The 124,886-nt window shown below is 41.2% G+C and overlaps 3 protein-coding genes across 23 annotated transcripts in view; 1 reads left to right on the top strand and 2 right to left on the bottom strand.

Annotated features, from left to right (window-relative positions):
* The first annotated feature begins 6,120 nt into the window (after nt 1–6,120).
* LCT (lactase) lies at nt 6,121–56,633 on the top strand. Its single transcript, XM_042994365.1, has 17 exons — nt 6,121–6,760; nt 14,253–14,332; nt 17,584–17,667; nt 22,142–22,244; nt 23,519–23,594; nt 27,660–28,389; nt 32,023–32,668; nt 36,597–38,147; nt 38,821–39,089; nt 43,271–43,561; nt 46,179–46,377; nt 47,677–47,879; nt 49,974–50,083; nt 52,694–52,828; nt 54,428–54,651; nt 55,445–55,675; nt 56,290–56,633. The coding sequence occupies exons 1-17, from the start codon at nt 6,121–6,123 to the stop codon at nt 56,508–56,510; spliced, it is 5,793 nt and encodes a 1,930-aa protein (XP_042850299.1). The 3' UTR covers nt 56,511–56,633.
* A 4,914-nt stretch (nt 56,634–61,547) lies between these two features.
* UBXN4 (UBX domain protein 4) lies at nt 61,548–106,346 on the bottom strand. The gene is made up of 13 exons (XM_042994364.1): nt 106,097–106,346; nt 96,677–96,779; nt 93,392–93,420; nt 92,772–92,890; nt 91,750–91,924; nt 83,431–83,524; nt 76,867–76,921; nt 75,938–76,102; nt 73,727–73,854; nt 68,969–69,071; nt 65,925–66,056; nt 64,377–64,576; nt 61,548–62,202 (listed from the first exon to the last, which is right to left on the bottom strand). Exons 1-13 carry the CDS (start codon nt 106,176–106,178, stop codon nt 62,064–62,066), a joined length of 1,524 nt encoding a protein of 507 aa, XP_042850298.1. The 5' UTR covers nt 106,179–106,346; the 3' UTR covers nt 61,548–62,063.
* An 18,157-nt stretch (nt 106,347–124,503) lies between these two features.
* R3HDM1 (R3H domain containing 1) overlaps nt 124,504–124,886 on the bottom strand; it is a 203,492-nt gene continuing 203,109 nt past the window's right edge. For all 21 annotated transcript variants that reach the window (XM_042994336.1, XM_042994342.1, XM_042994338.1 and 18 more), the window contains one exon: nt 124,504–124,886. This exon is cut by the window's right edge and continues 962 nt beyond it. The gene's annotated coding sequence lies outside the window, so the exon portion shown is untranslated.

Here is a 124,886-nt window from a genome sequence, read left to right as displayed (position 1 = left end):
ATTGTATTCTTAATACCTTTTTCTTAATTTTTTCAGTATTTCTAGACTACAAGATTTGTCTACAAGTTTTTTGAAATTTCTTGCAGATGTCTGGAAATTTTTCCAATATATTTATTGGAAAAATCCATGTATAAATGTACCCACACAGTTCAAACTTGATTTATGGGGGCGCAGCTATGCTTAACATGAGTCTTGTTCCCAGTTTGCTTACTGTGGGGCAGGTGGGTGGAAGTGTGTGGCATTATAAGCCTCTAGGACTAGGTTCCTATGAGGAGTCCTTATTAGAATTCATATAAAGGCTAAGGGGCTTTGGAAATTACCTTCCAAGATTAATTCCAATTCTGTTTTGTTTTTTAAGATAGTACAATAAACTTTATAAACGTCTTCATCATCAGTATGTTCATGATGTAGCAGTTTCTGCTGTACCTTTTAACAACAGCTGGGCATTTGGGGGCCTTTAGGGTCAGGGAATGTTTGTATTTTGTATGCGAGTTCATTAATAATAACTTCACTGTCCAATGGCTTGAAAACAACAGGGTGAAGAGGACTGGAAATGAATAAAGAAGTGCACAGTTATCACTTCTCGGCCTTTTGGCTAAGATCAAGTGAAGAAGTTGCATAATTAGCAGATGCAGACTGTAAATTCCTCTGTCAAAAGTATGTTTCTAATTAATGAGGGTAGGTGAAGCTATTGGGAAGAGGAAACCTCAGGGTACAGGATCTCAAACTCCCTGTTGAGGCAGTTAGGAGATGCTAGTGTAAGGCACAAATAGGACATTCAGTAATAGGTGAAAGGAAGAATATTCTAGTGAAAACCCAGGAGACAGCAAGCCCCTCTGCACTGACTCCCAACATGATAAAATGGGATGGAGAGGACCTGAAAGAAATAGCCTGACAGGAATTTGAACTTTAATTTTATCAATATTTACCCAAAGGGAAATTCGAAGCCTAGGAAAGAGGAGTTCTTTTTTGGTTAATCTCTCCTCTTCCCAATTTTGCCATTTGAGTAGGGGCTCCAGAGCAAGGTGAGGGAGGGCCTTACTGCAAATGAAGTCCTAAGTTTTTGCATATCTGAATAAGTGTGTTTATATTTCCACACATTCCACATGCCCTTTTCTTCAACATGTTACTTGTCAGGGAGGTGATGAAGTGGCTAATGGATGATGGAGCATGTATAAGATCCTTACGAAGAAAATTAGACAAGTGTTTAGTAAGTGGATGCAACATGTTTCTGAATGGGAAGACTTGAATGTTGTCATTTGTTAGCTTATCTATAAACTTAATGTGTTTTCCACAAAATTCCAACAGATGTCCATCAATAAGGAAATGACTACATAAGTTGTGGTACAACTATATTGTAGGATATACAAACAAAACTAAACCTGTATGTTTGAAATGGAAATATCTATATGACACATGGAGAAGAAAATGTGCAAATACAGCTATAGGAATACCTAAATATATAAAGACAGTATTAACATCCCTACAGGGAGAAATAGAAGTACAATAATAGTAGGAGACTTCAGTACCTATTGTGATCAATGAATAGATAATCCAGACAAAATATCAATAAGGAAACAATGACTTGACGATATTTTTAAGTATATTTATTTTGAGAGAGAGGATATGAGCAGGGGAGGGGCAGAGAGAATCCCAAGCAGGTCTCTGCGCTATCAACATAGAGCCCAATGCAGGGCTCAATCTCACAAATTGTGAGATCATGTCCTGAGCCAAAATTAAGAGTCTGATGCTTTGCAAACTGAGCCACCCAGGCACCCCAGGAAGCATTGACTATAACATTAGACCAAGTGGAGTTACCAAGCATATACAGGACAGGACATTCTAAAAGTAACAACACATTTTTTTTTTTAATTTTTTTTTTAAGTTTATTTATTTTTGAGACAGAGAGAGACAGAGCATGAACGGGGCAGGGTCAGAGAGAGAGGGAGACACAGAATCGGAAGCAGGCTCCAGGCTCTGAGCCATCAGCCCAGAGCCCGACGCGGGGCTCGAACTCACGGACCGCGAGATCGTGACCTGAGACAAAGTCGGACGCTTAACCGACTGAGCCACCCAGGCGCCCCAACAGAACACATTCTTAAGCACACAGGGAACATTCTCCAGGGTAGATCATATGTTACACCACAGAATAAGTCTTAATAAATTTGAGATTGAAATAAGTATCTTTTCCGACCATAATATGGTGTGAAACTAGAAATCAGTTACAAAAGAGAACTGGGAAATCAACAAGTATATGGAGATTGCTACCAAACAACTAGTTTCAAAGAAAAAATAAATTCTAAAGTATCTTGAGACAAATGAAAACGGGAATACAACATACAAAAATTTATGGGATGCAGGAAAGCAGGGTTTTTTTTTTTAATGTTTATTTTTGAACAAGAGCGTGAGCAGGAGAGGGGCAGAGAGAGGGAGACAGAGATCCTAAGCAGGCTCCACACTGTCAGTTCAGACCCCTACGTGGAACTTGAACTCATGAACTGTGAGATCATGACCTGAGCCAAAAACAGGGGTCCAGTGCTTAACCAACTGAGCCACCCAAGCACCCCAGCAAAAGCAGTTCTTGGAGGGAACTTTTTAAGTTTTATTTATATAAGTAATCTCTACACCCAATGTGGGGCTGGAACTCATGACCCCGAAATCAAAAGTGGCCCGTACTTCCAGTTGAGCCAGCCAGGTGCTCCCTAAGAGGGAACTTCAAAGGGATAAATAGCTACATTAAGAAACAAACATCTCAGGAAAAACAAGCTAACTTTAGGGGCGCCTGGGTGGTTCAATAGTTTAAGTGTCTGACTCTTGATTTGGGCCCAAGTCGTGATCTCACGGTTAGTGAGTTTGAGCTTCACATAGGGCTCCACACTGACAGTGTGGAACCTGCTTGGGATTCTTTCCCCCTCGCTGCTCACACGTGCTCTCTCAAAAAACAAAAAAAGGAAAACCTAACTTTACATCTCAAAGAACTAGAAAACAACAAATGTTAGTAGAAGGAAGAAAATAACAGAGGATATAAAATAAAGACTAAAATGACAATAGAAGAAAAGCTCAAAGAAACAGAGCTGGTTTTTTGAAAAGAGAAAAAAATGACAAACCTTTAACTGGACTCACCAAGAAAAAAAGAGGACTTCAAATCCAAAGGAAAGAGGTGACGTTACCACAGATACCACAGAAATACAAAGCATCATAAGAGACTACTATGAGCAATTGTACACAAGTAGAACAACCTAGAAGAAATAAATTCCTAGAAATATACAACTTACCAAGACTGAGTCATAAAGAAAAAGTCTGAACAGACCAATTACTAGTAAGGGATCTGAATCAATAATCAAAAACCTCCCAAAAAACAAAAGTCCAGGATTAAATGGCTTCAATGATGAATTCTACCAACCATTTAAAGAAGATTAATACCAACCCTCCAATTCTTCCAAAAAATGGAAGAGGAGGGAACACTTATAAACTTGTTTTATAAGGCCAGCATTAACCTAATACCAATATCAGACAAAGTCACTAAAAGAAAAAATTATAGGCCAATGTCTCTTATGAACATTGATATGAAAATCCTTAATATTAGTATACCAAATTCAACAATACATTAAAAGGATCATACACCATGATCAACTGGGATTTGTTCCAGGGATGCAAGGATAGTTCAACATCTACAAATCAATGTGATATACCACATTAACAAAATGAAGGACAAAAATCATATGATCACCTCAGTAGATGTAGAAAAAAAAAATTGACAAAATTCAACATCCATTTATGACTAAACCCCAACAAAAGTGGGTACAAAGGGAACATACCTCAACAAATAGAGACCATATACAACAAGCCCACAGATAACATCATACTCAAATGGTGAGAAGCTGGAAGCTTTTCCTCTAATGTCAGCAACAAGACAAGAATGTAAACTTTCACCACTTTTATTCAATAACAGTATTAGAAGCTTTGGCCAGAGCAATTAGTCAAGAAAAAGAAACAAAAGGCATCCAAATCAGAAAGAAAAGTATAAAACTGTCACTATTCGCAGATGATATATCATATATAGAAAACTCTAAAGACTCCACCAAAAAACTGTTGGAAGGAATCCACAAATTCAGCAAACTTGCAGCATACAAAATCAATAATAAAAATGTGTTGCATTTCTATACACTAATAATGAGCTATCAGAAAGAGAAATTAAGAAAACAATCTACTTACAATTGTATCAAATGCAATACCTAGATTAAAATACCTAGGGAATAAATATAATCAGGGATGTGTACACTGACAACCATAAGACACTGATGAAGTAAATTGAAGAAGATACAAATAAATGGGAAGATATTCCACACTCATGAATTGGAAGAATTGACATTGTTAAAATGTCCATACTACCCAAAGCAATCTATGGATTTAATGTAATCCCTATCAAAATTCCAATGGCATTTTCCATAGAAATAGAACGAACAATTCTAAAATGTGTATGCAACCACAAAAGGCCCTGAATAGCTAAAGCAATCTTGAGGGAAAAACAAAGCCCAAGGTATCACACTCCCTGATTTTAGACTATATTATGAAGCTGTAGCAAGCAAAATAGTATGGCATTGGCATAAAAACAGACACATAGATCAATGGAACAAAACAGCCCAGAAATAAACCACACATATATGATATAACATGCATAGCTAACTATCCCTTTTAAACAGAAAAATGAAAAATTGACAAGGAGATAATATTTTCATTTTTCAAAGTGTCAAAAATGTGAAGTTTTATGACAGGTATTAGCAAAACACAGATTTAGGCACACCTCTAAACTTTAGGTAGGATTTAAATTTGATGAAGCCTATTTTGGATAACTATTTGGGTTTCAATCAAAATTTTAAATAGTAGTATAACACTGAGTCAGGAACTTAATTTCCAAGACTCTGTCTTAAAGAAATGGTCATACGTGTAGACAAAGATTCATTTACAACACATTACAATTAAGAATCAACCAGTACTCGATATATGAGAGGTTCAATTAGGGTACATCCTTATGGGGCATACTATCCATCTGTTAAAAAGAAGCAGGTCTAGGGGCGCCTGGGTGGCTCAGTCGGTTGAGTGGCCGACTTTGGCTCAGGTCATGATCTCGCAGTCCGTGGGTTCGAGCCCCGCGTCGGGCTCTGTGCTGACAGCTCAGAGCCTGGAGCCCGTTTCAGATTCTGTGTCTCCCTCTCTCTGACCCTCCCCCATTCATGCTCTGTCTCTCTCTGTCTCAAAAATAAATAAAAACATTAAAAAATTAAAAAAAAAAAAAAAGAAGAAGCAGGTCTATATTTTCTGATATAGACAGAACTCTGAGAACTGTTAAGTGGAAAAAAGAAATCTGAGGAACAATACATAAAGTATAATCCCATATATGTTAAATTATATGTTTAAAATGTTATACACTTATGTATGTTGGCATTTGTGTATATGTAGCGTTCGTTGAGTTGCACTGTTTCAAACACATTGAAGAATGATCTCTTTTAATTCTCACAATTTATCTACTCATCATTGTTACCAATGAGGAAACAGAGGCACAGAGAAATTAAGTAACTTTCACAAGATTTAAACCTGCATAACCATTCAGCTACATAAAAAAAGAAAACTGGAAGGAAACACAGTGTTTAGAGTGCTTACCCAAGGAAGGTGAGGGGAGTTGGGGAAGAGGAATTTGCAGGTTTGTCTTTTACGCTTTTACATTTGAATCTTTTACACAATGTGTTCATCATTTACTTATATATTTTTAAGGGGGAAAAAGGTTTGGCAAGGGATGCAGTCTTTGTTCTGTTATGTAAATGAGTTTTTTGTGTATAAACAAATTTTAAAATAATTTGAAATTAATAAAAAAAACACGGAGAACTTTTTCCTTCAGACACTTTCCAGGTTCATCTGCTTAAATTGTGCGAAATGTTTGAGGTCTTTGTGTTATCTCTTATGGTCTTTAAATTTTTGATATTACACTGGTAAGCCATGTACTGATTTCATTATCACAGATAACGCAGTTAAATATTAACTGTTAATAATCACTTAGCATTTTACAACCTGGCTGTTGTTATAAAGTAACGATTCCATGTACTTCCTAACAGGTCCTTGAAAATGGAGCTGGCCTGGAATTCAGTCTTTATTGTCCTCCTGAGCTTTTCGTGCTGGGGGTTAGATTGGGAATCTGATAGAAAATTCATTTCAGCTGCTGGTCCTCTCACCAATGACTTGCTATACAACTTGAGTGATCCACTGGGAAACCAGCGTTCTAATTTTGCAGCAGAGGACAGAAGCATTTATGTTTGTCGCCAACCACTGCCCGCTTTCCTGCCGAAGTTCTTTAATAGTGTTCGTGCCAGTAAGATCACCCATTACAAAGTATTTCTTCCATGGGCACAACTTCTCCCAACGGGAAGCTCCAAGAACCCAGACAGCAAAACAGTGCAGTGCTACCGGCAACTCCTTGAGACTCTCAAGACCGCACAGCTTCAGCCCCTGGTCGTTCTGCATCACCAGACCCTTCCTGCCAGCACGGTCCAGAGAAGAGAAGTCTTTGCTGATCTCTTTGCGGACTATGCCACATTCGCCTTCAACTCCTTTGGGGACCTGGTTAAGATCTGGTTCACGTTTAGTGACTTGGAGGAGGTGATAAAAGAGTTTCCACACCAGGAATCAAGACCTTCACATCTCCAGACCCTCACTGATGCCCACAGAAAAGCCTATGAGATTTACCATGAAAAATATGCTTCTCAAGGTAAGTACACACAACCCTGATAGCTGACCCACCTTCTCCCTTCCTCCTTAAAGCAGGACTTGGCATTTCTTCCTCTTCAGTAGTCTTGTCTTTTGTATTCATTGGTGAGAAATTAATACTGTATTGAAGATACTCCCGTGGAGAGAAGCAGGGGTGGTTTATATTGCATAGTTCCAGCATTTCCTTTGAAAAATGTCTTTTAAGCACCCCTTCTCCAGTCTCGAGTCTGTGAGAGTATCTTTCTGTCCTTCCTACTCCATTCCTGCCTCCCTGCCTCTCCAAGGCTTCAGGATTGCCAGTCTTCCCTCAGTCTCCCCCTTTTCTCATGCAAAGCAAGTTATGCATTCTAGCTGAAGTTTACATTCCAGCAGAGAAGACAACTACAAAGATAAAATAACGATACACTGATTGGTAGTGAGGAGAGAGTAATTGCAATTGTCCATATTCCTGCTTTATAAGTAATTGAGGTTCTGATTCAGTAGGTTTAGGCAGGATGAGTACATTTGTGATTTTAATAAATTCCTAGGCGAATCTGAGGTATACCAATTTTAAGAACCAGTTTTGGATTATATATGCTTTCTGTTTTTTATTATATACTCTATGTATATTTGTATACATAGTATATAACATAATGCATACTTGTATATTCTACTTTTTAAACTTTAGATATTTTATGAGTACATTCTCATTTTATTAAAAATAAATATAAAATCCACCTATGAACGGATCATAGAGTTTTAAATATTTCTCTCACTTATATATGTCATATATATGTAAGTTTAATTTTCACATTACAAAATACATTGCAATGAACATTCCTATATATAAATCTTTGTCTACCTTCCATTCAATAAATTCTTTCTGATTCTTAGAATTGAAATCACTTGTTCAAAAAATGTGCATTCTTTAAGACTTTAAAGCATGTTGCTAAATTATTTTCCAGAAACACTGTAATAGTGTATACCAACAGTTATAAAATTTTTCTGACCCTACTCAGCCTGTCTTCAATGATATAATCATTTTGTTATTGGTAATTTGACAGCTGAAAACTATTATCTCCTTATATGCCTCACTGGCACGTATTTGATTATAGAGAGATTAAACATTTTTCTATGTTAAAAATGAAAGCAGGGTAAGGGAAGAAAGAGTATGAGTGTGGAGGGAGCTGGTTCAGATAGGGGTGTCAGGAAGACTGTCCTCAGGAAAGCCAAGGGAGGGAGCAAGCAAATGGATTAGAAAAGAGGATTCCAGGAAGAGGTTAAAGCCCCTGCATGGAGACAGTGAGAAGCCACAGTCAGTTTAGTGAGCTCTCGGTAGAGGGTAGGAGATGAGGAGAGGCTGAATTTGAAACTGCATTCTTTGGAAAGCCCGTCTTGGGGGCAAGTGAGCACGTAAATATTTGTTGGCTGTAATTCTACTGAAGAAGTGCTGGGTAAATGAACTTTGAAAGAAGGCAAGATTGAACTTGGTCCATCTCAAACAAAGGAAAATCTATCTTGTTTTGAGGACAGACTCTCTAGAATTATTTTGATTATAAAGTAGATATACATGTTTATTAAAATGTCTGTAGATTCCATTCTTAAGTTTCATCAGGTTACTAAACACTTCCTTTTTTGAGCTCATATTTTCCTTTTCTGCTCATTCCTCTCATCCTTCATTTTGTGTTTCATCAATATCACTAGATTATCTACCCCAATATAATGCAGGACACAAAGTAAATTATTTTTTCAGTCTCCTTCTTATTCCAACAGGTGGTTTTCCTTCTTTCTCTCTTTCTCTTATTTTCCACTCCTTTTTTAGTCCAATCCCATAGCCTTATTGTTCTTTTTCAAATATATCACCTAATATACACAAAACAGTTGTATAACATGAGTTGGTTAAAAGCAAAATACTATAAAAAATTACTGAACTGCTTTTTTTTTTTTAAAAAAAAGCACAAAATTCTATAAAAATGCCCATGGAGTGACCTCTGAATCCAACAATTAAAACAGAATACCACCTCACGTCAACCAGGATGTCTGTAATAAAAACAAAACAAACAATAACAATTGTTGGCAATGATGTAGAGAAACTGGGACCCATACCACTGGTGAAGCCAGTGGTATGGTGAAGCCATTTTGGGAAACACTCCAGTAGTTTCTCAAACAGATAAACTTTATTTTTTGATTTATTTTTTTAAGATTTTATTTTTAAGTAATCTCTATACTCAGCATGGGGCTTGAACTCACTTTGTGAGTTCACAAAGTGAACTCCCCAGATCAAGAGTTGCATGCTCTACCAACTGAGCTAGTCAGGAACCCCTTGAAACAGATAAACTTTAGAGTTACCTATGATTCAACAATTTCTCTTCTAGGAGTATGTCTGAGAGAAATGAAAACAAATGTCTGGAAGAAAGCTTATCACAAACATTCATAGCAACATTTTTTATAATAACCCAAAGTGGAAACAACCCTAATGTCCCTCAGTTGATGGATAAACAACATGTGGCATATACATACAATGGAATATTATTTACCCAAAAAGAAATGATATGTGCCACAACATGAATGTACCTTGAAGACATTAAACTAAGTGAAAGCAGCCAATCAGAAAAGACCACATATTATATGATTTCATTTATATTAAATCTCCAGAAGAGGCATAGAGACACTACAGTAGATAGGCTTTATCTAGGGCTAGAAAAGAGAACAGGAAGTGACAGCTAATGGATAATGAATTTATTTTAAACATTTTTTTAATGTTTATTTATTTTTGAGAGAGAGAGACGGAGTGTGAGTGGTAGAGGGGCAGAGAGAGGGAGACACAGAATCCAAAGCAAGCTCCAGGCTCTGAGCTGTCAGCACAGAGCCCGATGAGGGGCTTGAACCCATGAACCATGAGATCGTGACCTGAGCTGAAGTCTGGCGCTCAACCAACTGAGCCACCCAGGCACCCCAAGGAATTTCTTTTTTGGTGATGAAAATGTTTTGGAATTAGATATGGTCATACAGCTTTGTGAATATGTATAAAGATTTTATTTTTAAGTAGTCTCTATACCCAGCATGGGGCTGGAACTATCATCTTACTATCTCCATTCTCCTCTCCCATCTCAGTCCTAAGCATCTGCTAATTAACTTCCTATATCTCTAGATTTCCCTGTTCTGAACATTTCATATGAATGGAATAATTTTATATGTCATCTTTTGTGACTGCAAATTCTATTGGGGTTTGTCTGATGTTTCTCTCATGAATAGGTTGAGATTATGGGTTTTAGGGAGGAAGATTACAGAATAAAGTGTTATTTTCATCATATATCAAGGATACAGACTATCACTGTGATTTATACTGTTAATATTGACCTTGATCACCTGGTTGAGGTTGTGTTTTTCAGGTATCTCCACTGTAAAGTTATTATTTTTTCCTCCTTTCCATACTGCACTCTTTGGAAAGAAGTCACCATACACGGCTCACACTTAACGACTGGGAGTTCTGCTCACTCTAATAAGTAGTTTTTAAAAGTTCTTTTCTGAACTTAACCAAGGACACAAAAGACTTGTGCACTGAAAACTTTAGAACATTGCTGAAAGAAGGTAAAGGAAACAAAAATAACTGGAAAGTTATCCTTTGTTCATGGATCGGAAAACTTAATATTGTTGAAATTCCAGTACTACCCAAAGCAGTCTACAGATTCATTGAAATCCCTATCAAAATCCTAGTGACAGTTTTTGCAAAAATAGAAAAATCCATCCTTAAATACATATGGAATCTCAAGGGACCCCAAATAACCAAAACATTCTTGAAAAAGAACAAAGTTGGCAGACTCACACTTCCTGATTTCAAAACTTACTACAAAGCTCTAATAATCAAAATAGTGTGGTACTAGCTTAAGGATGGACATATACACCAATGGAATAAAATAGAAAGCCCACAAATAAACCCTTACCAAATGGTCAAATAATTTTCTACAAGAGTGTGAAGACCTTTCAGTGGGGAAAAGAGTCTTTTCAACAAGTGTTCCTGGGAGAAGTGAATATCTGCATGCAAAGGAAGAAAGTTAGACTCTTACCTTGTACCATATACAAAGATTAACTCAATTATTAAGGATGCTCAATCATTGTGTAGAGCAAATGAAAACCACAACAAGATAGCACTTCACACCCATAAGAATAGTTATTATTTTAAAAAGCAGAAAATCACAGGTGTTGGTAGAGATATAGAGAAATTGTAATCTTTATGCATTGCAGGCAGGACTGTGAAATGGTGTAGCCCTTATGGAAAAGAGTGTGGCAGTTCCTCAAGAAATTAAACATAAAATTACTCTATCATCTAGCGCTTGGGTGTACCTACATAAAAGAATTGAAAGCAGGGACTTGAACAGGTATCTATACTATACCTATGTTCATAGCAGTGTTATTTACATAGCTGAAAGGTGGAAATAACCCAAATGTCCATGGATGGGTGAATGGATAAACAAAATGTGCTATTTATACAACGGAATATTATTCAGCCTTAAAAAGAAATGAAATTCTGACACCTGCTATAACATAGATGAACCCTGAAGACATTATGCGAAGTGAAATAAGCCAGTCACAAAAGGACACACATTGTATGATTCCACCTACATGAAGGACCTACAATAATGAAATTCACAGAGACAGGAAGTAGAATAGTAGTTACTAGGGGTTAGGAGGTCTGGGGAATGGGGAATTCCTGCCCAGTGAATATAGAGTTTCAGTTTAGGATGTTGAAAAAGTTCTGAAGATGGATGGTGGTGACAGCTGCACAACAATGTGAATGTACTTAATGCCACTAAACTGTACACTTATAATTTTTAAGGGTAAATTTTGATATATATATATATATATATATATATATATATATATATTTACCACAATTTTTGAAAAATTCTTTTCTTCTTTTCTAATCTTTCTATATCTGTTATTATAAACCTCCTGTTTATGTGTTCAATGTGCTGCCAGTGGGGAGGATTCAGTAGAAGAGAGGATTCGGGCAGAGAGTTGGAGGCTGGGAGAGCGGGAACATTTCTCTTGTGGGAAGAGTAGAATTGCACACAACATCCCCCACTTGCACAACACTGAGACACAACCCAGGGTAACACCAGTATTACCTGCCTGCCCAAGCAGTAGTAGTAGCTTGAAGCATTGATATTGGCAGTTCAATATTGGCCAGATTACTTTTATTGGAGTATTTGAGGCAAAAAGGGAAGGAGCAAGAGGAAAGGGGGCTATTTTTTTTTTTTTTTTTTTTTTTATAAACAGCCGCAACGGTTTTTAGTGGAACAACTTCCCTTTATGGTGGAAACAGGTGAGCTTATCCTTTAGTGAGGTCCAACAATGCATAGGAGGGACAGGAATTTACACAATGCTGTGCAGTGGTTTTCTACACAGGCTTACAACAGTTCATTCTCAACCCACAGCAAATACCAGTTTTGAGCTAGACACATGAACACCTGTTCATGTCTTTGAGTTCATAGACATATGAACACCTGTTTAATTATGTCCAACAAAATGCAAGATAAATTTTTCTAAAGCAGAGCAATTATCCCCCTTTCAGTTCCATAGAAAACATGAACTGCAAGCTTCACGTGAGAATCTGGTTTTGAGTAATCTGCATTTGACAGTATGTTAAAAAGTATAGTTTATGCTTGCACTGGCAATAGGTTGGGAACCATGAGAATTTCTAGAACTTCAAGTACATTTGTTCACTCTAATTCTAAAAGCAGCTTGCAGAGTCAATTAGAAATTATCTATGGGGTGCCTGGCTTGTTCAGTTGGTTGGGCATCTAACTTTGGCTCAGGTCATGATCTCACGGTTTGTGAGTTTGAGCCCCACATCGGGCTCTGTGCTGACAGCGCAGAACCTGGAGCCTGCTTTGGATTCTGTGTCTCCTTCTCAATCTTCCTCTCTCCCACTCATGCTCACACACTTTCTCTCTCTTTCTCTCTCTCTCAAAATGAATAAACATTAAAAAATTAAAAAAAAAATCTGTGAGTTCATCTATTTAGGGATTAACTGTACTCTTATTTCATTTCTTTGGCCTACAGATGATTGTACATTTTAAGATGTTAAGCACAAGCTGGGAACTTATGTTCCATGTGTGCTGATGTGACGATAGAATGAAGAATAGAAATCGGTGAAAGGTGAAATGGATCCATCAGGGACAATCATTTGAGTAACTAGAAAATAGCGTTATCTTATCAGAATGAGGACTAAATGTCTGTAAGTGAAATTCCCTGCTTAGGAGATTTCAAAGTTCTACCACGTTTATCAAAATAAGCCCCTTTTGGGGCACCTGTTTCTGGCTTAGTTGGAAGAGCTTGCGACTCTTGATATCTGGGTCATGAGTTCAAGCCCCATGTTGGGTATAAAGATAACTACAAAAAAAAAAAGCACTTTTGTAGTTGTTAGTGGTGGTTTCATTGTCAGCACACAGCCTTACAGTTTAACTCTCAAACTCTGATTTTATTTGATTTTCATTTAGCGTTTCCAAACCACAGGTCTGCTATGCACCCAGTGCTGAAGTTGCTATCTGGAGTGATTGTTTTAAATTTTGCTCCTCAGCGAGCACACAATCCAGGGGGAGATAAAGACTCAGGCACATGAAAGAGTCAGTTGGCAATACAAACGGCTGAGGAACCCCTCCTCCGCAGCCGTGTCTCTCAAGTGGTGGTCTGAGGACGAGGGTCAGGAGCACCTGGGAAGCTTGTTAAAATGCACTGTTGCAGAGCCCGCCCCAGTCTGCTGACAAGCACACAGGGGATTTGGACGCACACAACTGCTGAGCACCACTGCAGGTAATCAAGTATCAAATCAAGTGGGTACACGCTACAGGTGTTTATAGTTCCTTCGTTTTCCCCTCCGTGCACAGGAGGGGCTGAACTGATGTTCAGGACAATGAATAAGGACCGGGTAACAGCAGAAAGTGTTAAACAGACAAAGTGAGGAAGCAGTTCTCACCTCACCACCTTCTACACTGGAGGGGCAGGGCAGGGTAATTGCTTTTATTCTTTGTGTGTGTGTGTGTGTGTGTGTTTGTTATTTTGTTTTATTTTAAGAGAGAAGAGAAAGAGTGAGGGAGAGGGGCAGAAGGAGAGAGAAAGAGAATCCCAAGCAGGCTCCATGCTCAGTGTGGAGCCCAACACAGGGCTGGATCCCGCCACCCCAGGATCATGACCTGAGACGAAATCAAGAGACTCTTAATTTCAGGAAGAGCCACCCAGTCTGCCCTGCTTTTATTCTTGTAAAAGACAAGTGTCCTGCATTTCTGAGTCCTGATTTAGATGAAACATTCTCTAAAGGGACTTTGTTTTGTTTTTAAAGGCACCTTGTTATCTAAAATCTTTCAGCTAGGGTAAAGTCATGTTAAGTGATTTCTTCAGAAATCATTTTTAAAGTCAGTGAACATGGAACAGGAAATGAGTCCCCACGCTGCTTCTGCAGCCCCAGCATCCTGCCTCACTCACCTGCAGCTGGTTTCTCTGGTTGGTTTTAGGCGGAAAACTCTCTGTGGTCCTGCGAGCTGAAGCAGTCTCGGAGCTCCTGCTGGAACCGTCCACGTGTGCTCTTGCCAAGGTGATGACAGCACCCCAAAATAGCAGTTGCAACATCTGAGGAAAGTTGTGATTTTCATTTTAGAACACTAGAGAAGTTTTCATCTGTTAGCCTGGCATTTTTATTAACTGCCTCTTCTGAATGCTGTCCATTCTCTAGATTCATGTTTACCTTACAAACAAAATCTCATTTATTGCGTCCCAGCTCTTGCTTGATCTAGTGTCAGCTTTTGCCTATGTAAATAAGTCAAATGCTTCTGTTTGCTCTGATTTTTTTTTTTAACTAAAAGAGTCCAAAATAGCTTATTAGAGGAGAGGTGTGTTAATAGCAAAAGAGATATAAGGACAGGTAAAGGTTGTTTGTTTCTTTAAGTTTATCTATTTTGAGAGAGAGAGAGAGAAGAAAGAGAATCCCAAGAAGGCTCCATGCTGTCAGCCCAGAACTCATTGTGGGGCTTGGCCCAAAAACCATGAGACCATAACCTGAGCCACTATCAAGAGTCAGACGCTTAACCAACTGAGCCACCCAGGTGCCCCTTATTTTGTTTTTTTTAAATAACAAAACTCCCTAGAGTATCATCTTGTTTTCTGCCTCCTCTGAACATAACTTTTTAACTATAATTTTATTAACTATAATTTTAATAAGAAAAGTTAAAACATCTGAGAATTAAACAGCTTTGGCCTGTGTAAGCTTGGCTGCTGGGCAGTGTGGAAAATCACCTGGAAAAATAGCTGATTTCTGTAGTTTTGCAGATTTCTGTAGGGTGCTGTATAGATATCACAGTGCCATGTGACAAACACTGTCTGTCTATGTGGTGCCTGTGCTACGATGGGGGCCCCATAGGTCAGGGTCCGGTCCTCAGATTTACCATCTCAGGAACTTAAAATCCAGTTTTGATAAGATTCTGAAAAAAATAGTTTCAAGGCTGACCATATGGCCAGAATGCCATCTAAATTAATTTACAAGGGGTGATAACTGCTATCGGTTATGAACTCAGGAGACCAAAGTGCTGATCAGAAAAGTGCTTGTCAAGCAATAGCCTTTGGACTGGTCTCTTTGCCCCAGTCCATGCCATGCAGTGCTTCTGGAGTTTCCATGAGCCCAGTTTTTATTAATTCCCTACTGGGAATCTACACTCAGTGCTCACTCTGAGATTCAAAGATGCATTGCATGGACATGCCTGGGTGGCTCAGGCACCCAGTCAAATGCCAGTTAAGGCATTTGACTCCGGTCATGATCTTGTGGTCCGTGAGTCTGAGACCTGCATCAGGCTCTCTGCTGTCAGCACAAAGCCTACTTCAGATCCTCTGTCTTCCTCCTTCTCCCCGCACCCTCAAAAATATTTAAACATTAAAAAAAAAAAAAGATGTGTTGCATGGATTATGGTGATGGTTGCACAACAATGTGAATGCACCTAATGCCAGTGAACTTGGTAAATTTTATGTTATGTGTTGCCACAGATGGGAGAAATTGGTGCAAATCCCTCAGGGCCTTCCAGGTGTGGCTCACTCAAGCTGTCTTGGGGTCTCCCCTCCTATTTTTCCCAGTGTATATGCTATGCTTTCTTCCCCGTCTTGCATGCACCATTCAGTGTGCTTCTTATCCTAGATTTGCCCAAATCTCTTCCAACAAAATTCTACCCATTTATGACATACACGTGCATACACTTTCCATCGGGAGGCCTCATTTAACAATACTCCCTTGCTCAACTTGATTTGCTTTCTCTCTCCACTTGGAACACATGGCCCTTTGTTTAGACCAGCACTTTCCAAGTCTTGTTGTGTACCAGAATCACCTGGAGAGCTAGTAAAGCGCATAAGCCAAGGCTTAATGTGGAGGGACTGTCCTGGGTCTTCATAGTTTCCAGGTGAGCCCCAGGTAAGTTTGAAGACCACTGATGTAGACTTCCTTATAGCACTTCTAACTTTCTGCAATTTTTCATGTAATTGGTGCATTTACTAACACTCTGTGTTAAGTTGTACACTTCAGTGGTTCTACTCTTTAAATCTTCCTCCACTGCAATGACTTTCAAGGGTGGGAACTAAGCGACTATGTGTTGTACAGAAATGACAAACAAAAGTAAGAGCTGAGAGGGTGGGGAAGGGGTTTGGTGGTACTCACCAAAGTGGAGCAAGCATGTAGGCTATTGGGTAAACACGGATGAGACTTGATCTGGAAAGCCATAGGGAGCTAGTGATGAGTCAATTATCAAAGGTCCATGGTGCACTTGGTTGTCATCGGATGCCATTATCAAGGGTCTGTGTCCCGAGGGAACAGATGATCTATGAAGGAGAGATAACAGGCTCTGATCTAGTCATGACGAGGATACAATGACTTCTGAGAAAGGCAGGGATGGAATCACAGTGGTATCTTTATGTGTTTAGACTGTGAATCTGAAGTTCTTAGAACATATGCAGGCCAGAGACTGTGCAGAGGGATAGATATGTCCAGGACCATAACAGCTGTGCTCTCGGATAATACAATGGGTCAAGCTAGGGTCAACTAGGGTGGACTTGAAAACTGTGGCCTGACAGTAGGCCAGTGACGATAGCCTACAATTAAAACAAAGCCCCAAACCCCTGTAGGTCTGCAGAGATCACTGCAGATCCTGTGGGTGTCTGAGTGCTCCGCTATCTCTGTCCCAGCAAAGTGGGACGGCTGTGAGGAGGGGGCTGACCAGGGCAGCTCTGGCCTCTGACTCCATTAGTGCTCACTTCTTTGGTGGAAACCCACCATTTCTGGCATCCAGTACTTCATTCCCTCATTTAAATCTTTTTTTAAAAATTTTCTTTGAATGTTTATTTATTTTTGAGAGAGAGAGAGACAGAGCATGAGCAGGGGAGGGGCAGAGAGAGAGGAAGACACAGAATCCGAAGCAGGCTCCAGGCTCTGAGCTGTCAGCACAGAGCCCAACGCAGGGCTTGAACCCACAGACCGTGAGATTATGACCTGAGCCGAAGTTGGATGCTCAACCGACTGAGCCACCCAGGCTCCCCGTCATTCCCTCATTTAATCATATACATTTATTGAGCACTTATTGTGTGCCGAGCACTTTGCTGAGTATGTGGTGATACATTCCCAGCAACATGCAGGCACAAGGCCTCCATACATTCTCACTCTGTCCCAGCTTCTCCTCTACCTGCTTTTTCCTGGAAAATCTCACTTTGGAGTATCCATTTAGTAGGAGGAGGAGAAACAAAAAAGGATACTTCTGAACAGTACTTTATCTTGAAATTGCTTATGTTCTAACGATCCTATTTACTTATTTCTAGGGCACCGTCGATTTCCTCTCTCTTGATTTGTTTTATGAATGCCAAAGTGAGGCAAGTTTGCCACAGAAGTTGAGTAAATTGCAGGTAATTTGAGCCATTTCCCATATTGATGAATGGTGAAGCTTCCTGACAGCATATTAGACATTTTTTTAAATGTTTATTTTGTTTAGAAACAGTGTGTGTGAGCTGGGGAGGGGCAGAGAGAGAGGGAGAGAGAGAATCCCAAGCAGACTCTGGGCTGTTAGCACAGAGCTAGATGGGGGCTTGATCCTATAAACCATAAGATCATGATCTGAGCTGATACCAAGACTGGGACGTTTAACTGATTGAGTGCCCCAGCATATTAGACATTTAATGCTCTGGCTGATGTGTAAACTGAGCTATTCCATGCAGAGCCAGCAGACCTGCAGAGCTGCATCTGGGCAGATCTCCAGTGAATGCATTGCTGGAGAACTTTGCAGGGTCAGGCAGTCTTCCCTGGAAGAGGTAATGAGGGTTGTCTTATTAAGGTAAATATCTCACATGGATCTCTTGTGTAGATATCTGAGAATTGAAATTCCAGTCAGTGTTCATCCTAAGATTTAAAAGGGCTTTTCATGGATGGTGGTTGTGGTTGCACAACAATGTGAAAGTACTTAATGCCACTGAACTGTAAAAATGGTTATGATGGCAATTTTTTATTTTTTTATTTTTTATTTTATTTATTTATTTTTGATATTTATTTATTTATTTTTTTATTTTAATATGAAATTTATTGTCAAATTGGTTTCCATACAACACCCAGTGCTCATCCCAACAGGTGCCCTCCTCAATGCCCGTCACCCACTTTCCCCTCCCTCCCACCCCCCACCAACCCTCAGTTTGTTCTCAGTTTTTAAGAGTCTCTTTTTTTCTCTAAAATCAAATACTAATTTTTTTTTTACATTTATTTATTTTTGAGAGATAGAGACAGAGTGTGAGTGGGAGAGGAGCAGAGAGAGAGGGAGACAAAGAATCCGGAGCAGGCTCCAGGTTCTGAGCCGTCAGCACAGAGCCCGACGTGGGGCTTGAACTCACCAACTGTGAGATCATGACCTGAGCCGAAGTTGGGCACTCAACCGACTGAGACACCCAGGCGCCCCGATACTAAATCTTTTTTTTTTTAACTATACATTACTCTATTTAAAGGCTTCCATATATTATATAGTTCATATAACTTGAATTAATGGTTCTGCAGGTGAAATGCACACACCAGCAGCATCACCTTGGAAATGCAAATTCTTTTTTTTATTTTTATTTTTATTTTATTTTCTAATTTTTTAATGTTTATTTATTTATTTATTTTTTAATATATGAAATTTATTGTCAAATTGGTTTCCATACAACACCCAGTGCTCATCCCAAAAGATGCCCTCTTCAATACCCATCACCTACCCTTCCCTCCCTCCCACCCATCAACCCTCAGTTTGTTCTCAGTTTTTAAGAGTCTCTTATGCTTTGGCTCTCTCCCTCTCTAACGATGGCAAATTTTATGTATGTCTCACCACAACTGAAAAAAAAAAAAGACATTTCACACCCAGGTCTGCTGAATCAGATGCCAGCTATGGGGATCTTCCTGTAAACTTAGACCCTTCCTTCCCGTTCCCAGGATTGTTTTCCTCAAGTCTAATGATTGTGACTATTTAGAGAAAGTATGTTGGATGCCACCTACCTACCTACCTATTAGCTTTCTGTCCTATGCTTGGTCACTGCTGAGCACCTTCCTCATGGAAGACAAATCCCCAATTCCCTGGAGTCCTGACTGTTAGCCCATCTCCGAACAGGTTAGAACAGATTGCACACCCAGTGGCTTCTCTCTGGCCTTCCTGGGTCCTAGCAGTATTTCCATACTTACCCCTGAAGAGCTGCCCTCTCACAGGCCTCTCCAGGGACACCTGGCCACCAGCATTCACCCGTGTCTTCCTCTTGCCTCTGCAGGTGTGGGTTATAAAGCCACTCCCCTCTGCTTTCAGCCCTGGGCCTCCTGGCTTTGAATCCCAGCACCCCCACCACCAGGCAGGGTGGATTGTTAGAGGAATTACCTGTTTAAAGGCCAAGCTCATCAGTGTCAAACCCTCAGTGCTGCAGCTAGGTGGGAACTCCATTTGACCCGAGGCTGGAAGCTTGAAATGGACTAATTAGCATCAGTCCCATCCCTGTGTCTATGGGTTTCCTGCTGACCTTGTAGGCACTGCCGCTTTTATTGTTTACAAATACTATGATCTAATAATCAAAGACAGCAGATGCATTCACAAGGTATTTGAGTAATAGCTGCTATGACTTTAGTGCCTGCTCTGTGCCCCGCACTGCGTGGGGCACTTTATCCTCATGTTATCCCTTACAGCAGACCCCAACACTTAAGAAACTTAACCAAGGTCAGACATGAGGTAGTGAGCAGAGCTGGAATTGGAACCAGGGCTTTCTCATGACAGCACACTCCCTCTGCAAGACAAAAATAATTCCAAGGTGTTGGGGACATTATAATGAGGGTGGCATTTTTGAAAATCATGTATAATTTTAGTTGTTTTTGCAAATATCTTCTTACCTGAACCCAAACTGGCTTGACCCAGAGACTGCACTGGTGGGCTTGGTGGGCCAGATTTCTGGGCCGTAAGCAGCGCTGAAGTAGTGTCTTCAAGGCCTGCTGATGCCTATCACACCTAAACCTGTCTTTTGTCTTCTTTAAGGACTTCAACCAGGGCTTGTTCCTCAGCTAATGGGTTCATTGTCTGACATTTTAAAACTGTCTGGGTTAGGCAGATGGAGCATGCCTCAGAGAGGCCATCAACAGAGGACTGGCTTAATTTCTGCTTGAGGATGTGGTTTACAGTGTTTCTCTTTTGACATCAAAACGTTTTCAAGAAGGCCTGTTCCCCCCAGTGTCTGGATAAAGCTGTGAACTCTCAGTTGAGAGCTGGCCAGCCAAATAGTAAAACCCTCCTGGACAAACTTGGCAGGCTTTTATTAGGAGTTCTTTATTCCTATTATTTCCTTAGGTAGGGATTAGGTTCCAGATGCTGTATTTGACACTTCAGATGTAGCTCTAAAGATTCAGGATGACCACTTTCATCACCAGCTATGAGGAGAGAACTGAGCTGGAGAGGAGACTGTCCCTCTCTGGGCTCGTTGGTTTACAGGCGTGTACCATTTCCCACACAGCACGCCCAGGACAGGAAGAACAGCTTTCTCCCCAGGCAAGGGGCTGACTTGTGTCCCCAAGAACCCAGATCATTCTGCCCACTGCTTCCTTCAGAGTGTACCCTTCCTCCTCATCTGGGGTCCTCTCACCCTGCTCCTGGAGGCTTGAAGGCCTGGAGGAGCAGGTCCCACGCTGTCCCATTCCCGTTTCCTTCCACTCTCCCCAGAGCACCCGCACATCCTTCTCCGAGCCTCAGGGACCCTGAGCTGCTGCTCTTCTCACCAGCACACAGGTGTTTTAGGGCTAGAAGACATCCTCATGCCTGGCACATCTAAATTCTGCAGGAGGTGCATGAGCAGTGCCCCTGTCCTCTGAGCAGGTAAAGGCTCTGCTCACCCAGGAAATTCCCCACTCAGCTGAAGGCTCCTTCAGCCCTCCTGGCCCCCATTGTGTGTTGATCTTTCAGGAGAGAGAAAATCCTCGGTCCCCTTAGCTGTTGGGTTCCCCTGCATCCACCCAGCAAGGGAAAGAATGAGGACTGTGTGAGCTGCACCTCCTTTAACTGTGGTCTTGGGCAACTTAGCTTCTCAAAGCTGAAGGCACTTTATCTGTAAAGAAGGGGCATTGTTGCAGGTGACTCTGAGAAAATAAAGAATGAGCCTGCCTTCTTTGGAAGTAGTTGCTATCGGTATCTCTCAGTGGCTTTTAACTCCTCCGAAGAGGAAAAACTTGATGTGGGGAAAATGACCAAACCCAACCTCCCCCCCAGAAAAGGTAATTTAAAGTGAAGTCAAACAACATGTTTCCTTTGACAGTGAAATGGCTTAGAAATGGGAGAAAAGTCACACCTGTTCCATTTGAATGAGGGCCGCTTTATCATCATTATTATTATGGAAAATGTGAAATATGTCTACAAGAAAAGTATAATGAAGCCATCCCCAACTTCAAAAGCTATCGACTCATGGCTGATCTTGTTTCATCTATGCCCCATCTTCCCCTTCTCAAGTCAGGTTGTTTTGAAGCAAACCCCAGACATCCATAAATACTGTGATGGTGGCACCTGATTAAGCCTCTTATAGTAAGAAAGGCCCCTAACATGAGTGGATGGCCTTGTCCCTGGTCCCAACACAGTGCCTGGTTGGGCACTGTAAGCCTTGTAAGCATGCTAAGCCTATCTCTTTGGTGTGGGTTGATGGGGAGGGTGTGGCCACTGTTACTGAAAAGTGTAGCTCATTCTCCCTCAGAGTCTAGAGTCTGCTTCCTTTCCTAATTGAGATGTCTGGAGGTCATTTCCCAAACCGGAGTGAGGTTCGTAACTTCTCATCTTGAAAATCTATCCTTGTTATCAAAAGACTTATACTAGGCAACTTCAATTCACTTGTTGGCCTTTATCTTTTTCAGACTGTTGAGCCAAAAGTAAAAATTTTCATCTTCAATCTAAGATTCCAGGACTGCCCCTCCACCAGGAAGAAGTCAGCCAGACTGCTCTTCAGCCTTCTCGAGGGTGAGTGGACCATTGCTGGCGAGGTTTTGAGTCACATTTGGTGTACTGGCTTGGCAGTAGCAGTCCTGAAAGTCTGGGGTTCCAATAAGAAGAAGGACCAGAGGAGGGCTGGTCTGAGAGCCCACCCCAGATGCCTTTGTACCCTCTGTCCCTTAGCTCCCACTGACCCAAGAAAGACGAGGGGTTCTGTATAAAGATGGCAAGGATGCCTCGGTCTTGTGTAAATAAAGGCCATCAGGCCTCAGGTATCAGGTGTAAGCAGGGGAACTGCTCTGTGCTTGCGTGTCCCCTTCCATTACCCATCCCTCTGATATCTCACCTTTGCCTCACTCTGCTTCTTCTTATTCACGTCCGCATTTCACTTCAGCTTGCACATGGCCCTAGTGGGCACCTCACCAAAACCTTCATGTCTAAGACCCACAGCTCATGGACCATCTTCTCTGTGCCTCTTAGTTCAAGTTCAAATTCTTGAGAGTGAATCTGACTGGGGGCCCCTGGATCAGGAGATCACTCTTGGTCCAGTCGGGTCAAGGGTAAGGTGGATTCTGTTAAGGCATCAGGGGCTGAGGATCTACTAGAGACTCTGCAGGAGGGTCTGAGGGCCACATTCCTGGGTGTCCTGACATCCATCCCAGTCACCCTATAAGGCAGAGTATGGTATAAGTCAGTAGTGCCCTTTTTACTACCTGTAACCAGTACTGAGCTGACTTCACAGACCTCCTGACACTCATCCATAGATACCACTTAATAACCCTCACCCTAACTCATTTTTTGATGGCATACCTATCTCTATTCTTAAGTTCCATCCCTTTCTAAATGGCTAAAATGGTCAATTTTATGTTGATGCATAGTTTACTACAATTTAAAAAATTCCATCCTTTTCTGATGTCTGAGTTCTTCTAAATCAATTGTTCTCCATGTGTGGTCTCCAGAACAACAGCATCAGCCTCACCTGGGACCTTGTTAGACATTCAAATCCTTGAGCCCTATGTCAGATGCACTGGATCAGAAACTGTGAGGTGGGCCCAGCAATTTGTGCTTTACAAGCTCTGCAGGTGATTCTGATGCACACGGAAGTTTGAGAACCACTGTTCTAAGTAGGTGGAAATCACTTCTGACCTCCTTAGTGCTTTAGTCCATGGCATTTTCCAGGAAGCTTAGAACAATTGCTTGGAGTTTGGGTGTGTTGTATATATAAGGAAAACGATTGATGGCAATCATGCATATTGTTGGTTGGACTTCAGGGAGAATTAATTAAACTTCTTCTTTTACAGCCATAAATAAAAGCCAAGTGATCACCATTGGGTTTGATCTCAATACTTTCCTGAGCTGTTCAAGTTCCAAGAAAAGGTAATGTTAGATTTCCTGCTGAAGTATCAATAGCTGATGTTTGCAGAATATTCTTTCATACGTGTGATCTCATGGGACTGTTGCCATCTGCCTCTCGCCAGTGATTTTATCATGGCTGTTCTGTAGGCGAGAGATAAAGGCTCAGAGGGGATGGCAGAGAGAGCCTGTCTCCCATTGCATCTTACCCAGGGCCCACATGGTCCTGCACCCTCTCTTGTCATTCTGCACTGGTGACCTTTGCAGTTTGTCCAAGTGTACACAATGAGTAGAGCTGGTATCTGAACCCCTGTCTTCTAATTTAAGATCTTGTTGGAGACAACCTGAGTTTGTGGAACAGCAGCCTGGGTTAAAGATATATCTGACCACCCCACTGAAGTTACGAGTTCTGAGTAAGTGAGGTTAGTTCTGTATACCTGTTTCCTCATGTGATATGTAAAACATCTTCCCCTTGAGGAGATAGCATAGGTAGGAGATTGAACTGTTGCAGTGGGGCAGAAACCTAACTCAGTGGTGTTCTAAGAAGAGGTTGTTTTTGACTTTCGTGGGTTTTTTTTTTTACTTTGTTTTTTATTTCCTTAAGTAATCTCTATACCCAATGTGGGGCTTGAATTCATGACCCTAAAGATAAACAGTCACAGGCTCTACCAACTGAGACAGCCAGGCATACCCTAAGAAGAGAGGTTTTAATTTATGTGGGGTTGCAAATAATTTCTTACCAAAATTATGGCTAAAATACCAAAATTTGTAAATGGCATACTTTAAAAAAAAATTAGAGCAGGTTTTAGGTTACCCCCATAATGACCCTCTCACAACACTCAAAATCCGATGTGCTTCCCAAGTGAGCATGAAAAGGATGGTGTGGACTCCTGAAATCATTGTTGCACTGTATGCTAACTAATTTGGATGTAAATTTAAAAAAAATTAAAAATAAAATTTAAAAAATAAAATAAAATAAAAACCTAAAAGACAAAAAAGACATGGGCCAACCACGTACAAATGACATCCTCTCTCCACATGACAAACCTAAAAGACAAAAACCTAAAAGGATGGTGTGGAAACCAGGAGATGGTTGTTCCCCAGAAATGTCAGCCTTCCATGGGTATGTTACACATGTGAGCTTCATGCACCATGCATTGACGAAAGACAAAGACTGGAAAGAATCATTTGGCTTCCCAGACTTTGAGCTAGAGCTCTCCTTACCCTACCTCAGACTGCTAGAAAAGCTCTGTCCAGGGTCACTCACTCAGTTGCTACCATCTTCTTGTGCTTTTCCTCTCCTAGCACTTGTGTATCTCAATCTGTTGTTCAGTCCTCTCAACTCACTTCAAGCTCTGCCGGTTAAACCAACAGACCCCGAGTGGCTGCTACTGTCAGGCTTTGTGCTGGGAGTATGAATGGTAGAAAGAGCAGATAGGTCAAAAGTGCTCCCTGACCACACTCGGAGTCAGCTGAGGATTACTGGGCTATGTCTTTTCAGAAAACAGAACTCAAGAGGCCATAATGAAAGGGTTACCCAGAAAGCTCAGTAATTATAAAACCACAAGATGCCATATGATATCAGCTCCAAGGTTCTCCCTCTAAACTTGGCCTGAGGCAAAGGTCCAACACTGGCTGACATTAAACTAACAGCCGGCGATCCTCATTCAGGGGGATGTTGGTGGAGAGTCTGCTGGGGGCCAGGGCAGACTGAGGGGGGTTCCAACAGGAGTAACATCCTTTTCTCTTTGAGAATCTTAGACCTTGGAAGGGAAGCAGAGTGGCCCACAAATGACTCTAATACCAGATTGTGGCAGAAGACAAAGCATTGCTCCACAGAAGGGGGAGAAAGAGCATTATCTGGGATGCTCTGAGGTGGCTGGGGGCAGGGGAGGGATAGCTGAAGGAGGGCTACCTGCAAGGCCTGGGCATAGAAACTGAGGCTATGCTAAATCTCTTGAGAGATACTCAGTATACTCATACTGAGTATGTTAAATCTCCTCCCAAGTTAGGTAAACCTGAACTTCCAGCATTAAAGCTTTAAGAGCAAATTGAGGGGTGGTTGGCTGGCTCAGTCAGAAGAACATGTAACTCTTGATCTCAAGGTTGTGAGTTCTAGATCCATGCTGGGTGAAGAGATTATACATACATACATAAGCAAATAAAAAAGCAAATGAATAATTAAGCAGTCCTTTAGAGCAAATTGTATTTTATCCAGGGACTGTTTGTTTCTTTCCTCAAGACTTCATTTCTTCCAAGCCAGGAGGACAATCAGGATCAGGAGTTTTAGGTCAGAGTAGCTGAGTCTGTTCATTGAGTGGGTGTCACCTGTGTCCCTGGTTGTGCTCCAGAGACCTGTATATATTATGGATAATCCATAACTATAGATTACCCCCCACCCCCACTGCTGTTTTAGCAAATGTGAGTTCGTTGACGCTTCATAAAATAGGAGGTACTTAAGTTTGGAAGACCCAGATTTCTCTCCATTGGACAGAGGTCCCTCTGCAATGTCCCTGTCACTTCTACCAATTTTGTGCTCTGGGCTAACCACGCACAAATGACATCCTCCCTCCACATGATGGCCATTGGACAGGAGATGCCCTTGTACTGCACCCCCTTCCGCCATCCCCCTGCGATTCCCCCTCCAGACCAAACACATCCACCTACACCAACCCTTCCTCAACATTGCCCTCTGCTGGTGTAACTGCCACATGCTCTCTTACAGTGCCTTCCAGCCTGTAGGCCAGGACTTGGAGATTGGTAAACCAATTTAGGGTTTGTTTTGAAACATGAGAAGAAAATGTTTTATTAAAAAAAGAAAGGAAGAGGGGCGCCTGGGTGGCTCAGTCAGTTAAGCGTCCGACTTCAGCTCAGGTCATGAACTTGCAGTTTGTGAGTTCAAGACCCGCATCAAGCTCTGTGCTGCCAGCTTGGAGCCTGCTTCTGATTCTGTGTCTCCCTCTCTCTCTGCCCCTCCCCTGCTTATGCTCTGTCTCTCTCTGCCTCTCAAAAATAAATAAATGTTAAAAGAAAATTAAAAACAAAAAAGGAAGGAAGGAAAGACAGAAGGAGAGAAATGGACTAGAATAAAAAAGAAACTAGAGTGCATTCATGTAAGGATAGCATTTTTACAGTATGTTTTATTTCAAATATATATATTTATCTGAATTTATATATATGAAATATTTAAAAATATATGAATGTCTACACATCTACAAATACAGTGATATGTGGTTAAAAGCACAGACTGTATTCTACAGTTTGTAAACTATGTGATTAAGGAGAAGTTCTCATTAAAAAAAACAAGATGTGGGTTCATTTACATTACAAAGGCTGGAGATGGATGATCTTCAGTAGGTACAATCATCAGGAATCCAGGCTTCTGCCTTAATTTTTGTCATCCTTAACAAGGCTTCCACCTTATTGTCCATCATGACTGCATGAGCTCCTGCCATTGTGTCCATAATCCAGGCAGCATAAAGGAGAAAGGAGGTTGTAGCTGGTGTTAATATTTAGCTGATGCACATCAGTAGAGCTACACCAGTAATTCAGTTATTGAAATACTTTCTTCCATACCAGCTGACAAACAGGTGCTGGTCCCCTGATGCCCAGAATATACTCATTTCTTTGACTCTCAATCTCCTTCTCTATAGGATACGGTTAAATAACTGTAGTCCTTATCTAATAAATTCGTGAAAATTAATGGAGAGACCTACATTCATATCACAGTGGCCAGCACAGAATCAAGGCATAATGAGTTAAAGCCATCATTATGATTAGCTATGTTTTATAAACAGTAAGAAGAAAAAGCATGGCATCAGAACTAAAGACAGTATTTGAGGACAAGCTAATACACAGAACGGTAGGCTTGGCACAGTGTTTGGAGTCCTGCAGAAGCAATAATAACTCACCTAAGAAGAGGCAATAATAGTAATTTTCCCATCTACCAGGCACTTGTGTGGCTTTTGACTCAGTGTTTCTCGAACCTTTACTAATTACACACATTGCCGCCATCCATCAGTCTGGGGGCGCAGGTAGCCCGCAGGGTCATTACTCAACCGTGTCCTTTCCATCTTTCGGATCCCGCAGCGGGCCCTGCTCTCGGACAGACAGCGCGCCCCTCCAGACCGCCGCGCAGCCTGCCCTAGGGACGGCAGTAGGTTCCTCCTCGCCGCGGGGCTCCGCCTACCGGAGAGTCTGGGGAACATTTGCCAACCAATCCACGGCCGAAAGGGACGCTTTCCTGCGGGAGGATTTCCCCGAAGGCTTCCTCTGGGGCGTCTCCACGGGAGCCTTTAACGTGGAAGGAGGCTGGGCCGAGGGCGGAAGAGGGCCGAGCGTCTGGGACCACCTGGGTCGCCGGCACGCCTCCAAGGGCGCAGCAACACCGGAGGTGGCCAGTGACAGCTACCACAAGGTGGACAACGATGTGGCCCTGCTTCGCGGCCTCCAAGCTCACGTCTACAAGTTCTCCATCTCCTGGTCCCGCATCTTCCCCACGGGGCTCGGGCCCGGACCCAGCCGCCAGGGCGTCGCCTACTACAGCAGGCTCATCGACAGCCTGCTGGACGCGCGCATCCAGCCCATGGCCACGCTCTTCCACTGGGACCTGCCCCAGGCCCTGCAGGAGCGCGGCGGGTGGCAGGACGACAGTGTGGTGGACGCCTTCCTGGACTACGCGGCTTTTTGCTTCGCCACCTTCGGGGACCGCGTGAAGCTGTGGGTGACCTTCCATGAGCCGTGGGTGATGAGCTACGCGGGCTACGGCACTGGCCGACACGCACCGGGCATCTCCGACCCGGGCGTGGCTTCTTTCAAGGTACTTCTCGTCCTTGCAGTGCTGCCTCACTGGAGGAGAATTTGGCTGGGAGAAAGTCATTGTCTCTTCCAGTCAGAATGCGTTTACTTTTTGTGCTTTAAAGGAAGCCAGAGGGAGGGAAGGCACCATAAATCGTTAATCACCTTATTTTGTCCAAATACTGCTGGCACTTTGATAAGTTATTACATCCTTGGAACAGCGCTGGTGGATGAGGGAACTGGGGCTCAGAGAGGAGAAACTGTTTCCTGATGGCAGCGCTACAGGGTCAGCAGTTTGAAGCCAGAATCTGAGCCCGAGTCTGCTTGAGTCTACAGCAGATTTTCCTTGTCATCCAGGACTCTTAGTTGCATGGGACAGAAAAACCAACCCAGACAGACTTAAGCCAAGTGGGAGTCCATCAGCTCGGGAAACTGAAAAGTCTGGGCTTTAATATGATTTTTTTTAATGTTTATTTATTTTGAGAGAGTGAGAGAGAGCATGAGTTGGGGAGGGGCAGAGAGAGAGAAAATCCCAAGCAGGCCCCAAGCTGTCAGCACAGAGCTGGAGGGGGGGCTCGATCCAACTAACAGTGACATAATGACCTGAGCTGAAATCAAGAGTCGGAGGCTCAACCAACTGAGCCACCCAGGCATCCCTGAAAAGTCTGGGTTTTAGCTGGTCAGAGTGGAGCTTGATTACATCCCAAACAATGCCACTAGTACTCAATTTCTCTTCTTGCCCCTCCTTGTTGGTTTTCTACTTGGGCTGCTTGGTAACCAGATGGTAGCAGCCACGCTCTCCTATTTCAAGACCAGCAGGAAAGAAAGCTTACCTCTCTTCTGGCATTCCCAGCAAACGTGTCCCTGTGCCTTATGCTTGCTGCATGGGTTGCATGCCCATCCCTGAACCAATCACTAAGTTTAGGCTGGGAAAATGTTGTGCAGTGACTGGTCTGGGTCTGGGTCTGGGTCTCAGCTCTGCCCTTCCACACACTGGCTGAGAGGTGGGGAGGTGGAAAAGGAAAAAGGGTTTGGCTTTCCAGAGGGTAGGCAGGGTATCATTTCCATAAGAAGGGGATGTATATACTGGACACAAAATTTTAAGTAGCTTAATATGGGCCCTTTCCATCATTTCTTTTTTTGCTCAAATCTCCCAGAAAACTCACCAGCTTTCCCTGACATCCATATTCAGGATGCACATGTTAGCCTGGCTTTCCCCTGCCACATCTTGGGTTCTGTTCTGAAATAGGAGTCTTTGCCTTGCCCTATGCTAGGTGTTAAGGAGGATGCATGACCCATATCCTCAAGATTTAATACTTTTTGGAGATGATACAAATAAATACACATAAGAAAATTAGAGAACAATCCAAAATGTCCACACTCAGAATGAGCTAAAATCAATGACTTGATGAAATGCCAAAAATTAGAGTGAAGTCAAAGCTTCCACTCTGCTCTTGTTCAACAAGAGCATACACACCAAGAGAGAACACTTCTCAAAATGGAAGGTTTGAACCTTTCTGTTTGTCTCCTTGTTGTAAAACTCATCCCAACCTCTTCTCCTGGCTTCTTATCCCTACAACTGTGGCTCCTGGAAAGTCCACACCACCTTTCTCCTTCAATTCTTGCTTTGATTTATTAGTTAAAACAGTATAATACCATTAAGGGAAGATTGCAAAGAAAACGGTTCACTCATAATTTTGCCCATATGTCCTTCCAGTCCTTGCATTCACAGTGTACTTACAGAGTGCACTAAATTCAGTGCCTTTTTAAAATTTTTTTTAATATTTATTTATTTTTGAGACAGAGACAGAGCATGAACAGGGGAGTGTCAGAGAGAGAGGGAGACACAGAATCTGAAACAGGCTCCAGGCTCTGAGCTGTCAGCACAGAGCCCGACGCGGGGCTTGAACTCACAAACCGTGAGATCATGACCTGAGCCGAAGTCGGACGTTTAACCGACTGAGCCACCCAAGCACCCCTTAGTACATTTTTTCAAGTAGACTTTATTTTTTTAATGTTTATTTATTTTGAGAGAGAGAGAGATGGGGGAGGGGCAGAGAGAGAGAATCCCAAGCAGACTCCATGCTGACAGTGCTAATGCAGGGCTCAAACCCACAAACCATAAGATCATGACCTGAGCCAAAATCAAGAATCAGATGTTTAACTGATAGAGCCACCCAGGTGCCCCAAGTAGACTTTATTTTTTACAGTGGTTTTAAGTCCACAGCAAAATTGAACAGAAGTTAACGTAGATTTTCCATATACCCTCTGCTCCCACACGTGCACAGCTCCCCCCGTTATTGACATCCCCCATGAGCATGGTACATTTGTTATGATGATTGAACCCACACTGGCTGTCATAATCACCCTAGTGCCCATTTCTTATCTGACATGTCATTAACACCTTTCCATGTTCTTACATGGCCACAATGACTGGTTTTGCTAGTTGTTTCATATTCCGCTGAGCCCCCTGCCTGATGCTGACTCAGTTAGAAGGCACACATTCCTGCCTTTTGGAAAAAAGCACAGTTTACCATTGGAGTTTAGGACCCTGTTAAGGATTAACATTTGCAACATGAGAAGCAGTGAGGAGTTTGACTTCCTAAGGCATATTTTGATCTGAAAGTCTTCAAGAGTAAGTGTCATTATCTTCAGATGATAAAAATGAAAAAGGAAAGGATGATAAGCAATAGCAATCTCCCTCTTACACCCCAAGTGTCTGCTTGGTGCTCTGTATACATGATCTTATTTAGTCCTCCTAAATGAATGCATAATTACCACTTCTTGCATACAAGGAAACTGAATGAGAAGCAAGTTAGTGACAAAGTCAAGATTTAAGTCTAGGTTTGTTACACTCCAGACACCCTGCTTTTGCCCGTTTTCCCATGGCACTCTGCCAAGGAAAGCTGTTAACTTTTGTAAGACCTTGAGTTAAGTCTACAAAGAGATTCCTGGTCATGGGTTTTCTTCCTAGATTTCATTAAGTGGAAAGAGCAGGTAGGTTAGAAAGAATTGTCCCATCCCTTCTGTGTCAAATAAAATGATCGTCCCAAATTCATTGTTGATGAATTATTCAATAAGCACTTACTAAGAACAAAGTCAGAATAGCATCATGGGGGACAATACAGGCAGAGTCAGGCTTCTTACATTCTACACCTCTCTAGATCTTGTTCCCCTCATCTGTATAGTGGTAATAATAATTATACTGTCACACAAGACTGTTGGGAGGAGCTTATGAGAGAATTCATTAACAATTTTTTACTGCGAAATATGGTTCTATTGACCTGTTGATGGTGATGTTGACTTGTTGATGTTATTGGCTGTTGATATTGCTGGCATTGGTGTTGATGATGTTGATGTCAACATTGTCCATGTTGTTGATTTACTGACATTGTTAGCACCAATCTTAACTACTTTTTGATATTGTTGACTTGTTGATATTGGCATTGACTTGCTGATGACTTCCTGATGTTGTTGACATTGGTGCTGTTATTGATGTGGACATTTTCATTGTGGCTATTTTATTAACATTGGTAACATTATTGACATTCGTATTAACTTGTTGTTGTAGACTTGTTATTGGCTTGTGGTTGTTGTTGGCTTTGCTATTAGCTGTTATTAAGCACTGTATTTCTTTCTTTTTTTTCCTCACAAGGTGGCTCACTTGGTCCTCAAGGCTCATGCCAGAGTTTGGCACCACTATAATAGCTACTATCGTCCACAGCAGCAGGGACGTGTGGGCATTGTATTGAACTCAGACTGGGCAGAACCTCTGTCCCCAAAGAGGCCTGAGGACCTGAGTGCCTCTGAACGCTTCTTGCACTTCATGCTGGGCTGGTTTGCACACCCCATCTTTGTGGATGGAGACTACCCTGCTGCCCTGAAGGCCCAAATCCAACAGATGAACCAACAGTGCCCCAGTCTTGTGGTCCAGCTCCCTGAGTTCACCAAGGCAGAGAAGCAACTCCTGAAAGGCTCTGCTGATTTTCTGGGTCTGTCTCATTACACTTCTCGCCTTATCAGCACGGCCCAACAAGATTCCTGCATCCCTAGCTATGACACCATTGGAGGCTTTTCCCAGCATGTGGACCCTGCATGGCCCCAGACCTCATCCCCTTGGATTTATGTGGTGCCCTGGGGTATAAGGAGGCTATTGCAGTTTGTATCTTTGGAATACACAAGAGGAAAAGTTCCGATCTACCTGGCTGGGAATGGCATGCCCATAGGGGAGACTGAAGATCTCCTTGAGGATTCCTTGAGAGTAGACTACTTCAATAAATATATCAATGAGGTGCTCAAAGGTAAGAATGGTGGATACGCTGGTGATTGGAAGGTGGGTGGTACTTCTCCAAGTCTTCAGATTTCTGTTTAATGAGACAAAGACAGTCTCCTAAGAAAATGAAGCCAAAAAGTAGTGTTAGTAGTAATAGCATGAGTCCTTCATATCAGCCTCCTAGCTGTTTCCCCCAGAAGCCTCAAGTGTTTGTTCCTATGTTCTTATTCCCTATAATGCCGCCTCCTACACTCTGCCCATTTGAGTCCTATCCATTGATCAAAAACTCATCATCTTTTAACACATTCATTTAACAAATATTTATTCAGTGCCTGTTATGTACCGCACATTGCACAAGACAGTAAGGGTAAAATATTGAGCAAATATCATCTTTTCCCATAGGACTCTCAGAGTTTACAGAGGGTCACAGACAGAAAATTGTAATAAAGGATGCCAATGGCATTATAGGAGGGGACTCCAACCCATTAAATCTTCCCTCGTTGTTCTGGCCACATTCATCTCCATCTCCGTAAGTCAGCTATAAAATCTACATTCCACATCATTCACTTTGATCCCATTAATTCATATCTACTGCACCAGTCTTACCTAACATAGTTTCATACGTCTTTTTAAATTTTTTAAAAGATTTTTTTAATATTTATTTATTTTTGAGAGAGAAAGAGAGTTTAATATTTTTTAATGTTTATTTTTGAGAGAGAGAGAGACAGAGCACGAGCAGGGGAGAGGCAGAGAGAGAGGGAGACACAGAATCCGAAGCAGGCTTTAGGCTCTGAGCTGTCAGCACAGAGCCCGATGTGGGGCTCGAACTCATGAATCATGAGATCATGACGTGACACAAAGCTGTGAGATCATAACCAACTGAGCCACCCAAGCACACCTAAATTTTTTTTATTTTAATTCTAGTAAACACACAGTGTTATATTGGTTTCAGGTGTACAATATAGTGATCTCACAATTCTATACATTGCTTAGTGCTCATTATGATAAGTGTACTCATAATTTCCTTCAGCTATTTAACACCCCCATCCACCCCTCCTCTCTGGTAACCATCAGTTTGTTGTCTATGGTTAAGAGTCGGCTTCTTGGTTTATCTCTTTTATTCTTTGTTCATTTGTTTTGTTTGTTCCACACATGAATGAAATCATATGGTATTTGTCTTTCTCTGACTTCACTTAGCATTTTATCATCTAGATGCATCCATATTGTTGCAAATGACAAGATTTCATTCTTTTTTATGGCTGAGTAATGTTCTATTATATATAAATACCACATCTTCTTTATCCATTCATCTATTGATGGACACTTGTGCTGCTTCCATAATTTGGCTATTGTAATTAATGCTGCAGTAAACAGAGTGCCTATATCTTTTCAAATTAGTATTTTTGTATTCTTTGTAAATACCCAGTAGTGGAATTACTGGATCACATCATAATTCTATTTTTAATTTTTTTTGAGGAACCTCCATACTGTTTTCCACAGTGACTGCACTAAGTTGCATTCCTACCAATGGTGCATGAGGGCTCCTTTTTCCCCACATCCTCACCAGCACTTATTATTTCTTATGGTTTTGATTTTAGCTATTCTGACAAGCATGAGGTGATATTTCATTGTAGTTTTGATTTGCATTTCCCTGATGATTAGTGATGTTGAACATCTTTTCATGTGTCCTTTGGCCATCTGGATGTCATCTTTGGAGAAATGTCTGCTTGTGTCTTTGGCCCATTTTTTACTTGGTTTATTTTTTTTTTTAGGTGTTGAGTTGTATCAGTTCTTTATATGTTTTGGATATTAATCCTTTATTGGATATGTTATTTTCAAATATCTTCTCCCATTCCAGAGGTTGTCTTTTAGTTTTGTTGATTGTTTCCTTCATTGTGAAAAAGCTTTTTATTTTTATGTAGTCCCAATAGTTTATTTTCGCTTTTGTTTCCCTTGCCCCAGGACACATATCTAGAAAGATGTTGATATGGCTGATGTCAGAGAAGTTACTGCCCGTGCTCTCTTGTAGGATTTTTACGGTTTCAGATCTCACGTTTAGGTCTTGAATCCATTTTGAGTTTATTTTTGTGTATGGTGTAGAAAATTGGTCCACTTTCATTCTTTTGCATGTAGCTGTTCAATTTTCCCAACACCATTTGTTGAAGACTATCTTTTCCCCATATGTCTTTTTATTCCAAGTAAAAAGGAATGGCAAATAATTTTCATCTCCTATATCAGCACTAATCAAGTGATATATGGCTAGTCACCTGCCTAGAGGGCTATTCTGAGAAGATTTCAAGGCCTTGTGTAGATTCAGAGAGAAAGAGTTGACTAGCAATACCTACCCTGGGCACTGCAGTTAGGAATGGAGACACCTTAGCGAGTGGAGGCCTCAGTGTTCATGAGGCCAGACACCCTCTCTTTTACTTTGCTTGTGTTCTCAGCATCAAGGGTACAATTATGTAATCTTCACAATCTTGGAATCCCTCTAGGACATTATCTCAAGAGATCTTTGAAACAGCCTTGTGCAGAAAATAGGAGCAGAGATCATCCTCATGAGACCATTGTGAAAACTGATGCTCTGAGAGATTACATGGTGTGCCCAAACAGCCAGTGAGTGAAACTACAGGCCTTTCTATCACTGGCTCATCAATACCCACTAACCTATGAAGCTTCTATTCATTTTTGTTTCTAGAGCCTTTTACAGCCTGGGACAAAGGTGTTTACTAAATTATTCATTGAATGAATAAATGAATTATATAAAATAAATGAATTGCCAGCCTCTTATATAGTCAATGTTTGTTGAGAGGCTGTCTAATCTGATAAAAATAGGGCTTAATACTTTGCTGGTTCCCAGTTTGAGCCCAAAGCCATTGCTTTACTTTGACACTGGCTTTTGGTTGACTCACTAGATGCCTTTTTTTATTCTCTCACAGTTCTGCAGGCCAGAAGTCCACAATGGAGATGCTGGTAGGGCCACTCTCCCTCCGAAGTCTCCAGAGGAGACTCTTTCCTTGCCTTTTTCAGCATCTGGTGGCTCCAGGCATTTCTTGGCTGTTGAATGCATTGCCCCAATCTCTGCCTCCATCTTCGTGGAGACCTTCTATCTTTCTCTTTTAAGGATGCTTGTCATTGGATTTTGGACTCACCCAGTTAATGCAGGATGATCTCATCTTAAGATCCTTAACTTAATTACATCTACAAAGACTTCTTTTCCAAATAAGATTACATTAACTGGTACCAAGTTAAGATTTGGTCATATCTTTTTGGGGACCACCATTCAGCTCACTGTACCAGGAAATACCTTACTGTAGGCGTTATTTCTCTTTTTTAAGAGGGGATGTGTGATCATTTTATGTCAGTATTGCTAGACATAAGGAAAAACAAAAGTATATTTTAAATATTAAATGATTTATGCATTCTATAAAAAAACAAGGAATCCTGATAGTAGCAGATGGGACACATGCTTGTATTCATTTTGAGGCAGGGATGGCCTTCTGGATTGAGGTTTATGACCATAGATGTGGCCTGATGATTCGTGGGCATCTTGTGGATTCTCTTTTATTCATTCTGAGGAAAAAGGGTTAACATTTTTGGGGTAACCTAAATCCCCTCCAAAACGTGCATATGAAAAGGAAAACCTTTAAATAGCAACATCAGTAACAGAGACTATTTTTTTTAATTTTATTTATTTTTATTTTTTATTTTTTGAGAGAGGGAGAGAAAGCATGAGTGCAAGCAGGGGAGGGGCAGAGAGAGAGGGAGAGAGGGAAAGAAGCCAGAGCAGGCTCCATCGTCAGCACAGAGCCCAAGGGTGGGGTGCAGGAGGCTCTCTCCTGACTGACTGTGAGATTGTGACCTGAGCCAAAATCAGGAGTCAGACACTTAACCAACTGAGTCACCCAGGTGCCCCATAGAGACTTGAAAATAATCCAAAGTTTTGTTTTTCTCCATAGCTATCAAGGAGGACTTAGTGGATGTTCGATCTTACATCGCTCGTGCCCTCATGGATGGCTTTGAAGGCCCCTTTGGTTACAGCCAGAGGTTTGGACTGTATCATGTCAACTTCAATGACAGCAGCAAGCCAAGGACTCCCAGGAAATCTGCCTACTTTTTCACCAGCATCATTGAAAAGAACGGTTTCCTCCCCAAGGCAGTAAAGAGACTGCCACCACCCAGTTTAGCAAACTTCCCACGTAAAATCAGAGCCTTCACTTTTCCATCTGATGTGCCCTCCAAAGCTAAAGTAGTTTGGGAAAAGTTCTCCAACCAACCCAAGTTTGAAAGAGATTTGTTCTACCATGGTACTTTCAGAGAGGACTTTCTCTGGGGCGTGTCCTCATCAGCCTATCAGATTGAAGGAGCTTGGAATGCTGATGGCAAAGGCCCCAGCATCTGGGATAACTTCACCCACACACCAGGGAGCAATGTGAAAGGCAATGCCACTGGAGACATCGCCTGTGACAGCTATAACCAACTGGATGCCGATCTGAATATGCTTCGAGCTTTGAAGGTGAAGGCCTATCGCTTCTCTATCTCCTGGTCTCGGATTTTCCCAACAGGGAGAAACAGTTCTATCAACAGACACGGTGTTGATTATTACAACAGGCTGATCAATGGCTTGGTGGCAAGCAACATCTCTCCCATGGTGACACTGTTCCACTGGGACCTGCCCCAGGCCCTCCAGGATATTGGAGGCTGGGAAAATCCTTCCTTGATTGAGTTGTTTAACAGCTATGCAGACTTTTGTTTCCAGACCTTTGGGGACAGAGTCAAGTTCTGGATGACCTTTAATGAGCCCACATACCAGGCATGGTTGGGTTACGGCTCAGGGGATTTTCCTCCAAAGGTGAAAGACCCAGGCTGGGGACCTTACAGAATTGGCCATGCAATCATCAAAGCTCATGCCAGAGTATATCACACTTACGATGAGAAATACAGGCAGGAACAGAAGGGGGTCATCTCTTTGAGCCTCAGTGCACACTGGGCAGAGCCCAAGTCCCCTGAGATCCCGAGGGATGTGGAGGCAGCTGACCGAGTGCTGCAGTTCTCACTGGGCTGGTTTGCCCACCCCATTTTCCGAAACGGAGACTATCCCGATGCCATGAAGTGGAAAGTGGGGAACAGGAGTGAGCTTCAACACTTAGCCACCTCCCGCCTGCCAAGCTTCACTGAGGAAGAGAAGAGGTACATCAGGGCCACAGCTGACGTGTTCTGCCTCAACACCTACTCCTCCAGAATTGTGCAGCACAAAACACCCAGGTTAAACCCACCCTCCTATGAAGATGACCAGGAGGCAACCAAGGAGGAGGACCCTTCATGGCCTTCCACAGCAATAAACAGAGCTGCACCCTGGGGGACACGAAGACTGCTCAACTGGATCAAGGAAGAGTATGGTGACATACCCATTTACATCACTGAAAATGGAGTGGGGCTGACAAATCCAAAAGTGGAAGATACTGATAGGATATTTTACCACAAAACCTACATCAATGAAGCTTTGAAAGGTATGTGAGAATTCATGTCCCCCTTACAGAATCTTCCAGCATCCATATCTCATGTGCCTGACATGGTTTGGCAAAGTGGATTACAAACCATAAACAAGTCTCTCTTAGGCTCTAACTCCATAATTCTTTTCCTGTCGGGGGTTACATATCCCTTTGGAAATCTGAAAAAAAGCCATGGTCATCTACCCAGATGTACACATACAGAGTCCCCATACAAGTATTTTCATGGGTCCATCCATTCATTATTGAGCAACTACTATGTGGCAAGTTCTATTTTAAATGCAGTGAACAAAAAGATAACTTTCTGTTAACATGGTGCATATGTTATATTCTGGTGAGTTTCATGCACCCCAGAGCAAGAAACTCTTCTCTAAAACACATTTCTATGTGTAACTTCTACAGTGGGCTGAGACTCTTGATTTCAAGCCTGTCCCTTTACCCCAACAAAAGAATTTGGTTTTGCAAAGATTGGTCATTAATACTTGCTATGAGGGCATCAGTGCTGGCAAAAAAAAGAAGGTGCTCTGTCCATCTGGGCATACATTAATCGTGGGTACGAGTTAATGGTTTAGGACTACTGTCTTAAGTGATGTGCCAGTACTTGTCTAGGGTTCTTGAGAACCTCACCCTCCAGGTGTAAAGCTCTTCTCTGCTCACTTTGGAATGTTCCTAGCCTACCGACTTGATGGTGTAGACCTTCGAGGGTATTCTGCATGGTCTCTGATGGACAACTTTGAGTGGCTGAATGGCTACACAGTTAAGTTTGGACTGTACCATGTTGATTTCAATAACATGAACAGGCCTCGCACAGCAAGAGCCTCTGCCAGGTACTACACAGAGGTCATCACCAACAACGGCATGCCCCTGTCCAGGGAAGACGAGTTTGTCTATGGACAGTTTCCCGAGGGCTTCATCTGGAGTGCAGCTTCCGCCGCATATCAGGTGAGAAGTTCAGGGCAGTTCAACGACAGCTATTGCAGACCTACTGTGTGCCAGGCTGTGGGCTTGGTGCTAGGAGGGCAGGCAAGAACAGGGGATTGTCACAGACCTGCAGCAGGAAAGTACGGGTGCCGTATACGGAATCTGGGAGGTCCTCTCCATGGACAGACCAGCTTCCTCACATCCCCCAATTCAGGCAGACTCGTGGCTGCTTGGGCTATGCTGAGAGGGACGTAGGCAGGCAAAATGGAGCAGGTGGACCTGGGCACAAACACTTAGGCAGAGACCCGCAAACCAGAAGATTGTCTGCTGGAATATGTTCGTTTCTCACCTAGTCTCTTCCGAGCAGGCAGTTTGCTCAGAATGGCTGTCACGTGGGCCTGGGCTTGTTTTGATGTCCTGGCAGCATTATACTGTAACCTTATTCATGCCAAAATAAGCTCAATAATACAGAAAATACGAGGGTTTTCCTTTTTTCACAGAAAAAGATAAAAAGCAAAGAGTCACTTGCCCAGGCAGCTAGTGGAGGTCCCTGCTTTACATCTTCTGCCTCCATTCATTTTCTTTGAAGAAGGAGTGGAGGCTCTGTGTTCCCTGCAGACCCTGGGCAGAGTCAGTGCTGTGAGCTGACCTGACTCTGGGTGTGCTTGTCCCTTGGGTTTCCTTCTACTCAGCCACAGCTGCTGAAGATGTTTTTGAGGGGGGTGAGGGTGAGCTCCTCCCAGATGGCTGCACTACCAGGTCACAATGAAGTCTCAGACTAAATTCTGCTATGTCCAGACATTTATTAACTACATGTACAAACACAAAACCTGTTCGTGTATCCTATTCTGTGGACTGGAGGAAACCCCAATTCTTGGTCCTCTTCGGTGCTCTGGCCAACACTTTAAATGAAAGAAACACTTGAGGACATGCCAGGGTTTCAGAGACAGTGTTCTGTTACTGTTACTGTGGGCAAACAGAGTCCTCTGTAGCAAGGTTCCCCCAATTTGGCCTGATTGACATTTGCATGGTTAATTCTTTGTTGTGGGGCTTTCCTGTGCACTGTAGGATGTTAAGCAGCATCCCTGACCTCTACCCACTAGAGGTCAGCAGATTCCTCCCCAAGTTGTAACAACTAAAAATGCCTGTAGACATTTGCTAAATGTCTCTTCGGGGACAAAATATTCCCTGGGTGAGAACCACTATCCACAGGTTTACAGCTGGACACAGGAAGGGTTAGGAATTCATTCTAGGGCACAGGTGGCAGACCTTGTAGGATTCTTAAACACTGTCCATGCAAGGGAAAAGGAGTGTCCTTGAAAAGCTTTTAGCCAACCCACATCTTGAATGATTAAACTGGCATTAGCAAGCACCCATTTCTATTCATTAGACAGCAGGCACAATTGTCACCATTTGAAACATTATGTGGTCTAATTAGCAAAGAGTTAAGTGTGAATCAAGAATTGATTAGAAGGGCTTATACTGTGGCCTTCCTGATTAGATACTACCTGATTGTGCATTCTTTTTTTTTTTTTTAATTTTTTTTAATGTTTATTTAGACAGAGCATGAACAGGGGAGGGGCAGAGAGAGAGGGAGACACAGAATCTGAAACAGGCTCCAGGCTCTGAGCTGTCAGTACAGAGCCCATCGCAGGGCTCGAACTCACGGACCGTGAGATCATGACCTGAGCCGAAGTCAGATGCTTAACTGACTGAGCCACCCAGGCACCCCTATTGTGCATTCTTTTTAAAAAAAATTTTTTTTTTAACATTTATTTATTTTTGAGACAGAGAGAGACAGAGCATGAACGGGGGAGGGTCAGAGAGAGGGAGACACAGAATCCGAAACAGGCTCCAGGCTCTGAGCTGTCAGCACAGAGCCCGACGCGGAGCTCGAACTCACGGACCGCGAGATCATGACCTGAGCCGAAGTCGGCCGCCCAACCGACCAAGCCACCCAGGTGCCCCTGTGCATTCTTTTCAAAACCTTTTATTTGGAAATCCTTTTGAACACAGAGAAAAGTTGAAGAAATAGTAGAGGACTCCTGTATATCCTTTCCCCATATTTCTCAACTGTTAAAATTTTACCATTTGCCATATTTTCTGTGTGTGTGTATGTGCACACACATATATATAGTATATATATGAAACTGATTTTATCACTTGAATAAGAAAGTGTTTACCCAGTTTCTCTACCATAAAATTAAGTATTTTTTAGTTATAAATAATAATTATTTTGTGGGGATCTACTTGGAGACTATATAAATAGCCTTTTCCTCATCAAATTTCACCCACTAGTTTTAGCAGCTGTTGACAATTTGTGCCTGAATCAGTTATTACTGTGATAGGTGACAAATGGTGATTTTCTAATTTCATGATTCCTCTTATATTTATCAGGGGGCATTCAACAGAAAGGTCAAACTTTGACTTTTCTCATATTTATTCATACTATATAAATATGCATCAGCAGTATGGCCTGATGCAGTCCTATTTTATTCAGTGAGTTATCATATTATTATGTATTTAGATGTTCACATTTTCCACATTTTGCTATAGGGAGTGCCTTTTAGCCAGATCCTGTGTCCTTTTCACATGGCCCATCATTATTTGAGCACTTGCTTAGTTCTTTCTTGTACAAGATGTTCCAGACTCAGCTTATACCTTTTCTGTCCCAGCCCTGTAATCATCCCTTTGTCTAATGAACCCTTTCTCTTACTGGATAGGGGCGTTTAGAAACCAAGATCTAGGTGCTGGATATGCTCACTGCTACTGGGGTGTCGTCATTCTAGAATTCCTCTAGCTAGGAAATTCACATATATACGCACAAAAACACGTGCACTTGTATGTTATTTCTATATCTACCCCATCTCTATGTGGATTACCAACATTTTTTTAATGTTTATTTATTTTTGAGAGAGAGACAGAGCGTGAGTGGGGAAGGGGCAGAGACAGAGAGAGAGAGACAGAATCCAAAGCAGGCTCTAGGCTCTGAGCTGTTAGCACAGAGCCCAATGCAGGGCTTGAACTCATGAACCATAAGATCATGACCTGAGTCGAAGTTGGACACTTAACCATCTGAACCACCCAGGCACCCCCTATCTCTATGTAGATTTTAAAACCATGAGTTCATACTGATACCTCCAAATCCAATCCACAGGCTCGATGCTAGCTTTCCCATTGCCCATATTTTATATCTCTTTTCTCCAGTGGTGAAAAATCTAGCTCCTAATAGCCTCAACATGGTTACTTATTTCCTTGATCCCCCTGCATTAACTGATCTCTTGCACTGGTACCTTCCTGCTGGCCCTGAGCCCACTTGCATGGGGCTGTGCAGGCCACGCTGGGGTGCGTGTTCTTGGTCAGGATGCCAGCAATACCTTAGCTCCATCCAGTCACATAACATCATGGTGTATGTGCTATATTGCTTTAAAGTAAATTACAGGGGCACCTGGGTGGCTCAGTATGTTAAGCGTCCGACTTTGGCTCAGGTCACGATCTCACAATTCATGAGTTCAAGCCCTGCGTCGGGCTCTGTGCTAACAGCTCAGAGCCTGGAGCCTGTTTCAGATTCTGTGTCTCCCTCTTTCTCTCTGCTCCTCCCCTTGTGCTCTCTCTCTCATAAATAAATAAACACTAAAAAGAAGTAAATTACAGAACTTGTACCTATCATACTACCTAAGCCTGTAAGTAGGCATTTGCTTAGTGGCTTATGGTCACTTTCCCTATAAGGTGGGGGGCGGGGGGAGGGCAGGGGGAGAAGAAGGAGGCACAGAAACTGTGACCCAGGTCCTGATTTGAAATTCTGCCTCCGCAGCTGGCACCAGTGGTATTTGTTTGACTGTGATTGGGGCTGGAGGCATGTGATTGTTCATTCAGACTTTTAGTGCACAGCTGCCATATACCAGACACTGCTACATTAAGTGCTGGGACACCAAGATGAAAGTCACGATGCCTGGGCCTCAGAGTCTTATGGGAAGTCAGTCAGCAATCCCGTAACTGTGAGATGCAGCGTGACGCTGCCAGGATGGACACAAAGTGTGTACAGAAAGCTTAGGAGTCCAAAAATCAGAGGGTGGCCAGAGAAGGTTCCCAGAGGAAGTGACACTGACATGGGTCCTGACTTGCAGCTCCCCCACTGACAGAAAGGAACTTGTGAAGGCTAGACTGCATGACTTAATTTGACCATGTCTTGTCATCTTGAGATCGAAGGTGCATGGAGAGCAGATGGCAAAGGACTCAGTATTTGGGACACATTTTCTCACACACCGCTGAAGGTTGGAAATGATGACACCGGAGATGTGGCCTGTGACAGTTATCACAAGATTGCTGAGGACGTGGTTGCCCTGCAGAACTTGGCTGTCTCCCACTATCGCTTCTCCATCTCCTGGTCTCGTATCCTCCCGGATGGAACCACAAAATATATCAATGAAGCAGGCCTCAACTACTACGTGCGGCTCATTGACGCGCTGCTGGCTGCCAACATCAAGCCCCAGGTGAGGTTGGGCCCCAGCCAGGGCATTGGTCAAGTCCACATGGGGGAGCCAGCTGGGCCAGGGAGCTCTTTACTGTGTAAACAAAATGCTGTTTTTTAGATTCAGTTTTTGAACTATCAATAAATTCACATGATGCAGAATTTAAAAAGCATTAAGAGTCCACAGTGAAGATTTACCTTCAGTCTCTGACCCCAAGCCATCCAGTTCCCCTCCTTACAGGCAGTCAAGTTTGCTAGGTTCTCATGTCTGCCTTTTGCAGAGGCCAGTCAGGAGACCTATACATGTGTGCGTGTTTGATCCTTTCCCCTCTTTTTTCCTAACGGTCACGTACATGCAGTTTGGTGCTTGCTTTTAATTAATTGTATTTATTTCTTTTTAAAAAATGTTTATTTATTTTGAGAGAGAGAGAGAGAGATGAGGGGAGGGACAGAGAGAGGGAGAGAGAAAATCCCAAGCAGGCTCCCCACTGTCAGTGTAGAGCCCAATACAGGGCTCAATCCCACGAACCGTGAGATCATGACCTGAACTGAAATCAAGAGTCAGACGCTCAATTGACTTAGCCACCCAGGTACCCCCCTTTTTTTTAAATAGGCTTCATGCCCACTGTGGACCCCAACATCAGGGTTGAGCTCATGACCCTGAGATCAAGACCTGAGCTAAGATCAAGAGTGGAATGCTTAACCAACTGAGCCCTTCACAGTATTTTTTTTTTAACATTTATTTATTTTTGAGACAGAGACAGAGCATGAACAGGGGAGGGTCAGAGAAAGAGGGAGACACAGAATCTGAAACAGGCTCCAGGCTCTGAGCTGTCAGCACAGAGCCTGACGCGGGGCTCGAACCCACGGACCATGAGAACATGACCTGAGCCGAAGTCGGACGCTTAACTGACTGAGCCACCCAGGCGCCCCCCTTCACAGTATTTTTTACACATATTTCCTCAACCATATGTAGCTTCCCTATTTATTCTTTTTTAAAAAAAAGTTATGTGGAATTGTTTATATCTTACTTCTTGAATTACTTTTCTGTTAATTAACACTCTTCCCTGTGATGTTTCCAATATTTGCCATCTTAACCAATGGTGCAATGAGTAACCATAGGCATACATAATTTTGGGTGGGTGTAAGTTTATCTGTAGGCTGTGGTCCTAGGAGCAGAATTGCTGGGGCAAAAGTGCATGTGTTTTGCAGCCAGGAGTTACTTTTTTTAATGTTCTCACTTATTATTTTTGAGAGAGAGAGTGCATGAGCAGGGGAGGGGCAGAGAGAAAGGGGGACAGAGGATCTGAAGTAGGTTCTGCACTGACAGAAGAGCCTGATGTAGGGCTCGGACTCACAAACCATGAGATCATGACCTGAGCTAAGTCAGACACACAACCGACTGAGCCACCCAGGCCCCCCAGCAGGAGTTATTATGAGTAATAATACAGAAGCTCACTTGAGAGCTGACTTTGCTGTCACCAAAATTTTTAAATTTTACTTGGGAGCCTAAGAACGTGTCTCCTCTTCACCTGGGCCCTATGTGATAAAGCGCTGGAGGGCGCTCTTCTATGAAGCTGTGTGTTTCCTCTGCTGTACTGGCTGGGATTACATACTGCAGCCAGAACATGATCTCCACATTACCACTTTTTTTTCCCCTCCAAATAAAGTACTATCTGGACTTTTTCCCTCATACTGCTAACATTGTTGGAGCTAACCAGCCACCTAACACTTACTACCATGAATGCTGAGAGAGAAAATGGCCAGGTGGCTGCCCTGAAAGGACAATGAACTTCACTACACACGATTCAGAACTACATCAGAGAGCATGTAACTCAAGTTCAAACAATCATATAGCCCTTGCAGGCATGGAGACACTGAAGAAAGGAAAAGCGCTGGGCATGGAAAGCTTCAGGGAGGTGTGGATCCTGAATAGAGAGGAGAATGTGGATGGATGGGTGGGCAGGGGAAGGGCATGCCAAAGGGAGAGACTGGGTCTGGGCTAAAGATGGTTAGTGGCCCAGCGCAGACTGAAGACAGTGGACATCTGGCTTAGCCAAGATGGGGTGTGTGAGGGCATCAAGGGGAAGGCCAGGGAACAACAAAGGCCACAAGGACATGGCCCGGAGGCCCATCTCCAGCAAAGTGTTCCCAGCTCCACAGGAAGAACTTCCAGATACACCGGATGAAGTTCATGGGGGGTATCCCATTATAAGTGAAATGCTTTCATCCTCCTCCTGGAGCCTCAGAGCCTCGCTTAGTACAGTCTATTCAGGCTGATTCTGAAGCAGCAGCGTTTCTGATTCCTGACTGCAACCAGAGCAACACTGAAGAGTGGCCAGGGCAGTGGCCACATGACATAGGCCTCACAGTGATTCCATGACATGCAGGTCTTATTGCCTGAGCCCAAGGTCACAGAGCTGGTAGGTGGCAGAGCCAGGACTCACACCCAGGCTTCTCTGATCCAGATGGGAGTCTCATACTTCAACACAGCTGCCCCCCCACCCCCAAAGAACCTGTGAGCTATTTCATGTTTTCATTCATTCTCCACTTTATTGGCATTTGTGCTGGTGCACAACAGCACCAGTGATTTCCCATGAAAGTAGGTTGATGGAACTGCCAGTCTTGCTTTTGCACAGGTGACCATTTACCACTGGGACCTGCCCCAGGCACTCCAGGACGTTGGAGGCTGGGAGAATGACACCATCGTGCAGCGGTTTAAAGAGTATGCAGACGTGCTCTTCCAGAGGCTGGGAGACAAGGTGAAGTTTTGGATCACTCTGAATGAGCCCTTTGTCATCGCTAACCAGGGCTATGGCTACGGGACATCAGCTCCAGGTAAAGGTTCTAGGCTCAACTTGTCAGCTCTTTGGAGTGTGGTGTTCTTAGTCTCACCAAGACTTGAAATCCCGGAGGCACTGGAAGAGGAGGCCAAGAAAGCCCTGGGGCGGTGCTTTACAATCGCTGCCTCTTGTTCAAGGCTGCCTGACAGGCAGCAGGTTTCCCCTTCTGACACCACTTTTTGCTAAATATGGATTTTACATCTCAGTACTCTCCAAATAGCTTCATTTCTTTGTGCTTTTTTTGACTTGCCTCAGATGGGAAGCTTCCCGAGATCAGGGACATGGTCTAATCGGTGTAGGGAAGGACTAGTCATCAGGCTGTACAGGTCCACAGTGTGTTTTCTGTAACTTCAAAATCCAAAAGTTTCCAAGAATTGATTTGGCTGATCTGAGCTCATCCTCACTTGAACCAATATAAGGCTGCTCATGGGCATTATCCCACTTAGTGTCAACATTTCTGCTACAGACACATTTGGCTCCTTGATTACAGAGCGCTCTCCTGGGCCCTGCTAGGGTGATGTGTAAACATGTTATAGGCAACTTATTACTTTTCTAAGACACAAAAACCTTGTACTTCCAAACCATATGGACCCTAAGGGTTTCGAATAAGGGATTGTGGACCTGTCCTTGTACCTTTAGAACCATCCAGTTTACCTTTTCTTTAGTTCTGAGCTTAAGAAAATAAATTTGTGTTTATGCAATTCCTTGGGATCACATGTAAAAGCTGAAAAGTGCCACAAATCGTTACCACATTTATCTCCCCTTGATCCTTGGTTGGTGCTTTGGTTTACCATTCCTTCAACTTTCTTCAACACGTGAGAGGTGACCTTTCTCACAGCATTCGCTCCCAAGGAATCTGTCATCTGCTTCCATCAGCTACATTGTCCAATGCTCCTTCCACTCTAGTTCCCCATCCACCAGGATGTCAACTCCCAAGGCACATACTTTGCTGGGTAGTTTGGGACATAGGAGCCACTCTCTGGGGGAGACTTATAGAAACCAACATTTACCAAGTGTCTGCTCACCAGACACAGTGCTGCTTGGTGCTTCACATACACGACCTCATTTCCTTCTTACAAGAACTCTCTAGTGCTCACTTTGCCAAGAAGGAGCCTGAAAGACTGAATTACCCAAAGTTACACAGCCAGCAAGTAAGAAGTGAAGCCAGGATTTGAATTTCCTTCCTCCTGACACCCAGACCTACACTCCCCCAAACATAGAGGCCGTCTATAGGCAGAGAGTGATATTCTTGGCCATGTTCATTCTTCATTGACATCCATGTATGTGTTTCCAGGAATCTCCTTTAGGCCTGGCACTGCCCCCTACGTTGTTGGCCACAACCTAATAAAGGCTCATGCTGAGGCCTGGCATCTGTACAATGATGTGTATCGTGCCAGTCAAGGTGGTGTGATTTCCATTACCATCAACAGTGACTGGGCTGAGCCCAGAGACCCTTCCAACCAGGAGGATGTGGAGGCAGCCAGGAGATACGTTCAGGTCTGTTTTTCCTTTGGTCATTGTTATTACTCTCGCCTGTTTTTCCCTCCTGTCGTGAGCTAATAGAAATAGAATTGGATTACAAAACAAAGATTTAGGTTGAGGACCCTGTTTTGCTGTTACCTTATTTTGTGAACTTGAGAAGATCACTTAGCCATTTTTATACCTTAGTTTCCTCATGTATGAAGTAGAGATGACCTATCCATATCATAGGTTTGCTGTGATCAAAGTTCTTTGGGATTGAGTTTTCTTTTAAGTCTTAAAAATGATTTTTACACGTCCTTGCTGCATGCAACACTGGCTTGAAGGTAACTAACAGAAATGCCAGCTCTTCAATCTCTGGTTTGACTGTAGTAGCTGATAGAGCAGGGCTGCAATGTCACACTTCACCTCTAGGTGTCACCATTTAATGTTATTTACTTGGCCTAAGAATTCCTTGAGTAGGGTGTGAAACTCATTAGTGCCCCTGATCTTCCAATTCTGAATTTTAACATAAGGACATGCACCTTTGGTCATGAGATTTTGCTCCTAGGAAGGAGAGTCACTTGTAAGCAGTGGACCATCCTTATTTCAGTGTGAGCCCCTGACATGAGAGAAAAGAATAACATTTGTCAGGGCACAGCTTTTCCTTGGTTCCTGCTAGTGTCTCTGACAAGATTAGAAAGCACCCTCTCCCATGTTTCAGCATCAAAAACAAGGCTCTCTCTCTCTCCACACTGGTCCCCACTTTTTTTTTTTAATTTTTTAACGTTTATTTATTTTTTTGAGACAGAGAGAGAGAGAGAGAGAGCATGAACAGGAGAGGGTCAGAGAAAGAGGGAGACACAGAATCCGAAACAGGCTCCAGGCTCTGAGCTGTCAGGACAGAACCCGACGCGGGGCTCGAACCCACGGACCGCAAGATCATGACCCGAGCCGAAGTTGGACGCTTAGCCAACTGAGCCACCCAGGCGCCCCTGGTCCCCACTTTTTAGCTCTGTAGAGGAGCCTGCAGACTGCAGTATTCTGAGGGGGCAATATGGGTCTTGGTTTGCCTGACTTTTCACAAGAGAACTTGGTAATAGAGATCAAATTAATGAATGCAAATATGAGCTTAATTTTCCCATTTGTTAGTCAGCTGGGGAAAAAGTCTTGGAACAAAATTAATGCATCCCTCATTTTAGAGTCACAAAACTGGTAAATTAAAGCAATCATTTTTTCTGAAATCAAAACCCCGAACCTCAGGAAATACTAAGCTCTAATCTCATTAGATTGAGCCGCGTGTCGGTGAACTGTGATGCAGCCCAGGACCATGATACACACACACCATAGTAAAATCAGTTTCCACGGAAAGGAACGGCTTGTTACCTAGAGTGTGCGAAGCCTCTTTTGCCAGGGTGTGTGTGTTCCAAAGCCTCCTCTCTGAGAATGGAAGCCTGCCCTCACCCCACATTTCAGGCATCAACCAGCAGGTGAGGGGGAGATGGGGAAAGGTCAAAGAAGCCTCTCAGGACCCCAGCATCATAGCATTTGTGTGCCGTATCCTCCCTGAGGGTAAGGATGACCTAGACCCCATTCAAGAAAATAGGTTGAAAAGTTCCCCAAAAGTTGGATTGACTGTGAATCCAAAGCTCATGAAGAATCATCCTTTGCCTTGGGCAGCCAAGAAAGCCTTGAATTTCAGCCCTCCCCAGAAAGTTCTGGTTGATCCTTAGGCAGGATGATGGGGAAGGACCTGATTTGCGGTAAGAGGACATCCACAGCCTGGAGGCTTCTGGTCTCTCCTGGTCTTCTGTAGCATCTTGCTAAGGGCAGGCAGGCAGGCAGCATCTATTGAGTCCTGAGGCAGTGCTAAGTGAAGTGCGTCGCCCTTCGAGCTGCAGGGGTTGAGAATGCAGCCCTGCCCCCAAAGGGGCTGTAGCAAGTGAGAAGATGTGTTCCATTTAAGCTGGAACGTGCATGCAGCCACAGAGGAGATGCGGGTTTAAGACTGGGCATTGGGGAGATAGGAGGGTGGTTCCAAGGTCAGTGACTTATGGGCAGGGAAGCTGCTGTCTCCAGGTGTGCCCCCCACACCCCATTAATGCCAGGCTGTCACCCCAACCCCACCTACAGTTCATGGGAGGCTGGTTTGCACATCCTATTTTCAAGAATGGCGATTACAACGAGGTGATGAAGACACGGATCCGTGACAGGAGCTTGGCCGCAGGCCTCAGCAAGTCTCGGTAGGTCCTGGTGCTCACATGCTCAGCCGGGGAAGGGTCAGGAGGAAGTCTGGTCTGGGATGCTGAACTGAGGCTCCAGGTGGGCAGCTCAGTGTTGAGAGTGTGGCTGTTGGGGTCAGAGAGCTACTGTATCTCTAAGTTTCCCTGATTGCTGGCAAGACCGAACACGATCGTGTATGTGAAGCTTTCAGCCAAGGACAGGGCTTTGCTACGTGTTTGACAAAAGGTAGATGTGATTATTCTGCAGAACAGCCAGGAAATGTGTCCCAGAGGCCCCCACTGCTTAGCTACCCTCTCCCTCACTGCAAGCATGAATTTCTCTGTTTACTAGATCATCACCTTACCAGTGAATGTGAGCAGCAGTGGGTGATGGCCAGGCATGTGCTTTTTGTCACTTGGCCAGTAGGTTCCGATGGTTGCACTAAAGATGTGCTACTTCTGGACCACTCCTCTGTCAAGGGAGTAAGAGCAACATCAACACCTAACATTTATCCTTCTGTTGGCGCTCTTAGTCCTATTTAAGGAGGAATAAACTGAGGCACAAAGATCATAGCAAGATTACCCAGCTATTGAAGTGATGGAGTCAGGATTTGAAACCAGGCTGACTCCAGGGCCCACCCTCTGGGTTTGAGAGTCAACTGGCTGGGATTAGAGGTGTGTGTGGAGAGGAACGGAGTGACCTGGCTTTATGGGAATGTACCCTCAAACTCCAAGGGAACTCATGTGACCGTGAGCAGGGGAGGCTAAAAGCAATTCAAGAAGCATGAATTCCTAACCTAGCCTGTTCATCTTTCCCTTATGTAGCCCAGCTGTGCAGGTTACACAACCCAGTCCCCATCCACACAATGCACTCCTGCCCTGGTGGGGGCAAGCCTGCTGAGCAGGCTGTGACTAAAGGTCTGATCTGCCAACTCTGGTCTGTAACAAGCAGGTCAGCCCTCCAGTCCATCAACACGATTCTGCTGGGTACTTACTGTGTGCCCAGGTCAGGGTCAGGCCCAGCAAGGTCCACGTGAGGAGAGGCTTCTCAGTCTGGCTCCTCAAGCTGCCGACACGCCAGCTGGGAAGACGGTGACTTGACCACTCCAAGGAGTTCTCTTCCCTAATTTCTTCATGCAAAGAAAACTCAGAAGAGGAGATTGGGCAGGCCGAGTAGGATAAGGAGACTTTGTGGACAAGGGGGAACATCAGTTAAGCTGGGCCTCAACAATGAATAGCGTGTGGGAGAGCAAAGGGCATTCCATCCGAGGGGAAGGGTGTGAGAACTGGCCCAGAGGGAATGAGTGGGGTACCTGCAGCTGAGAGTTGGGGGGACTGGCCCCAGTGGCAGTGGGGGTGGGGGGCAAGGCCACAGAACAGAGGGCCTAGAGGCCAGTCACAGGGGCTCAGCGCTGATGCCACAAACCCTAAGGAGTCACTACTGGCTCCTGGGCAAGAGAGTGAGGGGGGCGAGGGATTTGGGCTTTAATTTTCTCCCAGTGTTTCAGAAACCCCAGGGAGGGAAGGTTTTGATCTACTAGGTTAACAGGGTAGCACAAATCTTAGGATGAAAGTGTCAGGTGCCCAAGAAGGGTCATCTCTAAGCTAGCATCCTAAATTAGCAGCCCCAGTGTTAACCCTGTCAGAGCACGTAAGTAATCAGATTCGGCTGAGAGGAATCTATCGGTGCTGCACCCAAATGCATGTTAGTCACATCTTGTAAAAAGTCTCTGAGTACCTACAGTACGTGTGGAAAATGCTCCACCAGATGTTAAAAAAAAAAAAAAAAAAAAAAGTAAAATCGTGAGCATAAAAGTCTAACTCTCAAAAGTTCAATAAATTTTAAAAAATATTTCCCCTGCTAATAAGGATGGACTTTGGAGAAAAGAGGCATGCCTAAACAAACCGTAACAAAAACAACAGAGAAACTCAGGGCAGATTATGGAAACACAAATTACAAAAGATACTATAACCTTGAGAACATCAAGGATTAGTCTCAAGGGGTGTTATCTCAGACATGTTCTTGATTTCAAAGATAGTAAGTATCTTAGATGGTATTTTATCTCAGATGGTAAATATCAAAGTTGCATGTTAATTTCTGAAGTAAATTAAAATGTATCCATGTATGTGTACATGTATGTACATAATGTCCATGGGGGAGAGGGGGTTGACCCTGAAAGGAAGGTTTGTAAAATGGTCACTGGTAGTTGTTTGTTTTTTGTTTTTTTGAGAGAAAGAGCACAAATAGGGTATGGGCAGAGACAGAAGGGGACAGAGGATCTCTGCTGACAGCACAGAGCCTGATGCAGTGCTTGAACTCATGAACTGTGAAATCATGACCTGAGCTGAAAGTCAAATGCTCAACCGACTGAGCCACCCAGGTGCCCCGGTCATGCGTATTTTCATTTGGCCAACAGGAAGAGGAGGGTCTTGCAGGTTTATGGTCTGGAGGGAGGAGCCTCAGGTGCTTTCAGCAGCGGCTGGAAGGACCTCTCCTTGCTCCTGAACAGCTGCCCCCCTCGTCACCACCAGGCCTGTAGTTCAGAGTGCTCCCCCAACCCTCCCCCAGGACGTTCTCTTCCCAAAGCATGATGCTCGAGCCCCACACTCTCAATGTCTCCTTCCCACCAGGCTCCCAGAGTTCACGGAAAGTGAGAAGAGGAAGATCAATGGCACTTATGACTTTTTTGGATTCAATCACTACACCACTGTCCTGGCCTACAACCTTGACTATGCCTCTTGGATCTCTTCCTTTGATGCAGACAGGTAAGTTGGCCAACAGGGCACACAGAACTATCTTTGGAGACGACAGCAGGTGCCCCTTTGCCCAGCTCTTATTGCACAGCCTCAGAAAGCCGCCTCCTGGTGCCATACACCCTGGGGTTTAAAGAGGAGTCCACTCCTGTGATACTTAATGAAACCTGTCAGTCTGCTAGTAATACCAGCTAGGATCTCCAGGGTGCTTCCCATGGAGACAGACATGCTTGGAGTTTCTTTCAAACGTTTTCAAGATTTTGCGATTTTCTTTCCCTTGGTTTGCTTCTATTGTCAAGTTTGTTTCCCTTGCCAGATGTATTTAAGTCAAAATAATAGTAAGGTGTTGTTTTTTTCCCTTTTCGGGGTAAAGGTCAAAAGGGTTATTTTTGCCTTATACAGTCACAGTGGAAACATTAGAAAGCAAGGAGAGGTGTATTTGTAGAGGTATATGACCTCTTTTTCTCTTTATAAATATAATATGTAAGTATATATATTATAAACCATGAGTAATATATAGTTTGGTAGTATTTATGCACAAAAATATATTACTAAAAGCCAGGATTATATGTATATACTCTTTTGTTTTTTTTTTTTTTAAAGATTTTAGTTTTAATATCCACCCAACATGGGGCTCGAACCCATAACCCTGAGATCAAGAGTTGCAAATTCCACCAACTGAGCCAGCCAGGTGCCCCTATTTTATTCCTTTTATAACAAGCATGTTTCCATCAGCTGTGAATCCATCCAGGTTCTTTGAAAACAAACAGCTACAGCCCCACTGCATCCTGCAACCCCCAGAGTCTCTTGCTGAGGGGGCTGAGAACACTCCCCTGCTGGTCCCTGTCTGAGCACCCATTGGACTCTTGCTGCCTCATCAGGCCTTGCACTTGACCCAGGATGAAATGTCCCGGGTCCAGTTTGGCTGAGCAAGATAAATTCAGTTACTGATTAAGACTATGTTTTTGTGTTTTTTTTCTGAAGGATTTGGACACGAAGATCCAAATAATTGGTCCTTATTTGAAATGTATGACTCTGGAGACGTTCAAGTTTGTTTCCCCCAGCAAATGCTCCTTTAGCACAATCTGTTGCCCTCACCTGGCTCATCACTGAAAAGAGGCAGGGTCTTGGGCATCGGAAGCAGGTCCCAGCCTGTCTGCTCCCTGTTGTCACATCACACACACTGTTGGTGCTTGTGGCCACACCTGTGGTGTTGACTAGATGTAGTTCACTCGGGGGAGCCCATTCTCTCTCCTGACACAGCATTCACATCCCACTGGAGATTGTGATCAGGGAACCCCAGAGACCTTTCACATCTGTTGTGAAGTATGGTCTATTAACAGAGCGCCTACAGAGGGTCTAGTCCATGAGTAGAGACCATTCTCTGAACAGGTGGAAACAGAGCCGACATGGCCTGTCAAAGCCACACGGGCATTGAGCAGTACAACTAGGAGAATATGAGGCAATTGGACTATTCTAGGTTTAGTTATGATTTTCAAGCCTAGACTAAACCTAAGGCTTTTCTTAGTATAAATCTTGTTTTGTGTTTTGTGCCAAAGGCCTCTTGGGATTTACAAACTGACACCGAATCTCTCATGTTTGAACCTATAGAGGAGTTGCCTCCATCACAGATCGTTCTTGGCCAGACTCTGGCTCCTTCTGGTTGAAGGTGACACCTTTTGGCTTTAGGAAGATACTGAACTGGATAAAGGAGGAGTACAACAACCCCCTAATTTACGTAACAGAGAATGGAGTGTCTCAACGTGGAGAAACTGACCTCAACGACACTCTAAGGATCTCCTACCTCCGCAGTTACATCAATGAGGCGCTCAAAGGTAGGGCAGGCCTATCCCTTCCTCCATGTGCACCTTTCACTGTTGGAAACACGTGCTAACGTCTGCAGTGAGAGGAGTACTGCACTCATGAGACCCTGTCATGACAGGCAGCTTCTCACTCCTGCTGGGTTTAAACTTTTCTCTGAGGCTACACTCCGAGTCTTTTCCTTCCTAGATTTAAGCTCAGCAAGCAAACCCAGTACCCAGATACAGTGAGGCCTGAATTCCTGGCCAGGGTCATTTCCCTGCTGGATCGTCCCTGAACAGCAGCGCTCTGATGAGGGCAGGGGCTAGGAGGAGTAGGCTGGGGGCGGGCGGGGTGTCTGTCGGGTCTGAAGTTTGAGACCCTCAGCTCAACAGAACCACCTGGGATGGGACTAGGACAAGGGACTATTTAACCCTGAGTCAAAGACACTGAGCACTGCAGCAGTAGAAACAAACAGAAAGTCCTATTCCAGTGAAAATCTTTTCCAAGAGCCACTTACTTTCTTTAGGAAGAAGTATTAACACTCTAAGGCACTGCCCAAGACTGGTATCCCCACATGCAGAGACAGAGAGGATCACAGAGGACTCAGAAGGATTAATGTAGTCTACCCATGTTCCTGACTTCCGTTCAGGGCTGAGCCTTTCTGGAAACATGCTGATGGCTCTGTAGGTCCATCCACAGAGGACCTGCACCTGCAAGTGGGGGCTGTGGGCGAGTCATGGGCAGGCATGGCTTTTGTAGGCTGGGCGGAATGGTGTCCTGTAAGACAAAGGGAAGGAAGCTCATGCTGTGGCCTCTGCATTTAAGCAACTGTGCAGGATAAGGTGGACCTTCGAGGATACACGGTTTGGAGTGTGATGGACAATTTTGAGTGGGCCACAGGCTTCGCAGAGAGGTTTGGTCTGCATTTTGTGAACTACACGGACCCTTCTCTGCCAAGGATCCCAAAAGCATCAGCCAAGCTCTTCGCCTCTATAGTCCGGTGCAACGGCTTCCCTAACCCTGCAGCGGGGCCACACCCTTGTCTCCAGCCAGAAGGTGAGATGTGGCTCGGGGAGGGACTAAAGCCAGAGGGTTAGTGGGGCTTTTGGTCTATTTTCTTCTACCCTCCTCTCTGCCTTTCCATTCCCCTCATTCATTCGACCAGTATTTTTTTTTTTTTTTTTTTTAATGCTTCAGACATTCTTAGGATGGAACAAAGGAACTCAGGGTTAATGTTACCTAGAAAGTAGGCCCTGGTCTGGGAAGAGCAGGTCTAGATTCTTGTCCCAGCCTTACCACTAACTGTGTCAAGACCTTAGGTAAGAAACGAGGCACATGCCACCAGGTTGACAGGAGAATCTAATACAATGATTGCAAACAGTGCCTGGCATGATGTAGAGGCCCAATATTTGATGACTGAAAAAGCATAAATTACTATAGAAAAGAAAGAGATAAGTATCCATTTTAATTGTTCACAGATTTTTAAAAAATACAACTACTTCATTCAGAGGTTCAGTAACTCAGTGAAAGGGACGCATCCCATCACCTCAGCAATGTGCTCACTCTGGACACCTGTGTGACTTATCTATTCCAAGGATCTAGCTTGTGCTTAATAAAGGTTAACACTGATCTGATGACTACATCATCTGCCCTTTGTTGTCCTCTCCTAGATGCTGGACCTACCGTCAGCCCCATGCAGGAGGAGGAAGTTCAGTTCCTGGGGTTAACACTAGGTGTGACGGAAGCCCAAACAGCTTTGTATGTACTCTTTTCTCTTGTGATTCTTGGCGTCTGCTGTGTGACATTTCTGTCATACAAGTACTGTAAGCGCTCCAAGCAAGGGAAAACACAACCAGGCCAACAGGAATTGAACACTCTTTCTGCATTCTGACCCATGAGTTCCCACCTACTCCAGTTCTGCAAAACAAATCTAGTTTGTATGCCTTCGCTGCCCACAAAACTCCTTAGGATCTTCTGCCCATAGCAGACTTCTTCATGAAGGCCTTCTGCACTGTTGGAGACTAATCTTGAAGGCTCTCCAGTCCCTAATGAAAATGGAAATATCTGCATCCTGTCCCAGGATCAGGAATTCATTAAGGTATTGAAGACCCTGAGCCATGCAGAGGTGCAGGCACTGAACTCATCTGGTGGGTCTGTGAGCCACTTAATTTAACTGGGCTGTTTTAAGGTTCAGAAACTTTAAAGGTGGAAATATGAGTAAAAACTAGAGCAGTCCTTTAAACAAGAAATCAACTCCACTGTGTAGATGGACTGCAAGGTCATCTCCTGACCTGTCTTCAGACTCCCTCTCAGCCTCATACCTTGTGTTGCTCAGAAAAGAAAAATGGTACTGTGAGCTGTGTCCTAGGTCCTATGGCTGCTTCTCCTTGAGAGGGGAGGTTCCACAGAAGGTATGCAGTCACACAAGCTCTCTGGGGCTTCTAAGCTTTTCCACTAGATCAAGGCTTTCTGCTTACATTATATATTCCATTGGCAGAGACCCTAACATACAAAAAAAGATGACCTCTGAATGATCCTTTATCCCCATCATAGCCACCTTTTTGTCTTTCCTGTCTCTCCCCTGTCCAGGATGACTTCTAAGGACCCAAGTATGGCTTACAAGGCCCAGGTGATCTGCCCTCGGTTCACTTAGCCTGTTTCCTTTCTTCCTCTCTCAATCTGTGATAATTCTGAACCTCGTGTAAATCCTTGACTAGCTCATCTTCCTTTGTGTATTTGCAAATAGCATTCTTCTCCCTAGGATGCCCTTTCTCCTGAAATGCCTTCAAGTCTCAGTGCAAATAATGCATTTTTCCCTCAGCACAGCTTCCCTGAATCCCCAAAACACTTCTCCCTTTACTTGGCTTGTAAATACCCCCTATTACAGCTAGTCCATGTTATGCTGGAGATGCATATTTCTCTACTCTCAGCTTCTTGAGGATAAAGGACCATGTCTCACTGTCTCTAGCAAGCACATTTTGGAGATCAGGCATAGAAAGCACACCTGATCCTTTTGTGTGTTTATTTACAAAACACACCCAGAGTAGTGGTGGGAGTACAAGAAGATGTGGTCTTTATCGGTTCCCCTCAAATATGCTAATAATAATAAGATAATCTCAGTATAGAATACTTTAAAACCTATTTGGTCTATACATTCTTTCTAGATATCTTGGAGAATGCTATTTAAAAATAAAGTGTGGTTTTCAACTAGATTTAAAAAAGTGATCACGGGATGGCCTGGCTGGCTCGGTCGGTAGAGCATGCAACTCTTGATCTCAGGGTCATGAGTTGAGCCCCACATGTGGGGTGGGGTCTACTTTAAATAAATAAATAAATAAATAATCATACCTGAAATTTTGTTTCTTGTAGGCATTCTTTCCCTGAATTTGGTGTATCCGTAGAAAATTCCTATCCAATGTTTCACTGCCAGGGGCCCCAACCTGACAATTTGTGGTATACAAGCATTTTTCTCCGAGGGTAAAGACGGTTCTAAAACTGATATCAGAAATACTTCTTAGGCAGAAAGAGTCAGTATTATAAGTGGCCAATTATATCTAAATCTTAAATTCAGTGTTACTTTTTTGGGGACAAAAAATGTACAAAGAGCCAGAATAATCTGGGCAAAAAAAGAATACCAAAACATTATGAAGTTAGTTGTCAAAAACAGCTTGGTAGCAGAGGGAGAAAAGAAAAGAGCAACAAAAGAAGAGAGTATATAATAAACCAACTACATGTGAGCATAAAGTACATGACAAAGATGGCATGCCACATTAGGGGGGGAAATGGGAGTAGTTCATAAATGGTGGTGGGGTCAAGAGGTTAGCTCCTGAGGATGTTAGCCACAGGGAAGGCTAGGAGAATACTAGGACAGCTAGGTGATTTTTTTAAAATTAATTTTTAAAGAAAGGTATTGATAAGCAAGACTCAGGACCCAGAAACCATCAAGAAAAACACCGATAAATCTGATCACATGAATATTGTGGCAAAAACTTAACAACCAACATACTCGTCAAAAGATAAAAGAGGGAATAATATTTATAGCATATGCTAGACAAAGGGCTATTTTTCCTTATATACACGGAATTTTTAAAAATCAATGAAGATGAAAAAATAAAAATTGGCAAATACAGGCATTTCTCAGAAAATTGAAGTAACCAATATTAAAAGATGTTCCACCTCATTTGTGATCAACACAATGCATATAATTTTTCATCTACCACGGATAAAGATAAAAAAGTGTAACAGTGTTGGTAAGAATGTGGGGAAATCAACATTCTCAGTCACTGCTGGTGGGAGGCTAAATTCCAAGAGCCTTTAAAGGAGGCAATCTGGCAGCATCACTTATAATTCAAAACTGCAAACACTCAATGACTCAATTATCCAAACATATCCTACAGATATATTTTCACAGCTAAGAAGACAGATACTGTCCCAAAGATGCTCACTATAGCAATATTTCTAATAGAAAAACAAAAACAAAACCCTGTAATAACCAATGGATGCCACCAGAAAATGGATGGTTAAGTTAGCATATATTTATAAGTAAGCTGCTACGCAGCCATTAATAATGAGAACGAGGTAGTTATGTGTTGACAGGGAAAAGATCTTCAAGACTGTGTAAGTAAAGGAGCAAGATACAGAACATATAATATTGTTACAAAATAAAGATCACATTATTTGCTTGTATATGCATAAAGTTTTTCTGTAGATTACAAAATGTGACTAGAGGTTACCTCTGGGGAATAGGACTGGGGGTAAGATGCAAGGAAAGATATTACATTTTCATCTTACAGCCTTCTATATACTGTTTTGAATTTTTTTACCAAATACACTTTTTAAAATATAAAACTGAGGAGGGATCCTCCTACTCAAAGGTAATGAACTATTCTTTTATGTGTTTCTCTGAGATCTATATTGAACTTTTTTCAAGGCAAACTGACCTGAGATACTCCAAGTTTCTACAAGTACATTTCTAATAGTTACTAGCAGGGTCACACCCATTTGAAAGATTTTGGTTTTTTAAAATCACATATTGCTATATATTAAGATTACAAACCTTTACTCCAATGGGATGCTTACTGGAAATTTTTCTTTTTCCAAACTCACTTTTTAAATTATGCAAGTAATACGATCATTGCAGAAAATCAGAAAATCATGAAAACCTACTAGGGTGCAAAAGAAATTAAAAGCACATAGAACACTCCTACTATTGTTAATGTTTGGCTGTTTTCTTTACATTATGTTAATACATGTACTGTCTATTTCAAAGCTGAGATCACAACATACCTACAACTCTGTATTCTGCTGTTTTCTCCTAACACATAACAGGTACTCAATCACTATACAGATGTTACACTGAATTGATAAATATTGTACCATTTATCCTTATCAAAAGTTAATTATTTCTGCACAAGGCATTTAGTTGGTATAAGACTTAATGAGTATGTTTCTACCTAAACTTTGTCTACATTTATGATCATTCCTTAGAAAAACTGATCAAGGAATTTGAAACATTTAAGGTTGCCGATGTTTTCCAGAAAGTGTATAACCAGTCTTCATTCTTCCCAACATGACCGCCTGGCTGTTTCCTTGACAACAACAGTATTACCATTTTTACAACTCACTGTATTTCATAGGTAAAAAACAAAATTTTCTAAGAATATTTCTTCCTCCCATTACAAAATTAAGTCAGTCTGTATCTTCACTCAAAAGCACTATCTTCTAGTCTAAAAATGGAAGGTTAAAAAAAAGAACTGTCAAGTTTACTCTCTTTTTCAAATATCATGAATTTAGTGCTCTCTAATACCAAAAACATAGGGAAGAAGTATCATATAAGTCAGGTTAAGAATCTCTTTAAAATTCTGGGGCGCCTCGGTGGCTCAGTCGGTTAAGTGTCCAACGTTGGCTCAGGTCATAATCTTGCAGTTCGTGAGTTTGAGCCCCGTGTCAGGCTCTGTACTGACAGCTTGGAGCCTGGAGCCTGCTTTGGATGCTGTGTCTCCCTCTTTCCACCTCCCCAGCTCACTCTCTCCCTCAAAAATAAACATTAAACAAACAAACAAAAAAAGAATCTCTTTAAAATTCTTAAGAATAACCAGGGGTGCCTGTGTGGCTCATTTCGGTTGAACTTCCACCTCTTGATTTTGGCTCAGGTCATGTTCTCACAGTTCATGGGTTCAAGCTCCCATGTCAGGCTCTGCATTGATAGCATGGAGCCTGTGTCTGCTTGGGAATTCTCTGTCTCCCTCTCTCTGCTACTCCCCCACTCACTTGTGTGTACACTTACTCTCAAATAAACGTAAACAAATATTTTAAAAAATTCTTAAGAATAACTAAATGAGGGGTGCCTGGGTGGTTGGCTCAGCTGGACCTCTCAATTTCAGCTCAGGTCATGATCTCATGGTTTGTTGGATGGAGCCTCATGTGGGGTGTCTGTGATGACACCACAGAGCCTGTTGGGGATCCTCTCTCTTTCTCTCTGCCACTCCCCTAATCATGCTCATTCTCTCTCAAAATAAATAAACTTAAAAAAAAAAAAAAATGAGGAAAAGGCCTATCTTTATTCCACACTTCTTGTCCTACAGAGGTACTTTAGATCTGTGAAATTTGTCCAGAGCAAAACTTCGCAATAAAGGTGAGAGACTAGTTGTAATTTAAGAGCTGTTTTGCATCTGATGAGAACATGGAAGGTAACATTAGGCAAACAACATGATGCCTCACTGACAGGATGGACACTAACACGGCATCAACATTTATCAGAAAATTTCTTCCTTCACTGATAATTAAAGTAGGGTGGTCACAGCTACTTTCCCGACTTAGCTCCAGGGCAGTACTGGAGGGAAAAACACACACGTGACCTCAAGAGATCCCTATATGACAAAAAGATGCTAAGATACCAAAACTTAAAGCAAAACTAAAATCATTTCGATTTTTGGAAAAGATTTTTTTATTCAGTGTTTAAGATTAAAAACTACAAGATTTTGCTTGCAGCTGATGAGCAAAAAGAGAAAAATTAAACATAAATTATCATCTGATTGACTAGTTAAAATGCTCTGACCCAGAGTCAAATTACTCAGTGACATACCAGTTACTTGGTGTGGACTTAGAAGTTCTGGAGCAAAACAGCTTTAAACAAAACGCATCATCTGACAGCACAGGGCTAATGGGTATATGAAATACTGAGTAAGAAAGCTGATAAAGGGAGGCTGTGGCAGACCTTTTGATTCTTTTAGGCTTCTAGCAGTTGGTTACCATACGCAAGGACAGTTATTTCATTTCCTGACTTGTCTGAGGAGTTAAACAACTTTAACCCACTAAGCAGGGATAGAGAGACACTTTATAGACCAGTTGGAAAAGGAAAAAGCAGTCCACTTCTCCAGTAGAATTTTAGTTGAATTAAATCATAAGAGAAACAATGATTATTGCACATACAGTACTTGTCACACTACATCTGTTGAGTAGAGTTTCCATTCCAAGTGTTGTTTTCATCTTCACCATCATCTTGAGTCCTCAATCTGTAGATCTTCCCCTCCTTTTTAAAATCTTCTCCCCGTTTCTCCAGCACTCTTTTTCTGACTGGTTCCCTAATGTAAGAGGGACAAAAGAGAAGGCAAAATGAAAGTGAAAACAACAGTAATACAAAACTGTTTCCTTTAAACTTCCATTAGTACAGGCAGCTGTATTTTAAGGAAAGTCCATGGGAGCTGAAAAAATAATTTTAAAGAACAAAAATAAAAGCCCACACAGCAAGCTGTGCTACATAATAGTAATTCAGGATTAAATGGTTCTACCCATTGCTCAGTAAGAGTTCTAAAAGTCAGGACTAATAAGACCTAGTCTGAATGCTGTTCCCAGTCTAGAGAAGGACTTCCTGGTATCCGCATTTGAGTGATGTATTAAGGATATAACTGGTCTTTCTAATAGTTATAACAGAAACTAAGATAAAGGCTGAATCAGCCCAATGTCAGTATTTACATAAATCTTCATCTAGAGAGTCAACAGGATATAAGACTAAGGATTCTCCTTACTGATGGCACACAGAGGCAAGGATTTTCATTACTAATTACAGAGCATTGGCACATTTGCTATAATGCCTACTAATGGCTTAACAGTATAGTGTTTAAGAACAAGAGATAGTAATTATAATAAATCATGCTATAACTTACTAGAAAAGCTATAATCCCAACTTCTAGGAAAATATTTCCTGTTAACCCGTTTCAAATATGCAGAATCTTTTTTTTTTCTTTTTCTCTTTTTTTTTTTTTCCAATATATGAAATTTATTGTCAAATTGGTTTCCATACTCAAATATGCAGAATCTTTAACAGAGATATAAGCTAAAACCATTAGTGGTTAGAATTACCATTCTAACCCTGGCCTTCAGCAATAAAAAGTAAGGCCTCTTGGTTAAGGGACTAGTTGAAAATAATTCTCTGAAGAAGTGACTGTTTTCAAGTGAATATCATTTCCTCAGTTTGATTTTTCTCTGAATGACCCAGAGAAGACAGGGAGCAGATGAAAGAACCACCAGGGCTTAAAATTATCTGAAGCACAATGACACCTCTAAAAAAACAATATATGAGGAGCACCAGAGTGGCTCAGTCAGTTAAGCTTCCAACTCTTGATTTTGGCTCAGGTCATGATTTCGTGGTGGTGAGAATGAACCCTGCATTGGGCTCTGTGTTGGATATGGAGCCTATTTAGATTCTCTCCCCCTCTGCCCCTTCCCCGTTCGTGCTGTCTCTCTTTCTCTCTCAAAAAAAAAAAAAAAAAAAAAAGGAACTGAATAAATGAAATACTAAAACCAACAGAGGTGGAATTGATTTTGGTGGAGTAGGTTTTAGAAAGACAGCTGACAGTCAGAGTGGCTAAAATGAACAAATCAGGAGACCACAGATGCCAGAGAGGATGTGGAGAAACGGAAACCCTCTTGTACTATTGGTGGGAACGCAAACTGGTGCAGCCGCTCTGGAAAAGTGTGGAGGTTCCTCAAAAAATTAAAAATAGATCTACCCTATGACCCAGCAATAGCACTGCTAGGAATTTACCCAAAGGATATAGGAGTGCTGATGTATAGGGGCACTTGTACTCCAATGTTTATAGCAGCACTTTCAACAATAGCCAAACTATGGAAAGAGCCTAAATGTCCATCAACTGACGAATGGATAAAGAAGATGTAGTTTATACATACAATGGAATACTACTTGGTAATGAGGAAGAATGAAATCTGGCCATTTGCAGCAATGTGGATGGAACCAGAGAGTATTAAGCTAAGTGAAATAAGTCAAGAAGAGAAAGACAGATCCTGTATGTTTTCACTCATATGTGGATCCTGAGAAACTTAACAGAAGACCATGGGGGAAGGGAAGGGAGGGGGGAAGTTACAGAGAGGGAAGGAGGCAAACCATAAGAGACTCTTAAATACTGAGAACAAACTGAGGGATGATGGGGAGTGGGAGGGGAGGGGAAAGTGGGTGATGGGCATTGAGGAGGGCACCTGTTGGGATGAGCACTGGGTGTTGTACGGAAACCAATTTGACAATAAATTATATACAAAAAAAAAAAAAAGAAAGAAAGAAATACAGCTGAGAAACTCAGGTAGTGAGCTTCCCAGGAAAGATGACAGAGTAAAACTTCAGAACATTTAGGGTTTTTTCTCTAAGTAGAAAGATGGCCAATTACCCATAACAAAAGTGTTCATTTTGAATAAGGTACTGGGCATTACTAACACATTTAGCAAACGGGGTAAACACAGATACCTTTTCTCTGAGTTGCTAGATGAAGCAAGGTTTGAGGGTTCCGATGCCGCCGCTCTCACAGAAGTCTGTGCAGGAGGGTTACTAAATAAGAAGTTGCTAATCAATCTCCAGATGGCAAGGAATGGGTAAAGGACTGTCCCCAACAACGTCCAAAAGTCTCCACTGGAAGAATGTACCATGGATGTAGTTGGTCTTCCTGCCTAAAAATTAATGAATCAATCTCAATAAAGGCTACATGAGCCCCATCACGTCACACTCAAGGTTCTAGATGAATCTTTATCTGGAAAAGGAAAGTCTCATTGATTTCAGTTTACTGTAAACAGGTAAAATTACTATCTTCTGCTGTTTTTCAGGTGTATATTTTATATAAACTACTGGGAACTCCAAGAGCTGTTTTTTAAAGGAGTAATCACTACAGTGAAACTAGAAAGTAGTTCTTGAAGCAATTATTTTTATAAGAACTAAACTTTGTAATGAAATTAACAACTTTGGAAGGAAAAGTCTTCCTTGATGATTAAAAAAAGAGGAAAAGGCTTCAACAAAACCTCAGTGAATACAATAAATCCTGATTACTGGAAGGTTGTTTTAGGTGTGGAGTTCTGGTTCAGAACCAGCAAAACTATCCTAATCAAAATATAGAAGACCCAGGCTCTCATACCATCTCTGGCACTTAGGGGATGCCTTGGCAAAATCATTTAAACTTTCTGAGTCTCGGCGTGCCTGGGTGGCTCAGCTGGTTGGGCATCTGACTCTTGATTTCCGCTCAGATCATGATCTCATGGTTCATGGGATCGAGCCCCACCTCCAGCTCTGCGCTGACAGCATGGAGCCTGCTTGGGATATTCTCTCTCTCTCTCTCTCTCTCTTTCCCTCCCTCCCTCCCTCCCTCCCTCTCTCTCTCTCCCTCCCTCTCTCTTTGTCCCTCCCTCTCTCTCTGAAAAGAAACATTTTTTAAAAATTAAAAAAAGAACTTTCTGAGCCTCTTTGCTTCATCAGAGATTAAAACACTGTTATGAGGATCAAATGTGATTTATATGTTTAAAAAATTCATGTTATTTTTATGTCAAAATAAAATCTTTTTTAAAAAACTTGGTAAACAGCCAAATCATACATAAATAAAAGACACTAAATCTGGGGCGCCTGGCTGGCTCAGTCAGAGGAGTGACTCTTGATCTTGGGGTCATGACTTTGGGCTCTATATTGGGTGCAGAGATTACTTAAATAAACTTAAAAAAAAAAGCACCACTAACTCTATTCATTAGACAGATACGCTGCATTTTCTTCTCCTACTGGTCATTTCATTTATATACATGAAAACAGATGAGAAAAAGTTGAAAACTAAAATTTATTTATTTAGTGTCTCACTAGCAATACAAATATAAAATGCACAGGTTAACAGAACAATAAATTGACCTAACATTTTTGGATAATGTGAATTTAATTATCCATAGTACATCTTTCATGTTCCCTTCTGCTAATTATAAGTAATGATCAAAAGTAGGACAAATGGGATTTAAAGATAGAAAAAATATGTATGTATATACATACTGGCAACAGTACCACTGAAGCACTTGGGGCAAGTTCCAAATCCAGTAATTTCTTTTTATAATCTTCTTTGGTAAATTCCCTCCTGGGAAACATAGTTGCTAGTGAAAAATTACCGTAAGTGTTGCCGACAGTCTGTAACATAACAATAAGTTTAAAACCTTACAAAGGTGCCCTTTTAAAGTAAGATATTACATAGCCATATGCATCCAAAATGACTGCTATAATTCAAATTACCTTAATTTTAAAGTTCATTCAAATGTAAACTCAAAAAAACTTTATAAAAACTTTGTGCTTTAACAAGTAGCTGAAAGCCAGCAAATCCTAATAGTACCTAAAAGCTTTTACAACTCAAAAATGACCACAAAATAGCAAGAATATAGTTCCTAAAATAGGGGTGCCTGAGTGGCTCAGTTGGTTGGTTAAGTGTCCAATTCCTGATTTTAGCTCAGGTCACGATCTCGCAGCTCTTGAGTTCAGCCCTGCATCAGGTTCCGCGCTGGTGGCTTGGTGCCTGCTTGGGATTCTTTGTCCCTCCCCCAACTGCCTATGTGTGCCTGCTCTCTCTCTCTCTCTCAAAATAAATAAATAGCGGCACCTGGGTGGCTCAGTCAGTTAAGCTTCTGACTTGATTTCGGCTCAGGTCACAATCTCATGGTTCATGGGTTCAAGCCCATCATTGGGCTCTGAGCTGACAGTGTGGAGCCTGCTTGTGTCTCCCTCTCTCTCTGCCCCTTCCCCACTCATGACCTTGTTCACTCTGCCAAAAAACAAACATTTAAAAATAAATAAACTTAAAAAAAACCCACCTAAATAAAGTGAATAAAAATGGACAATTATATATCTCTTTTAAATACTGCTGCAGTTTGGGGCGCCTGGGTGGCTCAGTCGGTTAAACGTCCGACTTCGGCTCAGGTCACGATCTCGCGGACCGTTGAGTTCGAGCCCCTCGTCAGGCTCTGGGCTGATGGCTCAGAGCCTGGAGCCTGCTTCCGATTCTGTGTCTCCCTCTCTCTCTGCCCCTCCCCCGTTCATGCTCTGTCTCTCTCTGTCTCAAAAAGAAATAAAAACGTTAAAAAAAAATTTTTTTTTAAATAAATACTGCTGCAGTTTGCCATTAGTTTTCACTATACTTTGGCAAACTTCTATTACTCTCTCCAATATACATCTGCATTCCCTATTAAAAATTTGGAATAGTCCGGAACTTTCCTCATATACAGAACATGAGTTTCACCTCTTCCTTATCTCAAAAAGTAAATGGTCTATAGTCAATTCATGCTACACATACATTCCCAGAACCAGGAACCTACGCTGGGCAGCACTGCAATCACCTTCATAATTTTAAGTCACCTCTACTTGTAAAATCTGTACTTGTAAAATCTCTCTCCCTAGAAGATTCCAAAGAAAGAGACTAACACTTATGTTTCTGTCTTTTTTTTTTTTTTTTTACTAGAGGTCATCATATACGTACCTCTCGCTGTTGTCACTCTTAACATGAGGTCATGCAAAAATATAAAATTAGGTTACTGTACTGAGACAAATTTCTAATAGGACTGATGTAAAGACTTTTTTTTCTCATGTGGCTTCCTCTTTACTTACCTGTGACAGAGGTGGTTAAGACTCAGACCAGGAGTAAGCACTCCCTTTTGTGAGGGCCCAAGTGAAGCTCCAAGGTAAAAGAATAAAAGAACTATTGGGGGTTGCTTCCAATTTAAGCTTAAGGAAAAAGACTTCTTAAAAATGTTTTTATACTGCACAGCCCAGCTCCACAGTGGAGGAAGGCAGACAGCTTTTAGGTATCCTCTCAGGATCCGTAAGTGAGACAGCAGACTAAATGGGGAGAGGTGGTCTAAGGGAAAGATCTGAACCCTAATTTTGACCTTAAAAAGATACATGAGACAAACAGCGGGATATATGATAAGCCTAGAACCTGAAGGACATCTGATGCCTAAAATCCATTTTGAATAAGGGCTCAATCAGAGAATAAAAACTACAGTTGAACCTTGAACAACATGGGTTTGAACTGTGTGGGCCCACCTATTCAAGGATTTTTACAATACAGAACTGTAAATGTATGCTTTCCTCCTTATGATTTTCTTAACATTTTCCTTTCTGTAGCTAACTTTATTGTAAGAAAACAGTAAAGAATACATATGATAAAAAATATGGGGCACCAGGGTGGCTCAGTCAGTTGAGCATCCAACTCTTGATTTTGGCTCAGGTCATGATCCCAGGGTCGTGGGATCAAGCCCTGTGTCAGGCTCTGCACTAAGTGTGGAACCTGCTTACAATTTTCTCTCTCTCCCTTTACCCTTCACCCTCACTCACATGCTCTCGCTCTCTAAACAAAACAAAACAACAACAAAATGTGTTCATCAACTGCTATTGGTAAGGACTCTGGTCAACAGTAGGCTATGAGTAGTTCAGTTTTCACAGAATTGGAAGTTACACGTGGATCTGACTGTGCAGGGAGCTGGCACCCCTTAATACACTGTTCAAGGGTCAACTGTAATTTGAAATTACTCATATCTCATTTTCTAAGAAATGTAATTTCACACTCTTTCAGCTTTTGAGTAAGGCCACATTCTGGAAGTAAATTCCTGAAGAAGATACTTATAACCAAATAAAGATTACTGATCTTTAGGCCTGGCCTTTGCAGGAAAACGGCAAGCCCCAAAGCGACCTGCAGAGAATGTGGAGAGAGAGGAAGAAAAATTGCATCTTTTTACAGGAAACAACTCCCTCAGATTAGACCTTTGGAAAATCATTTGCTTTTCATTCCTCCAGCTGAGTGTATGAAGCAGTGAGAAAAGTTTCCAAAGTGTACCATATCAGCAAATCCCTACTTCTGTGCAACAGATATGCTTTTCTTATATGGCACTAATACATGATGGAAGCCCCCCCAAGCCCCAGAGGGATAAATCCTCCTGGGGATAAATCATGACTTATTCACACTCTACAAATCAGATGAGGAGATTTTCCCCTCCTACATTTTAATAACCTATTCATCTACCTTTACTACAACTCAAGACAAGACATAAATTTACCTGGGCAGCAAACTGCCTTGCTTCTTCTAGAGGAGCATCAGAAGGGAACTGATTTGTAAAAGAAGAACCATCAGGCAGACGAAACTGAATTCGTGCAATAGTGCTATGAAAAAAGAAAATTAAAATCAGTATCTTACCTCACCTTATTTTCAAACAAGATCATTGTGAGAAAATGGAAATGAAGATGTACAAAATGAAAACAGGTTTTTTTTCCTCTGTCAGACCTCTTCATTTATTCTTTTTAGTAACAGCTTTATCAAGATACAATTCACATAAAATTTACCCTTTTAAAACATACAATTAATTTAGTGGTTTTTATTATAGTTATAGTTGGGCAACCATCACCACTATTTAGCTCCAAAACATTCTCATCACTCCAAAAAGAAACTAAACCTATCAGCAATTACTCCCTATTTCTTCACCTAGCCCTTTGGCGAGAAGCACTGCGCTACTTTCTGTCTCTATGAATTTGCCTATTTCAGGCAATTCATATAATGGAACATAGAATGTGTGACTTTTGGTAACTGGCTTTCACGTACCATTATTTTCTCAAGGTTCACCCATGTCGTAGCATGTGTCAGCTACTTCATTCCTTTTGACTGCTGAATAATATTTATAATACTATCAGTGGTATAGAAGGCTTCCAAAGTGTCCACATACTCAAAAGCTGTGTTGGTTGTTTCTTTAAATTTATGCATCCAGGGGTGCCTGGGTGGCTCAGTTGGTTAAGCGTCTACCTTCGGCTCAGGTCACGCTGTCATAGTTTGTGAGTTCGAGCCCCGCATCAGGCTCTGTGCTGACAGCTCAGAGCCTGGAGCCTACTTTGGATTCTGTGTCTCCCTCTCTCCCCGCCCCTTCCCCATTCATGCTCTCTCTCTCTCTCTCTCTGTCTCTCTCTCTCTCAAAAATAAATAAACATTAAAAAAATAAATAAATAAGCTTAGGCATCCTGGAGGATATAAAACAGTATCTCACTGTAGTTTTAATCTGAATTTCCTAATGACTAATAATGTTGAGCATCTTTTTATATGGCTTACTGACCATTTGTGTATCTTCTCAGGAGAAATGTCTATTCAAATCCTTTTCCCATATTTAAACTGGGTGGTTTGCTCTTTACTGTTGAGTTATTAAAGACTTCTTTTTGTATTCTAGATCAAGTCTCTTATCAGATATATGGTTTGCAAATATTTTCTCCAATTTTGAGAGCTATCTTTTCACTTTCTTGATGATGTCCCTTGAAACACAAAGTTTTACATTTTGATGAAGTCTAACTTATCTATTGCTTTTTTTTGCTGCTTGTGCTTTTTGTGTCATGTCTAAAAATCATTGCTTTCTCCAAGATCACAAGATTTTCTAATTTTTTTTTCTAAGAGTTTATACCTATGACTTTTTAAAAATTCTTATTTATTTATTTTTGAGACAAGGGAGGGGCAGAGAGAGAATCCCAAGCAGGCTCTGCAGTATCAGTGCAGAGCCCGATGTGGGGCTCAATCCCACAAACCGTGAGATAATGACCTGAGCCAAAATCAAGAGTCAGACACTTGACCAAGCTACCTAGGTGACCCTATACTTGCAATTTTTACATTTGAGGTAGATGGTCATTTTGAATTAATTTTTTTTCTGAGTTAATTTTAATATTTCTCTTTGAGAGAGCAAATGAGCAAGTAGGGGAAGGGCAGAGAAGGAGGGGGAGAGAGGATCCAAAGCAGGCTCTGCACTGACAGCATAGAGCCTAATGCAGGGCTTGAACTCATGACACATGAATTGTGACCTGAGCTGACGTTGGACACTTAACCGACTAAGCCACCCAGGTTTCCCTCTGAATTTTTTTTTTTTTTTTTTAACGTTTATTTATTTTTGAGACAGGGAGAGACAGAGCATGAACAGGGGAGGGTCAGAGAGAGGGAGACACAGAATCTGAAGCAGGCTCCAGGCTCTGAGCTATCAGCACAGAGCCCGACGCGGGGCTAGAACTCACGGACCGCAAGATCATGACCTGAGCCAAAGTCGGCCGCCCAACCGACTGAGCCACCCAGGTGCCCCTCTGAATTAATTTTTAATATGGTGTGAGGTAAGGGTACCAATTCATTCTTTTGGATGTGTCCAAGCACCATTTGTTAAAGAGTCTATTCTTTCCCCACTGAATGGTCCTGGTACCACTTAAAAAAAATCAACTGACCATAAATGCTTTGGGGACTCAATTCTAATACACAGATCCATACAACCATCCTTATGCCAATATCACATTGTCTCGGTTACTGTAGCTTTGTTTTAAAATTTAAAAATCTGCATCTTCCAACTATGTTCTTTTTCCAGATTATTTTGGCCTTCTGGGTCCCTTGCATTTCCATATGAATTTTAGGGATCAGGTTCCTCCAAAACTCGTGGCCAAAAAAAAAAAAAAAAAAAAAAAAAAAAAAAAAATCTACTGGAATTCTCATAGGGATTATTTTGAATCCACATATCAGTTTGGGGAGTACTGCCATTATTTTTTTCCCCTTTTTCTTTTCACTCTTTAAGCTCCTTTTCTACTTCCATCTTAACAATATTAAGTCCTCTGATCTATGAATACAGAATGTTCCTCCATGTATGTAGGTCTGCTTTACTTCTTTCAAAAATGTTTTCTGGTTCTCAGTGTATAAGTCTCACACTTTCATTACATATATTCTTAAGTATTTTATTACTTTCATTTATTTTTTAAACTTTTTTTAATGTTTATTTTTGAGAGACAGAACACAAGTAGGGGAGGGGCAGAGAGACGGAGACAGAGAATATGAAGCAGGCTCCAGGCTCTAAGCTGTCAGCACAGAGCCCGACGTGGGGCTCGAACTCGGGAATGGTGAGATCATGACCTGAACCGAAGTCAGGACACTTAACCAACTGAGCTACCCAAGTACCCTTAGTTTTTATTTTTTTTATTTTTACTTTAGTTTTTTTTTTTTAGTTTTTAATGTTTATTTCTTTACCTTTGAGAGACAGAGAGGGCGACACAGAATCCAAAGCAGGCTCCAGGCTCTGAGCTGTAAGCATAGAGCCTGATATGGAGCTCGAACCCACAAACCGTGAGACGATGACCTGAGCTAAAGCTGGATGCTTAACTGACTGAACCACCCAGGTGCCCCATGTATTTCACAGTTTTTAAAAAGTAGTTTTTCTGATTACAAAGGTAATACTTGTTAATTTTCCAATATAGAAAATACAGAAAAGAAAATAAATATTAACCAAAATGTAGGATGTACTGGAAATCTGTATTTTTGTCTTCACAACATATTTTTGTTTTGGGAACTGCCTTATCCCTGCTACCTGTCATTCATTCTGGTATGGTTATCAGTAACATTTCCCCAACCTCCTCACCAAGGAAGCATGCATGTCAACTTTCCCAACCAGACAGCCAATATAAGCAAACACAGGGATTGATCTGAAGGTGGCCACATCAGCCAAATAGGGTCAATCAGAATTCTCCTCAGTGAATGATATGGGCTTTTTGAGAAAAAGACTTTTTTCTCTCTGGGATCAGGAACTCAAGATCCTGAAGTTGCCAAGAAACCCTGGGTTCTCCTGACATCGTCATAAAAGTTTTTCTAAGAATGAAGCTAAAGCAGAAAAAAAACAAGAGATGGGGCCCCTGGGTGGCTCAGTCGGTTAAGCATCCGACTTCGGCTCAGGCCATGATCTCACGGTTCGTGAGTTTGAGCCCTGCCTTGGGCTCTGTGCTGGCAGCTCAGAGCCTAGCACCTGCTTCGGATTCTGTGTCTCCCTCTCTCTCTCTGCCCCACCCCTGCTTGTGCTCTTTCTCTGTCTCTCAAGAAAAAAATGAATAAACGTTAAAAAAAATTAAGGAAAAAAAATGAGATTAAAAAGAGAGAGAGAAAGTATCTTTTAAATTCCTGGATCTAGCTACGCCTAAACAAATCCATCAGTGGAAATCCCAATTGCAGAACCAATGGATTCCCTCTTTTGCTTAATTCTATTTCATCTGAGATTCTCAAAACTAAAGAGTCCTAATACATATAATAAGATAACCACTATAATCATTTCAATGTATGTGCTTTGTCTGTCTTTTGAAAACAGATTTCTTGAGCCTTCTTTTAGGTTTTTTTCCAGTTTATTTATTATTTTGAGGGGGAGACAAAACGAGAGGGGGAGAGGCAGAGAGACAGGAAGAGAGAGAATCCCAAGCAGACTGCGTGCTGCCAGCACACAGCCCAAATCAGGGCTCAATCTCATGAACCATGAGATCATGACCTGAGCCGAAACCAAGAGCCAGATACTTAACTGACTATGCCACTCAGGCGCCCCTAGCCCTCTTTTAAACAACTTTTTTTTTTTTTTTTACATTTTATTTATTTTTGAGAGAGAGAGAGAGAGAGAGAGAGAGAGAGCGAGCGCACAAGTTGGGGAGAGGCAGACACAGAATTCAAAGCAGGCTCCAGGCCCTGAGCTGTCAGCACGGAGCCCGACGCAGGGCTCGAACCCACAAACCGCGAGATCATGACCCAAGCCAAAGTCAGACGCTTAACTGACTGAGCCACCCAGGCGCCCCATCCCTGAGCCTTCTTTTAGAAGTGACTTAGTACCGTTACACTGTACATTCACATTAAGTGACAAATACCAATGGCAACTATAATACCAGTTAATATATCCTTCTGGAACTACTTACAACAGCCACAGCACACATAAGTGTTAAAAAGCTGGCCACAATTGCTATTCTCCTCAGCAGCCACATACACATAGATAATTCAGCAGGAAATAAAGTACCTTCTTTCTCTTGCAGAAGAGTCCCTCTTGACTTCCATTTCTGCCTGTTTGGCCAACAAAGCAGCAGCTTTAGCAGCTTCTACTTCTTCCTTTGTCTTTGCAAAACGAGCAGCTCTCTCTGCACGGTCCTTTAAAACAAATGTCGGACACTATCTTTCACTGCTAGAGTGATGTATTCACACGTTTCTATTTTTTAAATTTAAAAAGATTTTTTTAATGGTTATTTTTGAGAGAGAGAGAGAGAGAGAGAGAGAGAGAGAGAGACAGAGCATGAGGGGTGGGAAGGGGTAGGCAGAGAGAGAGGGGGAGACAGAGAATCCAAAGCAGGTTCCAGGCTCCGAACTGTCAGCACAGAGCCTGATGCGGGGCTCAAACGCATCAACCGTGAGATAATGACCTGAGCCGAAGCCGGACACTTAACTGAGCCACCCAGGTGCCCCTCAATTTTTTTTTTTAAGTAGGTTCCACGCCTAGCATGGAGTCCAAGGTGGGGCTTGCACTCATGACCCTGAGATCAAGACCTGAGCCGAGATCAAGAGTCAGACATTTAACTGAGCCACCCAGAGCCCTATTCACATGTTTCTAAACACAATGAACAAATACAAATATGTGTGAGATTCCTTAAAGTCAACTGCAGACTTTTATCACTCTGGATCTGGTATTTTTTAGTTTTATTAACTGTCAGGGACCAGAGTTGTTTATTAAACAAACGTGCTTCTGTTCACTACTCTATTGCCAGAGCCTGGAAAAAGGCCAGGCACACAGTACATTATCAATAAATATTTGCTGAGTAAACAAATGAACAACAATATTAAGGTAGAATTGGCTTTCATATGTATTACAACTGTTTAATTTTAAAAGCAGTTGTGGGGCACCTGGGTGGCTCAGTCAGTTAAACATCCGACTTTGGCTCAGGTCATGATCTCATGGTTTGTGGGTTCGAGCCCCACATTGGGCTCTGTGCTGATAGCACGGAGCCTGAAGCCTGCTTCAGATTCTGTGTCTCCCTCTCTGCCCACCCCCCATAATTCTCACTCTGTCTCAAAAATAAATAAACGCTAAAAAAAAAAAAAAAAAAAAAAAAACAGTTATAGCAAAACCATCCTAACCTCCTACTTGATGTGTCTAAATCTTCTGAATGTCCCAAAAATGGAATGGCTGTGACTATAGGAGACTGCTAGGTAACCAGTTCTAAGTTTCTTTTCCAGGGAATTGGTTTTTTTAAAAGGCAGACTGCCACAGGCAGCACCACTACCTACTACCTACTTGGACTGCTTCTCTACAAATGGATCTTGAGAGCCTGTCTGGAGGTTCCAGCAGGGGAGCACAGCTACCCCTGATCTAAGAACAGTCCTCCTCTATCAGGGAAGGTCCACTGTCTTCAAGCAAGGGCACAGCTTCAGGAGGGATGCACATGGAACGGTGAGGAAGGGAACACCCACCTAGCCAGCCAGATCAGCCGAATCAACCCTGGCAATCTACAGGGTGACAGATGTTGCAGCCAGATCGCCCTCACATCCCTAAGGAATCTTTGAAAACTACCTTTGACAATGGATAAAATTTATAACATAACATGGAGAAAAATTACTTTGAAAAAAATCACCTCAATTTTTAATCTCTTTTTATTCGGTTGTTATTTTAATTTCAGTATAGTTAACACAGTTATATTACTTTCCAGTGTACAATATAGTGGTTCAACAACTCCAGTGCTCATCCAACAGGTGCACTCCTGAATCCCCATCACCTGTTTCATCTATCCCCCACCCACCACCCCTGTAACTGTTTGTCTCTATAATTAAGAGTCTGTTTCTTGATTTCTTTTTTTTTTCCTTTGCATGTTTTGTTTTTTAAATTCCACAAGTGAAATAATATGGTGCATGTCTTTCTGACTTATTTTGCTTAGCACGGTTACTCTCCAGCTCCATCTAAGTTGTTGCCAATAGCAAGATTTCGTTAATCTTATAGCTGAATAATATTCCACTGTATACATATATCACATCTTATTTATCCAATCCCAATTTTAATCCTAACTGTATTTTAATCCAATATACAGTTTCTACTAAAAGGAAGCTGAAATTGGAATTCTTGGGAGTCACTAAAATCTATTCTTTTTGTGTGCACAGTCTGGTAGTAAATCAAAACCACTGTGCACAGAACAACAATTTCACAAATGTACTAGAGTCAAGCATTAAAAATAAACTTACTACTCACCAAGGCAATTTGCTGTTTTATACGCTCTCGAGCTGCCCTATCTTCTGCCTTTTCTCTGTTTCTTTCCTCTAACATTCTTTTTGTTAATTCTTCCTCTTGCTTTCTTTTATAATCCAACATTTCTTTTCCAGTTTTTCTCCTCTCAATTTCCTTCTTAATTTCTCTCTGCATTAAAAAGGAAGTTAAGCTTTATGAACCAAAAAATTTAATAATCTGCCTTAGGTATTATTTTATATACAGGGAGAGCTGGTTGTAGGGCATAGCTAAAGGAATAAAATAACTTCATAAAATGTTAAGGGTCTAGAAGAATTTGCTAACAACATGGGTTAATGGTCAAATGTCTGCCAATTTGTAAATCTTAGCCAGCAGTTTTGTTAAGGTTATAAAATGTAGTTTGTAATGTAGTTTGAAAACAAACAGAATTACAGGTCTCTGGTTTGTAAAGTAAATATGTTACCATGTAAGGACACTAAGGTTGCCCTTTGTTTGGCATAAAGAACTGATATTAGACCCTCGAAGAGATGATGCAGTTTAGGTGCACATGATGGGAAAACAATGGTGCACCAGAATGTAGCAATACCAGAGGAAAAATTCAGCAAAAGATCTACAAATTTCTTTTCCATAAAAGGGAACTAAGAATTTGGTCTGCAACAACGTCAAACAATTTTAGTTCAAGTCCATCTATTCTTAGTGTAAAAGACTCACTGTAGAGGGAAAGAAGATTGTCCAACTTATTCCTAGCAATTTACAACAAAAGCACAAAAAAGTATACACTTTATCCTACTACAGACGCCAGGTAATTTCCTTCACTGTGCTTCAACACTAAACTTTAACCAGAAAGCCGTCCTAAGTCTGCCAAATCGAGCAGGAAGTCAAACATTCCCTCACCTAATAGGAGAGTAAAATGATGCTAGGTACATGAACTTTACCTGTTCCTCCTCTTTCCTTTTTTCTTCTCTCCTTTCTTCAAGTTTTTTAGTGAGTCTGTATGTAAAACGTTTTTAAAAAATACATTAATGGAGAGCCATCATATTAATATGATATACATTTGGGAAATTCATTTAACTAAAACTGGGGAAATGTAGTGACAAACAAAAAAGATCCTGAAGGCAAAGCAACAAGTCATCTCCCTGGCCTCTGGCCCCAAGAGACATCTATGAACAGTCAGTGGGAGCCAGCCTATCAGAAGCCTATTCCGCCTTCTACTTCTTAACCATTAGTACCCCTTCCCTGCAAGGTATCTGATACAGATTTGAAAATACACATACATGTCTTCAAATAAGTACATAAATCAATGACTTACAAATGCTTTTTCCCCCCTTACATAGAAGTAAACAGCAATATAGCACAAAATTATTAAAAGTAAAAGCAAAAAACCAAAGGCTAGCATTTATAAAAACTAGTAATACCAAAATTGATTCCCAACTATAAGTTCATAAGTAAAAACTAACAATTATGAAAGCAGGTAACAGTAATGGTTGCACAACCTGGTGAATACATTATAACCCACTGAATTATACACTTTAAATTTTGTGGTATGTAAATTACCTCAATTTTAACAAATTAATGGTACTTTCTCAGAGGGATTTTAGTTACAAAGATATAAGCATTTGTTAAAGGTCAGTTGAACAACCTGTGCCAGAAATCAAGGGAGTGCTTCAAAGAATGATAGGGACATACATTAAAGGACAGAAAACCAAGCATGCAGAGGATGTCACTAGCCAAATCTAGGGCAGTGTGTGCACCAAAAAGAATCATAAGAGAAATGAACTGTAAAAAAAAATGGGGGAAAAAAAAAAGAAAAAGATCCATAAAACATTTTACCGCTAAGGGAAGTTATAAACTGGTTATGTATAACCACTTTGGAGAACTATTTGGCATGTATCTACGACCCTTTCCCCACTCCTGCAAATACACCCAAAAGATACATCCACTGACACATGTAAAAGAATGTTCATATAGCAGTCCAATTCATAAAAGCCCCCAAAATGAAAACAGTTTTAAAAAATCCATCAACAGAATGGCAATGAGAATGTACCAATTATTGCCACATGTAGCAGCTCAGAAGAGTCTGAGCAAATGAGGTGATTCCATAATGAAGTTTACAAACGGGCAAAATTCATCTATAGTGTTAGATTCAGGACAGTGTTTATTTGGGGGAGGGAAGTTGTCATCGAGAAAGGGTTATTAGGCCCCTAGTGCATGTAGTACACTATTTGGTAACTAACTAGTAAGTTTCCTGAAAAAAAAAGGGGGGGATAAAAAGCAAGAGGAGGTGGATCAAAGCACTTCTCTAAAGAAGAATGCTAGCTAAGAAATATGTAAGGTAAGAAAGAAATTAGAAGGTATGAAATTAGAAAAATCACCATTTCCAACTACCAGTGAAATAACTAATACAAGCAAAAATCAAAAGATGTCAAAATCACTGGTTGAAAGTTTCTGAGGAACAGCATGTATTCACTGTTTCAAAGAAACACCCTATAAATGCTTTTTAATTAGTGAAAAGGATATCTTTCTAACTGAAAATCCGAGAGACACCATCTTAACAGTTAAATTTAGTATCACCAAAAATACATACATCTGATATCAGGTGCCTCCTGATGTAATGAGAAAGACAAATCATTACCTAGGTAATGTTCTCTAACTTAGAATGATGAAACAAGTACTGGATCAAAGGACATTCTAGAAACAGCCTAGACTCTTTTAAAGAATGTCCAAGTTGTGAAAAATAAAAACAAATACAAGCAAAACAAAGGAAATACTTTGAATTAGAAGAGACTAAACTAAATTCAATGAATGACCCTTAATTGGATCCTGTATCAGGGAAAAAAAGTTATAAAGGACATTATTAAAATAATGGGCAAATATGAATGTGATTGCTTATCAGATAATCTTACTGTATAAATTCACAATTTGGGTGTGACAACGGTATACTAACATCTGAAAATGTCTTTAATTGCATATAATTTGCACAATTCTCTTCAGAGAAAAACAGATATTATTTTGTTCTAATCTAGTTGAAAAGTCCATTGCATCTTAATGACAAATTGACTGTTTCATCACTCCTGCATCTAGGAATCTACTGCTAAAGGATGTTTGTTGGCCTGAGGGATGGGGAAGGGCATAAGTCAGTGGGTACAGACCCTCAGGCCCCCTCCTAGGCTGGAGCTCCTACTGAGAGCCTGTAAAACCCCAGTCAATATTTTTATTCTTAACAGATAGAGATACATACTCAAGTATTTAGGGTAAAATGAAATGGTGCCTGCAACTTTCAAATGAATCAGCAAAAAAAAAAAAGTCATCATACTTTTAACTTTTTGAGGCTTGAAATCTTTACCAAAAAAGAAAAAAAAAAAGGTTGGAAGTGATGGTACTACATATTATCTTTCCCAAAGAATTATGTCAATTTTTAAACATAATGACATTTAAAAAAATAATCAAAATTTAACTAAAAGGCTTATTTTTTCACATGAGTCACTAAAAGATTCAAATTTCAGGGGCATCTGGCTAGATCAGTCAGTAGACTATGTGACTGTTGATCTCACCGTCATGAGTTCAAGCCCCACATTGGGCACAGATACTAGTTTAAAAGAAAGATGCAAATTTCACATCTTTTAGCTTTGAAAACACTATCTATTTTAATATTAAGAAGAAAAATTGGTACCTGCCAATTCCAAATCATCAACCTGTTGTTGTTTTTTTAAAGTTTATTTGTGTATTTTGAGAGAGAGCGAGTAAGGGAGGGGCAGAGAGAGAGAGAGGGAGAGAGAGAATTCCAAGCAGGCTCCACACTGTCAGCACAGAGCCCGAGGTGGGGCTCAAACTCACAAACCACGAGTTCATGACCTGAGCTGAAACCAAGAGTCAGACGCTTAACCAACTGAGCCACCGAGGTGCCCCCAACCTTTTTTTTTTTTAAGGTTTATTTATTTTTGAGAGAGAGGGCACAAGTTGGGGAGGAGCAGAGTCAGGGAGACAAAGGATCCAAAGCAGACTCTGTGCTGACAGCAGTGAGCCTGATGCAGGGCTCAAACTCAAACTGTGAGATTATGACTTGAGCCAAAGTTGGATGCTCAACCAACTGAGCCATCCAGGTGCCCCTCAATCTGTGTTGTTTTTTAAAAAAAATTTTTAATGTTTATTTTTGAAGGTGAGAGAGGTAGAGTGTGAGCGGGAGAGGGGCAGAGAGAGAGGGAGAAACAGAATCCGAAGCAGACTCCAGGTTCCTAGCTGTCAGCACAGAGCCCAACCCAGGACTCGAACTCACAAGCCATGATAAGATCATGACCTGAGCCAAAACGCTTAACCGACTGAGCCACCCAGGCACCTCTCGATCTGTTTTTTAAAAAATCAAGTTTACTTCCTTAAGATGGGTTAGATGGATTTTTTTTCTCAATATGTATGCAACAGGATGAGAGTTTCTGAGTTGACATCAATTTGGTTTAATCACCTTGCCCCCTAACAAAACTACTTTTCCCTGAAGTCAGATAAGAAAAAAACCCAAGATCTAGTGGGAAGTACTTAGCTTTCCAGAAACTTGGTCTCAGAAAACAGATATATATAGCTTGAGAGGAAAATAAGAATCCTACATTTACTAATCTATCCTGCCAAATTTTAAAGCTGAGTTTTTAATTTGTAGGACTTAGATTTTAAAATATCAAAGTTAGGGGCACCTGGGTGGCTCAGTCAGCTAAGTGTCTGACTTCGGCTCAGGTCACGATCTCACAGTTTTTAAGTTTGAGCCCTGCATCGGGCTCTGTGCTGACAGCTCAGAGCCTGGAGCTGGTTCAGATTCTGTCTCTCCCTCTCTCTGCCCCTCGCCTCCTCTCAAAAATAAACAAACATTAAAAAAAATTTTTTTTATTTTTTTAATTTTTTTTTAAATTTAATTTTTTTAATGTTTATTTTATTTTTGAGACAGAGAGAGACAGAGCATGAGTGGGGGAGGGGCAGAGAGAGAGGGAGACACAGAATCTGAAGCAGGGTCCAGGCTCTAAGCTGTCAGCACAGAGCCCGACGCGGGGCTCGAACTCACAGACCGCGAGACCATGACCTGAGCCGAAGTCAGAAGCTCAATTGACAGAGCCACCCAGGTGCCCCCCCCAAAATTTTTTTTAAATATCAAAGTTAGAGGAAGAATACATATATTTTGCTTCATAGAGTTTGGTATTACAAAATTCTATAAAAATCAGATTACACCACAGGTATTTGATGTGTACAATTTTTCTGGGCTATGAAAAGGCACCACAGATCAGTTCTATAAGACAGGGAAACTAGCAGCACATTAGGGTTTTAGAGTTCAATAACCTGCAGAGCATGGGTGAGTCAAAGGCATAAGAGCACTACAGTCTATGATAAGGCATGGTAAAGATGAAGGCAATTTGAAGGATATAAATGATGAGCTAAGAGGTCATTTGGGATAGGAGTATTATATGCTATTGTTTTTAGTTGTTGTTGATTAACAAATTAGATTCCATAAAACAAACAAAATTCCTAACTGGATATAACTCAGATGAATAGAATATAGGACCCCAGGGCATGAATCAGTCAGTATTAGGGCCTAGGCTTTATTGGTTAACTGACCTGATAAATTAATCTCAGCAATAATTTGAAGTGTATATATGATTTTAATTATATGACCTAGATTTTCCAAAAGGTGTTTAAACCAAGAACAGTCACTTCCCAATGAACACTGTTTCAATGGTAAGTATGCCAACATTTCATCCAATTTCAACATTTAGTATCCTTTTAAAAAAGATTTTTTTTTTTTTAATGTTTTTTCATTTTTGAGAGACAGAGACAGAGCATGAGCTGGGGAGGGACAGAGAGATAGGGGGAGACACAATCTGAAGCAGGCTCCAGGCTCTGAGTCGTCAGCACAGAAGCCCAATGCAGGGCTCAAACTCAAAGACTGTGAGATCATGACCTGAGATGAAGTCAGATGCTTAACCGACTTGAGCCACCCAGGCACCCTTAGTATCCTTTTTTAAAAGGCCCTAGCCCACATACATTTCATATAACGGTCCTAAAAGCATACGGTTTAAAAACACATAAATGTATGTATCTCCAAGAGTGAAGTTGTTTTTTTTTGTTTTTTTTTGTTTTCAGTTTAAGGATCTCAACTTGTAAACCCATTCTGTCCTGATATTTTAATTTTAAGAGTAAAAATGCTCAATGAAGACAGTTTGGCAACCTCAGAAGAAAAAAAAAATCCCTAATTCCCCTTTCAAAGATATTAATATAAACATTTTGTTGTGTGTCTTAAACTATCTTTACTGACTCATTATACTATATATAACACACATACACCAGTGTAAATACATATGGTAACTATTTTTTAATTAAAGATGGTGTATTATATCCTTTTTGCAGAACCATGCAGGCAGACATGGGCAGACACTCTCTTACATAAGAATGGAAGCTATTAAGAAACAACAGAAACTCCCCTTATCTACTGCAATTAAATAGCACCTAAGCCTACCTTACAATTAAGGGCTACCTGCTGTGTTTCTTCTCATTCCCCTCAAATCTCCAAAATCTTTTCTCATCTTTTACTGTCACATCACCCCAACGTGATGCAAGGACAGATGCATAGAGGTAGATTTGGTGTTAGCAAAACAGAAAGAAACAGAGAGGATGAGCCACTGGGAACTTTGGTTCCCTGCAGCTGTTCTTTGAGCCTTCTACCACTTCTCACCACTATGACCAGATCTATCCTTTTTAGCTCAAGATCTTGGCCCTGCTGGGACTCCTAGAAAGAACCATCAGAATCTAGGTTTTGCTGAAATGAAGCTGATTCTTAGTCATGAGCAAACCCAAATACCCAGTATTAGTAATCATCTTGAAACTTGTTTTCCCGTAGAATCTATGTGAACAAGAAACTGTCAAGTCTAAGGCATTTTCTTAACTTCCATATAACACTAAATGGTGTTAGGTCAGAATTAAAAAATATTCTTGCTTTATCCATTTACCATTAATTCATGTAACTTAAGAATCATAGTATACAGGAGTCTAATTTGGTAATTTCTTTATAATTAAAAATACAAAACTACAAGCCACAAAAAGTCATAAATCTGTGTCTGATTATTAGACCAAGTAATAACACATGACGTTTAATAGACATGCACTTATGCAGAACCCAGACTCAGTATACAGTCATAAAAGCAAGTGAAGTTCTTTCCATCTGGAACTTACTATCCTATGGTAGAGAGAGATCAAAGCAGAAGTGACAGATGGAAACATACATGTACCAAAAATCAGCAAAAAAGATTCTTGGGCTGATCAGACCTAAAGCTGACTGATGACTTAAGAGATACTCAACTTTACTTCTAGAATGTAGTCTTTATGGATACAATTAAGTTGGTCAGGTAATAAAAAATTTCAACCCAGGATTCTGAAACTTCATTTGTGAAATTTTAGCTTTTATTCAAATTAATGAAATAACTGAAAACCACTGTCTTTTCAAAATACTATTTGCAAAAATAAAAGCAAACCTTTCCACTCTGACAGTCAGGTCCTCTGGAGGTCTCTGATTTGAACATCCACCAGGCTCCTGAGATGGACTGGCATGGCCTGAACTCTCTCCTCCTTAGTTATTTAATAAAAAGAAATAAGAAAATATTGCATTTAATGCCGATTTTTAAGAAACATAAACATTTGGGTTACATTTGTTAATAATCTTCTTAAACATTACAAATTTTCCCTAAGAGTTGGAGAAGATAAGAAATGAGTGATTACGGGGCGCCTGGGTGGCTCAGTCGGTTAAGCGTCCGACTTCAGCTCAGGTCACGATCTCACGGTCCGTGAGTTCGAGCCCCGCGTCAGACTCTGGACTGATGGCTCAGAGCCTGGAGCCTGCTTCCAATTCTGTGTCTCCTTCTCTCTCTGCCCCTCCCCGTTCATGCTCTGTCTCTCTCTGTCTCAAAAATAAATAAACGTTAAAAAAAAAAAAAATTAAAAAAAAAAAAAAAAGAAATGAGTGATTACTAGGGCACCTGGCTTGCTCAGTCAGTAGAGCATGCAACTCTTGATCTCAGGGTCATGAGTTTGAGCCCCACGTTGGGTGCAGGGTTTACTTTAAAAAAAAAAAAAAAAAAAAAAAAAAAAAAGAGGGGCCTGGATGGCTCACTTGGTTAAGCATCAGACTCTTGGTTTTGGCTCAGGTCATGATCTCACGGTTCATTTGTTCAAGCTCCCGCTGACAGCTTGGAGCCTGCTTGGAATTCTCTCTCTCTAATTCTGACATTTGGGTCCACATATAATAGAATATAAGTGGGAAACAAGGCAGCTGAGGGCCACCAAGGTCAGGAAGAAGGAAATAATAAATATGAGAACAAAAATAAATGAAATAGAAACTGAAAATACCAACAGAACAGATAAATGAAAGCAGGAGCTGGTTCTTTGAAAAAACAAAAACAAAAACAAAAACCAATACAACTGATTAACTTCTAGCCAGACTTAACAAAAAAAAAGCAAGAACTCTGAGGTGTCTGACTGCCTCAGTCAGTTAAGCATCCGACTCCTGATTTTGGCTCAGGTTATGATGATCTTATGTAAGCGTTCATGGAACTGAGCCCCACATCGGGCTCTACACTGACAGCATGGAGCCTGCTTTGGATTCTCTCTCTCCCTCTGTCACTGTCCCTCCCCTGCTCATGCTCTCTCACTCTTTCTCAAAATAAATAAATAAACATAAAAGAAAAGAGAGAGAGAGAGAGAGGCGCACCTGGGTGGCTCAAAAAACTGAGCGTCTGACTTTGGCTCAGGTCATGATCTCACAGTTCGTGGGTTTGAGCCCTGCATTGGGTTCTGTGCCGACACAGATTTGGATTCTGTGATTCCCTCTCTCTCTGCCCCTCCACCACTTGCACTCTGTCTTTGTCTTTCAAATATGAATAAACATTTAAAAAATTAAAAAAAAAAAGAGAGAAAGGACTCAAAATCACAAAGTGAGAAAAGAGAAATAACAACCAACATCATATAAATACAAACAATTATAAGAGAATATTATAAAAAATTATATGCCAACTAATTGGACAACCTAGAAGAAGTGGATAAATTTCCAGAAACATATAAACCACTAAAACAGAAACAGGAAGAAACAGAAAATTTGATCAGACTGATGACCAGCAAAGAAATTGAATCAGTAATCAAAACTTTCCCAAGAAACAAAAGTCCAGAACCAGATGACTTAACAGGCAAATTCTACCAAACGTTTAAAGAAGAGTTCATACCTATTCTCAAACTATTCTAAAAACTAGAAAAGGAAGGAAAACTTCCAAATTCATTCTATGAGGCTAGCATTACCTGATACCAAAACGCAATAAAGACAACACACAAAAAAAGAGAACTATAGGCAACTATCTCTGATGAACACAGATGCAAATATCCTCAACAAAATACTAGCAAACTGAATTCAACAACACACTAAAAAACAAAAAACAAAAAACGTATCATTCACCAGTGGACACCTGGCTGGCTCAGTCAGTAGAGCATGTGACTCTTGATCTTGGCGTAATGAGTTCAAGCCCCACATGGGGATAAAGTTTACATTAAAAAAAAAAAAAAAAATCATTCACCATCATCACGGTCAGATTTATTCATGGGTTGTAAGGGTGGTTCAACATTGCAAATCAATCAACATGATACACCACATCAGTAAGTACAAGAACAATATGATCATTTCAATAGACACAGAAAGAGCATGTGACAAAGTATATCCATTCATAATAAAAACCCTCAACAAAGCAGGTCTAAAAGAAACATACTTCAACATAATAAAGGCCATGTTATTCATGGGTTGTAAGGGTGGTTCAATATTGCAAATCAATCAACATGATACACCACATCAGTAAGTACAAGAACAATATGATCATTTCAACAGACACAGAAAGAGCATGTGACAAAGTATATCCATTCATAATAAAAACCCTCAACAAAGTAGGTCTAAAAGGAACATACTTCAACATAATAAAGGCCATATAGAAAAAAACCCACAGTTAACATCATCCTTAATGGGGAAAAAGCTTTTCCCCTAAGGTCAGGGACAAGAGGATGTCACTCTCACCACTTTTTTTGTATTCCAAATCCTACCCACAGCAATCAGACAACAAAAAGAAATCAAAGGCATCCAAATCAGTAAGGAAGAAGTAAAACTTTCACTATTTGCAGATGATATGATACTAAATAGATAAAACCCAAAGCACTCCACCAAAAAACTGCTAGAACTGATAAATTAATTCAGTAAATTCTGAGGAAATAAGATCATTGTACAGAAATGTGCTACATTTCTGTGCACCAATAATGAGCAGCAGAAAGAGAAATTAAGAACACAATCCCTTTTACAACTACACAAAAACTAACAAGACATCTAGGAATAAAGCTACCCAAAGATGTAAAAGATGAGTACTCTGAAAACTGTAAAACACTGATGAAAGAAATAGAAAAAGACACAAAGAAATGGGAAGGCATTCCATGCTCATGGAGTGGGAAGAACAAAAATTGTTAAAATGTCTACACTACCCAAAGCAACTGACATATTTAACGCAGTCCCTATCAAAATACCAACAGCATTTTTCACAGAATCCTGTGAAACAATCTTAAAATTTTTATGCAAACACAAGAGACCTCAAATAGCCAAAACAATCTTGAAAAAGAAAAGCAAAGCTGGAGGCATCACAATTCTGGATTTCAATATTACAAAGCTGTAATAATCAAAACAGTATGGTACTGGCACAAAAACATACAGACCAATGAAACAGAATAGAAAACCCAGAAATAAATCCACAACTTTATGGTCAATTAATCTTCAACAAAGTAGGAAGAATATCCAATGGGAAAAAGAGTGTCTTCACCAAAACTCAGAAAACTGAACAGTTAACATGCGAAAGAAGGAAACCGGACCACTTTATTATACCATACAAAAAAATAAACTCAAAACAGATTAAAGACTCAAATATGAGACCTGAAACCATAAAAATCCTGGAAGGGAGCACAGGAAGTAGTTTCTCTGACATCAGCTGTAACATCTTTCTAGATGTGTGTCCTGAGGCAAGGGAAACAAAAACAAAAATAAACTGCTGGGACTACATCTAAATAAAAAGCTTCTGCAGAGCCAAATAAACAATCAACAAAACTAAACAATCTCCAGAATGGGATAAGAGATTTGCAAATGACATATCTGATATATCTGATAAAGGACTAGTAACCAAAATATATAAAGCACTCATAAAACTCAACACCCCAAAAATGAATAATCCACTTAAAAAGTGGGCAAAACATATAAACAAACATTTATCCAAAGAAGTTATCAGGACGGCCAACAGATACATGAAAAGATGCTCATCATCACGCATCATCAGGAAAATGCAAATCAAAACTACAATGAAGTATCAGTCAGAATGGCCAAAATCAAAAAGAAACAAGTGTTGGCAAGGATGCAGAGAAAGGGAAACCCTTGTGCACTGTTGGTGGGAATGCAAACTGCTGCAGCCACTGTGGTAAACAGTTGGAAGTTAATCAAAAAGTTAAAATAGGGGCGCCTGGTGGCTCAGTTGGGTGTCCGACTCTTGGTTTCAGCTCAGGTCATGATCTCACGGTTCATGAGTTCGAGTCCTCTGCACAATCAGTACAGAGGTTGTTTGGCATTCTCTTTCTCTCTCTCTGCCCCACATGCTCTCTCTCTCTCTCAAAATAAATAAATAACCTTAAAAAAAAAAAGTTAAAAATAGAACTATCCTATGATCCAGCAATTGTGCTACTGGGTATTTACTCAAAGAATACAAAAACACTAAATCAAAAAGATACATGCACCAAGAAAGACACTCTTAAGTAAAGAGAACAAACATGGTTACCAGAGGGGAGGTGGGTTGGGGGGATGGATAAAATAGATCATAGGGATTAAGAAATGCATTTGTGAAGAGCACCAGGTGATTAAAATAAAAATTTAGAAAAATAGGGGCACCTAGATGGCTCAGCTGGTTGAGCATCCAACTCCTGATTTCAGTTCTAGTCATGATCTTGCGGTGGTGGGATTAAACTGGGTGTGGAGCCTGCTTGGGATTCTCTCTCCTTCTTCCTTTGGCCCTCCCCCACTCACACTTTCTCTCCAAAAATAAATAAATTAAAAAAATACAGCAAAATCCAGACTGTAGGAAACTACAGAAAAAAATGAGAGTGGGAATCTATTTATGAAATGAAACAAACAAACAAAAAAAAGGACTCAACAATCAGTAGCAATATACCGGACTCCAAACAAACTGAAAAACTTAGTATAATGTAAATATTCCCTAGATAATTAATGGTAAAAAAGGATTGCTGTTAAACTGTGTAGGTTTCATAAGAGATAATGATATTATAGTTATTTTTTTTTAAGTTCTCATCTTTTAGATACTCCTATTTTAAAAATGAAATGATATAGTGCCTAAGATTTGTTCTAAATAATAAATGAAAAGGAAAGAGGAGTAGGGGACACAGATGAAACAATTTTGGCCATGAGTTGGTAACAGGTGAAGACAGGCAGTGGGTTCATGGAATTCATTACACTATTTTCTCGAGACTTTTGTATTAAGTCTGAAACTTTCCATAATGAAGTTAAAAAAAAAAGCTACAAAGAACTGAGATTAGAGGTGCTACTCATACCTCAGGTAAGACAGAGTTTACAGTCTGAGAAGTTAAGTGCCTGCTGAAACAAAAGCATCAATATTCTTTACAGGAATATAAGAATCCTGAGTGTCTACAACAATGTACAAGATACAATCCAAAATTTCTAGACACACAATCTAACAGGAAAATGTGACTCATTCTCAGGGGAAAAGACAATCAACAAAGGCCTGTCTGTTATCTCAACCCAGAGATGAACTAGATACTGGCATTATCAGACAAGGACTTGAAAGCAGCCATTGTAACTCAATGAGGTAAAGGAAAATGAAATGAATTAAAAGATAAGTTGAATAAAATGTTGGAAAGGGTACTGAGGGATTGAGTATAATTTCTGTAACTTTGAATCACACTGTTTCAAAATAAAAAGTTAAAGGAAGAGGAGGAGATGTAAGGAAGAGTAAGAAACTCCAGAACCATTTTACCTGCAAAATGATACAGCCACTTTGGAAGACGGCTTGGTGGCTTCTTACAAAACTAAACATAACTCTTACCACACAACCCAGCAACCACAACCTTGCTGTAAATAGCCAAAAAAAGTAAAAAAAAAATTATGCTCACACAGAAACCTACACAGAGATGCTTACAGAAGCTTTATTCATAATTGCTAAAACTTGCGAAACCAAAATGTCCTTCAGTAGGTGAATGGATTAATAAACTGTGGTATATCTAGACAATGGAATATTATTCAGCTCTAAAAAGAAATGAGCTATCAAGTGATGAAAAGACATGAAGGAAGATTAAATGTATATTACTAAGTAAAGGAAGCCAATCTGAAAAGACTACTATATGACATTCTGGAAAAAGCAAAACCATGGAGACAGTAAAAATATCACTGCGGATGAAAAGGCGGAACACAGAGGACATTTAGTGCAGGAAAAATACTTTGTGCTATACTTATGGATACACGTCATTATACACTTGCCCAGACTCATGGAATGCACACCACCAAGAGAAAACTGTATTGTAAACTATGGACTTTGCCTGATTATGATGTGTCAAATGTGGGTTCATTAGTTCTAACAAATGTACCACTTTGGTGGGGGATGTAGACAGTGGGGCAGGAGGTATACACAAAATCTGTACCTTCCTCTTAATTTTCCTGTAAACCTAAAACTGCTCTAAAAAAAATCTACTAAAAAATGGTTAACTTAAAGAAAAGAGTATAAATATATTACCTAATTTTATATAAAATAAAAATTTACTAGGGCACCTGCCTGGCTCACTTATGACTCTTGATATCAGGGTTCTATGGTTAAGCCCCACAATGGGTGTAGAGATTACTTAAAAATAAATATAGAATAGAATAAAAATTCACTAGATGTGCTCAAGAGCAGAAAGAGATGATAAAGAAGCCAGTGAACTTAGAGATCAACAAAATTATCCGATCTAAATAGAGGAATAAAAAAGAAAAAAAAAAGAAAAAATAAACCTGTGGGATAGTATCAAGAAGTCTAACATACATGTAATTATTTCTAGCAAGTTAAGAGAAAAAGAGAAAAATATCTGAATAAATAATGGCTCCGAATTCCCCAAATTTAGTGAAAGTTATACATTTAGAGATCTAAGCTTAGCAAAACCCAAGCAGAATAAATACAAAGAAAAACACATCTAGGCATTTTATAGTCAAATGGATGAAAATCAAAGAGAAAAGCCTGAAGGCAGAGAGAAAAGCAATACGTTCCATATATGGGGAAACAATGCTGACAGAAACTTCTCATCAGAAAACTATGGAGACCAGAAGATCTTTAAAGTGCTGAAAAAAAAAAAAAACCAAAACAACAACTGTAAACTCCAAATTTTGTATCTAGCAAAAATATCCTTCCAGAATGAAGATAAAGCAGACACTTTCATTTTTCAGAGAGGAAGAGAAGTATTTTGCCAAAAGACCTGTAAAACAGGAAATGCTAAGGGAAATTTTTCAGGCTGAAAGAAAATGATACCAGAGGAAAACATATTCAAAAAGGAATGAAGAATTTGGCAATGATAAATATCCAGGTAAATGTAAAGGTAAGTATCCTACTGTAGAGCTAACCAGGCTACATTCACAATAGTGTCCCCTAGTTCTGTAGGCATCCAGAATTTGCGTGATCTATAGATGTAAAACCTCAAAATGTGGCTACTGATAGAGAACCTGGTAGCTCTTCTTCAAATATTCAAAACCTGTTAATGTTTAACTTCATAAGTCGCACTAAAGTTAATGAGAAATTACAGGGCATCAAATTTCATCTCAATATGAAGAAGAATTTTTCTAAAAACCAGGGCTTTGACAATAAGCTTCCTTGCAAGGAAATGAGCTTCCTGTCATTAAATATCAAATAGAGGCTATTTGGGATGCTAGAGTAGGATCATCTCTTAGGATACTAATCTGTTAACTTCTTGACTTATCTAACGCTACGCTGTCTAATACAAGCTATATTACACCAAACAACTCTGAACACAATCCCCATTATATAGTATAAAATTTCTCTTTTGCCTCTATCAACCCCACTGTAGTCACATCTCTTATTTCCACAAGCTCTATTTTACAATGATCTTTTAATTCTAATTCTAAAATGCAAATACTATTCTTTAAATGTATACATATCTTATAGGTTATAAAAACAATTCCAAATACATCAGTTCATTTGAACCTTTCAAAATACTCTAGCTGGAAAGTTATTTGTAAAACTGCTAAGAACACAGGGACAGAAAAAAGTAAAAAAAAAAAAAAAAAAAAAAAAAAATGCCACTATATGACCAACACCTATATTTAAGACAATCTTTAAATTTTAAGTTAAATGAATGTGACAGGGAAGAATCACAGTATTTTTATTTTTAAGGATATTAATTCCAGGCCTTTAAAATGAAGTGAAGGGGGGCGCCTGGGTGGCTCAGTCGGTTAAGCGGCCGACTTCGGCTCAGGTCATGATCTCGCGGTCCGTGAGTTCGAGCCCCGCGTCGGGCTCTGTGCTGACAGCTCAGAGCCTGGAGCCTGTTTCAGATTCTGTGTCTCCCTCTCTCTGACCCTCCCCCATTCATGCTCTGTCTCTCTCTGTCTCAAAAATAAAATAAACGTTAAAAAATAAATAAATAAATAAATAAATAAAATAAAAAAAATAAAATGAAGTAAAGGAATACTTCTACTGTACCCAAAAGGGTACACTAAAAATTACCTGTTGCAGAATCTGACTTTGTATCAGAAGTGGGTGGTATCTCACAAGGCTCTACATTTCTGGACTGAGAGTTTTCAGAAGTGTTGTTAGGTTCCAATGATGTGGATGGAGTAGAGACTGAACTTTCTGACGGGCTGCCATTTGCCACTGATGTTTCACCTTTTAATGAGTGCATCTAGGAAGAAACCACATTGTAATTTAATGAACAGATAAGAATCTAAATTTACCAAGGCAGATTAGACCAAAATATGAGTAAGTCAACTGTCTCTATAGGAGGGAAAAGTACTAAATTTTCTAAGTAGATGGATCCAGATTGTATAATCCTAAACATGGCATAATCACACTGATCACACTGTGGAATTCAACTACAATGTGAGAAGAGCATAAAAAGGTTTTTAAACACTGTTGATTTTTCTTCCAATTAGAATTGAAGGAAAAAAGTTTCAAGCTATATTAGCCATTTGCCCAAATTGACTAAGTTCCTTAAAATGTGTCAAGCAGTACAGTTTGGGACCTTAATGTTCAATCTCTCTTTTGCAACAAAGTAATAGTGTAAAGAGAAGGGAGAGTAGGGGCGCCTGGGTGGCTCAGTCGGTTGAGCGGCCGACTTCGGCTCAGGTCATGATCTCACAGTCCGTGAGTTCGAGCCCCGCGTCAGGCTCTGTGCTGACAGCTCAGAGCCTGGAGCCTGCTTCCAATTCTGTGTCTCCCTCTCTCTCTGACCCTCCCCCGTTCATGCTCTGTCTCTCTCTGTCTCAAAAATAAATAAACATTAAAAAAAAAAATTAAAAAAAAAAAAAAAAAAGAGAAGGGAGAGTAAGAAGTCACTCATTAGGCATAGGTACCTATAACTTCATAATGCTATTTTCAAACCAATCCAGGAAAACAGTATTTTCTACCTTTCAAGTTTAATGGCATAGCAGGTTCCTGAATATACAGAGCAACTCCAAAAATATTCTAATGTCAAATTTCTGACATATCATTTTCCCATGTTTATATAAATAAATTCTCTTCCTTCTCACCTGCCGGACTTTGTGAATTCTGGTAACAAGTTCATCTGCAGAAACACTTCCTGCTATTACTTCCAAGGGAATTCCACTGTCTCCAATAAAGAAACTGGATGGAACACACACTACAGGATCTGTACAATTTAATTAAGTCTAATGATTCGTGAAAAAACAAGGGGATAATTTTATGAAATGCTACTGATAACAAAGCAAATCTTTGTGAATTTCACCGTGTAATCAGCTAACATGTTTACTAAATAATTTCAACTACAGTATCACTATGCTTGTCATGCATGTGATAAGTAAACTGATTTATGATTTATCTGCACTGCCTATCTGAAACATCCATTACATTCCATCTATTGTAAATTTTACATCTTGCCTCTTGACAATTATTTCTAACATTCCAAACTGCTCCATATTGCTTTCCAGATATTGACAATAAGACTCCCTATAATCCCATTTGCTACAACGTATTATCTCAAAGGACACTTAGTAGTATAAAGTTCCTCAAAGCAAGAATGCATGAGCTCCTAAATAGAAATGAGTAATTTCTAAATTTCGTGAATTAACCAAAAGAAAGGTAAATCCTCAAGCAAAATATTTATCAAACCAATTCTTCATTGAAAGGATACAGATTTGTGAAAATTGTAAGCAGGCTTCACTGTAAAACAAAATCAAACAGAAAATCACTAGATGCATTCAAATATTTCCCCCCAAATATCCAGTTGTTTTTACAGAAATTTACTCTACCAATTAAAAGTATTTCTCTGAAACTACTAGTTCCTTTCATAGTCATCAGCTGGAAGGAGAAAAGTGCAATTCTTGTCTTACAGACCTTTCCCGATATGTTTTATAATTTTCAGATTAAAGAGCCACTTATTCTTGCAACACACAAACTGGTGGCTGGATCTGATGGCTAAAAATCAAGCTGGTATCTGCCATGATGCTTTCTCAGCAGCAAGTGTATCTGAATACAGCATCTTGCCTTGTAACAAAAGATATTAATGCTTATGATTTACTTCTGCAAATGATAACATAATACTTTGTAAAAATAAAGGATTCAAAACAACCTAAATATCTACCAGTAAAAACTAATTATGCAATCATTAAAAAGGTACAAAAAAGTATGTCAAAATGCTACCACTTTTGTAAAAAAAAAAAAAAAAAAAAGTAAATAAACAAGAATTTAAAAAGGGGAGGAAAATGCGTTTTCTTGATTTGGTTACTCCAGAGAAGGAAACTGGGTGGTTAGGGACAGGGACAGGAGAGTCTTAACGTTATGATACAAGTAAGAGATACTGATCAATGCAAATGAATAATACCAAGAATCAAATTAATCTTTCCAAAAATTTACACCCATTTTCTGAATATAAAGCATGATTACCACAAAAACATCTGAAAATATAATAAAAAAGTATAAAGAAAAAAATTACCAAGTCCTACCTTCCCAGAAATAACCAATGTAAATTCTGATGTATTTCCTACCAATCTATTTTCAATGCAGGCTATCTCCATAAACTCATAGACACTAAAATGTTACTACAACATTAATTTCATTATTATTGTACAATACATAAAATTTACTATTCATAATTTAAAAGACACATTAGATTCTATTATCAGGCAGTCTATAATGAAACAAAACTCAACCATCACTATACACAGGTATCCCTGCATCTACTTTTAGAAATTTGTTTAAAAAAATTTTTTTTGTTGTTTTTAAAAATACCAGATACATCAGTCTGTATATAACCTCAAGAATTCTGATTTTCCCATTTCTTCCACATTTCCAATACCCCTACATTCCTCCTACTATTTCTGGTGCTACTGGAAGATAATGGAAAACATAAATGACAGGATATACATTAAAATGGTAAGATTCTTTTTTTTTTAAAGTATTATATAGCTCAATAAATATATAGTTGAATAACTGCTGCTCTGAGGCAAACCACTATGATTTGTTTCATGAAATTTTTAATATTGGAAAATTTTACTAAAAAATTTACAAACTTACAGGTAAATTTCCAAATATTTTAATCTTGGCAGTAATTTTCAAACATCATTCATTCTGATATTATCAATATCAAAATGAAAGGAATACCACTTTGTAGTTGCTAACAAATTAATGTTTCTAGGCGCTGATCATTGATGCCTACTGCTAACATCATAAAGTAAGACAAGAGGTCATTATATGCTTTCATAATGGAAGAATGGAAGACATACCACCATTTATGAAGTAGTCTTGATGGAAAAAAAAATCTAACTTGAATCCAACTGTTGATTTACAAGCAACAGAGGACAGAGAAATGAACTACATGAGACTAACAGGGATGCAGTCAACAATAATCCACATGGCAGGAAACTAAAGAACGAATGACCTGTTTCTCCAAAAACTAAATTACAAAGAAAAAACATACGGAGGGGGGAGGGGGGGGGCGCGCAGGGGAGAGCCTTGAAAAAGATCAACACATCACAATGTGTGGACCTTGATAGATCCTGAACCAAACAAACTATAATAAATTAAGAATACAACTATGGCATAGATGAGATAAGTGAAAATGTGAAAAATAGCTGGATATTTGCTATTAAGAAACTATCACTTATTTGCTTTGAAGTATTACAGTTATGTTAAAATATTTAGTTTTTTGCATGCTAAATTTATGTTAATTCATGTTAAAAAACTTATTTTTTAAAGACACACTAAAATATAGATGAAGTGATGTGATGACTGAGATTCGCTTCAAAATTATATGGGATGAGTGGTAACGGGTGACTGAAACAAGACTGACTATAAGTTAATCACCAAAGTAGTTGACAAGTATGTGGGACTTCACTGCACTACTCACTCACTTTTGTATGTCTGAAATTTTCTACAAAACATTTTTAAAGGGAAGAGATGGAATGGATTAACAAAAAATACTTGTGGATATTAGGTACTCTGAAGGACCTAAAAAGTACTTACTCCTATGCATATTGGTGCAGCCACTCTGGAAAACAGTGTGGAGGTTCCTCAAAAAATTAATAATAGATCTACCCTACGACCCAGCAATAGCACTGCTAGGAATTTACCCAAGGGATATAGGAGTGCTGATGCATAGGGGCACTTGTACCCCAATGTTTATAGCAGCACTTTCAACAATAGCCAAATTATGGAAAGAGCCTAAATGTCCATCAACTGATGAATGGATAAAGAAGCTGTGGTTTATATATACAATGGAATACTATGTGGCAATGAGAAAGAATGAAACATGGCATTTTGTAGCAATGTGGATGGAAATGGAGAGTGTTATGCTAAGTGAAATAAGTCATACAGAGAAAGACACATACCACATGTTTTCACTCTTATGTGGATCCTGAGAAACTTAACAGAAGACCATGGGGGAGGGGAAGGGGAAAAAAAAAAAAGAGAGGGAGGGAGGAAAACCATAAGAGACTCTTAAAAACTGAGAATAAACTGAGGGTTGATGGGGAGTGGGAGGGAGGGGAAAGTGGGTGATGGGCATTCAGGAAGGCACCTGTTGGGATGAGCACTGGGTGTTGTATGGAAACCAATTTGACAATAAATTTCATATTAAAAAAAAAGTACTATTCCTATTGAATTAAACAGCCTTATTCCCAAAAACAGGACCCAAAGAGTGGTCAACCGTTCAGAGATAATCAATATATAATTTACAGTTACTTCCATGTTCTTACAAGTTCTTTTGCATTCCTGGTGCATGTCACATAGCTGCTTGGTAAACCAGAACTTCAGAGTTTTTCAGTAAGATACATGATGTATTTGGATAATGGCAATCAGAATTTAAGGTCCCAATACGCCTTAGAGAAAAATCAACATTCTTATAGTCTAAGAGTATCACCATAAATCACAACAAAAGACAATGGTTATAATACTTAAAAAAATTAACACATAAGCAAACCTTTTGGTATCGATTTTAATAGCAACAAAACTGTCTGAAGATGCTTCTGTTACTTTCTCATCTTCCCAACTTGCAGCCATCTGTGTTGACTGCTCATCATCACCTGTAACACATTTCAAGGATATTTATAAGGCCAGTATCAGCTGATTCTTTTCCCCCAGAATGTGGAATTTCAAATAAAATATAATTGCACAAATACTATTTTCTATCAAATTTAAAAACAAAAACTTTCCCATAAAATGAAGAGCATGACTATGGCATTGCTAACATTATAAAAGTAATGAAAAACAGCTCAGGCTGCTAAGAAAAAAAAAAAGTAATAAGACATAATGAAAAAGAATGACACTATCTAGATTTTACAAAGTACTGTATTTTCTAAAAGAAGACATTCAAAGTATGATGCACATAGTATCACAATAATTGGAAGTCATAATAGAAACGTACAGGGGCTATTTTGCCTTTTGTACATGTAATTTTTTTTTTTGAGAGAGACAAAGAGTGTGTATGCATCGGTGAGGGGCAGGAGAGGGGTAGAGGGAAGGGGAGGGAGAAAGGGAGAAAGGGAGAAAGGGAGAAAGGGAGAGAGGGAGAAAGGGAGAAAGGGAGAAAGGGAGAGAGAGGGAGAGAGAGGGAGAGAGAGGGAGAGAGAGGGAGAGAGAGGGAGGGAGAGGGAGGGAGAGGGAGGGAGAGGGAGGGAGAGGGAGGGAGAGGGAGGGAGAGGGAGGGAGAGGGAGGGAGAGGGAGGGAGAGAGAGGGAGAGAGAGAGAATGAATCTTAAGCAGGCTTGACACTCAGCATGGACCCCTACACAGGGCTCTTGATCCCATGACCCTGGGATCATGACCTGAGCCAAAATCAAGAGTTAGACACTTTAACAACTGAGCCACCCAGGCGCCCCCGTACATGTGATTTTAGAAAATAAAAGCACAACACTCTTCCTTCATGGAGGACTTTTGTCAAGCTCAATGTCCCCCAACAGCACAGCATTACTCTCCAGAATTTCCCCAAGGTAGATAGATGCTGATGCAATTCTATTTGTGGTTTGGGACTTGCCTTTTATTTTAGGTATGATAATTATAAAAGTTATGCTGACCCAAAACTAATCTATAGTGACAGAATTCAGCACAGTGGCTACCTGGATGGCGGTGCTACTGACTGGGAAAGAGCATGAAGGAGCCTTCTGGGGGTGCTGGAAATACATCTTATCTGGATGAGAGTTACAAGTGTTTTAATAGTAAAAATGCACTGAGCTGCTCACTTAATCTTACTTAATATACCGTACATCACACTTCAGTGACAAAATGTTTTATGTTATACCTGTCAAGCCACTGCTTCCATTTTAGACTTGTAATATCTAGATTTTGACATAACCACTTAGTGGTGGGCAGACGAAAACTTACCTAAGTCAGATGAAATCTTTCCGAGATTAAGCAAAGTGCTTTCTCAAGCACTTTCAGGTGAACAACCTCTGCCAACTTACAGATTTAAAAAGTTCCCAGGCCACATTTTTTTTTGTTTTGTTTTACAAAAATGAGATAATTCTCTATTCTTCTGTAAGCTGTTTTCTTCCCAAGTGCAGCCTTTCCCCAATTTAATCCACCCTCAGCATTCCTCACGTTGGTTAACTATTTAAGGTATCTCCATCCCTTCAGTTTTTAGGCCCAAAATTTTACTTATCCTTGACTTCAGTTGACTCTATCTCCAAAATATATCTAGAATGTAACTATTTCTTTCCACTTTCACTGCCACCACCCTGATTTAAGCTATACATATCACCTAGATGATTACAACAGCCTCCAAACTGATCTCCCTGTTCAATCTATTCCTTTTTTTTCCCCAAAAAAATCAATACAACCTTTACTGCACCTTTAAAATATCACAAATAAGCCTGAAAAATCATCTGGCATCTTTCTGTTTCTATAACTGGACAACTGAGATCTTATTCATCAGCCTGAACTGTTCCTTTTTCATAAATGTAGATAACCTTCAAAAATTTTCTGATATCCTTGTTTTTTAACTGTTGTGACTTGCTGAATCAAAGCAGCTAGTTTGATACAAGTTCAATGTCATTTCCTTTGAGAATTAACTCACCTTTCTGAACCTGAGATACTGAACAAGCAATGCCAGACTCAGCCAAACCCTACAGATTTTTCACCCAAGAAATTACAGATTTCAAAAAGAGAACAATTCTCCTGAAAAACAACATTGATGGGGAAGTGAGCATATACAGAACTGGTAACAGAAGCCCAGTGTAGCCTCCTTCATCATGTTTTTTTTTTTCTTTTTGAAGTAATTTCTATGCCCAACACGGGGCTTGAACTTACGACCCCAGGTCAACAGTCACCTGCTCTACCACCTGAGCCAGCCAGGCACCCCACTCCCGTCCCCCGGACCATGTTCTATAAATGACTACAGAGAGCGCAAACAGTAGCCAGATTTTTTCTATTTCCCCACCATTTGTCAACATGGACCCTCTTCTTTTTCTTTTCAAAGAGACAGAGTTCTACACTGATGTGACTGAAGTCCCTTCGCAGGGTTCCTCTGGGGCCTTTCACAATAACTGTGCATCCTTTCAGAGTGGATGCCGACATTTTCTGGAATGTCGACAGTCTGCTGACTGCAGTAGATGTGGCAAAGCTGCTCAGTCTATTCTTAACACAGAAACTTTTGTTAAAAATTTCAGATCATATCAATCCTCTGCTCAAAATCCTATAATGGCTCCCAATTTCCCTCCAAGTAAAAGCCAAAGTCCCTGCAAATGGCCTCATGCCTCCAGTTACCTCTGTGACCTCATTTGTCTTCACTTTCTTCCTATTCTGCTAATATAAAAAACACTCTAAGGTCTTTGTACTAGTTGTTTCCTCTGCCTAGAATGTTCTTCCCTCAGATATTTACATGGTTAATGCTCAACCCTCTTAAGTCTCTGTTCAAATATTATCTTCTCAATAAAGCTTTCCCTACTCATACTTTAAAATGACAGCCTTAGGGTATCTGGATGGCTCATATGGTTAAGTGTCCAACTCTTGATACTGGCTCAGGTCATGACCTTTTGGTCGTGAGATGGAGCCCTGTGTCCAGCTCTGCACTGAGAGTTAAGCCTGCTTGGGATTCTCTCTCTCCCTCTCGCTCTCTGCCCCTCCCCAGCTCATGCTCTCTCTCAAAATAAATTTAAAAATTTTTTAAATAAAAAATAATAGGGGCCCCTGGGTGACTCAGTAAAATGTCCGACTTCAGCCCAGGTCATGATCTCGTGGTCCGTAAGTTCAAGCCCCATGTCAGGCTCTGTGCTGACAGCTCAGAGCCTGGAGTCTGCTTCAGATTCTGTGTCTTCCTCTCTCTGCCCCTCCCCTGCTCGTGCTCTGTCTCTCTCTCTCTCTCAAAAATAAACATTAAAAAAATAAAATAAAATAAAATAAAATAAAATAAAATAAAATAAAATAAAATAAAATAAAGTAAAAAATAATAAAATGACAGCTTTTAGGGGTGCCTGACTGGTTTAGCTGGTGGAGCACATGACTCTTGATCTCATGGTCATGAGTTCAAGACCCACATTGGGCATAGAGCCTACTTTAAAAAAACAAAACAAAACAAAACATGATAGCTTTTATGGGCTCCTGGTTGGCTCAGTCAACAGAGCATGCAACTCTTGATCTCAGGGTCATGAATTCAAGCCCCACACTGGGCCTAGAGTTTACTTTAAAATAATAATAATGGGGCGCCTGGGTGGCTTAGTCGGTTAAGCACCCGACTTCGGCTCAGGTCATGATCTCGCGGTCCGGGAGTTCGAGTCCCGCGTTGGGCTCTGTGCTGACAGCTCAGAGCCTGGAGCCTGTTTCAGATTCTGTGTCGCCCTCTCTCTGACCCTCCCCTGTTCATGCTCTGTCTCTCCCTGTCTCAAAAATAAATAAAACGTTAAAAAAATTTTTTTTAAATAAATAAATAAAATAATAATAATAAATTAAATAAAATGACAGCCTTCAAACATTCCCAAAGCTCCCTAATTTCCTGGTCTCTTTTTCCCTGTAATACTTATTACCTTCTGATAAACTATGTGTTTTACTTATTATGTTTACTGTCTGTTTCCCTCAACTAGAATGCAGGTTCCAAGAGGGCAAGGATTGTTTTCCTTTTATTTACTAACATAATTCAAATGCCTCCAATACAACTTGGCATATGTCAAGTACTTGGGATACAGCAGGGCCTCAATAAGTGTTTTGTGGAACAAACAGCTAAATTTCTGGTACAGTAAGTATCTTGGCATACCTACAATAATTGACTAATGCTGCACATTTGAGTATATTCTACGTGAAATGGGATCTAGGAACAGGAGCTTGAGAAATCTGGTCATGGAAAAGTAAACAGGGACTAGAATGCATCTACAGACTAGGACTAAAAAGAATGCCAGTAACAGTCTTCCAGATATTGAGGAAGCAAACTGGGAAAATTATCATTTGTAGTGACATCATTCAGAGCACATCTTCAAACACTATGGGGTGAGGAAATGTAAAATTCCAAGTAAATGACAAAATTATCAACCTAGAAAATAACTATATGGCAACATTCTTACTACAAACATGTCTTAGAGAAGGCTGTGAGGCATGAGAGATCCTTTTCATTCATTCTTTCATACGTTCACTATTTTATTCCATTCTTATTGTCCTAGGCATTGGCTATAATCTAAATGTGAAACAAAGGAAACATTGTTTGCCCTGGAGCTTAAAAATCTAACAGTACAAAAATGTACTTGTTGGCGCGCCTGGGTGGCTGAGTCGGTTAAGCATCCCACTCAGTTTCGGCTCGGGTCATGATCTCACAGCTTCATGAGTTCGAGCCTTGCATCAGGCTCTGTGCTGACAGTGTGAAGCCTGCTTGAGATTCTGTTTTCTTCTCTCTCTGCCCCTCCCCCACTCATGCTGTCTCTCTCTCTCAAAATAAATAAACTTTAAAAAATTAAAATTAAAAAAAGTACTTGTTTAGTAAACAATTATAATTATAGTAATAAATACTGTTAAAAAAAGAACAGATCTAGGAAAGAAAATAGTAAGACCCTTTTAGATTGGTCAGGGAAGGCTTCTCTGGGGCAACATTTAAGGTAAGACCTAAAGGATGAAAAAATTAAGCCACGCAGAGTTCACTAAGCCGGATTTTATGTGTAGGAAAAGGTCTGTGTGACTGGGAATGTCATGAACAAAAGGGAAAGCCAGACAGGAGACTAAAGAGTTGAGAGTCAAAGGTGACTCCACACTTCAGTTTATCCACCTGGATGTAAAAGTGGTGTCATTTACTAAAATGTAGAAAACTGGGGCGGGGAGAAAAAACAGGTTCAGGCAGTAAATATACTTTTAAGCTTGAGAATCCTGTGAGGCATCTAAGTGGGGATGTCAAGTGGGTAGCTACAAGTATAGATTCGCTTGCTACTTCTGAGATTGGTACTTTTCATTATGTTGTACCATGTAGGTAGGGTCCCAAATATCACATCCCCACTAGCAATGTCTGTCCATCATTCAGCCTAGTGGCAGCAACAGCTAATTGACTAACAGAGATGTAAGGATGAATGGAATTACTTAACTCACTAAGAACTATATTAACTCTACGGAGCAAGATTATTAATTGCCAACTTCAGTATCTTTAGTTTCTTATTATTAAGAAGTATATAAACCATGCTATGGAGTTAGATCAGCCTAAAATTTTAGCAAAAAACGCTGTATCCATGGTAGTATTCAGCAGTATCCAAAATAAAAGCACTTGAAAAGAACAATACAAGGGTGCCTGGCTGGCTCAGTTGGTAGAGCATGTGGCTCTTGATCTTGAGGTTGTGAATTCAAGTCCCACCTGGGTGTAGAGATTACTTAAAAATAAAAAAATCTAAAAAAAAAAATACAATCTCAGAAACAAAGAGATCTCTAACTTTATTTTACTATTGTAATAATTAGTACTACTGTTTCCATATGTTTGTTAATTAAATCTAGCATTTACTTCAAATTAACTGATTAGCCCAAAAGTGCCTCCTAGGAACATTTAGACATCTTCAATTGTGTTTTCCTAGTACAGCCAGGAATTCCAACCCAGAAAACATCAACTAGTCAAAATCTAAAAGCTTTTGTGGTCTATTTTAACCAAAAAAGGCAGTAAATAGTGTCTATCATGAAAATTTTAGCCCACTAGCAACACTACTCTGTGAACTGACACCTTTGCTTCAGGATCCTTGTCAGAATATTCTACCTTCCCAAGAATAAAATCAAAATCTTTTTCAGTTTTATTACTTTCAATTTGCATAGTCATAATACTTGGAAAATACTTGCTCTTGTCTGAACTGGTAGTAATCTCTCCAGTCTCAATCCCACAATTTTCTTTAATTCATCCATGAAAATTTCACTAAATATAAAGAACTTGCCTAAAGTGCTTCCCACTTGAGGGGTTTACATGAACCAAAGTATACCCTTAAGACCACTTCTTTCAGCCATAAAGACATCTTTTTAATTTTCTACTAAGTTGGTTTATTGTTGTTGAGGTCTCCCACCTAAGAAAATCATGAGTTCTGGTTATATCCTTTGATGTTATGAACAAAGCTCTAGGCAACACGTAAGTGTTGGGAGTTTCATGACCCCTGTCTATGTATTCCTGGAGTGAAACTAATTCTGCCTAGTGTTGGAGATTAACTTTCTAAAACTCTACAAAAGCCAACAGTATTTTGAACGGGTCAAGGGACAAACTCCTTTGACAGACTAATGGTCTTCCTGAAAACATTCAAGAAACATTCATCAGAGTCATTGATATCCTAAAATATGTAACACATGCTCATCAGTAAAAAGTTAATTGAAGAATGTATATTTACACACAAAGCCCCAAAGATCTCTAACTTTATTTTACTATTGTAATAATTAGCACTACTGTTTCCATATGTTTGTTTATTAAATCTAGCATTTATTTCAAATTAACTGATTAACCCAAAAGTGCCTCCTAGAAACATTTAGACATCTTCAATTGTGTTTGTTTAAAAAATGACTACCATAATCCTAAATTTCCTATGACACCAATTTCAATAATACATGAAGTGTACAGTTGTTCAGTTTTTCTCAAGAAATAAAAGATTTTTGGGGCACCGGGATGGCTTAGTCGGTTAAGGGACCGACTTCAGCTCAGGTCATGATCCCGAGGTTTGGGAGTTGGAGCCCACTTAGGATTCTCTCTTTCCCCTTCTCTCTCTGGTCCTCCCCTGCTCCCTCTCTCAAAATAAATAAATAAACAACAAAAAAAAATAAGACTTTTTTTGAAGCTGCTAAAAAAATTTGTCAGGACAAGATAGAAATATTTTTTGTGACCCTGCTATGTGACCCATGTCACTTCACCACTGTGGACATATATTTCTTCATCTATAAAATGGGTAAAATAAAACCTATTCTACTTACACAAAAATCAACTGAGATTTTATGTGAAAAACAGAACTTAAATGTCATAAAACTATTAATGTACACTTTTTGAAACAAGTTTATTTTGACAGAGAGAAAAAGAGCATGAGTGGGGGAGGGGGAGAGAGGGAGGGAAGGAGAGAGGGAGAGAGGGAGACAGGGGGAGAGGGAGAGAGGGAGGGGGAGAGGGAGAGAGGGAGGGAGAGAGGGAGGGAGAGAGGGAGAGAGGGAGGGAGGGAGGGAGAGAGGGAGGGAGAGAGGGAGGGAGAGGGAGGGAGAGGGGGAGAGGGAGAGGGAGAGAGGGAGAGAGGGAGAGAGGGAGAGAGGGAGAGAGAGAGGGAGAGAGGGAGAGAGAGAGGGAGAGAGGGAGAGAGAGAGGGAGAGAGAGAGGGAGAGAGAGAGGGAGAGAGGGAGAGAGGGAGAGGGAGAGAGAGAGAGAGAGAGGGAGAGAGGGAGGGAGAGAGGGAGGGAGAGAGGGAGGGAGGGAGAGAGGGAGGGAGGGAGAGAGGGAGGGAGGGGAGAGAGAGAGGGAGAGAGAGAGGGAGAGAGAGAGGGAGAGAGAGAGGGAGAGAGAGAGGGAGAGAGAGAGGGAGAGAGAGAGGGAGAGAGAGAGGGAGAGAGAGAGAGAGAGAGAGAGAATCCCCATGCTGTCAGCACAGACCCTGACTTGGGGCTGGATCCCACCGACCCTGAGATCACCACTTGGGCCAAAATCAAGAGTCTGACGCTTAAGTGACTGAGCCACCCAGGCACCCCAAAACTATTACTGTACTCTTAATAAGCACAGCTAAGTATCATTTAATTCTTCTTTCCTTTTTCATCCACTTTTTTTCCTTACAGTATCACAGCACTTATGTATGTAGACTATAAACTCTAAAACTGCATAAGAGGATATAAACTACTCAAACTCTTCTAATTAACACCACTAAGCTAAAAATCTGGCATAATTTAAAACAATTATAAATTTCAAATTTAATGTTAAGTGAAATTCATATTTTAGCCTTTGTTCTTCATTGTGCTGCATCAAGTTACAGAGCTATTATCTAGTCTCTCCAAGTCATAAGTTAATAATTTGAGCATACCGTTATTAAACACAAATAGTTAAAATAATATAGTTCAAATGGTCACAAACACTAACTTGGTTCATGTAATGAGAATCAGCAAAACCACAAAGGCATAGGTTTACTGTAAATCTAGAAGATTTCTGTAATAAAATAGGGTAGTAATAATATACTGAGCAAAATAACCCAGAGTAACACATGATAAATGAGTTAGCTCACGTTCTCGAAACTGTGGATATTAGACGAACCAAGCACCGAACATCTACTTATTCTAAACAAATGGTACCAAAAAAATCAACTTGCAACAAACCAAATATTCCACATTAGACTCTCTCCCCCTATTATCATTAAAAAAAAAAAAAATCCAACCTATGTAAAGCTCAAAAGTTTGCGTCTCAGGAGCGTACGACCGCCAGTAACCGAGAACATCAGGTGGCTTCTCTTTGTTGCTTACCGATGACACAGCTTTCTTCCTGACAGTCCACAATTAATTACGAACCCAAATGCCTGTCGAAAGGCCTCTCTATTCCCACCTGAACACTTAGTAACTACACAAGCGTTGAAGCATCCCGAAGTGGGTCCTAGGTGACAGAGAGGGGTCCCAGGGTGCCCGAGAGGGAGGTGCTGGGGTCTATCTGCGCCAACTCGTCAGGGGGCGCGGCGAGAGGCGCAGCGAGGGTGGGCTGCAGAGACCCGCGCAGAGCTGTGGGCGGGGCTCAGCGCGTTTTGGGGGCGAGGCGGGGACGGTGCCTCCGGCCGGGGTGCCGGGAGAAGCAGGAGCTGGAGGCCTAGCCAGGCCCGGCGTGCCCCAAACGGAAGGGGGAGGCGCTGAGAAAACAGGCACGGCAGCCAGGGCCTGTCGAGAGCACGGAGGAAAGGCTGGGGAACCCTAGGATTGGAGGTAGGCCGGAGGGGTGTCCGGCCACAACTCGGGCCCCCGCCCCCTTCACCTGCCACGAATACCACGAAGACCGCTCCGCTCCTCTTGGCCGACGCGATGGCGGCCGGAATGGCGCCCTGGAACCACAACATCGCTCTCCTCGGGCCCAGGCGCTTGTTCGGTGTGTTGTCGCCGCGGTCAGGGAGCTGGCCCCGCCCTCTCTTTCGTCTGGCCCCGCGGCCCCCGCAGCCTCAGCTGCTCTGTCCCCCGCCTCCGCGCAAGCACGCTAGCCCGTCAGCGGTCCCCTGGGACGCGCGCAAGCGCGCGGACCAGGCGCACCCTGCGCCACGTGACGCCACACGTCGCCGTCGGCACAGGGCCCGAGTGCCTTGTCTTGTTGGCAAAAAGGTGCGTGCGCGCGACCGCTAGGCCTCAGACCCTGCAATTCCGGAAGTGGGAAAGATGACTAACCGCTACGGCGCGTTGACGGCGCCTACAAGAGGCATGACGGGAATTGTAGTCTTCGTAGGCTTGTTTTTCTTCATAATTGGAAAATGTAACGGTGGTTTCCGGGGCACGGCTAAAGGGGACAGCAGTGAGAGCCTTTTTCCAATCTGGGAAAGGGGAGGAGAAGAAGTGGTGCTCACTGTCGTGAAGATGCTAATCGCCACCTCATTGAGACCTTAAATATGGAGGAAGTCGTCCCCGCCCCGAGTGGAACCCTAATTGTGGACGGTGTAATTTTTATAATTAGTGGTCATTGTGTGATACGGGAAGGTGTTTTTCTGTATGGACCTACGTGGACTTTGTAGGGATTTACAGCAAGGCTTTGACTTCTGCTGAACTTACCAGCCCAACCCTGAAGAGACAGGGTAAAAACCCCAACGGCCATACAGCCGTTGTACCTGAGGGGAGGTGCTGGTAGAATGCAGGCGTCCAGCAATTTCTTAGTCGTTGGCCAGAGAGCGTTCCAAAACCTCAGAACACTGGCTATGCTATTGCCACAGCTGCTTTCTAAAGTAACTTGAAAGCACAGAATATATGATTCATTTTCCAGCTACTTTCCATGGTAATACAAAAGAGGATAGATAATGCTTTTGTTTACAATTTTATGTGAGAATGTTCTATAATCAAGATATGGCGTCTTGTGGTTGTTTGCCATTAAAATGAAAACTGATCCAGAGCACCTGCCTGGCTCAGTCCGTGGAGCATGTGATTCTTGATGTTGGGGTGGTGAGCTTGAGCCCCACCTTGTGTGTAGAGATTACTTAAAAATGAAATCTTTTTTTTTTAAAAATAAAGAAAAACGATCCATATTTAATACTTTCTGGAGTTGCACAGTCTCTGATAACTGTTAGCTAAAGGCTTATACTTTTTTTTTTAAGTTGCATATGTTCTTATAGTACACATTCTACATCGATAGAGTTTCCCCACTCAGCAACTGACAGTCTTTACAGGATTAAGGTGGTACATCTGAAAATACCTCTTTCCTATAAATATTTTATCTGAAAATAGTTAACATTGAACTCAATTTGTATTTACTTTTTTCCAATCAGGCCTCTCATATAGTGTTATAATAAACTGAAACATAATGCTGATTACAGACCATTGCTGCTTATATAGGACACCATTTCTCAAGAAGAATTAGAGTTGATCTTCAACATCAACTTTAAGTGGGTTTCTTAAAATTCAATCAACCTAGGGGTGCCTGGGTGGCTCAATCAGTTGAACGGCCAACTTCGGCTTGGGTCATGATCTCACAGTTTGTGGGTTCAAGCCCTGCATCGGGCTCACTGCTGTCTGAGGAGCCCACTTCGAATCCTCTGTTCCCCTCTCTCTCTACCCTTTCCCCACGTGTGCATGTGCACATGTTCTCTCTCTCTCTAAAATAAATACATTTTAAAAATTCAATGTAAATTATTTCAGTAGAGTGATGTCTTTATTTCTAAAATTAGGATTAAACAATGTGAGAATGATTCATAGCCTTTATCAAATGTTTATTGCTCATCTACTATGAGCTAGGCATACATACCTGGCATTGATACAGTGAGGCAATGAGACAAGAACCCTGCCTTTGTGACTACACAATCTAAAGAGGAAGGCAGACACTGAACAAGTGATTGTGAGTAAGGATGAATGTCACAAAAGGGGAAATTCTAAGTGCTTCAGAAGTGTGTGATGACGTGGCCAAATGTGGATAGTGGGATTAAGAAAAGCCCTTTCTGAGGAAATAACATGTCAGAAAATATCTAACCAGGTGAAGGAGACGACTAATCAAGATAGAGGAAACATCAGTGTTAATGCTCTGAAGTAAAGGAGAACAGTACACTTGAAGTGAAATGTCCAGTGTGGCTAGAACATAGAACGGGAACTATGGTGCAGATAAGGCTGGACAGATATGTAGAATTAGATCATGCAAGGCCATGGAAATCACATTAAAGATGGCAGACATTTTCTAAAAATTGTAGAAAACCATTGAATTTTAAACAAGGAGTTAAGACTTGTTACATATAATACTTGCATTTAAAAAATTTTTTAATGTTTATTTTTGAGAGACAGAGCATGGATGGGGGAGGGGCAGAGACAGAGGGAGACACAGAATATGAAGCAGGCTCCAGACTCTGAGATTTCAGCACAGAGCCCGATGTGGGGCTCGAACCCACCAACTGTGAGATCATGACCTTAAATGAAGTTGGGTGCTTAACTGACTGAGCCACCCAGGCACCCCAAGACTTGTATTTAAATTTTTATTTTATTTTATTTTATTTTATTTTATTTTATTTGTTTATTTTGCTGCTTGGACACTCTTGAGTCTGAAATTTTTTTTTTTTTAATTTTAGAGTGCAAAGAGGGGCAGAGGGGGAGAGAGAAAGAATCTTAAGCAAGCTCCACACTCAGCATGGAGCCCAACTTGGGAGTTTGGGACCTGGGATCCTGACCTGAGCAGAAGTCAAGAGTGGGGCGCTCAATCACCTGAGCCACCCAGGCACACCGAAACTTATGTTTTTAACATGCAGCTATGCTGCAATTTACATGGACTGGATTGGAAGTGTGATGGGTGAATGTGAAGAGACTGGTCAAGAGGCTACTGTCCATACATAAGGGAGATGGAGACATGGATATTTTTGATATTTTGGAAGTAGACCCAGCAGGTTTTTTTGATTAATTAGACATGGAATTTGAGGAAGCAGGAGTCAAGAAGAGATCTTGGGTTTCTGTCTTGAGGAATTGTATAGAAAGTGGTAATGAAATAGGGAACATTGAAGGAAGGGCAGGTTGGTGGAAGGAGTGCATGAAGATGTGAGTTCAGAATTAGAATGTTTTTGGGGTGCAGGAGACACAAGTGGAGATATTAAGTAAGCAGATAGGCATTAGGTTTGGAGCTCAGAAAACAGTTCTTAAACCTAGAGGTAGGAATTCTCTATACGCAGGGGATAATTGAGGCTCTGGAGGATGCTACTGCTTATGGAGTATGCAAAGTGAGATGAGAGAAGAGAATATGACTCAAGTCTCAACCTGCACCACCTACAGGGTTGTATAGAAAAGTATAAACCAGTAAAGGAAGCTCAGGAAAAATGGGGGTGAAGGGAGACTGTGTGGAGAAAAATGGGAGAATATGATACCAAAGAAACCAAGCATAGAGTTTTAAGAAGGGAGTGAGAAGCAGCTATGTTGAATCCTGTTGTTGGGTCAATTTATATAAGATTAAAATTTTTTTAACGTTTAGTTTTGAGAGAGAGAGAAAGAGAGAGCGAGCCAGCGTAAGTGGGGTGAAGGGAAAAGAGAAATGGAAACACACAGTCTGAAGCAGGCTCCAGGCTCTGCCAAGCTGTCAGCACAGAGCTGGATATGGGGCTCGAACTCACGAACTGAGATCATGACCTGAGCCAAAGTCAAATGCTTAACCGACTGAGCCACCCAGGTGCCCAGGACTTTAAAATATCTATTGTTTTTAGCAATGTAGAGGTGATTATCAGCTTAGCAAGAGGGGCTTTGGTTGGGTTCTGTGTGGAAGTCAGATAGCAATGGGTTAAAGAGTAAATGGGAGATAAAGTGTGTGTGTAAGTGCGAAGGGAAGAAATAAAGAGATACAGGGATAGGGAATGGGGATTGGAGAAACTTGTACACAATTCAAAACTAATGGAAAAGAGCTATGGATACACAGGAAAAGAGGGAGGCCCCTTTGAAGATGGGAGGGTATATGGCAAATACTGCTAGTAATCCACCTGACAATCATTCTACCACGACCCCCATTATTCCTTGCTGGGAAACTACCAGCTACTTGTTTTTTCAACCTCCCCATCCTTGCAGCCAGCAGGACCTCATGGGAAGGGAGAGGGGTGGTTCTAGGAGGTGTTCTAATAAAAAGATACACATGGAAGAAAGCACAACCCTACTTAGCTATATGTGGTTGTGTGCATATGATGCCTGGTACTGCTGCAGCTGTCTTGTGGCCTTGAGGGATAACATTTCCCAATGACACTGACAAAATGGAATATGGAAAGCACTCATGTCTATGATGACATAAGTCTTGTGAGATGACTGTCTTCATTGGTGAGGCTACTGTAAGTCAAATGTGCTTATTGTAATCACCACCATTCTAAACAAACTGGAATGAGATCCAGAGCACAGGCAGAGAAAAGAGACACCCTTTCCATTTTAACAGGAAGAAGAGAAGAAAAATAACTTTAGACATAAATCCATTTGTATATTTCAGGACAGTAAGTTTGAGGAAGTTTTCATCTAAAGGCTGAACTTCTCCCTCTGAAGGAGAGGCCATTGGCTGAGAGTGATGGAGGAAGTAAAGAAATTGGCACCTTGAGGCCGGGGGGCAAGATTTGAAATAATAGTGATGAGTGTTGGAGGGCAAGGAGTGGGGAAACATAATAGTATGCCAGGCAGTGCTAAGGATCAGGTGAAAGTGATGAACCTAAATTTGTCCAGTTGTGTGATTTTCTCCAGTGGTCACTTGATCCCTGGGGTACAGGCACTGGGAAAGTGGAGATGTGGATTTATCCAGGGCTCTGGACACTAGAAAGTACAAGAAAGAACAGGGGAACAAGGGAATTTAGGAGGTTATCAAGAATAAACCATGGAATGGAACATGGAATTTAAGAGAAGTGAATGCAGAAAGGAGACATGGATACAAAACAAAACAAAACAAAAAAAGTGGAGGGGAGCCTGGAGGGTGAGGACAGACAAGACATTGGTCAATAATGAGGGCCTTTAAAATGTTAAATTTTCTAGGGGAAAAAAAGCAGTCAGGAATTATGGAAATTTCCTGATTTCTCAGAGATTTTTGAGTTTTGGAGTCCAATATTAATCAACTCAGTCAGAACATACCTCTTCCTGAATCGACACACCCTTCTTTTTCTGCTACGTGGGGTGAAATCCAGTCTCCCCCACTTCACTCTGTATGCAACAAGCTACAGCGATCTTTCAATTCTTCTGTGTTATCTTAAGTCTTTTTAATTCCAATCTGTGGATACTATGGTGCTCACCTACAGCCTTGCTTCGAAATCAGGGCACTCACTTCCTCAGCTGCAGGAGTGTAGAAGGCTGTGCCCTCCTCTGAGAGTTGCACTCAGCTGAAGAGACAAAGGCCTAGGTCCCTTGCCTCATTTTGGCCTCTGAGGGGCCTCCCATCTCTAGCATTCCCACTAGGATCACCCTAGGCTTTTGTTACAACTGCATTTTACCAATGTTATTACCAATGTAGTTCATTCCCTAATAAACTTATTGCAAACAGATCTTCTTTCAGTCTGTTTCTGTGAACCCAAGTGAGACAGAATCCTAATTACCTGAAAGATTCACACAACTTTCCTAACTACTCATTCTGCCTTCTCTCTGGTCCATCCCATACAATGATATCATATCCATCTTTCTCCAAGATTATTCTTATTTTTGTAATGTTTTATTTATTTTCAAGAGAGAGAGAGACAGAGTGTGAGCAGAGGAGCTACAGAGAGATAGGGAGACACAGAATCCATAGCCATTTCCAGGCTCTGAGCTGTCAGCACAGAGCCAGATGCGGGGCTCTAACCCATGAACCATGAGATCATGACCTAAGCCAAAGTCAGATTCCCAACCGACAGAGCCACCCAGGCACCCATTCTTATTTTTTTAAGTAAACTCTATCCCCAACGTGGGGCTCAAACTTATAACCTTACAAACTTACAATCAAGAGTCACATTCTCTACCGATTGAGCCAGCTAGGTGTCCCATCCCCCAAATTATTTTTAGCATGTTAGTTCCTGCTTAAAGATCTCTACTGGCCCAGTAGTGGCTCCAAAAATAAAGTACTAATTCTTTGTCCATCATTCAAAATCCTCCGCAATTCGGCTCCAACCTACTTTTCCTATATTTGTTTCTTCTACTTCCCCACCTGAATTCTCTTGGCCAACCAGATTGTATTCAACAATATTTGAGTGCCCATGATGAGACAGGCAGTAGGACTAGGTGCTGGGATAGAACTATTAGCTGATTGATCATAGATGCTATTTTTGTATCAAAAATCTTATTTTTGTCCTCAGAAAGCTTACACTCCAGTCAGTGGGAAAGACTAATATAAAAATGGGTGACCATAGGGGAGCCTTGGTGGCTCAGTTGGTTGAGCACCTGACTCTTGATTTCATCTCAGGTCATGATCCCGGGGCTGTGGGATCAAGCCCTGCATCTGGCTCTGCACTGAGTGTGGAGCCTGCTTGGGAGTCTCTCTCTCCCTCTGTCCCTCTCCCCTGCTTGCACACATGTGCTCTCACTCCCTCTCTCTCTCTCTCTCTCTCTCAAATAAAAATAAATAGATAGATAGATAAATAGATATATGACCATAACATATTGGTGTGGGTAAAACCAAAGAGCCACGTATAGGGCGTGGCAGAGAGAAAGGGAAGGGCCCGATGGTCTCCTGGAATAAGTGGCATCAATCCTATTTTTCGCATGGACTTGAATCAATGATAAAAACTTAAGTTCCATTTTACACTCAGACCCTTAAAGAAAGGCTTGCTTACTGATGTGCAGCAGGAAAACTATGAAATAGATATAGCTATACAGTCTTAATAGTTATATCCTGTCATTTTCCTTCCCACTAACACCCTGGGTTTTAGACATAAAAGACTTCCTGTGAGCTAGGCTTCAAGGATTTATGGGCTTTTTTGATACAAAAAAAAAAAAAATGGCTTCATTGCAATGAGAGCTTCTTTGAGGGATCTTTGATATCAGGCTTGTTACCAGGTCTAGAGGCACTGGAGAGGAAAGTCAGGTTTTACTTGGTGTGTCTATGACTACTGGTAGAACCCCCACCATAACAGCTTGACCTATATGCTTGAGCCCACGGTGAATTCACAAGTTTGGCTTCTTGTCATAAAAAAAAAAAAAGAGAGAGAGGCCAAGATGGGGAACTATTTCATTTGGCTGACCAAATTCTCAGGACTTCCAACTCTCGGAATCTCTGAGTTCTCCTCTGTGACCATCACTAGGGGGTGCTTCATATTTGTTCAACAGAGGTCCTGCAGATGTTTACCCAGGACAGGACCCCTAACCCTCTTTGAGTCTGGGCAGTGTGGGATCTTTGAACGTCTTGGTCCTGTACTTGAGCTGGAGCCCACGGACTGCATCTGGTCTCCTGATGTTCTTATTGACACAAAGTTTTAGAAAATTCAGGTGTGTGCTAGTTTGCTACAACCCCTCCTACTTATAACCTTTGCTTTTTTTATTTACTCTCTGGCAGTATCAAGTATTTGAGTTTGCCAACCCTGCTGTACATGCTCATTTGGCATCAGATAGGCAGTAAGTGTACAAACAACATTGGCTGGCGTTTCACTAACCTGCTCAGTACCAGCTTCCATTTAACAACCCGAAAGACAATGGGTCAGGTAAAGTGGCACATCTAAAGGAAGACTGCAGTTTCTCATGGTTATTTTCTCCTGTGAGTATTTTATGATATATAGTTATTGAAATGTCTCGGTTTATATCTTCTTTCCTCCAGAAGATAAAAAGCAGCAACTCTATTTAATCTTCTTTCTATCCCCCACAATACCTTATGATTTACATGGATCGAATGGGTTGTTGGTGTCGTGAAGCCAAAGGTTCCCCACCACAAAGGTTCTATTCCAATTTGCACAGGTAAAAATCCATCACAAACGGAATTCTTAACTGTGGTCGCTCAGATATATTCCAAAATTCATAAGAAGGTGAATGATCCAGTGCCCGCCCTTTACCATTGCTTGAGAAAGAAGCCAAAGTGCATTTCTTACTGCAGCTGGATTGGTAATATCACCTTGAAATATCACCTTAATACCTTTAAATCACCTTTAAAATCCCTGCTTAAAAATTTTTTTTTCTGGGGCACCTGGGTGGCTCTGTCGGTTAAGTGTCCGACTTTGACTCAGGTCATGATCTCATGGTTCGTGGGTTCAAGCCCCGCATTGGGCTCTGTGCTGACAGCTCAGAGCCTGGAGCCTGTTTCAGATTCTGTGTCTCCCTCTCTCTCTGCCCCTCCCCCACTCGTGCTCTGTCTCCCCGTCTCAAAAATAAATAAACATTATAAAAAATTTTTTTAAATAAAAAAATAAAAATAAAATTTTTTTCTTTTTTGTTCCATAGAAACTTGCACCTGTTTGCCACCAGAGGAGGCTGATTACTTATATATTGCAAAGCCATTTATATAAAAAAATATGTAAAGGGAAAATGATATTCTCTATTTTTGTTTTTTCTTGCATGAAAGAGGGAAAAGTGTAAAAAAAAAAGTAAAATGATTATACAAAGCATCATCACCTGCCTATACATAGACCAGTATGAGAATGGTTTAGTTATAATACAAGGCTCGTGGAGGCATATACATTTAAAAAAGAGAGAAGGAACATTTGAATATATTCCAACCTTTGCTCACAACAATCAAATTTTCATGAGTAAAGATGGGATGGCAGGGCACCTGGGTGGCTCAGTCAGTTAAGTGTCCAACTTCAGCTTAGGTCATGATCTCACGGTTTGTGAGTTCAAGCCCCACGTTGGGCTCTGTGCTGATGGCTCAGAGCCTGGAGCCTGCTTCGGATTCTGTGTCTCCTCCTCTCTCTGCCCCTCCCATGCTCATGCTCTCTCTGTGTCTCTCAATAATAAATAAACGTTAAAAAAATTAAAAAAAAAAAGATGGGATGGCATTCTTTTCTGGCTTCTCACAGAGATCCAGGTGAATAAGACAAATAAAAAATAGCAGTTACTCATCAGCAAGGCCTCAGATAGTAACTTAGGTAGTTAAGCTCATGAACTCTGGAGTCAGGCTTTCCTGGTTCATTTATGCAGCCAGTACTTACTGTGTCATCTTGGGCAAAGTTCTTCATGTCTCTCACACTTCAGTTGCCTCACTAATAAACTGGGATAAAAATAGAAACTCTCTTTTTGGGCTATTGTCATAAAATAGGGACTTTTATAAGTGCTGAGCAAGTGTTAGGCACGTAGTAATTAAATGCTTTACACATGTTAGCTATTACTTCTGAATGCCAAAACCGTGCTTAAGAAAAATAAATGTGTGCCTTTCAGGATTCAAAGCATTTGACTCAGCCAGATTATTTCTTCATTTAATTATTGGACAAATGTTTATTGAGAAAGGCCCTGGTAGGATCTGAGAATGTATTAGTAAACAAAAGCAGTAGTCATTTCTCCTGCTCTGAAAATTACATAGTAATGGATAGTAAAACATTAAGCAACTAATTGGCCAATTACTCATATAATTACCATTGTGATTAATGTTTCAAAGAGAAAGTACAGGATATTATTAGAGTTAATACTGTCAGAAATGACTTAGTCTGGAGGCCTGAAACTGGGAACTCTAGAGGAAGAGCAGACTACCTGAAGGAAGTGATATTTGAGGTAAGATCTGAAGTATGAGCACAAATTAACCAGAAGTTGGAGGTAAGGTGGCAAGAATCAGTGTTCCAGGCAAAGGGTAAGTAACATGTGGAAAAAATCCTCAAATCTCAGTGGCTTAACACAAGAAAGGCTTATTTCTCATTTACTTCATAGACTATGCCAGTCAGAGGTGTAATGGGGAGTTGGTGCATGGGGCTCTTCTCCATACAGTTGAGAACTCTTGAATCTTCCCAGCCAGTGGCTGTTCCTTTTCTTGACACCCTGGTGATCTTCATTAGATCCTCTACATGCAGCCAACAAGCAAATTTCAACGTATACAGATCCCTGGAGATCTTTGTTAAAAATGCAGTTTCTGGGACACCTGGGTGGCTCAGTCCGTAAAGCGTCCGACTTTGGCTCAAGACATGATCTCACAGTTCATGAGTTGAAGCCCTGTGTTGGGCTCTGTGCTGACAGCTCAGAGCCTGGAGTCTGCTTCAGATTCTGTGTGTCTCTCTCTCTCTAGCCTCTCCTCCCCCCGCTTGCGCTCTGTCTCTCAAAACTGAATAAACGTTAAAAAAAAGTTTTTTTTTTAAAAAACACAGATTCCGATTGAAGTAGGTCTGGGGTCGGACCTGAGATTCTGCATCTGTCTCAAGCCCTCTGGTGATACTGATAACAGCTAGCTTCTAGCCTCCCCCTCTATGATTAACAAGGACAGAGAGAGTCTCTCAGAAGGTTGTAGGGGCCAGGCATGCATTTCTGCTCACATTTAGTTGTCTAAAACTTAGACACATGGCCTTCTAGGTGCAGAAGGCTGGAAAACATAATCTCACAATGTGCTGTGGAGGAAAGACACCCCCACCTCCTCACAGTTTGCTGAAAAACTAACCAATCTCTGCCATAGATGGGGAAGAACCCCACTTTCTGGCAGAAGATCACTGTTGTATAGAATTCTGGTGACAAGACAACATGGCACGTTTGAATAGCTTACACAGGTCTAGTGTGACCAGAACCTAGGACTGGAGAGGGCCAGTGGCAGGTAAGTCTAGATGGGTAGGTAGGCAAGGGTCATAGCATGCAAGACCTAGGAGGTGATGTTAAGGATTTTGGACAGTGGAAAGATCACATGATCCAATTTGTATTTTAAAAATTCACCCTGACTGCAGAGTGGAGAGTGGATGGTGAGGGGAATGAGGGAGGGTATGTGGAGAGAGCACCCAGAACCTTTAGTTGTCCAGGTATGAAATGGCAGGGGACTCTAGACACTGCACTGCTCTGCTATGCTACCGAAGACAGAGGACATGCTGATTATTCTACCCCATATCTATGCATATTTTTGAGCTTATACTCTCAAATCATAAATTCCATATTTTTTAAAAGTAAAGTCTGCACCCAACGTGGGGCTCAAACTCATGACCCCCAAATGAAGAGTCACATGCTCTCCTGACTGAGCCAGCCAGGCACCCCTGTCCAATCCAAACTAGATTTTCACTGTGTTTGGAGTCTTTGGCTAATCAACATTTATTGAGTCTACTGTATACAAAATTCTACTGGATATTAAAGATAAATGAGACTTTATCCCACTTTCCTAGGACAGTGTTGTCTGATAGAATTTTCTGCAATGGAGGAAACGTTTTGTGTCTTCTCTGTTCAGGATGGTAGCCACTAACCACATGTGGCTATTAAGCATTTAAAAAAAATTTTTTTTAACGTTTATTTATTTTTGAGACAGAGAGAGACAGAGCATGAACAGGGGAGGGTCAGTGAGAGGGAGACACAGAATCTGAAACAGCCTCCAGGCTCTGAGCTGTCAGCACAGAGCCCGATGCGGGGCTCGAACTCACGGACCGTGAGATCATGACCTGAGCCAAAGTCAGCCACTTAACCGACTGAGCCACCCAGGACCCCCGGCTATTAAGCATTTTAAATGTGGCTAGTGCAATTGCGAAACTGAATTTATATTTAATGTAAATGTAACTCATTTACTAGCTACATGTGTTGAGTAGCTACCATTTTGGATAACAGAGCTTCGGGAGTTGGAATAAAATGAGAGGATAACCAGCAATTCTGGGCAGGACATGATCAAAACCAAATAAGTCACATAGTGCAGTATAAACTGTTACATGCAATCAAGAAAGGGATATAGTTTAGGGCACAGTCTCAGTCCTAAAACTGATGAAATGACATACTGGCTTGTTGTTTAATCTTTCCAAGCTTCACTAAAATGTAGCTTGTCATACTGACCTCAGTGGATTATTTTAAGAATGAAACGAGATCACGTATGTAGTATAGACACACACACACACACACACACACACACAATACGACTACATAGAATTCGGTGCAGTGAGTGCTTTCTCTCCTTGTTCTTCTCCTGATCCTGTTCACCTGGGTGTGATCGAAGCTGGTGGAGCCTCAGATCATAAGCCCTATCACAGCCATGGTCTTCTGAGCAAAAGGAAAGCTGAGAATTGAGTTATACTGGCCACTCTTTTGGGGAAGAAGGACTTGTAATGTGGGAGTCTCCCCAAATATAGAAAGGTTATTTAAAAGGTGTCCAAATTTGGGGTGCCTGGATGGCTCAGTCAACTGAGCATCTGACTTGATTTTGGCTCAGGTCATGATCCCAGGGATCCCCGTGTGGGGCTCTGCACTGAGCATGGAGCCTCCTTGAGATTCCCTCTCTCGCTTTCTCTCTCTTCCTCTGCCTCTCTCTCCAGCTTGTGCACTTTCTCTCTCTCTAAAATAAAAGGTGTCCAAATCTGACAGATGTCCTCCACCAAGAATTATGTTTTGGTGACAGTGGAATATAGGATAATGTAGACCACAATTAAAGAGAAGTAACTCATGGATATTTGTACCGAGGTGATATTGTGGGGGCCAAACTATAAAATGAGTACTTCATTGGCTTTGGTCTACATTAGTTGAAGAGCTTATTTCTTCTGCTTACATGTAGGGTTAATGGAACTAATGATGTGTCAGAGCTGTGTGATTCTCATGTATTTATGAGTTTTCCCATTCCTCTCAGGATGAGAGGCAAGTCTCAGCTCTAGCCATGTGTTTTGAGTTATTTCTCTGAAAACAGGGATTCCTCAGTGCTTTGCTACTCCAGGTAGTGGTCTGAGAACCAACAGGATCATCAACTTGGAAGTTTGTTAGAAATGTGGGACTCTTAAGCCCCACCCCAGACCTACTGAATTAGGATCTACATTTTAAAAGATTACCCAGAGGGGAGAGAAATTACTCAGGGGATTTATATGCACACTTTATTCAATTTCCTCTTGTGACCGACAAGTGTTGCTACAGTCCCTGTCTTTAAGGAACTACACTAAGTGCCAAGAGAGCCAGAGCATGGTATGTGAATCATCCTTCAATTCCAGCTCCCTGCCATCTCCTGACATCACTTAGGAGAGCTCCAGACCAGCAAAAACAGAATTCTTAGGATCCTCTCTTTGTCATTAACTAGTTAACAAATATTTGTTGAACAACTAGTAAGTTCTTGGGAATACAGCCACAAGTAAGACAGGCAAGATCTCTGATCTCATGGAATTTATATTCTAGTGGTAGAAAAAAAAAAAGACCTAATAGTGTAAGTGATATGCAGAAAACTGAGATAAAGTGATACAGAAGATTGTGATTGGGTGGCTAATAAAGACCTTCCTGCTGGGGACACTTACACAGAAGATAAAAGAGCTGGCTTGGCAGAGTTCAGGGGAAGAGCATTCCAGAAAGAAGGTACAGCAAATACCCATATCCTGAATGGTATAAGATCAGAGACTAGGCAGGGCTGGATCACATAGAGTTTTATAAACCAAGATAAGTATTTGCTATTTAATAATAGAAAGCCATCAAGGGATTTGGGCAAGGGAATTATCTTTTAGATCATTCTGTCTATGTGAGTACATGGGAGCAAGAGTGGAGGCTGGGAGACTAGTGAGGAAGGCCATTCCAGTAATCCAAACACTGGATGATGATAGCTTGGATTGGGTGGAGGGGGTAGTGGATATGAAGAGGTCAGCTTCAGGATTTGTTTTGGACGCAAAGTCAATGGGAATTTTTATTGTGTGTTTGTGTCTGTGGTAAATTGTTTCCAAAGATAGCTGCAGCCACATCTTTCACCCTATATGCCTTTTTTGCCACCTCTCTCTCAAGAAGTGGGGTTTATTTTCTCTGCTGTGAGCTGGCTCCAGGACTTTGTTTCACTGGTAGAATGCAAAAGAAATGACATTCTGGGATTCCAAGATCAGGTTTTAGGAGGACTTTAATTAATCAGCTATTAAAAAAAAAAAGAAAAGAAAAAAAAAAAGGAAGTCCTGCCATTTGCAACAACATGGATGCACCTTGAGGGCATTATGCTAAATAAAGTAAGTCAGGGAAAGACAAATACTGTATGATCTCACTTATATGTAGAGTCTAAAATACCCTCTAGTTACAGAAACAGGGCACCCTGTGGTGGGGGGCAATGGGTAAAGGTGGTTGAAGACTATAAACTTCCAGTCATAAGATGAATAAGTTCTGGAGATCTAATGTACAGCATGGTGACTATAAATAAGTCCAGGCTATGCTGTTGGAGGAGCTGTGCGAACAGAGCTTCCTTGGAGGATGAAATACCTCAAGAGTGTCCATGTAGAAAACTGAGGCATAAGGAAGAAAAAAGAAAATTGAGGTATCATAGCTGGGGGTGTGGGGGATGTCAGCCCTGGGACCCCCGATGTGAATGAAGCCATTTTGGAACTTCTAGCCCAGCCCATCCTGAGCTGAGGGCAGCTAATTTCAGGTAGAGGGGAGCCAAGCCATCCTTTTGGAGGCCCGCCCAAATTCCTAACCCATGGGATTATTCCTTTAAAGCACTCAATTCCAGGGGCGTCTGGGTGGCTCAGTTAGCCAAGTGTCTGACTTTGGCTCAGGTCATGATCTCACAGTTTGTGAGTTTGAGCCCTGTGTCTGGCTCTGTGCTGACAGCTTGGAACCTGGAGGCTGTTTTGGATTCTGTGTCTTCCTTGCTCTCTGCCCCTCCCCCCACCCCTGTTTCTCTCTTTCTCAAAAATCAATAAACATTAAAAAAAAAATAATAAAACACTCAATTCTGGGTGGTGTGTTAAACAGCAAGAGATACCTGAAACAGGCCAGGGTTTCTTGAGGGGAGATTATGTAGCTAATGACTTATCTATTTCTCTTTCTTTCCTTTCTTTTTCCTTCCTTCCTTTTTTTCTTTTCTTCCTTTCCTTTCTTTTTCTTTTTTTTTTTTAAACATTTACTTCTGAGAGAGAGCGAGCAAGTGAGCACGAGTGAGGGAGGGGCAGAGAGGGAGTCCAAGGATTTGAAGCAGGCTCTGTGCTGTGATTCCAGAGCCCAATGCAGGGCTCATACTCACGAACTGTGAGATTATGATCGGAGTTGAAGTCAAGACTCAGCCACTTAACCGACTGAGCCACCCTGGCGCCCCAATGATTTATCTATTTCATTGCTTCCCCCTTCCCTGGCAAAGAATCAACTTTTATCAGTTTTCGGGTTTCTGATTTAGAAGTTCCTACTGTCTTTTTCTTATACACTTCCAACATTCTTAGGCTGGTAAAATCAAATCAAAATGAATCCAAGTGTAGACACTAAGGGGGAAAAGAACTAGTATGCAATATGCAGCGTGAGCATATATAGGCATGGGGTAGATTAAAGGGCAGCCATACCTGCCTGTTTCCAGGCTGGTAAAGGCCTACAGGCTGAATGTGTGCATGTGAATGCCTGGTTTTCTTTTAGCATCAATTCAAGGCTTCTAGAATTTCAAGCAACACGAGGCTAGCTTTGAATCATACCAGCAAAGAACACCTTCATGCTACCACCACACTGGACACTAGCAGGATATGGAAGTCTGTGCTTTCTGCTTAGGGGACTATACGATCACATCTCATGATGCTCAGCAAGTAGTAAGCGGATAGGGGATCCGGTCGCCTTCACAAAGGCCCTGGGGCTGGCCTTTGCTGAAGTCTTACATTTACATTTTTCCTGTTGATGAGGACACATGGAGAACCCAACTTTTGCTACCTCCTGGGGTAGCTGTGGATGTACTGGCTTTGATTCTTCTCAAGCCACTCTGGCACTGTGGGTTCTACTGAGGCCTGTGTTCCCACACTATTCACAGGTCACAGATCCCTCCCTGGTGGGATCAGAAAAACAATGGCTTAGCCTGGGTGAGGATTCAGATGCCTATTTTGTTGTCAGCTCAGATGACAAGTTAATTATTTACTGCTGGCATAATGGCAAACACACTTTGTGCTCTAGATTCACAAACACATTCCCAATAGATCCATGTTCTTCATGGACCAAGGGCTTAAAAATATTAAGCCATATTCTCAGTTTTCTAATACATAAAGTAGCAAAAGTGGACAAAAAGTTATAGTGACCTCTATCATTCCCAAAGAAAGGGCTGCTGGAGCTATTATTGGCATAGGTAAGAATAGCCCATTTTATTTTATTCATTTTTTAAAACGTTTGTTTATTTTTGAGAGACAGAGCTCAAATCGGGAAGGGGCAGAGAGAGACGGAGACAGAAGATCTGAAGCAGACTCTGCACTGACAGCAGAGCCTGACATGGGGCTCAAATCCACAAACTGCGAGATCATGACCTGAGCTGAAGTTGGACGTTTAACCGATTGGGCCACCCAGGCACTGCAAGAATAGCAATAGTTTTAATGGCAAAAGTACCACCCTGTCCCTAAATACAGTCAGTACTTATGGAAAATCCACAGCCAAGGCTGTGGATCATTTGAAGCTGTCTTTATGAAGGTTAAAAGTCTGGGCCAAATCACATCTTACATGTTTCCTGTGTGTGGTTCTTCCTCCATTTTTCTGTAGGTGAAATTAGATTCTAGGGGATCAAAAATAGAATACCCTAGGGAATGTGAGCATATTTTTATAAAGTGGGGGGTTGGCAATTTCTTAGTATTCCCATGTGATTGTCAGGGAATTGCGGGGGTGGTGGTGGGGTGGGTGGGAGCTAACTTCACAATAGCCTTGCTCTGGTTTCTTACCTATTTTCTCTGGGCAGGGTAAACCCAGGGTTGAAAGTGAACACAGGTTTTAATGTACAGCATGGTGACTACAGTTAGTAACACTGTATTGTGTATTTGAAAGTTGCTAACAGAGTAGATTTTAAAAGTTCTCGGGGCGCCTGTGTGGCTCAGTCGGTTAAGCGTCCGACTTCGGCTCAGGTCTCGATCTCGCGGTCCGTGAGTTCGAGCCCTGCGTCGGGCTCTGTGCTGACTGCTCAGAGCCTGGAGCCTGTTTCAGATTCTGTGTCTCCCTCTCTCTCTGACCCTCCCTCATTCATGCTCTGTCTCTGTCTCAAAAATAAATAAACGTTAAAAAAAAAAAAAAAGTTCTCAGGGGCGCCTGGGTGGCTCAGTTGGTTGAGTGTCCAACTTCGGCTCATGTCATGATCTCACGGTTTGTGAGTTTGAGCCCCGCGTAGGGCTCTGTGCTGACAGCTCAGAGTCTGGAGCCTGCTTCGGATTCTGTCTCCTTCTCTCTCTGTCCCTCCCCATTTGTGGTCTGTCTCTCAAAAATAAATAAATGTAATAAATAAAAAAAATTTTTAAGTCTCCTCATACACACAAAATTGCTAACTATATGAGGTGATGGATATTAGCTAGTCATTTTGCAATACATACAAATATCAAATCATTATGTTGTACACCTGAAACTAATATGCTTTGTCAATTAGGTCAATTTTTATTTTTGTAAACAAAAAAGGTTTACCAGGAGGCCTACTGCAGGAGTTAAATAGAGAACGAGTAGATGGTGTTTTTAAACCATCTCCATGTATGATTAACAATTCTTGCTATTCTGGCCCTAATTGTGTATTCTATCCTTCTTTGACTCTCTATAGTCAAAAATAATAAAAATTTGACAGGCCTTGGAAGTGAGGGACTTTCACAGTTCTTACTCTTACTTTTCCCTCTGGTATGGCTCCTGAATCTGACATGGTTCAAAGGCAGCTCCAACTTTTCCCAGGAGTACAATATTCAACATCAGGACGTACCAGCTTGTAGGGAGGCCTCGGGTGCCCTGAGACCAAGGGGGACTTTGCAGAAGCTTTAGAGAAAGTGAACATCTGCACCAGTCTGGTAACACCTGTTGCTCTTGAGTTGCCAAGTAAACCTGTAGTCTAGGCTGGAAGCAAACCGGGTTCTAGCCAAGTTGCAGACGGCAGACATCCCCACCTTTTGGGTTTCACAAACAGTTGGACTTTGCTTGGCTAGCAAACGGGAAAAGTTTTCTTATAAAGCATTTGAGGTAAACTGGACAACTGGGTGCTCAATATGTTGGCTAAAACCACAAATTCTTTATCTAACCAAACATAATGTTTGATTTTTAGCTGCCTGACTCTAAGCGTATTCATACTAAAGACTGTCTTTCATTGACTGGTGTTAACTTTATGAGAGAACAAAATGACGGGAGTCATACCCACAGGCATCACTCCCATAGAGAAAGCAATGCTTTGTAGGACTTTTGTAAAATGATTAGGATTACTGTCTTCTGTCAATCTAAAATAGAAGTCTTCAAGATGGGGGAGGTCTTCCATACTAATACTCATTGAAAAAGGTGTTTTTAATTTACAAAAGACAAAATGGGTCTGTATTTGTAAACATTTATTCTCTTGAACTGAAAAAGGCTTGCATCAGCACACATTGTACAGCCTTGCAAATTACACAGAAAATGAAAAAAAGGTTCCTTGTTCATAAGTGCAATGAATCTTTGATGTCCAGTGATCCGCTGCAAACAATGAAAACATTTTAAACCACTTAAGAAGTTTCCAGCACTCATCAAATGCATTTCCTTAGGTGACAAAATATTCACGAGGGGAATGCAAGTAAGTGGCATTTAGTTATCAGAGGGACACTTAAAAAAAAAAAGTGGAAGTATTTTCCTGCCTAAAATGATTCCTATTCCCCCTTGAATCTAAGTGGTTTGATTAAGAAGTGTTAAGAACATAATTTGCTTTACACTTAATGTTC

Source organism: Panthera tigris, chromosome C1 (assembly GCF_018350195.1).
Source record: "Panthera tigris isolate Pti1 chromosome C1, P.tigris_Pti1_mat1.1, whole genome shotgun sequence".
Classification (NCBI taxonomy): domain Eukaryota; kingdom Metazoa; phylum Chordata; class Mammalia; order Carnivora; family Felidae; genus Panthera; species Panthera tigris.
Note: the sequence above shows the minus strand (reverse complement) of the source record. Positions and strands in the feature narration are given on the sequence as shown.

Coding starts and splice junctions, on each gene's coding strand:
- UBXN4 (XM_042994364.1), bottom strand. CDS start 106,178: ATGTTGTGGTTCCAGGGCGCCATTCCGGCCGCCATCGCGTCGGCCAAG. Junction 76,922..83,430: donor CTGACTGTCAGAGTGGAAAG/GTTTGCTTTTAT, acceptor TTTTACATACAG/ACTCACTAAAAAACTTGAAG. Junction 69,072..73,726: donor TCTTCTGCAAGAGAAAGAAG/GTACTTTATTTC, acceptor CTTTTTTCATAG/CACTATTGCACGAATTCAGT.
- LCT (XM_042994365.1), top strand. CDS start 6,121: ATGGAGCTGGCCTGGAATTCAGTCTTTATTGTCCTCCTGAGCTTTTCG. Junction 52,829..54,427: donor TCTTCCTTTGATGCAGACAG/GTAAGTTGGCCA, acceptor TTGAACCTATAG/AGGAGTTGCCTCCATCACAG. Junction 55,676..56,289: donor CCCTTGTCTCCAGCCAGAAG/GTGAGATGTGGC, acceptor GTCCTCTCCTAG/ATGCTGGACCTACCGTCAGC.